Source organism: Prionailurus viverrinus, chromosome B2, assembly GCF_022837055.1.
Source record: "Prionailurus viverrinus isolate Anna chromosome B2, UM_Priviv_1.0, whole genome shotgun sequence".
Taxonomy (NCBI): Eukaryota; Metazoa; Chordata; class Mammalia; order Carnivora; family Felidae; genus Prionailurus; species Prionailurus viverrinus.
The window spans coordinates 110,648,114-110,770,009 of NC_062565.1; the positions used below are offsets into that span (position 1 = coordinate 110,648,114).

General features: G+C 36.2%; 2 protein-coding genes across 6 annotated transcripts; one reads left to right on the forward strand and one right to left on the reverse strand.

Annotated features, from left to right (window-relative positions):
• Positions 1–34,610: 34,610 nt before the first annotated feature.
• HSF2 (heat shock transcription factor 2) lies at positions 34,611–73,290 on the forward strand. 5 transcript variants are annotated; one of them, XM_047857936.1, is made up of 14 exons: positions 34,612–34,853; positions 49,346–49,454; positions 49,591–49,718; positions 50,585–50,709; positions 54,050–54,125; positions 57,696–57,757; positions 58,915–59,002; positions 60,776–60,924; positions 61,331–61,570; positions 61,857–61,962; positions 66,645–66,698; positions 69,667–69,751; positions 70,212–70,385; positions 72,660–73,284. In XM_047857936.1, exons 1-14 carry the CDS (start codon positions 34,761–34,763, stop codon positions 72,662–72,664), a joined length of 1,494 nt encoding a protein of 497 aa, XP_047713892.1. In that variant the 5' UTR covers positions 34,612–34,760; the 3' UTR covers positions 72,665–73,284. The 5 variants fall into 5 exon arrangements, with proteins under 5 accessions (XP_047713893.1, XP_047713892.1, XP_047713889.1 ...); XM_047857937.1 differs by lacking the exon at positions 70,212–70,385 and having other exon boundaries at positions 34,611–34,853; positions 72,660–73,290; XM_047857933.1 differs by lacking the exon at positions 72,660–73,284 and having other exon boundaries at positions 34,615–34,853; positions 70,212–71,220.
• A 2,341-nt stretch (positions 73,291–75,631) lies between these two features.
• Positions 75,632–111,811, reverse strand: SERINC1 (serine incorporator 1). The gene is made up of 10 exons (XM_047857939.1): positions 111,678–111,811; positions 95,049–95,210; positions 91,788–91,957; positions 83,492–83,571; positions 83,118–83,255; positions 81,352–81,521; positions 81,152–81,242; positions 79,405–79,549; positions 79,060–79,290; positions 75,632–77,190 (listed from the first exon to the last, which is right to left on the reverse strand). The coding sequence occupies exons 1-10, from the start codon at positions 111,714–111,716 to the stop codon at positions 77,055–77,057; spliced, it is 1,362 nt and encodes a 453-aa protein (XP_047713895.1). The 5' UTR covers positions 111,717–111,811; the 3' UTR covers positions 75,632–77,054.
• Positions 111,812–121,896: the final 10,085 nt, after the last annotated feature.

Here is a 121,896-nt window from a genome sequence, read left to right on the forward strand (position 1 = left end):
CATACAAGTAATAAACTCTTCTAAGTAATTTAGAAGACTCCTCATTCAGGGCATCACATTGCTGAATATGTATTTATTTGCTCTCTTATTTTCCTCCCACGTTTCCCTACTAGAAGGCATAGTTTAGTGATAAGATGATTTCACAGATGAAATTCCAAAGAACTGTCACAAGATGCAACTTTAAATTGATTTCTATTAATAAATGTGTTTACTCCAATTTTCAGTTTCTGACAAGTATATAAAGAACAGCTAACCAGAGACCTCAATAAAGTCTATGGCCAAGGAACAGTATGTGTTTCTGTGTGACACTAACCAGTACATATAGAGAGGTAAGCCATACTGACCTCATAGAAATCAATTTGTCATCAAGTGAACTATCTAGCTTAAATAATCTATGAACTCTTCATGGCCCCTCCAAAAACCCTGGAGTTAGCTATATATATTAGTTCCAAATATAGTCATGCACTCAATTACCAAAACCTTCAGTCACACATGAAAATTTTAGAAAAATCTTTCAAATATACTTTCAATCTAAAATCATTTTCTTTATTTTTAAAGTGGATTTGTTTTATTTTGGAGGGGGGTGGAGCAGAGAGGCGGGGGGGCGGGGTGGGGGGAGAGAGAGAATCCCAAGCAGGCTCCATGCCCAGTGCAGAGCCTGACATGGGGCTCGATCCCACAACTGTGACATCATGACCTGAGCCAATATCAAGAGTCAGATGCTTAACCGACTGAGCCACTCAGGCACCCTAAAATCACTTTCTGATTTATAGTAAGAGGATAAAAGTGTTGGTTGCTGCTTTATCATACAGAGACAGCAATAATCTACATAATATTCAATAATCAGAAGCCTCTTAAAATGAGAAGTCTACTCCTTTAAGACTCTGAACTTTGTTTTACTTTAAGAAAGAGTATTTGGCACTGTATTAATCTCCCTCAAAGCCACATTACTGCTGAGTGAAATAACAAAACTAGATTATTTAAGCACGGCAGCCTGCTAGGCAGAACATTTCTGAGTGGTTATCATAGGCCATACCTCAGGTGGCTATTGTAGGGCTCCAGACCAAAAGCAAAGTGATTCACAAGAACTACATAAATCAAAAGATATCATTTTGTTTGGCTTTCATATTGCTATTATGAACTAAAATTAATATAAACTAATAATGAAAAATCTGCAACATGCTAAACTCTTCCTGTGCCTTCTCCTCATGTTCACAACATCCTTTGGTTTGAAATGTACCAAAGGACAGAAACCATGTGTAAAATTCTCTGGCTTAAAACAGAAATTTTGTAGCCTGTACCTGGTTTTTGACTACTCTACCAAGTACATTACCTATAGACACCAGAAACATCATCAAAGTCACCTAGGTGACAAATGGGGCCAAAAGACCATGTGTGCAGTAAAGAGAGGGAAAGGTGTGTTTCATACATTTTGAAGAAAAATGCCAACCTAAAAGAACTTTCAGAGAAGGCTAATCAATTTTCAACAGGTGATTTTAAGTCACCTGCCTGGGAAGCTCAAGAAAGCAACTAATGAGCAGCATACAACTGTATATGTCGCCAAGCAACCTCAGACTTCTGGCCACTCCACCTAGAGTTTAGTAAATTTCAAAAAGAAAATTGCAAAAGCTTAGTTACAGACCAAAAATAATAATAATATAATAATAATAATAATAATAATAGGTACCATTTCATGAGTACAAATTATGTGCCAGGAACTTAGCATTCATTACCTCATTAAGTTACAATACCCCTATTTTAGGAAAATTCCATTTTAGAAATGTGGAAACTGGAGTTCAGAGATCAAAAACTGTCTTCATTCACTTGCATATTTTCTCAATCAGAGCAGACAGTATAATTTACTAATGTGCCCACAGCTCCCAAAACAGTGCCAAGCACACAGTAGATGTTCAAGAAATAATTGTTGATGAGAGGTCTGAACAATTACAAAGTTGAAGGCACTTTTCCCTAGGCCATACTAATTCTCCAGAGATGTGGGAAGAAAAAAAAATAAGGAAAGAAAGAGGAAAAAAAGGAAGGAAGGAAGGAAGGAAGGAAGGAAGGAAGGAAAAAGAAAAGGATTATTTTCTTAGCGGGAAAAGAAATCTTTTATATTTTCATTGGTTTAAAACCAATGGGCTATTATTTTTATATAACATTTCTGTCTGGCTAATGAACAGTCTTATGCTTATAAATTGAACAAGTTAAATGAAATGGATAAATTCCGGGGCGCCTGGGTGGCGCAGTCGGTTGAGCGTCCGACTTCAGCCAGGTCACGATCTCGCGGTCCGGGAGTTCGAGCCCTGTGTCGGGCTCTGGGCTGATGGCTCAGAGCCTGGAGCCTGTTTCCTATTCTGTGTCTCCCTCTCTCTCTGCCCCTCCCCCGTTCACGCTCTGTCTCTCTCTGTCTCAAAAATAAATAAAAACATTAAAAAAAATTAAAAAAAAAAAGAAATGGATAAATTCCTTGACAAGTATAAAATACTAAAACTTGAGAAATTGATAACGTGAATAGCCCTTTATCTGTTAAAAAAATAAAAATTAACTTTTCCGCAAAGACAACTGGAATCCACTGTCACTATCTTCCTCCCCTCATATATAAGCAATAATCCATGCTTATCATTTTTTCTTTAAAATTTTAATTCCTATCTCTAAGCACCAACTGGCCAAAACCCTTTCCAACTTTTGCCTGAATTAGTATAATGGTTTCTAAGTTGTTATTCTGCTTTCATTCTTTCCTGGTAAGGTCTCTGTATTTTTTGAAGTACTTTCCTTATTTACCTGCTTAAAACAACTTTAGGATTCCCCTTTGTCTACAGAAACAGTCTCAACTCTGTTGGGAGTCAATTTCCACAGGCCTATCACATTTTGCTCATTGTGTGAAACAAAGCACTACCTGCTCTTTGTTTTAGATTATATTTTCAAGGATGTTTATATAGAAAATAGATACAGTATCTCTCCTTCTGGAGCAAAAGGGAGGCATGCTACTTTCCAGTATAGAATATTCAGGTCCCCTAAACTCAAGGATCCTCTCTTGTAATGAAATCTACTACATGTACAGATGTCATCTGACCTTCTTTGTATCACCCTATGGGAATTAAGATTCAAGGAACCAGCGCACGCTCACACACACACACACATACACACACATGCTGATACTCTGGCTACTGATATTTCTATGAGTAATAAACTGTCCTTCATCTCTGACAAAGGAATTTCATGTTTTATACCAGCATCCTTGAAACCGTGGCAGACCAACTTTTTAGCTCTCAGAGTAAAATTTCAGACCCTTCACAGTTCTTGAGCATTAGAATCACCAGGGTAGACATTTAAAAACACCCACCCAGTCTCTATCATATCAATTAACTTAGAATCTCTGAAAGTAAACCCTGAACACTGCGTTTTTGTTTTTGTTTTCTTGTTTTGTTTTTTTTTATTTTTTGTTTTTTTTATTTTTTGTTTTTTACTGGCTGCTTGGGAGTTTATTTTCCACTGGGTACAAGGCACACAGTTATAGGGTGTCAGGAAGTCTTGCATGCAGCTTGGATAGCAAAGAGTGGGATTGTCTCTACTTCCTTTTTATTGTTTTGCTGTTTTGATATAAAAGAGCCCAATTGCTTCTGCTTGCTGCAGCAGAGGGGAGGGGCTCTGATGAGCCTAGCACCTCCTGAAGCCTAGTGGTGGCCACTCAGGACTGGGGCCCAGTGTTGGCTTTGCCAGGGTGGCTACCACGCCACTTTCTCCTGGCTTCCAGAGCCAAGTCACAGGTGATAGTGCTTCTGGAGGCCTAAGGAGACCTTGAGCATTCTGGGGACTCCAACACTAGCCAGGAACAGGAGAGTGGATTTACTACCTGAAAAAAAGCTTGCCCGTCAGAGACCCGGGTTGGCCTGGGGAGGCCAGGTGATGAGGAATGCTTCCCCAGGATACTCTGCACTTCCACAGAAGCTCTTAATGGAAGTGGAATCCATGTGATGCCAGTAATAGTTGTGGGTGGCCATGAGCAAGCTGCTGGAGGGGATGGTTGCCATGCTGTCGCTTGTGGGCTGATGGAAACCTCCACGGCAACACCTTGGGCAATCACAGGTGGCAGGGTGGAGACTCTAGGCCATGAAGCCCATTTGCAGAGGAGGCCACTCCATGACAGAGGTGAGTGTAGTGTCTGAACACTGGATTTTTTAAAGCTCTCCAGGTAATTCTTTTTTTTTTTTAATTTTTTTGATGTTTATTTATTTTTAAGAGAGAGATAGAGCACAAGCAGGGGAGGGTCAGAGAGAGAGGGAGACACAAAATCCCAAAGCAGGCTCCAGGCTCTGAGCTGTCAGCACAGAACCCAACATGGGTCTCGAACCCACGAACTCTGAGATCATGACCTGAGCTGAAGTCGGACACTTAACCAACTGAGGCACCCAGGTGTTCCAAAGCTCCCAGGTAATTCTAATATGCAACCACATTCATGTATAGAATAGAATTTATATTCAAGGCCCTCTAAAATCTGACTCAAATTTGTCTTTTCAAACTCATTTTTCTGGAAGAAAATTGGACACAAATAAAAGAAGAGACTATCTTAGCTAGAGGAAGAGAGGCATCTTCATAAGAAAAAAATTGAAAAACAGAAGAAAAAAAAGACAGACAAATGCAATAGAGAAAATGAGATTCTGAAGGCCAGAATAGAAACATAAAAAGGAAAAAAAATGCATACAGGATTGCTTGCTGTTAAAGAATGTATTAGGGGAAAAAAAAGAAAAAAAGAAAAAAGAGAGATAAATATCTAATGGCTACTAAGGCCCAACAACATTTAAGAGACAAAGACAGAGGTAATATCTAAAAAAACCAAAAAACCAAAAAACAAAACAAACAAAAAAAAAAAAACAGAAAGAAATGATTCCTCTAATGAAGCCAGGATCCTGGAAACTACTAAGAGGTGGCTTCTCAGGCTGCAAATATAGAGTCCATTGTCAAAGTAGTTGGGCAACAGCCTCATAAGCTTGGGATAGCAATACTAAGTTGTTAAAATAAAAACCTACATAGATTTGAGGGGAGAAAGGTCATCATAGTAAAATACACCAAGCATTATTAGGTGAGTTCAGAGTGATACTGTGCCCTGAAAGTACATGCCTGAAATGTGGGTGAAATTAGGACTGTAAGGGATGGCAAAGCAAAGATGGGGTATATCACAGTAGGACCAGACAGGACAAAAGCGGATGGAGTTTGAGCTAGATGTTGGCTGGGTGGGAGAATATTGGTGGGATTATCCAACTCAAAATGTATAAATTGGACAAGATATATTTGACAAGCAAAGGTTCTGGCAGTCTCAGAATCTCATTATCCTACTATCAGCATCTACACATAATCTGTAGGAACAGAGTAGAAATACAAAGAATAAATTAAAGGGAAAAAAAACTTTTACAGAAATCTAAAAACAATGCTAAAAGAAGGAAACAATTTAAGAAGCTGATTAAAAATTCAATTGAGGGGCATCTGGGTGGCTCAGTGGGTTAAGGGTCTGACTTGATTTCAGCTCAGGTCCTGATAGGCACAGTTCTTGTGTTCAAGCCCTGCATCAGCCTCCTCACTGGCAGTGGATCTGGACTCTATCTTTGCTCCTTCCCAGCTTGCATGTTTTCTCTCTCAAAATAAATAAGCTTAAAAAAAATTTTTTTTAATTCAATTGAGCTTCTCTGAACATTTAACAGAACGGCAGGGAGAAGTGAAGCTAGAGACAAATATCCTACAGCTACAGAAAATGATGTGGGAGAAAATAATGTTACTCATTACCTGGAACATTTAAAACCAAGAAAAATGCCTTAAAAAGCAGACCCCTAGGGGCACAGTATTCAGAATTACCAAAAGGAACTTCAGAAATCTATTAGAGCAACTCCCAGGCAGGTGCTAAGGAATAACTTCCCTAGCAACAAGTTTCTGGTGTTAGGCAATTCATAATGAAAGGAAAGAACAGGTACAGGGCTTGTGAATATCTTCACAAGATATTCAATGACTGTCTCTAGACAGAGTCCACACTCATTATGCTCTGGAGTCCCAGAAGCATAAGATTCAAATGGAAAAAATGAAAATTGAAAGGTTTTAAATATACAAACAGAAAAGAAAAACACCTCAAATGAGACCAATGGGCCAAAGTTGCCACGACCGTAATTTCTCAGCTTAGAGGAAATAAATATAGAGTGTATGGATAGCTTCCCCTCCCCAATTCTAGTCATGGGATAGTGCCAAAATTCACTCTTGCTGGGAGAGATCTCAGGCTAACAAGTTCCCTATTCATGGATCTGAAGGAACTGTTATCTTAGACAGGAATCACAGCAAGTCTGAAACGAGAAAAATAGCTCCATCTAACTACTTTCTCTCAAATACAACTGGGACTTTGGCAACACTAAATACAGGGTCCTGAGAACACTTTCATTGGGATTAGTGCTCTATGAGATTGGAATTGGACTGTTTTCTAAATTACGTTGGTTGGTGCTCAGGAAATTTTTTGTTCTATTAAGTCTTTGGACAGTCTTTTAAAAGCAAAGATATGAAAGAGGTTAAGTAATACAACTGAAGGAACTATCTACATTTTAGTGAAAAACTGGCCACCGAAGCTAAAAGAACCTGACTCCATCACGGCACCAGAGAGAGAGAACTTGAAGTTTGAGAAGACTCAAAGTCCTTTGATTTTAATTTAATTTTAGAAATACAATTTGATTTGAGACTTCAAATCTTTGGAATCCCCCTGAAGTATTATAATTAGAAGGCACTTTTATTCAAATCTTGAACATTTTTGTGCTGATAGCAGCTTATTACCAGAGTATCTTAACGTTTGTGTTGAATTTTAAAGAAAAACTGACAAGCAATTTTGGACATTATGGTCAGCCTTGGTTACAAAATGTTACTTTAATTAGTGCACTGGTCCAATTTATTTCAGCACCTTCTAGGTGCCAAATCGACACTGATAACTAGTGTGGTAAAAGGCATACATAGCAACTGGTAGGAAGTGAGTGGCCTCGCGAAAAGGGAAGCTGTCTCAAAGGTTCATCTGTTACCTTAAAAGGAAGAGCCACACTCCTGATTCACCATAATAGGCTTAATGGTTAAATCCAATTGGTTAAAGGCAACAAAAACAATAACTCCATGGAATGTGGCAAACAGAGGTAGCAGGAAACTCTGTATATTCACTGACAAATTTGGGAACAGGAACCAGAAAAGCACAGCTGAGATCCTTCCCCACCCCTCCTCCTTTATGGGAACAATTTGCCTGCAAAGAGTACACATTATCCTCTATCTTTAACACAACTGAAATGTTACAACTCTGCCCCAGGGGAGGAGGCCTGCCAGAATCTAGACAGGCCTGTGGGTGGGAAAGTCTGTCCATTTATGAGATTCAGTATTGATGGAGTTCAGTATCTTTGCCACTACCCAAGTGTCCTAACAAGTCTGGCAATAACAAAACTAATATTTATTTCCTTCTCAGCTAGACTTCTTTGTCTATATCAAGTGAATAAGAATTCAGATGAAAGATTCAGATTGATGTTATGTACTGGTCCTCTCTAAACCCCAAAAACTCTCTGGCTCTAAAACCCCAACCTTACTGTCTCACACCAGAAAGCTCTGTTATCTTCCTAACCCAAGTAGCTATTTGAGTGTGACTCCTGGAACAGCATTATCATAGCTGGATTAAAGAAAAGTTTATTGAATAAGCACAGATGGGATTGGGTGATAGTTTGGTGCCACGTTGGTAAAAGGAAAGAAAACATCACAGATGACACTAAATATTTTACTTTGTGGGGCAGGGGAGGAATCTGAAAAATGATAGTGTTACTGTCAAAAACAAAAAAAAGAGAAAGCATAGCTCAGCCTGATATCATTACTCTTTCAGCTTTACAAGCATTTAGTAAGTACATACTATGTGCCAGGAGCTATGTTCTGAGTTCATGGTTTACATATGAAAGGGCATGGAGGAAGGTCTCTGCCAGCTACCCCATCATCTCCTGCCTGACAGCACTATCAGCAACATCAGTAGGACCCAGCATCCAGCAGAATATAAGTTTCTGACTTAAATGTTTTATTTTAATACATCAGAGAACATGAAAAATAGATCCAAATGCATATCCGTAACAATATAGTAGAATCCCTTTCTTCTCAACTCCCCTGCTCCCACCAGGTTTCCAGAAACTCTCAGTCCCCAAGCCCCCAGTTTCTGAACCCAGAGATTTTTTTTTGTTTGTTTTTTTGTTTTTTGTTTTTTGTTTTTTGTTTGTTTGTTTTTGTGGTTGCTACGTCCTTCACTCCTGGTTCTTCTCTCTTCCTCATTTTCCTTGACGTTCCTGAACCTTCCCCAAAGACTGTGACTTCCTGAGGGATGTCATCTGAAATGACCATGGCTTTTCTCCCTATGAATCAGCCCACTGACTTTATCCTTTCCATAGATGCACCTGCTGTTCTTACTTGGCATTGTAAAAATGTAATATCCTTTCTGGAAGTGTCAGAATTCCTTTGAAAGGTGGTAAAAGCAAGGAAGCTAAGTGAGCACAACCAAAATCCTCTTCAGGGGAAATTAGACGGACAGGACTCAAAACACTTACATAATTTTGTCCAATCATAATTATAATAATAAACATAATAATTAGAATATTGAGTGTTTACTACATGCATGGACTGATGCTGAGCACTCTTACATGGACTATTTCATTTCATGTACCAGTTCTTCAAGATAATTACTATCACTATTATTACAGTTGACCCTTGACCAACACAGGGGTCAGGGGCACTGATTGCATGCAGACAAAAATCCATGGATAACTTTCGGCTCCCCAAAACTTACTAAAAGCCCACTGTTGATGGGAAGTCTTACCAATAACATAAACAATGTATTAACACATGTTTTGTATGTTATATGTCTTATATACCATAATCTTACATTAAGCTAGAGAAAAGAAAATGTTACTAAGGAAATCATAAGGAAGATATGTAAAAAATCCACATTTAGGCAGTGCAACCCGTGGTGTCACAAATCTGTCTCTTGCTTTAACAGTGTTTGGCTAAAACAAACCCAGGGACTCCCCTTTCTTCCAGGCTGGGACCACCCTCCAACCTCTTTTCCAGTCCCAACCTTCAGCGCCATTGTCTCAGGACCAGCGCACACCGTTTTTTTGCGCTAAGCTCCTTACTGCGGGTCAACCATGAGCCCCAGGTTCATCAGAATTATTCCACCAAGGTGGATCCCCCCACCCCTCGCCCCCGGCCTCCTGCCCCCAACAAGCATCTGCCGGCCTCCTACGCCTACCTCTCTCTGGGTCTCCATTTTCAACGTGATGACGTGGCTCTGGAAGGCGCCGGCCACTTCCTCGGAGTTTGCTGAGAAGCGTGAGGCCTTCCAGCGTCTCTTGAAGACAAAAACCCGCTCGGAAGCCACGCCCTCTTCCCGCGCGTGCAGAAGCCTCCCCAAGATGAGTGGGTAAAACCCAGGACGCTCCGAAGCCGCCACGGTCCTGGACAAGAACCCGACCCAGGCGCTTTGGACAAGAACCCGACCCAGGCGCTTTGCATCTGCCGGTGCAGACCCCACCTCTGGGACTTCGGAGGAGCCACTTCCGGGATGAGAGGTGAACAGCATCAGGGATGGCGGCCACCCAGCTCCCCTCTGCAGGCTGGGCTGGAGAGTATATCTCCGAAAGCTCACCCTCAAGCACAACTAGGAGCCTGCGGGGCCCAGAGCCTTGCATCCCCCTGAGGTCAGGGCTTCTGCCTGAGTCTCTCCCTGCAGCCATTGGGCAGCTTTTTAACCACCCTGGAGCCCTTTGCCTAGCCAGGAGCTAAACGGAATTAAAGCCGTTCACAGCCAAAAAAAAAAAAAAAAAAAAAAAAAAAGTATTTTAAAAACCACGTGTAAGTGGACCCCTGTTGTTCAAGGGGTTTTAGAGAGGAGACTAAAGCTTAGGAGTTAAACATTGCCCAAGATCACAAAACTAGAAAGATGTCCAGTTAGAACTGAAATCTAGGCCTGCCTGACTTGGAAACCCTTAACTTTATCATATCCTATTTAATCCATGACAACCATATCTTACCCTTTTCTTCCCATCACCTTCCCCCAAATTCCAATTATTTTAGAAATTTTTGAGTACAAAATACAAGGAATCTTTTTTTTTTTTTTTTGAGAGAGAGAGCAAGTGCCAACATGGAGAGAGGCAGAGGGAGAGAGAGGGAGAATCTTAAGCAGGCTCCATGCTCAAGTCAGCATGGAGCCCAACTCAAGTTCAATCCCAGGACCCTGGAATCATGACCTGAGCCAAAATTAAAAGTCTGCCGCCCAGCCAACTGAGCCACCCAGAAGCCCCCAAAATACCAGGAATCTTAAAGTACATATAGCATCGCGGTATATAAAAGCATGTCAGTGGTGCCAACACATTGTCAGCACTCAAGTAATATTTGCTTATTTGACTTCTATCATCTAAAACAAAATGCCTCCACCCAGTTCTTAGCCTCCAAATCAGTGTTTCCAAATTTTCTTTCTTCTGTAAAGCATATAATTTCTTACACACACACACACACACACACACACACACACACACACACACGATCACAACCTCAATCTGGAAATCACTCTCTTATGGAATCTGTTCAGTATCTCCTATTGATTCTTCCTTGAAAATGTCCCTCTCATCAATCTATTCAGAACTACTATCATGCGTAGTGTAGGCCCTCATCATTTTAGACTTTGAAGTACCACAGTAGTACCTTAAGTGAATTCCAATTTCTAGCTTCCCAATTACAATAGATTTGACACACTACATACTGACTTTTCACAAACTCTTCAGTGGTTCATCAGTCTTTAGACTGAATTGCATGTTCTTTTCTCACAGTCTAACCCTTACATCTCTAATCACCAAAGACTCAGCTCCAGACAAACTGCTTGCTCATTGTTCCCTGAATATACATTCACATTTCTTTCTTATAAGTGAAATACAAACAACCAATAATATAAAAAAATGACTCATCTTTACTCACAATTAAAGATGCACTAATTTAAACTGTGAAATACAATTTTTAACCCAAGCAAAGACAAAATTTAAAAGTGCTAATAAAAATGTGGAAAAATAGGTACTCTAATTCCTTAACAACAAAAAGTACTTCAGTGTTTGGAGCACTATTTGTATTAAAAATGTAAAGGGCATTGCTTGTAACTCTAAGAACTTGTACTAGAGATACTTTAATACAAGTAGGCATATATATACATATACACAAATTTATTTGCTAAATATTGTTGTGCTATTAAAAATAATACCTAGTGGGACTTGGGTGGCTCAGTCAGTTAAACGTCTGACTCTTGATTCCAGCTCAGGTCATGATTTCACAATTTCATGAGTTCAAACCCCACATCAGGCTCTGCACTGTCTCCCCTCTCTCTGCCCTTCCCCTACTCTCACATGCTTGCTCTCTCAGTCTCCCTCAAAATAAATAAATAAACTTAAAAATAATAATAATACCTAGGAAATAAACCAAATGTCAATTAAGAAATAACCAGTTAAATAATGATGCATCTATACAATGGCATACTGTGCTTTTGTAAATATATATGTGCATTGCATATATATGTGTGCATACAAATATGATTTATCCATACATATTAATATAGATGTTTATAATATCATGTTAAGCAAAAAATAAATTGTTGCACTAACTTCAGTGAAGCTCAAGGGTACTATGCTGAGTTTTTAAAAAGACAATCTTAAAAGGTTACATTCTATTTAATTCCATTTGCCAGGAGTTAGGGATTGAGGTTGTAACTGTAAAGAGGGTAGCACAAGGAAGACTTGTGGTAATGGAACAGTTCTAATCTTATTGTAGTGGGAACTGCAGGAAGCTACACATGATAAAATTACATTGAAGTATACACACATACACAATTGAGTGCATATATAACTGTTAAAATCTGAGTTAGTTCTGTGGATTGTAACAGTGTCAGTTTCCTGGTTTGTTACTGTACTATCAATGTTAACTTTGGGGTAGGGTGGGTGAAGGGTACAGGGACTATCCCTGTACATATCTTTGCCACTTCTCATGAATATATAATTATTTCAAAATGAAAATATTTTTTAAAACATAGATATTCTCTCTGCACTCACAGAAAAAGCAATATTGAATACAAAGATTGTGCAACTCTTACTGGAATAGAAGGTTGAATGATGTTAGTACATTAAGAGGGTATAGGTGTTGTATAAAGAAGAGTAGATTTGTTAAAACATGCTAACATAATCCTATAGTCTTTTTTTTCTTTTTTTAGCAGATAGGTTATTGCAGATGTAACTGAGCATCTCAAGAGATCCTCCTGGAAAATCCAGGTGGGCCCTACATCCAGTGACAGGTGTCCTTATAGAAAACAGAAGCACAAAAGATACAGAGAGAAGAGAAGTCCACAGGAAGGCAGAGGCAGAGATTGGCATGAAGCAGCCCCAAGGAACTCTAAGAGGCACCAGAATCTGAAAGAGGTAAGGAAGGATTCTCCCCTAGGGCCCCTAGAGCTCTTAGTAAGTCTTTCTGTAAATATTAAAAAAATAAAAAGAACAAATTGCAAAATAGACATATGGTTATATCTCATTGATGTAAAATATACAAATATTTGTGGATTAAAATATCCATATGTCCACACCTAACTGTTAATAAGGGCCATCTGTAGGGAATGTGTTAGGGAAAGCTGGGGAAAAACGGGAGGAATTTTGGGTTTTACACTACACATTTTTGAGAATTTTTAACTTTCTTTTGTATTGGTATGTTTTTTTTTAAATAATTTTAAATTGATCAGGAAGATAATGAAGAGGAAGAAACTGAAGAGGAAAAGAAAAGGAAAGAGGAATTTCTTCCTCTGAGCCTTTGTTCATCCCATTTTTCAAGGGCCATTTCACGACCTTCCTTCTTACATGACGTCTCAACAGAACTCTGAACTCCAGAGGTATTTTACTTATGGTGTACACTTCATATTTGGGATTTAGAAAAGTCTTTCTTAAAATACTAGATCCTGGAATCACAGGGCTCTCAGTAAATGTTTGTCATGCTAATACTAATACATTTTATTTGCTAAAAATGGATTACTCACAGAATATCTGTACCATATTTTCTTCCATTATGAAGTGAAGAATAAAGATGATAATTTTTAAAACATGGACTTTAATTAAGTACCATAGTCTTAAACTTCTGGGTCAATTAGTGATTCAGAAGGAAAAAAAATACAACCTTAAATAATTACTCAGATTTAATAAAGGCAGACTTCAAAATTATTTGAACATTACTTATTTTAGGAAAGCCATCTAAGTTTTAAAGACTATTAAAACTCATATGAAAGACTAAAACATGATACTGTCCAGCCATAACAGTTGCTCATCAATCCACTGCCCTATTATTGCCTTTGAAAAGCCTGCCCTGCACTCTTGTGGTGATTTCTGTTCTGTGCAACAAGTGTAGAGGAAAGATCATTCAAAATGTGTATGCCACTGCATTCAGACTTCCTATTCTTTGCACTGATGTTAGGGAAAAAATAGAAATTGTTTAATTATAGGAAGGCATGGCAGCAGTACATACCTCCAAGAGCTAATCTGATAACTCGGATAGAGTTATCATTCTACATTGATAGCTGTATAGGTGATGATGGTCTATTTTTCATTCTACATTGATAGCTGTATAGGTGATGATGGTCTTGATATTTGAATATTTATCATTCATTTGAAATAACTGAAAGAAAGAGATTTATCAAAATTTTCTTCATTAAAGGCTAAAAACTAATTTTATTACAATACCAAGAAAAAAATTACATTTGCATTTCATTATACCTCAATTATTGTATTCATACCAATATCTCAAGAATATGAAATGTCATCCCAATTATTAAATTATAGAAGGTAGATAAAAGAGATTTGGTTTTATTCAGATACAGAATAAAATATAGAAAGGCTTTCCATAGTTCCTATTGATTTTCAACATAACTGTGCCTTGTGCACCACCTAGAGGAAATCTGTAAAATTAATATTGAACATACACACTTGTACAGATTGAATGATCTCACCATGAGTTATAAAATAGAAATTATTTTCATCTGCTTGAGATGATTTTCATGTAGTCCTGCTAGAATATGACTTCCAGTCTTATCCAGGTGAAGTCAGATGCCAGTTGGAATCTAGCATGGGTAACTATAGTTGAAATTACTTAAAATGTGTTCTTGAATTTAAACTCCAGTTTCTGTTAGTAAATTGGAGACCCTAAAGCTAGATCTTCTTTAACATTAAATCAAGTCTATTTATCTAAAATTAAGTATAACACTGTGTTACCAACAAATCGTTTAAACAGAATAGTTTAAAAGAGGAAAAAACCCTCTCTTTTGTTCTCCATACCAAAAATAAATAAATAAATAAATAATAAAATCTGTATTTCTGACAGGAAAACTGAAAGGTAGGTTATAAAAAATTTCAAACCTAAATGTTTTATTACCAAAAGAGAAGGGAAAAGAATTGAACATCATCACCAAAAATGTTTATCAAATATCTTTCTAGACCTCATAGCATCATTGTAGCTAAGAGAGTTAAATTAATAACTATACTACCTTCTATGGGTAAATATTTTTAATACACAACTCTGTCTTTATAGTAGATATTCCACTTATTTGCTAGTAATTGTTACTACTACTTACAAACACATTTTTTTTTAATGGGAAGAAACTCCTTACTCTTACTATTTTATGTTGAAAGCACTTAATCAGAACTAAAAGTCTATGCCTTTGTTTATTTTTCTTTCTATGCCTTCATTTCTTCTTACCATATGATCTTTCCTCCTAATTAGTCTGATTCAATAATAAAGTCTTAGTTAATAGTTAAATGCCATTGACTCCAAATTAACACCTATAATGCAGCTCTCACATCTATATATTCAAAAGCCAATTCACTGTCTCTATGTGTATGTCTCAAGGACATTTCAACTCACCATGTTCAGAGTCATTGTGTTTTTTACCCTCAAACTTTCCTCTCCTGCAGTTCTCTTTGGTTTAGGGTATGGCACCACGAAACTTGAAAATTATTCTTGAAAACTGTTTCTTCCTCTTTCCAAACCTAATCCATTGTCCCAACCACTGATTTAGCTTCTAAATGACTCTCAAATCTGTTCACTCCTATCCATTTCCATTCCTGCATTTCTGCTTCAAACAGCCAACACTTCTGGCCTGGAAATTATCATAATTTCCAAATTCATCTCCCGTCATCACTAATGCCTATACCCAGTTCAACACATAACAGCTGGACCAATCTTTTCACATTGAGCCCACCCCACCCTCTAAACCCTCTTACAATCTTCAGTGGCTTCCTGGGGATGGAGACTCCAGCTCTAAGGCTATCTAAGAAGGCCCCATTTCACCAATTTCATCTGGCTAGTACCTGCCATCTCATGTCACCTGGTTCTTCCCTTTGTCCTACATGCTGTAGCCACCTGAATTCTCTCAGTGCTTCTGAGCACCATTCTCTCTTCCAACCCTGCAACTTTGTAAATACTATTGCTTTTTCCAGGAATATTCTACCTCCTTCTCAGTGATCCCTTATATCTTAATTCAAACTCACTTTCTCAGGAAAACTGTGCCCTGAAATCAAGCCAGGTCCCCTCTCTTACCTGTCCCCTTTGGCATCCCCATAAGCATAGAAACACTCTCTGGTTTTACTTATAATTCTATTTTCAGTGCACGGAATAGAATTAGTAAGCACTTAATAAATATTTCTTGAATGAACAAATGAAAACATGAATGACAATGGCCCTTTCTATCTTCATTACAAGAAAAAAAAAATCAGATGAAGACAATATAACTGTTTATTTCCTCTCTTTTCCAAGACTCAGTGAAAGTAATAGTAGAGCTATACACAAAAATAGCATGAGTCAACAATTAAAAAAAGAATGAAAAGTAGGACAATCAACAAATGATTTCAACAAATTTGGGAAGACTAAAAACAGATAATGAACCAGTGGCTCATAAAGTAAAGTAAAGAAAACTGCTATAACGTATACACACAGAAAGGACCATAGAGCAAGTTAATCTGCCCAGTGGAGTTTAGAGGACTGAGAACTTTTAAGAGCCAGCTACAGTGGAGAGTAGAAGAGAGGCACAGGCTAAAAATGGGAAATTCATTGAAAGAGTTCAGACAAAACATGTTATGTCCCCAGACACCCACCTCTTTCACCCAACATCTTTCTCAGAAGGTCCATCCATCACTTAACATTTACCCTCATGACAGCCCTGGGTGAAAGAAAGAAAGGAAGAGAAAGAGAGATAGCATGGGGGAGGGAGGGAGAGAGGAAAGGAAGGAAGGAAGGAAGGAGAAAGAGCAGTTGTTCTTCTCTATAATAATTGAATACCCTGCTTGGAAAGTAGGGCAGCTTGTGTGGGAGTTGGAAATCTGACATTTAAGAGTCCCAAATTATAATGTTTAGTTCCCCATCCACATACCTTAAAACAAAGCCTACCAGTCCAGTAACTGCCTTTGACAGTCACTCACCCAGCTTTTCTATTACCTCTTAAAAATAAATGGACAGGCAAGGACAACCAAAGTCTAAGGGGAAAATCCTGCAATATGAGTAAGAAAGATAAAAATAAGCAAAAATGACTCCAGGAAAAACATAGGTAATTCATCAACAGAGGGATCTTAAAGAAATACTTCTTATTACATCTTCAGATATATTCAAGAAGATACTATATCTATTTCATGTATAAAACAAACAATATTAAGGAGAGGATGGCATTAAAAATTTTAAAAAAATGTGTTCAATTAAAATATGTGCCAAATTAAAATATGAATACTAAAAATTTTATACAATATAGAACTACAAGATAAGAAGTAGAAAATATAAGAGAAAATGAGACATAAATGATTAAGATGTCTAACATTAGAGGGAACAGAAATAATAGAAGGAAGGTGATAATAGTAATAAATAATCATCATCATTGTAGAAGAAATCTCCTGCAGCTGAAGTACTTCAGTGAAAGCAAATTGAAAGAGCCCATGATGTGTCTAGCTTAATAAATGAAAGAAAGACATACATTGAGCCATATCATTGTAAAACCTCAAAACATTAAATAAAAGCAATATATTTAAATTTTCTAGTATGGAAGGGCACCTGGGTGGCTCAGTCAGTTAAGCATCTGTCTCTTGATTTGGGCTCAGGTCATGATCTCATGGTTCATGGGATTGATTCTCGCATCAGGCTCTGCACTGACTGCCTGGAGCCTGCTTGGGATTCTCCAATTCTCTCTCTTCCCTCTTTCTCTGCCCCTTCCCCCCTCACGTGTGTGTTTGTGTGTGTGTGTGTGTGTGTGTGTGTGTGTGTGTGTGTGTGCGCGCGCGCGCACGCGCGCACATACTCTCTTAAAATAAATAAACTTTTTAAAAATTTTTTAATAAAAAAAAATTCCAGTATGGAAGTAAAAACAAATTCCTTAAAAGGGAACAAAATACAGATTATCATCAGAACTATAATAATACTAGATAGAAAATCATGGAAGAATGCTTTCAAAATTCTGAGGGAAAGTGATTTTTCACCTAAAACCCTGTGTATAGTAAAACCATCCTTCAAATGAGAGGGTCGAAACAAGAAATATTTTCAGACATATAAGCCATCTTACCTTACAAAATTTAGCTATGAGCTTTTGGATGAAATTTCTTTGGGATATACTCCAACAAAAAGGAAGAATAAGCTAAGAACAAGGAAAATGCTTGGGAACAGTGAATCCTGCTCAGAAGAGCAGTGAAAGCAAGTCCCAGGAAGAATGAGTCCCAGAATACCAAGTCATAGAGGAAGAAAGTTCCAAGCAGAATAACTTGGCAATAAAAAGGTCCACAATATTATAAACTATATGATAGGAAGTTTAAACAAAATTTAGTATGTAGTAATGACAAATGATTCAAAGAAAAAAAGAAGCAATTAGAAATTCTGCAAGAAAGAAACAACTTAAAAGAAAGGAAATATAAATATAATGTTCAATTTGACTTCCCAGGGATCAATATTTACACAATCATAATAACATTTTCAGTGTCTATTGAATTTCACATTGTAGAATCAACTTAGGGACACAGTATGAAAATATTGTGATTATAGGGTAGAATGTAAGGGATGTGAACTTCAATAACAGCAAGAGTACAGTAACAAAAGGTGACAAGTGGAAGGAAAAGTAAGAGGATTGAAGGAATGAAGAGGGTTATTGCCTGTGTTTTATAGAGTAGAAACAAAAGATACTCTCCATAGTCAGAGAAACAAGAAATAAATGTAGTAAAAAAAGATTATACTACCTAAACTAAACTAAAGCTATAGCATACAAGATCAAATTTTTGATAAAAATATATTTGGAGGTAGGGAAATGTTGAAAAGCTTGGTAAGAGTTAGCTAAATTCTCATTTATCATAGCAAGAAGTTAATAAAGAATATCTAAAACTGATAAATTTAGGAATAGATATAGAAGCACATTTTGGAGATGTTTTAGAGATTTGCTAGCTTGTGTGACAGCTAAGTTACTTAACCCCACAGTGCCTATTTCCTCATCTGTAAAATGAGAATGATAATAGTATTTCATGGTGTTTGTTTCTGAGGATTATGTGAGCTAATATATGCAAATCCTTTATAATGCCTTTAAAATACCTTGTGAGTGCCACATACAAATGAATAAATATATATTTGATGCCTTTGATGGCTACTACTGGTAGAGATGGGGAAGGGAATCATAGGGCTCTTAATTTTCATTATTTATCCTTTATTTTATTTCTTTTAACAAAGATACTTATTGCTTTGGTAACAGAAAAAAATTACTTGTTCGGGGCACCTGGGTTGCTCAGTCGGTTAAGTGTCCGACTTCGGCTCAGGTCATGATCTTGTGGTTCACGAGTTCGAGCCCCGCATCGGGCTCTGTGCTGACAGCTCAGAGCCTGGAGCCTGCTTCTGATTCTGTGTCTCCCTCTCTCTCTGACCCTCCCCCCATTCATGCTCTGTCTCTGTCTCAAAAAATAAATAAACGTTAAAAAAAAATTACTTGTTCAAATAACTTTAAAAATCATGCTTTACCATTGAAAAAGTTCAATTCCAAAGCTTAGAGATGTCAAAGTTAAGCTTACACAATTTTTAAGTTTTGCTATACACTATTAAAAACCTATGTAAGGTCAAGTTGAATTAAAGGATTAACGTGAGTGATACTAGGCCAAATTCTCATCCTTCTATGATTTTTCAGGCAAAAATGTTTGGGTGCTCTACTCTTCTTTGCTATGCACATAGTACATGTTGTTTCTTTTTCTCCTTCACTTTCATTCCCGCTCCTCCCCCATTCCCTTTTCTCTTTCATTGTCTTCTTTCCCTTTGTACTAGTTGCCCTGCATAAGCTTTAGCATGTTAGTGACTTGTCTTACTGTGCTTGCTTATCCCTGTTGGAGGTACTTAACACTTCGTGCCTTGGTGACCATGAAAATAGGTATTTCAGACATTAAAATTTCTTAATCTCTACAGCATAGCCATTATTATAATACATTTCATAAATTCAATTTATTCGATATTATAAATATAATGCTGAAATGGTTTCCTAAGATCTCAGAAATGACTACACATTTTAAATTTAAGAAAATAACTTTTTAAAAATATTCAAATAAATATGAAGCATACTATGAGTATTCCAAAATTCAAAAAAATCATACAAAAAAATCATACTTGCCAATACTATGCATTCATGCCTTATCATTAATTTAAAGAAAACTGATATCATATGTTAAGTATACTTCATTTCTTTAAAACAAACAAAAGGAAACTTACATTAACCAAGAAAGAAAATCTGATCCTAGGCAATACAACTCTGAGGTATATTCGTATATTCGGTGACGCAGTTTTGCTAAGAATAAGCAATTCTAGTGCTGGGAGAGTGGAACTTAGGAAATTAATCATATTAAACACCATTTGGGGGCTTAAGATGAGATTCAAGTTTTTTTAATACTTTTTTTTTTAATGCAAGTGCCGTCTTTTTCTATGGTATTTGTTTTTTAGCTAGGCACCAAAAATAATGTTTACACATACAGGTCACAGCAGTAACTCAGAGTGAACAGCAGAGGGAGCTGAAGGGGCAGGCCAGAAGGTGAAAGAGAGTCTAGTATTTCACCACAGCCTAACCATGCTTGAGCTCGTCTGGGGCATGCGCATACAGAACTCCGCATCACGAGGGTGTGCAAAGCATATTCGTGGAAATAATTGGGAGATTCCTTTATTCTTAAAAGTAGTATATAAAGATAAAACCGTTCTTAATGGTCCTCGTTGCCAAATATTATTTCTGGGGCAAATATAATGAGGGAAAGATCTTATTGTCAATTTATTTTTTAAATATTTTGGAAACACCATTTTCAAATATTCCAGCACCTCCATCATTCCTGTTATGAATACCATCAATTAGTGTAAAGATTCAGGGCTCCTTACACGAGGATTTTCTACCTTGGAATAGGGAGTTAAGCCAAAACAATCTCACTCTTTTTTTTTTTTAATTTTTTTTTTCAACGTTTATTTATTTTTGGGACAGAGAGAGACAGAGCATGAACGGGGGAGGGGCAGAGAGAGAGGGAGACACAGAATTGGAAACAGGCTCCAGGCTCTGGGCCATCAGCCCAGAGCCTGACGCGGGGCTCGAACTCACGGACCGCGAGATCGTGACCTGGCTGAAGTAGGACGCTTAACCGACTGCGCCACCCAGGCGCCCCCAAAACAATCTCACTCTTGACCTCTACTAACAAGGGCTTGTTAGAGTGACCCTGTTACAGACTTACTCCCATAAATGAAGCATGTTTAAATTACTTTTTACTATCTCTTATCTGTTGTCTCATGTTTTTCTCACTTATTTTTTCATATATTTTCCTTTGAATTTTATTTATTTTCATTTTTCTTTCATTTCTACAACTCCTTCTCTCCAAATGTTTCCCAATTATTCTTGCCTATTTTTACTTTACTTCTTGTTCCAACCACATTTTATTTCAACTTGTCTTTTTTTCTTTTTTTTTTTTTTTTAATATTTTTAAATGTTTATTTTGGAGGTAGAGTGCAAGCAAGGGAGGGGCAGAGAGAGAGGGAGACACAGAATCTGAAGCAGGCTCCAGGCTCTGAGCTGTTAGCACAGAGCCCAGTGCAGGGCTAGAACTCACGAATCATGAGATCATGACTTGAGCCAAAGAAAGATGCTTAACCAACTGAGCCCCCAGGTGCCTCTTCTTTAATTTCTTTTTAATGATTTTTTTCTCATTCATCTGTTTTTCTTCCATCCATAAAATTCCCTTCTTCTATAATCTTAGCCATTGTCTCAAGAAAATTTTTCTTCTTTTACTTTTTTCACATTTATTATAAAGTTGCCTCTTTTCCACTTTTGGGTGATGGGAAGAACAATATCTATGGCTTTATTTCACTAATTTACTTATTTTGTAAATCCTTAACAGACGCTTACAGTATATAAGACACTAGGTACCACAGTTGAGGGGTAGCAATAAGGAATGAATAAGGAAGATGAATGAAAAAACCATGATTCCTTTCCTCTGTTGTCCATAATATAAGGAATAGACACAAATAAATATAAAGGCAGTATAATATGAGTACCATCAGAAAAATATAATATTTTTCTCCGGTAATATAAGAATGACATGAAAACCCCTCATAAGGAGACAACCTCTGTGAGGAATCTTGAGGAATGGAAGGGTATCAATGGAAGGAGTCTGAGGAGAACAAAATGAACAATAACATGAGGAGAAAGAAAGAATGATTTAATCATGTTAAAGCATAGTGTTTATGTGGAATAATAGCTGGGATTCTTACATTATTTGTCAGACAATAAAGATGGTCCCTCTGCAATATTCATAATCAGCTCTACCTTTTGATGAACCTCTTCCACCTTTCTGTAAACTCAATGGGAAAGACTGAATATCACAATTACCAATCCTCATCCTTTTTTAAACTTTTTATCTGTTGCAAAATAGGTAAAGAGTTCTCAATTCATCAGGGTTTGATGAGAATTAAATGAATTAATAAATGTAAAGTACTTAAAACTGTTCCTGAAACATAGTAAATGTCTTCTTGTTGGTGTTATTGTTATGCTAAGGGTTAATTGAGGGCAATTCAAATACCCTATATTCCTTCCATGAACTTTTTTCTAATCTTTCCAAACCCACTCTGATCTTTTACTTCATTGTACTCCTTGTTCATGTTACCTAGTTAATATTTAATTATTCTGTAATTGCTTTGTGTATTTTCATTTTGTGTGTTCATTAGGTCATAAGTTCCTTTTGGCAGGTACCACAGAGCATTGCATACTTGCTTGATTTGTGGAACTCATATGGTTGAGGACACCTAATAAGACTCAAAGAAACATTAGCTAAACTAATCAATGCATTCCATATCTTACAAGTGAATGAGTAACTAGTATGAAATATAAGCCTGCTCATTCATTAGTTGAAATTGATAATTCTGTGGGGCACCTGGGTAGCTCAGTTAGTTAAGTATCTGACACTCGATCTCAGCTCAAGTCTTCATCTCAGGGTCGTGAGCAATCCCCTCATTGAGGTCCACGTTTAACATGAAGCCTACTTAAAAAAAGAAAAAGAAAGAAAGAAAGAAAGAAAGAAAGAAAGAAAGAAAGAAAGAAAGAAAGAAAGAAAAAGAAAAGGAAAATGAAAAGGCAAGGAAAAAAAAGGAAGTGAGAAAATTATAAATAAACTTGGAAGATACCTAAGAACTGCTGAAACACACAGTGTTTTGCTGTTTAGGGGTTGACAGTATCAGGGGATATTTCTTGGACATTTACTATTACACACCAATCTATCCATAATAAATTCATTATTTAAATTTTCACAACCGTATGAGATCTTATGAATGATTGAGGCTCAGAGAGATTCACAGTCACACTGTGAATAATAATGACAGAGCTAGAGTCCAAATCTGTGTCTACAAAACTCCAAGTACAGTTGACCCTTAACACAGATTTGAAATGCATGGCCCCACTTACAAGCAAATTATTTTTAGTACGGTACTATAAATGTATTTTCTCTTCTTTATCATTTTCTTAATAACATTTTCTCTTCTCTAGCTTATGTTATTGTAAGAATACAGTATATAATACGTATAACACACAATATGTATTAATCAACTGTTTTCATTATTTGTAAGGCTTCTGGTCAACAGTAGGTTACTAGCAGTTAATTTTTTTTGTGGTTTCAAAAGTTATACATGGATTTTCAACTGCATGGGGGTCAGTGTCCCAAGCCCTCATGTTGTTCAAGGGTTAACTATATGTGCTCTTTCTTCTGTAACATCTTCTATTAATAGAAGTAAGATAATTGGTGAAAAAATGTTATTTATGGACTAAAGAGGTATATTTCATAGCCAAACAATTATGGAGATACAAATAAAGTAAATTAAAAAATCAAAATGCATATTTTAAGAGTTATCTATGAAAATCTAGCAAGAACTATCAAATGCCAAAATTATTTGATTTACAAAGTTTGAATTCTGCAAGCTTATTATAAAGTCTCAATACATACTAATATTGAAATTTTTCAATGGTGAAACAAACACTTTTATTTTATGGGTGGTATGAAAAATGTTGGATACATGTTTACTGAGGGAAGAAAGTTCATAATAATAATAAAATGCTTTGATTTTTATTTATTTCATGTTTTTAAGGATCAGACTAAATTTTTTCTTAACCCCATGAGTGAGTCATTTCTTTGATAACTTGGTGTAGAATTAACACATCATTAAATAAAGCCTGCCTTTATGTCAAGTCCTTTAGCCAGCTCTGGCTATTAACTTAATTGTTAGAGTGTTACCTAAAAATCTGTTCCTCTCATGTATTCATTTGTTCATTTTTCAAAACAATGTTTATTGAGTACCTGTGATGTGCCAGGCATTCCTCTAGGATCTTGGGATAGATACATCAGTGAGAAAACAAAGATACTTTCCCTTGCAGAAAAAATAAAAAGGGATTAGGGATGCATGAAAGGGTGGTGGTAAGAAATCGTTGCAATTTTTTTAAGTTCATTTACTTATTTATTTTGAGTGACAGAGAGTGAGCAGGGGAGGGGCAAAGAGAGAGGACAGAGAGAATCCCAAGCAGGCTCTGCACTGTAAGCACAGAGCTCAATGCTGGACTCAGTCCCATGAATCTTGAGATCATGACCTGAGCTGAAATCAAGAGTTGGGTGCTCAACTGACTGAGCCACCCAGGCACCCCAGAAATCATGCAGTTTTAAATAGGCTGGTCAGGATGGTCCCCATAGAAGAGATGGCATTTGAGCAAACACTTGAAGAGGAGGGAGTTAGGGAAAATGCATTCTAGGCAAAGAAGCTTGGTATCCCAAAAAGTATCCTTAAGAGGATACTTAGGAAAAATGCATCCCAGTCAAAGAAGCTGTTTGTGCAAAGACCCTAAGGCAAGGTGTTCCTGATATGTTTGAAGAACAGTAAGGAGTCCAGTATAGCTGGAAAGAAATGAGAGTAGTAAGAGATGAGTTTAGAGATGAGCTCATTGGCCTTTACTTAAAGGGAAATAAGCAGCCCTTGTAGAATTTTGAGCAGAGGAGTGACATGCTTTGATGTACATTTACGGTGAAAAATAAATAGCATAAAGCCACATAACTTATTTAAACACAATTTTAAAGTAGTAAGCTAACAAAGGGGAGAAATGAATTGACTACATCCAAAATACTGATGGTTATTTTTTTTTCTTCTTGGATACTAAAAATTGCATATTCCTTAAATCTTTTCTAGTTAAGGGTAAATTTCACAAAGTAAACTATAATTCTAATAGAGAGAAATAATTCTCTATTCACCTAGGCTTAGAATAATGCTTTATTGTGTCATCATAAACTTTTGATTATTAAAATTAAAATGTTAATGGCCTTTAAAATGTATTTATCAGTTTATCTAGTCATAAATCAACTAAGTTATAAATATTTAGATTAGTATTGCTTTAATATGCAGAATGGTTGGATTTTTTTGAATGACCTGCATTTTTGGCACAGTTGAAGATCACAAAGCTCCTGCAGAGAGCCCATTAGCAATCTCAGTTGCAAGGCTTCCAACAATGCCAGCGTGCAGGCAAGGAGGAGAGAATAGGTAAAACCAAGGGAAGTATAAGGATCCTGCTACAGGCTAGATGGGAATGGATGGTCAGCAGATCTTATCACAATGTTCAATGGGTAGGGTGAAATTTTTTCCCTACATAGGCCAGCACTGGGACCCAAAAAAGGGAAGCCAAGGAATAGGTGGGCTGCTGTAATGCTCACCTAGTGTGTTAGTTTGCTAAGACTGTCTTAAGAAAATGTCACAGACTACGTATCTTAAGCAACAGAAATTTATTTTCTCACAGCTCTGAAGGCAAGAAGTACAAGAGCAATGTTGTCAGGTTTGGTTTCTTCTGAGACCTCTTTCCTTGGGTTGCAAATGGCCACCTTCTCATTATATCCTGAATGCTTGCTCCTCTGCATGTTGTCTGTGTCCTAATGTCTTATAAGAACACCAATCGTATTGGATTAGGGACCATCCACATGACTTCATTGATTACATCTTTAAGGACCCAATCTCCAAACAGCCACATTCTGAAGTACTGGGAGTTAAGATTTCAGCATATTAATTGGGTGGCTAGGGATGGGGGAAGGAGGGAGGACACAATCCAGCCCATAACACTTGGCATCAAGATCTAAATGATCCATCTGGTTGAAGCAAGATTTGAGACCAGAGCACCCAGTTATCTAACTAAGCACTAGGCAAAGTAAGAGAACCAAAACATGTTTTTCTTTGTGTTCATTTTGTTTATTGCAGATTTTTATATTTTCATAAAGTATCAAAGCAGTCATTATGAAAATGCAGAACTTAATTGCAGTTTCTTTTTTTTATTTTAATGTTTATTTATTTATTTTGAGGGAGATAAAGAGAGAGAGCAGGAGAGTGTGCATGCATTGGGGAGGGGCAGAGAGGAAGAAAGAGAATCCCAAGCAGGCTCTGCCTCACAAACAGTGAGATCATGACCTGAACTGTAATCAAGAGTCTGTCACTTAAGTGACTGAGCAACTGAGGCACCCCTGTTAGATTTGGAATTATGGAGTCTCACTTTGGCTGAGCACTAAGGGAGCTGCCCAGCCAAGTGGATGGGCAATCGAGGGAGGGTCCTGGGACTAGCATCAGAATTGGAGTGCAAATCAGAGAACTATGACTGTATCCCAGTTATAGGGTCCAGAGGAGTAAAAAGAGTCAAATGGGAAGACTGTCACTGTAGATTGGAAAAACCAAGCACTCACTCTGGGCACACAGATACAAGACCTGGGTTGCCAGGTTTGGTTTGAATTCTGTGAGGGTCCTCAAAGGGTAAATCCTAAACAGGTGGTGGAAAGACATATGCTTTAAAGTGAAAAAGTTCCAAATCAAAAAACTAAATACGTATCATACTGATTGTGAATTTATGAAATGTGATCAAACCTCTCTGGGTCTCAATTTCAGTAAATATCTCCATAATGCTAGTTCCTTTCCTTTACTCTTTTCCCCACAGCTGACAAGGACTGAAGGAGATCATTACTGACAGTTATATGTTTAATCCACTGAAAAGTAAACCAGAATTACACAGACCCAAAAACAGCTTATCTTCAGCCACCAGTGCCTGCAAAGTCATGTGTAATAAAATCTACAGTTTTCTGGGTTTGTATTAATTTGTTACAAAGATACCAAAGGATAAAAGTACTCCTTTAATTTCTACCTAATAGTCAAAACTCCCCTTAGCACCAAATATTAGATCCTTCTCTATCAAGCTTAAACGTTTGTTATTCCCAAAGAAGCATGATGTTGACTTTTCTGGTTGCTAGGAGCGTCATAGTGTTGGATACGTATACAGTAGCATTCTGTTAGCTCAAATGTGGGGCTTTTTAATCAGCAGGACTTTCTCTTTATATGCCAGTACAATACTTGGAAGGGTAGATTTACCCTGCAAATTATACACAAAAATCTGAATTAGCTAATCTAAAAAATAAAAGCATGAGTATTTAAAGACATGTTTAAGGTTTTTTGTTTTATTTTGTTTTGTTTGCAGTCTTTCAAAGTGAAATAAATAAATAAATGCCTTGAAACAAAGCAGATGCCCACCAGTAAGTAGCAGAATGGCTAAATATACTGTGCTCCACACACACCATGGAATACCATGGAGTCATTAAAAGAAGTAAATTATAGCTGTGTTAGTTGACTTGAAAGAATTTCCACTATGCCTTGTCAAGCAAGAAAGACAAAATACATAAAATTATGTATCTGCAGCAATGCTCGCAGCAGCATTAAGATAACCAGAAAGTGCCACCATTTAAAATTTTAAATGTATTAATTATAATTTACATTTAATTTTAAATTTTACATAATTCTTAATATTTAAACTTAAACATATAAGTGTAACTTTAATTTCTCCATTTTTGTATTTATTTTAAATAATATTTTATGAAATATATTCAAATCTGGATTTTAAACATAATTGTGCCTTGAAAATGCTTACATTTTTAATACTTTGATTATTACCATCAATAGAACACAAATCATGTGAAAATCTTGGTAACAACCTAATTATTTTGTTGAAATAAAGGCAAGAAAACACAATTTTATAGAATAAACATATGATAATTTATGAATTATATATGTCTTTATTTTAGTCATCATCTAAGACACCATTTCCTAACCAACAAAATGCTAGATAATAATAATTAAATTTGGTCATTTTGGATATTTTGCCAACTTAGTGTCTTATAATACTATAGCTTTTATATATTTCTTTCAAATTTGTTATTATGAAGATATTTATCAAGGTAAGAAGGGAGAACATATTTTATTTAACAGTTATTAAGTTTAACAGTTTGTGAACATGATCGTTAACTGTTCTAAAATATGTATGTGGGCCTTCATTTTTACTTTGAGCCAGGTTACCCAAATCTTCCAGACTGACCTGGAAAGCCCTCTGAATACAGGCCTACCAGAATCCTAAGATTAGGGTACTTACAGAAGGGCGTAGGCTCTGGCTCAAGGTATCTTGAAGCCTAGGTTAGTCAACCGTGGAGAAAGCCAATACACTGTATCTAGCCAATACACATATCCTAAACTTCATTTTACCAAGGAAAAACCACTTCCACATTCCCTATCCTAAATTAACAAAATTTTTGGAGTTGATGAAATAAAAAATAAAATAAAATTAAGACTACTTCAGTGAGTAGGCTTTTGATTAGTCTTTTAAATGCTAACTAACCACCCCTGGAGTATGCATTCCTAATTAGGGTATTTCAAATGCTAACTAACTGCCCCTAGGGATAGATTACAATGAATTATCACACTACTGACCACTGTTTAAATAGCAGTATTTTAAAATAAATTATAGCAAATGTAACAATCATCATAAAGTCTTTATAAATAAGAGTCCTACCATTAATTAGCAGTTCTTTAATGTGTTCTTGCAAGTCCTTCAAACATTCTGACATTCAAACAATGTCAGACTTTTCTCTGGAAGGTCAAAAGTCATTCAGTTTTATCTATTCTAACCACACTGTGAGCACACACACCAAAAAGGACATTTCCCTTTCCAGCGAGTCCCTGGATGCTGCTCATAGTACTTGGCTAAACTTTAAAGAGGTGAGAAGTGTTCCAATCATTGCCATCTCTCCCTACACACCTCTCAGATGATGCCACACATCCATGACAGTGGTTACCTCTTGACTGAAGCCAATGGCTCCAGGAATGAGTAGATTTGTCTTCAAGGTATGAGTAGATTTCTGTACTCAAGCCATATAACCCAGTTCATTTAATTGTTGAAGGGGCTCAGATCTCCATCATCAAATGATTTGAATACAATGATCATTTAAAACCTACTATCTAGAAAGATGAAGTCTAAACACCTACCTTAGCCACTGCTTCCACTTGGAGCAAGACCAGTCCCAGGGGGATGGAAACTGGAACCCTATCATGATGCTATTCTAGTAGAAATAAGGGAAGGCTTATACCACAGACTCCATTGCTGATCTACTACATTTTTCTAATGCTTCTAGTCTTTTTAAATTTTCTGGCCTTAAATTTTCTTTCTTATCAATATCTCTCTTTGTGGGTCTGGGCCTCCATTGGGATATTAATTTGTGGGATACATGAAGTTCTTCTATTTATCATACAGTTGTTGGGATACCTGTGAAAGAGTACCTTCAGCCTGCTTCCAGAATGGCTAAGTAAGAGTTGCATTTAAATTTCAGATCCCTCATCTGCACTGGCTGCTATACAAGCTCTTTGGCTTAGCTTGATGAGTCCCTCTTTCCTGTCCAATAACAGTTACTGGAAGAGGCTACAGTTAGTGTGATCAACCATCCTGGGGCTAAGGGAGTACCTGTGGCATAGGACTTTCAGTACTAAAATGGAAAGTCCTGTGCAAACCTGGACTTGTCACCTTTGTTGGGTGATGGATCAGATTTTAGCAAATCTGGCATATAGTGGAGGTTTCATGTAGAGCAGTCCCAGCCCCAGGCTGGTACAAGTGGTACTAACACATGTTCTAGTTAAAAGGCTTACTCAGCCAGGGCCTCTGCACCTAAGTTGTAGCCTTAGAAAAAAGAAGGTTCTTTGATCTTCTTAAAAATTTTAAGAAATTGGGGCGCCTGGGTGGCTCAGTCAGTTAAGTAGCCGACTTCGGCTCAGGTCATGATCTCGCGGTCCATGAGTTTGAGCCCCGCATCGGGCTCTGTGCTGACAGCTCAGAGCCTGGAGCCTGTTTCAGATTCTGTGTCTCCCTCTCTCTGACCCTCCCGTGTTCATGCTCTGTCTCTCTCTGTCTCAAAAATAAATGTTAAAGAAAAAATTTAAAAAAATTTTAAGAAATTAACTTGTATAGTTTTTTCGTTCTCTACTTATTCAAAAGCCTACTATAGGATCTCTAAGCATTTTGCCACTGTTACCAAAGCATTGTTTGTTTCAAAGACAAATGCCCTCAATCCCTGGGACTATAATCTCCCTCAGAGAGAGAGGGAGACACAGAATCGGAAGCAGGCTCCAAGCTCTGAGCTGTGAGCACAGAGCCTGACACAGGGCTCAAATCCACAAACTGTGAGATTATGACCTGAGCCGAAGTCAGATGCTCAATTGACTGAGCCACCCAGGTGCCCCAGGAGTTTCCTTAAGTAGAGTACATTCTATCCAAAGATTTCTAAAACTGAAATTATTCATTCAACAAATATATACTGAGTAGTTTCTATATTATTAGCACTATGTTTGCTGCTAAGGATACAACCGTGAACATTGTAAGCACAATCTTCCAAGCCAGAAGGGCTGCTTAGAAGTTAATGATCAGTAGCAGTGTGGTAAATACCATGAGGCTCAAGGTCTACATGCCATGGGAACATATGAGAAGAACAACTAATGCCAAATTTTTGGACCATGGAAGACTAAATGGTCTTAACACTCAACTGTTCATTTATTCATTGATTAATTCAACAAATATTCATTGAGAGTTGAACATGTACAAGGCACTGTGATAGCCATTGAAGATGAAAATAAATATAAATAGGACATATTCTTTATGTTGGAGTTACATAGTCTAGTATAAAAAATGCATGTAAATAATTACAATATGATATAATAAGTGCTATAATAAAGGTCTCCAGGGAAGTTTCATAAAAGAGATGACTTCTGTATAGAATTGTACTCAATCTTGAGAGTTAAGGAGAAACTTGAGGTATAATGGGGTAGAGGAAGGGCTCTCTACACAGAAGAAACAGCTTGCGGAAAAATATGCAGAGGTGTGAAAGAACGTGACCAGTAGGGTATCAAGCAGTTGGGTATAGCTAAGGGTAGGGTAAGGTGAAGAGTGGTAGACAATGATTGGAAAGATAGGTGTAATCAGAGCACAAAAGATCTCTTATGCCATCTTCAGGAGTTTGAATTTATTTTGAAATTTATAGGAAGCTACTGAACGGTTTTAAGTCAGGAAGTAAACTTTTCAGATTTGTGTTTCAGAAAGATATCTCGAAAGATTGTAAGGTGGGCTGGAGCAAGAAGCATTTTATCTGATCCTCAGAACCACTCTGTGAAGTGTGTACAACAGGTATTTTCACTCATATTTTATACATAAGGATCTAGGACTTGGAGGTGTCTAGTGATTTGCCTAAATCCCCCTGCTTCATTCCAAAATGGAAGAAACTTAACAGCTTGTCCAGATAGGAATGTAGATGGAAACCTCTGTGCAGTTTCCCTTTGGTTTCAGTCATACTATGCTTGAAAATAATCTTTAAAAGCCAGTTCTGCTTGCACTACTGATTCCAACTAGTTTTGCATAGTTGATTAGGTAGAATTTGTACAGTCTGAATTACAGGCTTTGAAGCATCAAAGTGTCCCACAATATGTTATTCTGTTTCCTAAGTAAAATCCTAGGCCACTCATATTTTCTGATGTTATTCTAAATCTTCTAAATCTTACACTCAGGCTGCAAACGAGCCACAGATATATTTAGACTTTTAAATTTGGAGTCGACAGGAGGCAATTCACTTTAAGAAAGTGACATTTTTATTCTCTACTATTGTAAATATTTCAGAATTGTGAACTCTGGGTCAAATCTGTTTCTTATATTTGTGGGATTTGTAGGTGGCAAATAACTGAATTAGCTTGATTTGGTTTTCTTCCCTTCCCAGTTTTATAACTGAGTGTCATATAAGTGCAAATGGTTCAATAATGATTTTCTCTTCCCCCCAAAATGTCTCTAGTCAGTACTTAAAGTTTTCAAAAGGTTTATTAATTACAATTAATATTAAGGATTAGGTTCATAGAACAAGAAAACAGTCATTTAAATTATTTCTGGAACATCTGGATTTTATTAAGAGGTGAAGGGTGAGTAACAAGAAGTCTGTACATGTTAGCAAAGGAAGGTCAGCTTACTAATTTTTTCTCTATAATAGTGGTTCTCAAGGTCAGCAGCAGCTGCGTCACCTGGGAACTTGTTAGAAACCTGCACTTCAGATCTAGTTGGTGGAGTAGGAGGAAAAGCACCAATCTGTTTTTTTCTGAAGCCCTCCAGGCAATTCTAATGTAGGCTTAAGTTTGAGGTACACTGGTATAAAAGGAAAAAAAAAACATGTTTCAGACTATGAAAGACATGGTTTCAATTCCAAAGCGATGTGATTTTAGACACATCATCTATTTCCTGGTCATATCACCAGGTTTCCTGGTTAACAACTTGTCTCCTTAGCTGGTCTCATGAGTGGATAAATACTATCCAAAGTGATACCTGTTTATTTGTTACATTGACCATCTTCCCCCTCCACATGATTTGGATGCATGTTTAAGTTGGAGAACCACTGATATATAACATGCAATATATTGAAAGCAGACCAGCTACAGAATTTGAAGAGCTCAATGCAGAAGGAAAATGCAGGATACCTTGTTCAAAAATGAAGAATTTCAAGATGGTGACAGCAAAGCATTAAACCAAGCATTAAAGTACAGAGCCCTATAACCCACAAGCCTACAGGTTGAATGCCCAAAGAGTAGCTTCTGCTTGTATCTAACCACACCTTTTTTTTTTTAAATGGAAATGCTACAGTGCCAAGAAACTAGGCCACATTTTCCCCTCAGACACTACCAATCTTACCTCCTGAGCTGTCACTCTCCATGCTTATTGGCCTCCTATCTTTGCTCCCTGTTGTCTTCCTTTCAGCTATCCATATACAATTGTACTGTACAAGACCCAACTTAAGGTCACCATCCTCCGTGACATCTTCCTTTACTACCTTAATTTACTTGACTGTCTTTCTAAAGTTTCCTAGTATTTTTATGCCATAAATTTAGTTCTTTTTAAAAAAAAACATTGACTGCTGATCATTGTGTTTACCCTGTTTCTTGAGTTAGAATATAAGCATCTTAAGGATTGAGGTGGTGCCAACATCATACGATGGAAAGAGCACAGGCTTTTGAGCTTAAGAAACCCTGGGCGTAAATTCCCTCTCTTGTTTACTAACTGCTATATAGGTAAATTAATTCACTTTTGGGCCTTAGAATCTTCATTAGAAAAATGGGATAAGATCTGCTTTATTGGGTTGTTGTGAGGGTTAAGTGAGATAATATGGACAAAGCCCTGGGCATATATAAGTGCTCTGAAATGTTAGTTCTTTTATGCAGACACATTGGATGTATCCTGTCAGATATCTGATTTTGCTTCAGCAAGTAGATGAGGGCTGAACACAAACTCACTATTCAATAAATATTTACTCATTGGAAATTGTATGTATTTTCGGAAGTAAAGCAATCCTATGGTGAATTTTTTTGAAGTTTTAAGTATTTATTTATTTTTGAGAGAGAAAAAGAGAGAGAGAGAGCACAAGCAGGGAGGAACAGAGAGAAATGGAGACACAGAATCCGAAGCAGGCTCCAGGCTCTGAGCTGTCAGCACAGAGCCCTGTGTGGGCCTTGAACTCAGGAGCCATGAGACCGTGATCTGAGCTGACATTGTACTTTTAACCGACTGAGCCACCATTTTGTATAAAGTTATTATCTCTGATTTGTTTGTATATTCTTATATTCACATGCTGACTTTTGAAAAAAAACAGGTTTAATTTTGTACAATTTTTTTATATTTCCACACCTATTATCTTACATGAGTTAAAAAAAAAAGGGGATAATCTTATTTCCAGTGAGGAAAAGGGGAAGTCTGGCACTGACAGATTAAGAGATTACTCTAAATTACACAGACCAGTGTAATTTAATATCCACTAAACTGTCCTTGAAGCTGGGTTTAAATTCAGATATGCTGACTCCTTGTTCATTTTTTTTTCTTCACTGTATCAGACAGTCTCTGGGAAACAAAAATATACCTGTTAAGTATATACAGAAATGATTATTTTAATTTATTAAAAGGGTACAAATGAGACTATTTTTATGTTGGGCATATAGTTGGCATTCACTGTGTGTTAGATTAAAAACAGCACGTAAGGTCTATTACCGCTCCTGGTTCACTGAAGTACACACTTAGTTAAGAGTTATTATTCAAATTCTTCTTTTTGACAAACGTATTTTAATGGAACCGTTTTCGCCTAATGAAAATTTAACTGCAAGCCTTACTATTTTTAAGACAGTTTCAATTTGGGGCCTAGCACATCATGTTCGAAAGCTGCTTCCCTACCCCGCCCCCCCTCCCCATGTGAATTATTATACTTCCTCCTGCCTGGCGCAAACCACACTTTGCTTGCCAAACTTATGGCTGAATACCCCCGAGGACTTTCTGTAGCCTCCCAGCCACAGCTCAGAAACCCAAAGCCGTTTCCACGTGAAACAACCAAACACAGTCCACTAAGCCTAAGGTCCGCTACAGTGACGGCTACGGCATAAAAGGCGAATAAGAAGGCAGCGCCCCCTTCTGCTCCCACCCCCTCCTCGCCTGCAGCACCCAATCGCTTTTCTTTGTCCTGTGGTCCGCGCCTGGGATTGGTCGGAAGCGGGACCGGCGCGGGACCAGTGCGCAGGGGCCGAACGCCGAGACTTGTCCGTCATGTGCGGCCGCCGGTCCTCCCCGCCTCGCTGCGCGCTTGGCGAGGCTGGGGGGCGGGGCCCGGGAGCTGCTGCGCCTGCGTTGTGGGCGTTCTCCCGGAGCAGCAGCTGCCGCCGCCGCCGCCGCCACCACCACTACCACCACCACCGCCGCCGCTGCTGCCGCCACCGCCACCGCCGTGTTCGGGTGTAGAATTTGGAATCCCTGCGTCTGGTTAACAATGAAGCAGAGTTCGAACGTGCCGGCTTTCCTCAGCAAGCTGTGGACGCTTGTGGAGGAAACCCATACCAACGAATTCATCACCTGGAGCCAGGTAGGGGTGAGGGCACGGCGGCCTCCGAACCCCCTGACTAACCGCCTTCTCTCTCTCTCCCTCTCTCTCTCTCTCTCTCTCCCTCTCTCTCTCCCTCTCTCTCTCCCTCTCTCTCTCCCTCTCTCTCTCTCTCTCTCTCTCTCTCTCTCTCTCTCTCTCTCTCCCTCTCTCCCCCTCTCTCTCCCTCCCGTGGGGCTGTCTCTCGCGGCCTGCGGCTCGACGCCTTCTGCGCGGCCCGCGGCGCGGAGTGGCGGGGTGGCGGGGTGGCGCGGGCCCCGGCGGTCAGCCTAGCGAGGGACCCCTCGTATTGTTCGCGCGGGGAGCCGCGGGGGTCCCGGCCGGCGCCGCTGGCTCAGGCCGCGGTGGGGGAGGGGCGGCCCGCGCCGCGGCCCGGGAGGCCCCGTAACGGTCCGGCCCCGTCGGCGTTCGGAACCGGCCCGGCAGGGCGAAGGCGGCCGAGGAGCGGAGGGCGCCGGAGCCACGTTACTGCACACTCATTCTCCGTCCTCCCGCCGGGTTCGCGGGTTACGAATCGCTGAGGACACACGCAGCCCTGGGCGCGAGGGTTTGTCTGAGGAAATCTTTACCTCAGCGACCCGATTCTCCTCACTAAAAAATACACCCCGCTTGGCGCTGGGTTCTTTATGAGGAGAGCAGTCAGAGGGATACAGGCAAATGTTCAAACGCAGGTTACTGTTTCTCATTGGGTTTCGAAATCTTGTATAGAAAATGGTACAGCATTCTTTGGAAATTGTGAGCCATTTGTATATATAAACGGATTTTTGTGATTATTTTAGTAAAAGTGCTGTAATAGGTGTTCAGTAACTTGGTGAGAAGCTAACATGAATCACTAAATTTCGCTGAACAGTTACTGGGAGAGTGGGATATGATGCCTTGACTATTGGTTTGATCCCAACTCCGCCACTAAACAGGAATGACCTTAGTCAAGCACCTTATCTTGTCTGGCCTAAGTTTCATCGTCCTTAAGATGAATGGGTTGCCTGGGTGATGCAAGACCCTTCCAGTTCCAAATACAAGATTCTAAGCAGAATGATTATTACATAAATAGTGCATTTGCGTTTGAATGCACTCTCAGGCTGTTGGAATCATTTTGTGAAGCGGAGTGGATTTTTCTTATCTGTTTGGGGTATTTAGTTGTTTAGAGGGTTGCCGAAGAGTAAGTGAAAACTACCTTCACAGTGCCTGGCACCTGTTAAGTGCTGAGTAAATGTTACCTCCCTTCTTTCTCTCTTTTCTATTCCTGTCCTATTATAGCTCTCACTTTTACTTACTTTTAAAAGGGAGCACTGTGTTGAGTACATGGGAGTTTCTGACTAGTGTTAACCCCATATTCTTTCTTATATTACCGTCATTTGTTCATTTCTTTATACCCCTTCTAGGACTTAATTTTTTTGAAGGTCAGTATCATCAGCTGGATGGTGTGTGTTAAGTATTTGATGAATTCTGTACAGTTGTACAAAGAAAGGTGAAAATAAGGAAGCCAGCCGCCAGCATACACTTAAAAATAAACAGATGTCTCATGCTTTTCATCAGTCAGAAGGATTAAAAGTTGACAGGGATGGATCAGCACAGACTGCTGTTACTCAGCCTTGTATTTATTAGAGACTGGACTGAGAGTCTCTCCCACCCAAGCTGACTTTATTATACGTTTTTGGCTTGTATGGTCATTTAAAAAAATAATTCTTATTTATCCCATAGGTCTAAGCTTATGTTTTACTAATTTTCTTATACATAATGGGACAGTTAAAATATAAATTCATTGAGGGCAGAGACTGTGTTGGTACCAAGGACACATTAGGTATTTAATAATGGTGAATCAATGAAATCTTTTGGGATATGTAATGGAAGTGGTAGGGATGATAAAAATAAAATTATGCCTGAAAAGAATCTTAGAGATAATCCAGTTTAGCCTCATCATTATATAGATGAGGGTTGAGGCTTAGGTTAGATTTCTTATCCATAATTACAAAGCTAGCCCATTATTGGAGATGGGACTCTAACATAGATTTTTGACCTCTCGGATCAGTCTTCCATCAGAAGCACTTCCCTTAATACACTTTGGCACAATATTTAGTTTATATCAAAATGTTACCCTTTCACAAGTCAGTGGACAATTCTGGATTAATGTTGTCTAGAGCTTAGCTTAGTTGCTTAGGACGTCTGTCTCTATTACTTTCCCATAGACTTTTCCAAAAGCAGTGTTAACAATGAAATGAAAGGTAAAACATTAATTAAACAATGATGTTAAATGGAAAAAAACTAAATAAGTTACTCTTATCTTTTAAAAGTTGCTATTTATGGTTGTTTCTGGTTTCCTTCAAATGTGTTTTGCTGAATTTCTGTCAAGGTAATTTAGCATTTATACTATCTGAGTGAAAATCATATTAAGACCTTTTAGAAGCAGCAGATGTTTTGGAAACCAGGAAATCTTTTATGCAATTTTTTTTTTTTAACTTGTGGAAAATAATTTACTCCTCTAGCTTGAGAGTAAGGCAAGGGGGAAAAACTTAACCAACTACAGTTTGAAAAGCTTGGCTTAAGATTCTTGAAGACTTACTCTTAGAGCTAGTTTTTCTTGAAACTTGTAATATGACAAAAATGAAAAATGAAATAATGCCCCATTATCATGATTAATTATAGAAATATATGAGCCATCAAAACTATACTAAATGTGTTATTGATTCAAATAATAGAAATGTCTTTGGATCAGAGTGTCTTTAAGATATTTGTACATATTTTTTTCCCCATATTCTCCCCTTGAAAGTTTCTTTTTTCTTTTTTTCTTTTTTTAACATTTTCTATAACTTCAAAATTTTATATAGCTGTTTTGGCTCTGGTAGGCAGTCTATTGCCAGAATCAGGGACAGAGATAGTACTGTTGGGCAACTTAAAGCTGTTTTAAATGTAATCAAGTCCTAAACAGAAGGCACAGGTTTAATTTGGAAGCAACTGCAGAAACTTGATATTCAGGGACAAGAGGTTGTAGAAGTTGGATGGAAGTTCTTGCCATTGATAGTGAGGAACAGTCTTTACTGTTACTGAAATTTGATAGTGTATGTCGAAGTGAAGCAGTTATAAAAGCAGGAAAGAACTGGAAGTCATTGTTTTATTAGTGTTATTACCTTTGTCTCTGTTCATATTGTTTGAGAAGACCAAGAAGTGATTTCTGCTAGAGACCTCATACCCATCTGTGCCCTTTGACATTCTCTACTTCTCCATCTCTCTCAAATCAGTATAGACAAATCAGGAAATAGGAGGGAAATGGAGCAAAACCAGAATTAGTCTCCTGTTTTCTAGCTGTTTTGAATTAATTTGAGCATTCAGATTCTGATGTTTTGGTATCGTTTTGAGCTTCCCAGAAACCATTGCATTATTACACGAAGTTGAAAACAAGAAAGCCACAGGTGTGCCCGAATAGGGGTAAAATCCACTTTAGATGAATCTACAGAAAAGTTGAAAGATTCGTTGATGAGTATTTTCTATTTGTATACATAAAAGGGAGTGAACAAAAGACTCAGAAGGAATGGCTGGTGAACATTAAAAAGTTATGGGCTATTTTTAAAATGTTACAAATTTTGTTCTGAAAAATGTTTTAGATTAGTGGGTTTAAAGTATTAGATTATTTAAGAATATTTTGGATGTTTTTAAATGAGTACCAATTTGAGCACTAACAACTGTTGTTATTTGGAAGCTTGCCAACCTTTATGGGTAAAGCCTAAAAAGAAGCTACCCATCTCTCCCACCTTACACAGTCAGTAGTGGCTTTCTTCCCCTTGTGAAATGTGTTGGGAGAGTTCTATGTTCTATTGTTTGAGCCTCACAGGTTTAAATGGAAGTAAGATGGAATTTTTGCACTCAGAGGTTATCTACTAATTGTAGAGTGGAGACTGAAGGAATGACATAAACAGAGACACAGAGTATGAGTGAAGGAGGGTTGTATGAGAGAGGGAGAGCACGTAAAAATATAAGCAAGGGGCATTCATCTGATAGGATCCAAGAGTTAAACTTCTAAAAAGATAATTTGGTCCACTGTGGCCAATGATTCATTTATTTTGTTACTCACAAATATTTATCATGAGTATGTTATGACCAGCAGTGTGCTAGGTACTTGGAATTCATTCACTAGTGAACAAAGTGGCTTTATAAACCTTATATTCTAGTGGAGGACACTGATAATTAAAAAGTAAGCAAACACAGATAATATAATTTTAGTTAGTGGTAAGTACCATGAAGGAAATAAAGAAGGTTAAAGAGAGATAACAGTTAGGACTAAGTAGGAGACAGAAGTCACATAGTATAAAAGAAGGAAAGAATTACTTTTAAATATTTTAAACAGGGAAAATGTAGAATTACTAACTATATCAGAGGAATTGGAGTAAACACTCTAAAGAATATAGGGCTGGCAGTTATAAGAATATGACTATGTCTCACTTAATGGCAAAGAAACCACCGGTGCCACTTTAGTGGAACTTATTGGAAGCTCATCCTTCAGAACTTGTGGGAGAAATACTCCTTTAAGGCAGCAGTTTGCAAACTATTGCCCATGGTCCAGTCATCTGTTTTATAAATAAAGTTTAATTGGAACATAACCATGCTCAATATATTTACATGTTGTCTATAAGGTATTATTACCTGCAAGCCCAAAATATTTACTGTCTAACCCTTTAAAAAAAGGTTTATCAGTCCTTGTTCTAGAGCACCCTTGAAAGCTATTCGTGGGGACATGTCTTGCTAGAAATACTCTGGTTTGAAACCATCGAAGGGAGAGAGAAAGCTGAGGGAAGCTGTTGGCCTTCTGCTGCTGACCTTCTGTACTGCAAGAGCTAGGTGCTGGAGAATGTGCCTACACTGTAGGAGCCTGTCAATGTTGAGGAACCAGGAAATAGGAAGGAGAACCCCCCTCCTCTTATAATCTCTTTAGTATCTTCTATTGACAAAGCTTATCACCATGCCTTCTAGAAAAAGATATTTAAGGGACCCAGCCCCACGGTTGCAAAACAGACAAAAATGAATTTGGAGCAATAAACTGATAACTAGCACATAGTTATCTGGGATTTGTGGGCATTTTAGGTAGATCGATGAGGAAAGCCTCTCTGAGGACATGAAGTTTGAGCAGACACCTGAACAATTAGGCCAGGCGAAAGAGAATGGCAGATGTAAAGGCTTTGAACATGGCATGTTCATGTGATTGGAGAAGGCCCCTGTGATTAGAATATCTTTAGAGAATGTGAGATTGAGGTTAGAGAAGTAGCAGGAACAGATGGTATAGGGCCTTAAGGCTGTAGTAAGAAGATTGGAAATCTAGGGAACTAGTTTGTAGATTATCACAGTTTTCCACTATGGTATTGAAAATAGTGTAGCTGAAAAAAAAAATAGTGTGGCTGAGACTAGGGTATTTGCGGTGCAGATGTGAGAAGTTGTTGGATTTGGTATCTACTTTAAAGGTAAAGCAGCAGAATTTACTAATAAATTGTCTGGAGTACAGGAAAGACAGAGAAGAATTAAGAATGACTCAGATTTGGCCTAAACAAGAAGATAAATGATACCGTTTGCTCAGATGGGAGAGTATTCAGAGAAATGCAGGTAGAGATTCTGTTTGGCCTTATTAACTTTGATATTACAAATGAACACTAGTGTTACTTGAAAATTTAGCTTACATTTTGTTGACCATACTTATTCATATGACTACACCTAATTTCAAAGGAGGTAGGGAAGTTCAGTGCTAGGAAGGAAAACAGGAATATTTTTGAACAGTCTGAATGAGTTCTACACTCCAAGACATCCACGTGGAAATGTTGAATATGATGTTTGAATATAAGACACTGGCATTGGAGTTTGTGAGTGGTAAAGCCATGGGATTGGATGAGATCATCCAGGGAGAGAAATGGAGATGGAAGGAGCTAAAAGACAGGCCATTCTAATTTTTAGAGGGCAGGAAAGTAAGAAAAAGCTAGCAAAGGAGATTGAGAAGGAACAGTGCAATAGGAGAAAAACAAGGGAGTAAGGTTATAGTAGTTAATGGAAAAAAATGGTTCAAGATAGAGAAGATGGTCAACTGTGTCAAGTGCTATTATGAGTATTTTTATATACCTCTCCTGGTGTGTATAAGCAAGAATTTCTTTAAGGTATATATGGGTACCTATGTTGAAGAGTGGAATTGCTCGAAAATAAGATATGAACTCTTCGACCTGAAGATAGTTCAAATTGTTTTCCAAAGAGATTAAACACTCTTATACTTAGCCATGCATGAGATTTTCCATTAATTCGCATCCTCAAAACTTGATATTATCATTGTTCTTAATTTTTTACTGATCTAGTAGATGTAAAGTGTTCTCTCAATGAGGTGTTAACTTATATTTCCCTGATTACTAATATGTTCAAACACCTTTTCATATTTATTGGCCATATGTGTCACCTATTCTATGCAATATGTGACCATTTTTCTATTGGGTGGCTTATCTTTTTTTTTTTTTTTAATGTTTATTTATTTTTGAGAGAGAGAGGTGAGTGGGGGAGGAGCAGAGAGAGGAGATACAGAATCTGAATTAGGCTCCAGGCTCTGAGCTGTCAGCACAGAGCCTGACACGGGGCTCAAACCCACAAACCGTGAGATCATGACCTGAGCCGAAGTTGGACGCTCAATCGTCTGAGCCACCCAGCCGCCCTTTGGGTAGTTTATTTTTATTTATTTATTTATTTTAAAAAATTTTTTTTTCAACGTTTTTTATTTATTTTTGGGACAGAGAGAGACAGAGCATGAACGGGGGAGGGGCAGAGAGAGAGGGAGACACAGAATCAGAAACAGGCTCCAGGCTCTGAGCCATCAGCCCAGAGCCCGACGCGGGGCTCGAACTCACAGACCGCGAGATCATGACCTGGCTGAAGTCGGACGCTTAACCGACTGCGCCACCCAGGCGCCCCGGTAGTTTATTTTTTAATATTTGTAGAAATTCCTTGTATATTCTGTATATACATTTTGGAGGTTTATGTGTTGCTTATATCTTCTCCTAGTTTGAAGCTTATCTTTTGATGAGTACAAGTTTTAAATTTTAGGGGCGCCTGGGTGGCGCAGTCGGTTAAGCGTCCGACTTCAGCCAGGTCACGATCTCGCGGTCCGTGAGTTCGAGCCCCGCGTCGGGCTCTGGGCTGATGGCTCAGAGCCTGGAGCCTGTTTCCGATTCTGTGTCTCCCTCTCTCTCTGCCCCTCCCCCGTTCATGCTCTGTCTCTCTCTGTCCCAAAAATAAATAAACGTTGAAAAAAAAATTTTTTTTTTAAAAATAAATTTTAGTATAATTTAATATATTCATCTTTTTTGTTCATGCTTTTTGTTTCTTCTGGATGTTTTTTCTTACCTCTACCTCAGGGAGAGAAAAATACTTTTCCATTTCTCTTCTTTTTTTCCTGAAAGTTTTAAAAGTTTGCATATTTTGTGTAAGTCTTTAATTCACTTGGAATTGATTTTTGTGAGTGGTGTAAGGAATTCAGTTTCATTGTTTTCCATATAAATACTCAGTTGTCCTAGCCCCTTCATTGAGTAGTTCCTTCTTTCTGTGGTGATGTGTATTGCTACTTATGTCTTATAGCAAAAGTAATCAAGGTAGATACTGTGATTTTGTTTCTAGGGTCTCTATTCCATTCCATTGAACTTTTTTTTTTCTTCCCTCATCGCATGTCTTACTGTAGCTTTATAGTGTCTTGCTTTTGGGAGGGCAGCTTATTCCTCAGGAGTACCTTGACTCTTGCTGGTCTTTGTTCTTCTGTACGTGTTTTAATATTTTTCTTTTACATTTATTTATTTTTGAGAGAGACAGAGCACAAGTAGGGGAGGGACAGAGAAAGAAGGAGACACAGAATCCGAAGCAGGCTCCAGGCTCTGAGCTGTCAGCACAGAGCCCAATGCGGGGCTCGAACCCACGAACTGTGAGATCATGACCTGAGCCGAAGTTGGACGCTCACCCAATTGGGTCACCCAGGTGCCCCTCTTCTGTATGTGTTTTATTTATTTATTTTTTTTAATTTTTTTCTTTCAACGTTTATTTATTTTTGGGACAGAGAGAGACAGAGCATGAACAGCTCTGTTCCACCAAAGAGAATTAAAGTTCCACCAAAGAGAATCTGTTGGGATTTTAATTGGAATTGCATTGAAACTAAATCAGGTTAGGGAAAATGGAAGTCTTTATGATATTGAATATTCCCATAAACAAGACATGTTTTAAAATTCATTTTGTTTAATAAAATCATGTATTTTGGGCACCTGGGTGGCTCAGTTAGTTAAGTATCCAACTCTTGATTGCACGTCAGGTCATGATTTCACGGTTTGTGAGATCTTGAGCCCTATGTCCGGCTCCGCCTTGACAGTGTGAAGCCTGCTTGGGATTCTCTGTCTCCCTCTCTCTGCCCCTCCCTTGCTCGCACGCACGTTCTCTCTCAAAATAAATAAACATTAAAAGTTTTTAAATAAAAAAAAATAAAGTTCTTTATTTTTTGGTAATTGGGTCTTGCACATCTTTGTTAGATATTCTTCGTAGGTATGTCAAGACATTGTAAGTGGAGGGGCGCCTGGGTGGCTCAGTTGGTTAAGAGTCTGACTTCGGCTCTGGTCATGATCTCATGGTTAATGAGTTTGAGCCCCACATCAGGCTTTGTGCTGACAGCTCGGAGCCTGGAGTCTGCTTCAGATTCTGTGTCTCCCTCTCTCTCTGCCACAATCCCGCTTACACTCTCTCTGTCTCTTAAAAATGAATAAACATTAAAAAAAAGATGTTGTATGTGGTATTCTTTAGTTAAAAGTACATTCTGGCTGTTGCTGGTAGTTAGAAATACAAATAACATTTGTATGTTGATAGATAAACCAGTGGGCTAATCATTTTACTCATGTGGGTCTTTTAAGTGTACATCCATGAATCTGTGAATGATAGTTTTGTTCTTCCTTTCAGAGCTTTATACCTCCAATTTTTGTCTTTTTTGTGTTGGTAAGACCTCAGCATGTCAAATAGAAGCAGTGATCACAGATCACTTTTTCTTATTTTTAAAAGAAATGTTTTTTATGTTTTTCCCTTAAGTTAACTAGCTGTTAAAATTGAGAATTTTTAATTTATCTTTTTGTTGTTAATGTCATATTTATGACCCTTTCCCCTCTCAGTCAATTGCCAGGGAGGAGGATACAGGAAAAAAGTTGATTTTGGTGAGTTAGGAAGATGGATTTGATATAGACAGTAGGTTGAGAACATGGTGAATTAAAGAACATTATGCAAAAATGTTAACAGTTGAAAAATCCAAGTGTGAAGTTTGAGATGGGGCAGAGATATAGATGTGATCATTTATAATAAAACATCATATTTAATAAAGTCAGTACATTGCCTAGGAAAAGAGTGTAAAAGGTGTCATGATCAAGGATAGAAACCTAAAAAACACACTACCTTTGATAGGTGAAGAAAATTGAAAGGAAACATGAGAGAGGGGAGACCTAATAGTATTTAGTTTCAAAGTCAAAAGAGTAGAGTATTTAAGGAGGAGATTGTCAGTAGTGCCAAATGAAATGCCACAAAGAGGTGTGGGAAGATCAGGACTGAAAAGAAGGCATTGAATTTGGCATTTGACATTTTAGAAAAAAATAGTTTGAGTAGAGTGAGGGAGAATGAAACCAGTTTTTAGCAGGAGTAAGTAGATAGTACTAAATTGGAGAAGGGGGCTTTGAAATAAATTTAAGTTTTGCAGTGAAGGAAAAGACAAATGGGGTGAATAGATTGAGAGGGCAGCAAGGTAAAGTTTTTTTAGATAGGAAAAAACATGCATTTTTAATTTTAATAGTTACTACCTAATAACCAATTCTGATTATCATCAAACTTTAAAAATTTTGCCAATCTACTCAGCTGGTTAAGCGTCCAACTTCAGCTCAGGTCATGATTTCTCAGTTTGTGGGTTCAAGCACCCATCAGGCTCTGTGCTGATAGCTCAGAGCCTGGAGCCTGCTTTAGAGTCTGTGTTTCCCTCTCTCTCTGCCCTTCTCCTGCTAGTGCTCTTTCTCTTCCCCTCTCTCAAAAATAAATAAACATTAAAAAAAAAAATTTCAAATTTTGCCAGTCTAATAAGAGGAAATCATTATTTGTTTTGCTACACAATTATAATGAGATTGGGCCTCTTCTAAATTTTACGTTGGATTTTTCATCTTACTGATTTTTTAGAAATTTTTAATGCAATTAACTGTCATAAGTATTTAAAGTATTTTTATGTTAATTTTCAACTTTATTGAATTTTTTCTAACTCTTAATAGTTATGTTTAGTTTCAGACACAAATAGTAGAAATTCAAACAGTGGTTTAAACAGAATAGAGATGCATTTTCCTTTTAAGTCTGAGGATACCCAGTCACATTCTGGTCTTTTCAGCCATACTTAGTTTCTCTACCTCAGGGTTGCTGAAGCTTTAGTCATTAACTTCAAGTTCCAAGCAGGGATATGGGATATAGGGGTTTGACACTTTGAATCTTTCCCCTTTTAGAACCTTTTCTGGAAGCCCCACTGAGTCCATTCTATTTATATCTTAATTGCCAGGGGTATATTTGGCTGCCTCTTTTTGTAAGGGGGACTGAGAAATGTGGTTGCAAATCAGACAAAATTGTGATTCTGTTCATAACAAAGTCGAGGATCATTCGTGTTTTTCCAGATGGATCTCTTTGTTTTTAAGGGTAAATAGTGTTCCTGTGTGTGTGTTGTGTGTATCAGTTTCTTTATCCATTCTTCCATTAAGGGACACTTAGGTTGTTTCCGTATCTTGTCTATTGTAAATAATGCTGCAGTAAACATGGGAGCATAGATAATGCTTTGAGATACTGATTTCATTTCCTTTGGGTGTATACCTAGGAAAGGGGTAGTTGCATCATGTGGTAGTTCTATTTTTTATTTTTTTGAGGAAACTTCATGGTGTTTTCATAATGGTTATACTGATTCACATTACCACAAACAGTATATGAAAGTTCCCTTTTCTTCACATCCTCACCAACACTTAGTTTTTTTTTTTTTTTTAATAATTGCCATCCTACCAGATATGAAGTAGTACTTCATTGTGGTTTTGGTTTTCATTTCCCTGATGGTTAGTGATGTTGATCACCTTTTTATACACCTGATGGCCATGGCCATTTCTGTATCTTTGGGAAAATGTGTATTTGGGTTCTTTTTTAATCTGTTTGTGTCTTTTTCTTTTTTGGCTGTTGAATGTGTTCCTTACAGATTTGGAATATTAATCCCTTATCACATATATTGCTTACAGTTATTTTCTCTTATTCCATTAGGTTCTCTTTTTATTTTGTTTTCTTTGCCGTGCAGAAGCTTTTTAGCTTGATGTAGATGTTAGCTTGACTATAGTTGTCCTTTCTCTATATGTATAAATATATTAAATCATGTTGTACATCTTAAAAATATATAATTTTAGCTTTAAAATAACAAAAATCAAAAGGAGTTAGAGAAATTTGGGAATAGGGTAGGCAGCTAGCAGTTTCCATGAATAAATTATAAATTCTTTACCACTATGGCTTCTACGTTTACTTCATACTCCCAAAAGCATGGTTGTGAGCTTTGAGTTAGCATTGAGCAGTGAGTTAGCATTGAGCTTTTGTTTTTTTTCTTTCTAAATGGAAAGTTTATGAAATCATCCTTTTTTCTCCAGATTTTCTCCCTGATATGAATGCTACTTGTACTTACTACACATATAATTATATTCATTATTATGTTATTATATATTATTATATAATATAATATATTGTAAATATAATTCTGAAATAGATTTGCTTATGCTTCTGTTCTCTCTAGTCCATTTTTTCTTTTTGATCGTCTCTTTAGTACAAAACTCTTGTAAACACTAATCCTTTCACCTTTATAGGGTAAGGTTAACACCTCTCTTCTCATTGTTTTTAGTATTTTCTTGTCTATTGTTACATAATTATTTTACAAGTGAACTTCAGTACCTAATATTTGGTTGTGTTAGCATGTTTTCACCTCGTCTCCAAAATTTTCTTCTTAAATGAGAATTTAATGTATTGGTTAATTAGAGAGAATTGACAGCTTTACAGTTCTATATTTGTCCCTCTATAGTTTAATGTTCTCATAAACATTGTGTATATTTTTAAGACTTATTTTTAGGTATGTGACTTTTTTCTATTGGAATCTTTCTATTATTGATTTCTTTATTCTATTTTAGTTTTAAATTGTTATGGTAAAATGTACCTAACATAAAATTAACCATTTTACCCATTTTTAAGTATACAGTTCAGTGGCATTAGGTACATTTACAATGTTATGCAGCCATTGCTTCCATCTGTATCCAGAATGTTTTTCAACCTTCCCAACTGAAACTGTGTACCTTAGACAATAACTCCAAATCTTCCCTCTTCTTAACCCCTAATAACCATTTTGTCTCTATAAATTAGACTATTCTAGATATCTCATATAAGTAGAATAGTACAATATTTGTCCTTTCATGCTTAGTTTATTTTATGTAGCAGGTCTTTAAAGTTCATCCATGTTGTAACACCTGTCAGAATTTTCTTCCTTTTTTTAAGGCTGAATAATACTGTGTGTATATACCACATTTTGTTTGTCCATTTATCCGTCAGTGGACATTTGGGTTGCTTCTACTTTTATTTTTTTCAATGTTTATTTATTTTTGAGAGAGAGAGCGCAAGCAGGGGAGGGGCAGAGAGAGAGGGAGACACAGAATCCAAAGAAGTTCCAGGCTCTGAGCTGTCAGCACAGAGCCCAGTCTGGGGCTCAAACTCAAGATGGTGACTGAAGCTGAAATCAGACACTTAACTGAGCCACCCTGGTGCCCCAGGTTGCTTCTACCTTTTGACTTTTGCAATAATGCTACTATGAACATGGGTATACAAATATCTGTCCAAGTGTCTGCCCCATTCTTCTGGATACATAGTAGAATGGTAGGATCATGTAGTAATTCTGTGTTTAATTTTTTGAGGAACTACCATACTGTTTTCCATAGCAGCTCCACTATGTTTTACATTTCCACCAGCAGTGTAAAGGTTTCCAGTTTCTCCACATCCTCTAGCATTTGTTTTCTGTTTATTTGGTGTTTTTAAAAATAATTGCCATCCTAATATTGTAAAGTGGTGATTGTGGTTTTGGTTTTTATTTCCTTAATGATTAGTGATGTTAGACACCTTTTTGTTTATTGGCCATTTGTTTATCTTTTTTGGAAAATACCTACTCAAGTCCTTTTCCCATTTCTGATCGGGTTGTTTGCTTTTTGTTGTTGAGTTGTAGAAGTTCTTTATTACAGATATTAACCCCTTATCAGATACACAGCTTGCAAATATTTTCTCTGATTCTGTTGGTTTCCTTTTCACTCTATTGATGGTGTTCTTTGCACAAAAGTTTTTAATTTGAGGTAGGCTTGTTAGTCAATTTTTGCCTTTGCTGCCTGTGCTTTTGGTATTGACCAAGAAATCATTGCCAAATCCAAATAAAGCTTTTTCCCTTAAGTTTTCTTCTAAGATTTTTATAGTTTTAGGGGTGCCTGAGTGGCCCAGTCGGCTAAGCATCTTCTGACTCTTTATCTCAGCTCAGGTCTTGAGCTCAGGGTTGTGAGTTCAAGCCCAACTTTGGATTATGTGCTGGGGATGGAACCTACTTAAAAAAAAATTTCTATACACACACACATACACACACACACACACACATATATATAATTTTTATAGTTCTATTTCTTATGTTTAGGTCTTTGATCCATTTTGAGTTAATCTTTGCATATGGCATAAGGTAAACTTTGTTCTTTTGATGTGAGTATCCAGTTTTCCCAGCATCATTTGTTGAAAACTGTCCTTTTCCCATTGAATGGTCTTGATGCTCTTGTAAAAACTCTTGGGCTTTATATGTAAGGGTGTATTTGGGGGCTCTTTATTCGATTGATCTTTCTGTGTTTATGGCAGTATCATACTGTTTTGATTACAGTATTGTAAGTTTCAAATTATTTTTTTGGTATGCCAGAACACTAGTGACTTTAAATATTAATTAGTAACCAGATATCTTACTGAATTCTTTTACAGTTTTGCAGTTGATTGTGCAAAGATATGTCTGTTGCAGATAACAATAAAATATGACTTCCTCTTAAATTTTACCTGTTTTTGTCTAATTACATTGGCTTTAAAATAATGTTAAATAATTATGTTGGCTACGTACAGTATTTCTTTTCTTGTTTCTGATTTAAGGGAAATTCTTCTCTAATATTTTGCCATAGTGTATGATATAGCTTTTGGTTTGAGACATACTCTTACTAAACTTCTGAGGTTGACATTAAAAAGCTTAATTACAGTTTGGCACTTAATTACAGTTTGTTTCTTGTTGCTGTTAATAGGAATAAAATGTTGATCTGAAAGTGTCATAGAAGGACTGCCCAGTTTTGGGATTCATATGTATCACCTTGTAGGACTTCAACTAATTGACTTTTTGTGTTGTTTTTCAGAATGGCCAAAGTTTTCTGGTTTTGGATGAACAAAGATTTGCAAAAGAAATTCTCCCCAAATATTTCAAGCACAATAACATGGCAAGCTTTGTGAGGCAACTGAATATGTGTGAGTATGGATAGCAGTTTATTTGGAACACTGTCATCAATGGATTAAACCATTTTTTTCCCATTAGGTTGATAAGCAAAAAGGAAATCTTTTACTTTGGTCTATTTTAGTAATCGAAATTTTTACTCTTTTTCAGATGGTTTCCGTAAAGTTGTACATATTGACTCTGGAATTGTAAAGCAGGAAAGAGATGGTCCTGTTGAATTTCAGCACCCTTACTTCAAACAAGGCCAGGATGACTTGTTGGAGAACATTAAAAGGAAGGTGAGCTATTGTTAATGTGATTTATTTCGGGCATTACCATGTAGCATCTTTGGGCAAGACTTAATATTTCACCTGTTGAAATTAAGAATGTACAGAAATACACAGGTGTTCCTTGTTGGGATGACTTAGATTAATAAAGCTTTCATTATTTCACTCTATTTTGTATTTTTTCTCTGCAGTCAACTGTCCTGAGGGCTTAGTCTTCAAATACCTTCTAGAGGGAAGGAAAATCTTTACATTCTGAGGATTGAGGAATCATCCATATTGGGATGGTTCACTCCTTCTAATTTAGCTTAAAAATGTAAGCTTCTGCTAGAATGTCCACTCTCTGGAGGGCTTTTTCTTTAATTCACTGCTAAATATCCAATGTCCAGAATAAGTCGCTTGCATTTTAGTAAGCATTTAATAATACATTTTTAAATGAATGGTATCTTTTGCTGAAATAAAATATTTTACTAAATCCACAAAAGAGAGGGGAGAAAAGAGCTAATGGACCATGAAAGAAAATGGGCTAGTGTGCAGCTGTTACTGCATAAATTTAATTAAACATGGAATGTGATAATAAAGAGGCTTGAAGAAATTACAGTGAGTTTGGCGAAATAGAACCAAAAAAAAAAAAAAAAGCCCCTAAGTTGTTCCTGTTCTTAGAAACTTTTCCACGTTAAAAAAAACAAAAAACAGATTGATTATTTCTTATTCTTTCTCTTTGCAAAGCTATGAATTTTATTCTTTTTATAGCGTCCTAACCTGAGCATTTTGGAACTAAATCTAATTTCCTGAATGGGCTACAAAACTTACTTATAATAGGGAAACTGAATTACGAATATGGTGTTTAGTATTTGATTTCCTGAATTTGCTTTCAAAAGGTTTCATCTTCAAAACCAGAAGAAAATAAGATTCGTCAGGAAGATTTAACAAAAATTATAAGTAGTGCTCAGAAGGTTCAAATAAAACAGGAAACTATTGAGTCCAGGCTTTCTGAATTAAAAAGGTAAAGTATTATTTCCAAATATAATCTTAATATAGGGGCTGGTGTTTATATTTGTGTGTTGGGGGTTGGAAGTTAGTGCTTTAAGTACTTAGATCACATTGTTGAAACCAAGATAAAAGGTCATTTTTCTGTAAGTATTGGTTCCCTTTAATTTTGATTTATAGCCCTTGACTTTACCTCAATATTATATTTTCTTAATGGTGATCAAGAGAATTTAGGGCAGTTAAAACAACATGATGCACGAGTCTCACTTATGAAATAGTAGATCTTTAAATTGTTGTAGGAAATATGATTCTACTTAAGTTAGATTTCTTATGATGTTCATACACGAGGGCACACAAAGCATAAAAAATTCTACATGTGTTACTCATCCTTTTTTTTTTTTTTATGGTGGTTTCATAAGACTTTTCTATGTGGCCCATCTCTTAGGAAAAAATAGGACAAAAAATAGGGAAAAAGGGCACATGAGACTTGGCCTACTTAGTATTTATTTTACATAGACGTGGTAAAGTGTTATTTGAATCTTTTATCTACCGAAACATGCTTTTGCTTTATTACAATTTTTGGCACCATTATTTGCCACAGTAACAACTTATATGTAGAATAGATGTACTTCTTAGTAAGTAAAGATTTTTTCTCTTATCCTAATAGGTGCCAAGGTCTTGAGAGTAATTTAAGTTTTATGTATTCTCTCCCATTTTTTTTTTTTTTTTTTTTCTTTTTTTTTTTCAACATTTATTTTTGGGACAGAGAGAGACAGAGCATGAATGGGGGAAGGGCAGAGAGAGAGGGAGACACAGAATCAGAAACAGGCTCCAGGCTCCGAGCCATCAGCCCAGAGCCTGACGCAGGGCTTGAACTCACGGACTGCGAGATCGTGACCTGGCTGAAGTCGGACGCTTAACCGACTGTGCCACCCAGGCGCCCCTATTCTCTCCCATTTCAAGTGTGGGATTAGTTCAGCTGTCTTAACTCACGTATCTTCATTAAAAGAGTAACCTTGGATATGATTCCCTTTTTTGAATAAGCCTTAATTTTAAGATGTCCCATTTTGCATCTATTATTTAATCATCCCAGTTTATTATATGTGTTTTGTGTCTGCTGAGGTACCTTTTGACCCAGTTCCTTGAATCTCAGGTTTAGCTCTTAAGGAATGATCCTAGATTCATCCTATCAGTTTTAGAGGTAACCATTCTTCTATTTATGTTTTAGTAGGCAAATAGATGATAGTGTCTTTAAATATTTGAGTCTGGGGCACCTGGGTAGCTCATCAGTTGAGCGTCTGACTTTGCTCAGGTCATGATCTCGTGGTTCGTGAGTTTGAGCCCCATGTCGGGCTCTGTGCTGACAACTCAGAATCTGGAGCCTGCTTCGGATTCTGTGTCTCCTTCTCTCTGCCTCTCCCCCTCTCATGTTTTCTCTCTCTCTCTCTCTCTCTCAAAAATAAACATTTAAAAAAATGTGTTTAAAATTTAAATATCTGAGTCATAAAAAGTACTCTAGTTATTTATTAAGTATTAAAGAAAGTTTTGTTTTCAGTACCCTCTATGTGTAAATCCAGTCCCTTTTGTAATAGTTTGGCTTGAGGAAGATGGATATTATGGAAATTAACAAGAGCAAAAATGAGAGCATTTAATAGGTAGATTATCTTTCATGCCTTCTCAGTGTTATCATTGCTGCTAACATTTAATAGTTGCATATTTAATAAAAGTAGTCAATGAAGGAAATGAAGTTACTACTAGGCAAGTTATTGATTTGTCATGTATTTAGACATGCTTTAAAAAAACTTGTTTTAGTGTTTCTGTGCTTGTGTTTGAAACAGATTTTAAGGTAGACAGTTTTAGAATCTGATAGACTTTTAGATCGGCTTCAACATTTACCATAATAAATTACCTGTGTGGTTTTAGGCAAGGCCTCTCAATTCTTGAGTCTCAGTGTCCTCTTCTATAAAATAGAGTTAATAATTCCTTTCTTGACTGATTTTAGAGAAGTTTAAGAAATACACATAAAATGCTTAGCATAATGCTTAGAGCATAGGAAGTGCTGGGTAAATGTCACTTCTTTTAAGAATTCTTTTCTGGGGCGCCTGGGTGGCTCAGTCGGTTACGTGTCCCGACTTAAGCTCAGGTCATGATCTCGCGGTCTGTGAGTTCAAGCCCCGTGTCGGGCTCTGTGCTGACAGCTCAGAGCCTGGAGCCTGTTTCAGAATCTGTGTCTCCCTCTCTCTGACCCTCCCCTGTTTGTGCTGTGTCTCTCTCTGTCTCAAAAATAAATAAACGTTAGGGGCGCCTGGGTGGCGCAGTCGGTTAAGCGTCCGACTTCAGCCAGGTCACGATCTCGCAGTCCGTGAGTTCGAGCCCCGCGTCAGGCTCTGGGCTGATGGCTCGGAGCCTGGAGCCTGTTTCCGATTCTGTGTCTCCCTCTCTCTCTGTCCCTCCCCCATTCATGCTCTGTCTCTCTCTGTCCCAAAAATAAATAAATAAATAAATAAAAACATAGAAAAAAAAATAAATAAACGTTAAAAAAATTAAAAAAAAAAAAAGAATTCTTTTCTAAGGGTGCATGGGAGGTTCAGTTATTTAGGTGTCCAACTTCAGCTCAGGTCATGATCTCACAGCTGTGAGTTTGAGCCCCACATTGGGCTCTCTGCTCTCAGTGTGGAGCCCGCTTTGGATCCTCTGTCTCCCTCTCTTTGCCCCTCCCCTGCTTGTGCGTGCACGCTCTCTCTCGGTCTCTCAAAAATAAATAAACATTAAAAAAAATTAAAAATTCTTTTCTAAGCACAAGTCCTAAATTCACTTGGTAGCCACAGTTGAAAGGTTGTTTTATTTTTTAAATAAGAAGTAATGAACCACATTGTCAGAGAAGTAAATTGCCTACTACTATATGGATGTAGGCATGACTCTTACATTTTTGTGTTTATATTGCCAACAGTAGAATGTACTATAGTTATGAAAGGATGATTCTGCGGCTGTGTCAAGATAGTTACTATTTTATGTAATCGAACCAACATTTTTCTAGTCTCAAAAATAATAGTAAAAGTTCACTGATACTCTTTTTTTTTTTAATTTTTAATGTTTATTTATTTTTGATAGAGAGACAGAGGGAGTGTGAGCAGGGGAGGGGCAGAGAGAGAGGGGGATCCAGAATCTGAAGCAGACTGTCAGCACAGAGCCCAACGTGGGGCTCAAACCCACGAACCTTGAGATCATGACCTGAGCTGAAGTTGGACGCTTAACTGACTGAGCCACCCAGGTGCCCCAAAGTTCACTGGTATTCTTAATATCTTCATGTCTGGCTTTCTGAATTTTTTTTTTTTGTTTCTTAATAAATGATGTAGTGAGAATGAGTCCCTTTGGAAGGAGGTGTCAGAATTACGAGCAAAACATGCACAACAGCAACAAGTTATTCGAAAGGTAAGCTTTTTTCCACCATGACTATAATCTGCCTTTGTTTAATTTGTGTACCATTTGTAACCTAAAAAAGTGTGTTGAATAGTCAGTGATTGATTTTAATTTCTTATATATTGGGTGCATATAGAGTAGTGAAACTCTGAAGTCAAACAAATTAAATTGTGTTATATTTTCATTTTAATAAGAGACACTTCTTACTAGCTTAATATGATTGTTCCATATTCTCAACTAAAGTCTTATTAGCTTTATAGCCTGATATAACAACTTTAAAGATACTTTATTTTGGGGAACATAATTAATATGTTACAAATTTCTTAACATTTTTTACTATGAAAGATAACCTTACTGTGTGGGTTCGTTATTTTTGTTTTTACTATTTTTTACTTGAAAAGGTATGGATGTGATCTTGAAAGACAAATGACTAAAATTTTCAAATCAGTTAACCAGAATATGAGTTCAAAAAAATGAATTATCAGTGTATGCCATTATTAGTTTCTGCAGAAAAGCAGTTAATGTAGTGTGTTATAAAATAAATTCTGTATTTTAGTATCTGAGCTGAAAATTACTGGGAGAACTGAAAAATCTCTCTGTTGCATTGTGTCCTTGTGATGTAGTCTTGTCATATCAGCTTTCATATGTTAATAAGAGTTGAAACATAAAAGTAATTAAGGCAGCTATTTTTTGCTCATGAGTAAACTAGGCTCTGAAGTTTAAGCAACAGGTTTTGGGTGGGGGAAGGAAGGGTGGGAGGTCTTTAGCTAAAAATAGAGTTATGACTGACTGGATCTAGGTCTAGTGAAGCAAGCTTAGAACAGAGACGAATGGTTGCAGCCTTTGGCCTGTAGTCAAAATAGATATACTAGGTTTTCCTTTTTGTTTTTTTCCAATCAGTATGCAAGTGAACGGTTCAATGTTGAATTCAGTTGTAAGTGTTTAGTCTGAGTGCATATATTTTCAAAGCTTCCCTAAAGGTGATTCCAGCATGCAACCTTGTTAAGAATACCTGATTTAAAATGATAGATACATCCTAACCTGTACTTTATTTTTAAAATATCTTAATTTTTCTCAGAAAATAATGTTTTAGTTAAATATTAGCTTATAATACTACATAGCTTTTTTTTTCCCTTAAAGTCAAAGATAGTTGGTAAAATACTTAGTAAAATTTCAGTTTTTCATGAAAGTTGACATTCTGTCTGCTCAAATCTGAGTTTGAATATTTGTGGTTTGGTGGAACTAGGGAGTTTTCATAATGCTGGAGTTGGTTCATAAGTTTGCCATTTACTCTTTTGTCTTGGCTCAATTGGAATAGTATATGTGAGTTACTGGTATAGGTGCCTGTTACAGGACAGGAAAATAGTACTGGTTGTAGAACTTGCCAGGTCCAAAAGTTAGAGGCTGTAAATACTGTAAATGTTAGATGACTTCAGCAAACAAGCTTTGTACAACGTGATGCAATTTGTCATGAGAAGGGCACCTGGGTGGCTCAGTCGGTTAAGCGTCCGACTTCGGCTCAGGTCATGATCTCACAGTCTGTGAGTTCGAGCCCCGCATTGGGCTCTGTGCTGACAGCTCAGAGCCTGGAGCCTGTTTCAGATTCTGTGTCTCCCTCTTTCTCTGACCCTCCCCCGTTCATACTCTGTCTCTCTCTGTCTCAAAAATAAATAAACATTTAAAAAAATTTAAAAAAAGAATTGTCATGAGAGAACTAAGATGAACAAATTTCAGAAGAAATTTAGCCAGTGATTCATGATCTTATGAATTCAACCGCTAATGTTTTTAGAATTTTTCTATAATACTTATTTATAAATTAACAAAAACAATTGAGGTCAAATTATTTCATTGATACCTTTAAGCTTAAATTTAAGTTGTCTTCTCATCAGCTATCAGTCAGCATTTTCTTTTGAATAAGGTTAGTGACTAACTTCCTTTTCATAGACTCTAATGCTATCTAATTCTTCATTTAAAATGTCTATATTTTTCTCCGTGGAAAAGTTCATTTTGATTCTAAGGAATACTACTTAGTATCCCCCTTTGAGGGAGAGCACACAATATTAAAGCCATGCACATTTCTAATTGACAATTCTGTGTTTTAGTCATATAATTACATTTTACAAAACATATAGAGAACTTCCTTGCAAAGAGTCTAAATAGTCCTCCACTCACTTTTGGCCTTTATTTATAGCCTGTCAGTAATATACTGCTTTTCATAGTTAACCATGTGATTCTCATCTTTCTAGCTCCTTTGGGAAATTGACAGTAAATTTCAAAGCACACCCCAAGCCAAGCACACTACAATCATGTCAGTGTCACCTGGAGGACTTGCTAAACATACATTGTTGGACCCCATCCTCAGAATTTCAGATTCAGCAATTCTGGAGTGGGGCTGAGAATTTGTCTAATACTGCTGGTCCATGGACCACACTTTTTTTTTTTTTTTTTTTTTTAACTTTATTTATTTATTTTGAGAGAGTGTGCATGTGAGCTGGGGAGAGGCAGAGAGGGAGAGAGAGAGAATCCCAAGTAGGCTCTGCCCTGTTCTTGCAGAGTCTGAGACGGCTCAGTCCCACAAACCATAAGATCATGACCTGAGCCAAAATCAAGATTCAGAAGCTCAATCAACTGACCCACGCCGGCGCCCATGGACTGCGCTTTAAGAAACATTGTTATAAAATGTGAAATATTGTTTACCTGTCTTGATTTGTTTAGTAGTTTTTTTCCTTTTAGATTTAATCCAACTCAGAAGATTAAACCAGCTTCTTTTGATTAGCAGTGTGTGTGTCTTGGATATTTAAGAGGAAAACCATCTAAAACAAAATCTTTATGTTGTTTATTTGAAAAAAGCATATGTATTCTAACTTTAAAGAAAAAGGCATATGTATTCCAACTTTTAAATTGTGAATTTATTTTTGGATAACCTCTAACTGTATTTGGGGTTTATTTCTGTTGCTGTATAATTAGATATTTCATGGCAATATTTTGTATTAAGCAATAATTTTTCTAGAATCAACCAATAAGCGTTTTCTACCTTGAAAATTTTATGCTCTATTCTGAAAGAGCTGGCAGTTTCTTTTGCCTCTAATTTTATTACCCAGTGCAAGAAAAATGTTGCCAGTCACTTTTTTTTTCCCCATCATAATCTTGAAAGAATTTTAAGTAGAAAGTTGGGATCTGTATCCAGGCATGCTTAGTACTTATCACCAAAACAAATAAGTGAATTGAATGTTGGATAGATAAATGGGTAGGTGGGTGGGTGGTTAGACGGATGGATGGATGGATGGATGGATGGATGGATGGATGGATGGATGGATGTAGGTAGGTAGATGAATGTCTTAAGCATCTTGGTATTACAGGTAGCTGCAGCTTTCATCACAGGTTATCCTTCTGCTTGGAAACTGTTAAATTTCTTTAGATATCAATTGTAAGATGCACTCAGATTACAGATATGTTAATATGTGAGAAGTTATGTGACTTAGCCTTAGCCTGTAGTATTTGAATTAATTTTGTAAGATTTGTAATAGCACTAATAATTAAGAGTCTGCGATGGAAACTTTTTTGTTTATATTTTCCTTTTAGATTGTCCAGTTTATTGTTACGTTGGTTCAGAATAACCAGCTTGTGAGTTTAAAACGTAAAAGGTAAGATTTTGTGGTAAAACACTTTGACTTATTCATGGACAAGTAAACATTTTAGTGTTTAACATGAATGGCCTACATTTGCTTAGAGTATGCCTGTTGTCCCAGATGCACAGTACTTCCTTGTTAATGTATACTCTCAACATTTCAATACTAGTGTTATTTCCTCCTGCTGTCATCCTGCTGATGTTTTTGAAAGATAAGGTAGCCTAAATGGCCACTTTAAACACACATAGACAGTTAATAAAGAATCCATTTTTATTCACATTAGCAGTTTAATGTATCATTAGATGGCCTGAATGAGGGAAATTTAAAAAACAGGTCATATATTGAAAAAAATAAAAAAATTTTTACTTGATCTCTCTTATCTTTAATTCACTAATAAGGGATTTAAAAACCTATATATTGAATGTAGCTTGTGATATCTATAAATGTTAGTAACTGCCGTTGTTACCACTAAAGCTTAAGGATAATGGATAAAGGAATAGTTGGAAAGCAGATAAAGATCTTGTTAAGGCCATATTTTAGCAAAGCTTGTTTATGTTTACAACTTAGGCTGTGGCCTTAACTCTGCTTCCACAAACTAGTTCTCATGTTATTACCTATTTGTTTTTTTACTATGTAAGTACAGTTCATAAAGAGTTATTCAGTCAACAGTGAAGTATATCCAGAGAGACTAGTTTATTATATTTATTTTAAGAAAAATAGTCCAAAAGAATGGTAAAATAAAAGTCCTAAACACAGTCATCCTCTATTTCTATTCCTAAGATGTGACCATTTTCTTTAAAGAATTTTTTTTTAATGTTTATTTATTTTTGAGAGAGAGAGAGAGAGAGACACAGAGTGTGTGCAGGGGAGGGGCAGAGAGAGAAGGAGACCCAGAATCTGAAGCAGGCTCCAGGCTCCGAGCTGTCAGCACAGCACCCTACGTGGGGCTCAAACCCATGAACTGCGAGATCATGACCTGAGCCAAAGTTGGATGCTTAAGAGACTGAGCCACCCAGGCACCCCAGATGTGACTGTTTTAAGAGTTCATTGTGTATGATTAACAAATCTCTTATTAAAGTGTGTATGTTCATGTGAGGGTAAATTATTAGAAGAATTTAAATTTCATGTTATGTTTGCTTCACTGAATTTCATGAATATCTTCTGATTTTCAGGCCTCTACTTCTAAATACTAATGGAGCCCAAAAGAAGAACCTGTTTCAACATATAGTCAAAGAACCAGCTGATAATCACCATCATAAAGTAATTTTTTGGTTAAATTCTACTTTATATTTGTTATTTCAAGCCAAGTTTTATTGTAGCAGTATTTCATTCAGAGTTTAGTGAATAATAATCTGTGTGCTTATCCTCCAGCTTATTAAATCATGACATTTTTAATTTTTTGCTTTAGATTTTAAGAAATAAACCATTGTAAATATAGTTGTCTCGTTTGCCTGGTCCCAGGTTTGTTTTTCACCTTTTCTTCAGGCTCTCCTAGATAATCACTGTCTTGAATTAGAATTTATCATCACCTTGGTCATTATATGTGTGACTTCTTGAAAAATATTTGGTATTATTTTGCATGTATCTAAATTTTATATAAATTACATATAATTTTGCACATATCTTTTTGCATTGTAACTTTTTTCACTTGGTTTTTCTTTTGGAGATTTATTAAATATTTAATCTCAACTATTATATTAATTGAATATTATATAATGTAATTATGCATTCATCCATTGGTTATTTTAAGTTTCCAGTTTTTATTATAAATTGCATAGACTAGACCTTTTAGTCTAGCAATTTCAAAACGTGTTTCTTTTTACCTTTATCTTTGTCATGGGTTCTCTGGATCATTTGTCGTTTGTTAAACTTACATCCATTGGCAAATCAGTCTAGCTCAGAGTCTGGACTTTTTTTTAATATCTGATTTTCATTGTTACTTTCAAATCTTGGAATTCTAAATACTGCTTCAGATTTATTAATGTACCAAGATTTTTTTCTTGAGCAAACCATAATTAACATCTGGTTCTTCCCACCACTGTTTTTAAATAAATAAACCTAACTGTTGTGTTTTTAGAATTAAAGACTCAATGTAATGGATGACGATTTAAAAAAAAAATTTTTTTTAATGTTCATTTTTGAGAGAGGGAAAGAGACAGCTTGAGTGGGGGAAGGGCAGAGAGAGAGGGGGACACAGAATCTGAAGCAGGCTCCAGGCTCTGAACTGTCAGTGCAGAGCCCAATGCGGGGCTGGAACTCACAGGCCGTGAGATCGTGACCTGAGCTGAAGTTGGACACTTAACTGACTGAGCCACCCAGGCGCCCCTGGATGACGATTTTTTAATTTACCTAGATTTACATATTTTTAAGTACTTTACATCTTTTGCCTCTGATTTATCTACTGTTAAAATTTACAGATTTTTGCGTATGATAATGACTTTAGTTTGCTTTAGAGAACTGAATGTATTTTTATTAAGTACCTATGATCTGAATATATCTGTAGCTGAATAAAAAAATTGTTGCTGAAAACAGGCTGACATTTATCTGTGGAATAGCTGAAATATTTTTTTTTCCTATTAATGAAAGCATTTAATAAGAATAAACCATATGTCAAATAGAGTAGCTGATAAAATAATCCTCATCAGCACAGTGGTCATCTGGTTATGCTTGAAATTCCTGGTGAAGTCTTAGAACTTTTTTTTTTTAACCCTTTGGATATAAAAAAAATACTGTAAAATTTGAAGATCTTTCCATAGAATCATTCAGAGGCATGTCACCTTCAAGAATTCTTACAGTAAAAGAAATAGCTAAGTAGATGAAGTAACACACTTCATACCTCTGTGAATTGGTGCTAATAACAATTAGTATATAAGTCCCATCAGGGCAGACAGCATAACTGTTTTGCTTACCATTGTGTATCCTCAATGTTTAGTAAATAATGGGTGTCTAGTTAGCACTTTTTAAATAGTATGCTGTTCAGTAGTCAGTATAATTTCAAATTTTGATATATATTGTCTCCGTGATTTTTTTCAGGTTCCACATAGTAGGACTGAAGGTTTAAAGCCAAGGGAGCGGATTTCAGATGACATTATTATTTATGATGTAACTGATGATAATGCAGATGAAGAAAATATCCCTGTTATTCCAGAAACTAATGAGGATGTTATATCTGATCCCTCCAAGTAAGGAGATTATGAAGTAAAATTTGTGAAAATATTGGTTACTTTCTTATCAGAAAGCTAAATTCAAAACCACTTTATTCTGTGAAAAACTATTGTCTGACTCATATCTGGATTATTAAACCGAAAAAGCCAAATTATTTAACCACATAATATCCTCTCAGCAAAGACTCCCAACAAAAAGTAATGAGAATTCTCATTTTTTAATTGTGGAGTTAAATGTCTTTAATTGATCCTTTGTGGTTTTGTATCATATGATAAATCAATATTTGTGATTCAGCTACTCAAGAAACTTAAGCCTTTTGATACATGTTTTGGAGAGAAAGTTTTCATGAAGAATGAATGGACAGAATGGATTTGTTGAATTTGTTTGAAAATGTGATTGGTTCTTTCTTACATCCTGATATAGCTGTAGCCAGTACCCTGATATTGTCATTGTTGAAGATGACAATGAAGATGAGTATGCACCTGTCATTCAGAGTGGAGATCAGAATGAACCAGCTAGAGAATCCCTAAGTTCAGGCAGTGATGGCACCAGCCCTCTCATGTCTAGTGCTGTCCAGCTAAATGGCTCATCTAGTCTGACCACAGAAGATCCTGTGACCATGATGGATTCCATTTTAAATGATAACATCAATCTTTTGGGAAAGTAAGTGTTAACCTAGATGTTGTATGAGCCTATTTGCTTTCATTGTTTACTTCACATGTTCTGTTTCTCTTTTGGCGATCTTTCTTTCACATTATGAACCCATATAATCTATCTTGTTTTGGCCACGGCTGAGCTCTGCAAATGTTATTTTGAAAGGATTTAATCATCCCAAGAGTGTCTTGGGATTTTCTTGGCAGTTCTGTAATGAGGCACCCCTGTAATGTAATTTAATGTGAAACAAGGAAATCTAATATTTGATATATTTTTTAATCTTTTTTTCCCTTAGGGTTGAGCTGTTGGATTATCTTGACAGTATTGATTGCAGCTTAGAGGACTTCCAAGCCATGCTGTCAGGAAGACAGTTTAGCATAGACCCAGATCTCCTGGTTGATGTAGGTACTTTGAATAATCTTTGCTGTAATGGAAGTTTGTGTATTTATGTGTATGGTGTTAAAATAATACATCATTTTCTTGTATTCTACACTGTCTTTGCATTTTCTTTTTTAAATGAATGATTTTGTTAATCAGAAACAATAAACAGATGGATTCAGGATGATGAAGGAGGGTGATCAGCAATTACTACACATTTCTGAGTAACAGTTCAATTAATCCTCCTATAACAATGTATCAGCTCTGTTCAACGGTACTACTAAGTCCAGGTCTTCTCTAGACTTGCCGTGTTTTGTTTTGCTCTAGAACAAATTGTCACTGAAGAGAAATGGGTAGATATTTAGTCATAGAATTACTCAGCCAGGAAACAGTATGGAGATACTTCTTAATACTTTGGGAATTAGTATTTTCCACTGAAGTGAATGATATTTTATTATATTTGCTATAGTTTTTAAAATTTTTATGCCCCAAGTCCTAAGGTTATCCTGCAATCCCCACTACCTTCTACATGAACTGACTCCAGTGTTGTCTGGACTGTGAATCCTTATCTACCATTTCTGGCATTAACTAACTACCTTTCTTCCCTCTTGCTCCTACCATTCCTCTCTCTCTTACATGGCTTGGTTCCATCCAGATGAATATTGTTCTGTTCCTTATTTCTGTTTTCTGTTGTGAATATGTTTCTCTATCCTGAAAAGTTTGTTGCTCGCTTATTTATTTATTTATTTATTTGTTTATTTTGCATTTTTTGCCTTAAAATGCAGCTTCTCTCCATCAAGATATTTTTCAGTCTTGTCCTTTTAAGGGCTTCTCAGTGAGGCTAAAAGGAATTAATTCTTTCTTATTTTTCAGTCTTATTAATTCACCACCTTATGCTTCTGCTTCTCATCAGGTTTTGTCAATATCCATGATTTGATTATCCTTTCCGAATCATCAGTATACCACAGGATGGATTTCACTTTCTTTGAAGATTTCCTTCCCATACTGATCTGTGTTACCATCTTACATGAATTCAACATCCATGTTAATGACCTATTTTAATTTGTTAATAGTAATTTGACAGCCCTTTATTCAGTTTGTCTTTGTCCCCACTCTAATCCAAGGACCTTTTTAGAATGTCCCTTAGAGCATAAGAAAATAAAATCTCATTATTCTGTCCCTCTACAAATACTTGCAATCTTCAATTAGATTATTGTTTTTTTTTAAATTTTTTTTAGCATTTATTTATTTTTGAGAGACAGGGCATGAGCAGGGGAGGAGCAGAGAGAGAGGGAGACACAATCCAAAGTAGGCTTCAGGGTCTGAGCTGTCTGCACAGAGCCAGACACAGGGCTCGAACTCACAAACCGTGAGATCATGACCTGAGCCAAAGTCAGATACTTAACCAGCTGAGCCACCCAGGTGCCCCTACAATTAGATTATTTTAATTTAACCTTGGAACACTTATCACATTTGTCCTCAAGACCTTGTCTGGCCAACTGTTCCTATTCATAGAGGATAATCATCATGCCCTCATCCTCTCATAAGCTGTGGAATCTCATCTTTTTTCTTCATAAAGGAAGTGCTTTCTTTCTCTTTAAAGCCTGTTTGTATACCTGCCCTCTGCCTCTGTTTTTCTAGCTCTGCCCTTGATCTTTCCCATCTCTCTTCAGTAGGTTCAGATCTTCTGCGCCTTAAACATTTTGATGTGTTGCTCTGTTCATTTACCATTCTACTTCTCTAATTCTTTCACTACAGAGTTTTAGAAATGAATGGCTGGTGGTATTTGGTACTTCTTTTTTTACTCTGTATTTCTTTTGAAACCCTGTATTGTCTTGCTTATTTACTCTAAGCCTGTGCTTCCTTGGTTTATCCGTAATGAGTGGCTATATATATATATATATTTTTTTTTAATCAGGCCATTGGGGGAGTAGGTTTGTTTTGAATCAGATGGATTTGGGTTCCATTTAGCTTATGTCACTTAGTAGCTATGGTATTAACCTTGGGAAAGCTCACCTCTCTTGCCCAGTTTCCCCATCTGTTAAATGTGGCTAATGCCTAACAGGAAGAACTCTTTTGGGGATTATAAATAATTAATCACATTAACACTAGTGATTTTTGACAATGGAACTTTTTCTGTTGATTTTAGAGGCACTGGATTTTTTTTTTTTTTCTCTTTGTCTTCCTAGCTATTCTCTGGTTACTCAAAGAGCTTTTCTTTTCCCTATTGTTTTCTAGTGAGTATTCCCCAAGGTACCATTCTTTTATCTTTTTATTTGTTCTATGTCTCTTCTTTTTCTATCCTTTCTCTGTGAAGGGATTATGGCTTATGAGATTGCTCTCAAATTTATACCTCAAGTTCTTAATATTTTTTTAAAGTAAACTGCTTGAATTCTAATTCCATGCCTTTGAAATCATCAGTTAAGATCTTGCCTTAGATTATTTGTGTTTAATACCAAACTTTTCTTTATTCTCCAAACTAGCTACACTTCTCAGCTTTCTTTTTTTTTTTTTTTTTTTTTAATTTCTTAATGTTTATGTATGATTTTGAGAGAGAGAGACAGAGCATGAGCATGGACGGACAGAGAGAGAGGGAGACACAGAATCTGAAGCAGGCTCCAGGCTCTGAGCTGTCAGCACAGAGCGTGACACCAGCTCGAACTCACGGACTGTGAGATCATGACCTGAGCCAAAGTCGGATGCTTAACTGACTGAGCTACCCAGGTGCCCCCAGCTTTATTTTCTATGGTGGTATCAGACTTCTCTTTACTCATCCAGGAATGGTAATCACTGAGTCATCTTGGTTTCCTTACCTCTGTCTTATTGTTCACCAGGTCCTCAAGTATTTTCAAAAATAGCACTCAAAAATCATCCCTACTTTCTATTTCTACTGTTGCCTCTCTCATCCAGGACTTTCATTGTTTCCTCCTTGAATCTCATGCTGTATTATAAAAATCCATACATAGGTTGCCTTGTTCTCTGAGGTGACAGAGATGGTAAGGACATGAATAGATATGCTGAGGAACTCAGGTTCTCTGCAGAGTTCAGTTCTGAGTGGCCCAGTGTGGAGTGTCAGCAAGAGAGGCCTGGAATTAGGATTCAACCAGCTGTGTCACCGCTCCTCCTACATGATTTACTTTTTTCTGCTTCACATTGTGCATCTGCTGGGGATACATGAAGGTATCCCTGATTTAATGGGTGAATAGGGCAAAGGAGTGAGGAGCTTATACTCTCAGATGCCACTGTCAATAGGGACAAAATCTGTTCAATCTCAGAGGCAGTGACAAGCTGAACTTGGCAGAGATTTGCAGTTATTTACAGTTATCTACTCTTAAGGATCCGAGTCTCATCCTTTTCATGGATCAGTAGGTAGTAAGAAAGGGGAAAAGTTAACAAAAGGAAGAACTGGGGACATTTTAGGGCTATCATGAATGTGGAACTTCAGGAGAGGAATCACTGTCTAGAGAGGGTGGAGGAGGGATTTATCTGCAGTCTCTCTGCATTTCAGTTTATCCTTTGAACCGTTGGTGTGTTCATTCTCCAAAAATGCTTTAATCACTGTGTGTCATTTCTCAGTCCTTTTCCAAGGCTATTGCTGACAGAATGTGGTCTTGTCCACTGACTGGCCTTGTTCTACTTTTTGAACTTAATACATACAACTTACTATTCAACTCAGAACTTCTGTGTTATTTGGACTGGTCATCTTTTCTATTTCTACAACTTACCCCACAGCCATTCCTTCTTCTCTATTATTGCTAATCTGTAACAGTTTATTCTTCCCTCCATTCTCTTCTTTCCAAATTCTAACTATTCTTCAGGGACTGACATGTGTTGGATAGCTTCATAAAGACTTTTTGTTTCATCTTGTATGTGTGTGTCTGCGCATGCGTACGCTCACAGGTGATTTTCTCCTTTCTCTTTTTAGTACTTTTGATCCCCAGTATCCATTACTATTATTATACTGAATTAAATCTGATCATATGTTGCTGTTTGATATTGTTCTTGTCTTTTAGATTGTAAGCTCCCAGAGAGCAGGAATAGTGTCTTCATTGTGTATTCTTCATGATGTCAGTTATTCCATAGATGCTCAATAAATCCTTGTGGAATGAATGACTTTGAAGCTTATGACTTAAAAGCTTTGTCTGTAAACTGGCTGGTTTGAGGAGTGCAGTAAGCAGTGGTCTTAGCATTTACATCTTCTGTTACTAGGTGAGGTGAAAAGAACCAACAAGGAGGTATGCCATTTGGTCAGAGGGCTGCATTTGAGGCGTAATTTAGGAGGCACTGTCATAGAGCAGGTTCTATAAATTTCTCACATAATTAGCTGGTAGCCAGTAAAGGCTTACTGTCTGGGCAAGGAACTCAGTCCTGGGTGCCAGTTAAAGCCAAAAGCATTTAGAAAGAAAATAATAAAGGAGATGGAGGAGAGGGAAAGTGGGGCAAACCACCATTTGTCTTTAAGTGATTTACTCCACTGTTTTATGGAGAAATTCTTAAAACATCTTGCATGGGCTAGCTTGCTCTGCTTTTGTATGTTTTTCCTTCTGCTTTCCTGCTTTTCTCTTTCATACTTGTTTTACTGTATGAAAACTTCCTAGTGCAGGAGCTACATCTCTTCACCCAACGTGGCTGTATAGAAATTTTGAACACACAGTTCTTTTTAAATATTTTTTAAACTTATCATCTTTCTTGTTTGGTCTTTCAGCTTTTCACTAGTTCTGTGCAGATGAATCCCACAGATTACATCAATAATACAAAAGTAAGTTTTAATTCATGTTGCTCAGGACCCTTAGCTGTAAGAATCTGAAAAGAAAAAGTCCTAGTAAGTAGAGAGCAATATCACTCCCAGTTACAAAAAACTCACTTTATATTCTTACCCTAATATGTGTGAACAAGATAGTAAAATTTTAGATGAAAAAATAGCTTTTGGTTATGGGGTGAGTCATTGCCCAATTCTTTAGGCACTTGTGTGATAAACTACCAATATGAAGTGAGCCCTCAAGGTACTGGGAGATCAACTGAACTTGGCATGTTCAGGTGTATCACTGAAGTAAATAATTAAAATATTTTTTTATGTTTTATGTGCTTCAGTTTACATTCTTATTCCTTCTATGAATAGCTTCTCAGCAATTTTTATTGAAAATTTACTGGTACTGATATTTTTAAATAAGTTCCTTCTTTTTATTAGCATACGGTAAAAGCTCAGGGATTTGAACTAATTTGTACTAATTGTACGTAAGGAAAGTTAAACAATGAAGTGTGAATTTTGGACTATTTTTTTTTTTAAGTAATGGTTTTTGTTATTAGACTTATAGGAACTCCAGTTGGGATTAGCAGATGTTACCTGAAATTCTTCAGAACTTGTTTTTAATTAATAATAAGGACAATTTGAAGTTGTTAAGAGCAGATGATTAGAATCATTCTTTTACTTTGTTTATAGCTTATTGTCTTAAATAGGTATATACTCTATTTATCTTGTTTTTTACCAAACTCTTCAGTCCCATTTTTTACTGAATACAAAGGTGTAAATCAGGTCCCCTGAAATTTATATAAATTCTAGATTAGCAGAATCAAAATTTAATTTGATTCTTGTTCCTTGTAATCTAAAAATGAACACATATCAAATAAATGTAAGTGATTAGAGTCAGAGAGTAGAATTAAAAAAATTTTTTTTGTTTTATTTTATATTTGAAAGAGAGAGACAGAGCACAAGTGGGAGAGGGGCTGATAGAGGGAGACACAGAATCCGAAGCAGGCTCCAGGCTTCAAGCTGCCAGCACAGAGCCCAATGGTGGGGTTCAAACTCACGAACTGCGAAATCATGACCTGAGCCAAAGTCAGATGCTTAACCAACTGAGCCACCCAGGTGCCCCAGAGAGTAGAATTTTTCTGATTAATGTCATGTGTGAGGATAGCCTGACCAGATTTTCTATGTATTCAAATTATATATTATAGCCTGGGTAACTTAGAGTTGAAAGAATTTGTGAATTTTTGAACTAGAAAGTTGATTATACATTCAGTATTTGGATTTTTATCTGGGATTGGCATACTTTTGTAAAGGCCATTTGGTAAATATTTTCAGTTTTGCAGGTCATATGTTCTCTGTCACAACTACTCAATACTGTAATTATAGTGCAACAGCAGCATCAGACAATACAGAAAAGAATGAGTGTGGCTGTGCTTCAGTAAATTTTTATTTACAAAAACAGGCAGCATGCTGATATGGCATGTGGACCACAGTTTGCCTGGATTTATACTGTAAAGTTTTCTGGATCACCTCAACACTGGGTTTCAGTAAATATGATACTGTTAAATGTTAGATCTTAAGGGGGAATGAACCCATATTATGCATTCATTTAGTGAATGTGCTGCACTGTTTATTGATTGCTAGACATTGAGTCATTCTTTCTTCCTGGATTATCCTCTTTATTCCAAAAACAATAGCTTAAATACAGTTCTCAGATATAGCAGTTAAACAGCAAATTGCATACAGCTCTGTAGTACTATAGAAAAATTAGAGAATAACTTTTCATTATAGTTCTACAATCTAATTATTGTTTTCAAATAATTGGCACATTCCCTTGCTCATGACAGGTATTTTATTGACATAGATTACACACTCTTTCCTAATAAATCAGGATACTTGTACTCCTCAGTAGAGCAATCTAAGTGGCCACTACTAATGAACAAGAATTTGCATAGGACTTGAAACCCATTTGTCATCCTGGTTCTCATGTTTTAGAGTAACAACGGCATCCTTGGAAACTACTTTTTAAAAAGTAAAAAACAAAGATGGTATTTTTGCATTACTGTTTATTTGTTGTGATTGCTAAATGAGAAATATTTTTATGTTCCTTTTTCGGAAGGTTTAGTTTTATTATATGTTGGGACCATTCTTATGTCTGAATCCTGGAAACTTGTACTGCTTCATTTTATGATGAATATCAGGAGAATTATAGGAATTAGTATGTTTTTTACACCATATGTACTGAACCAGCATGCAAGTGTCTGGGACAGGAAAAATTGTGAACCATTGCACCTCAGTTTGAACATCGTGGAAAAGAACATTGAAGAACTAAACATTAAAGGTTTAATCCCCCTTTACAATCAGATGTGAGGAGAGAAGACAATGGTTGAAAGAAGCAATTTAAATAACAGAAAAGAACTGAAAGAGTCTCAAAAAGGAAATGAAGCAATTTCACCTCAACTTTGAGGCTTCCAATTATAGAGATCTATAGTTTTTAAGGATATCATCATGTCATCCTGAGCTACTTACTCTAAATATGTTCAGTTATGCTAAATATTCTGTTTGTGAGTGAAATGAGTAATAACATTTTTAATCAAACTGCTTAAGATGAGTTTGTTTAAAGAATTATCTCTTAATTAGTTTGAAACCAGCCATCTTTGATTCATTCCCTTGACATTCATTCCCTTTGATTCATTTTACCCTTGACAAATTCTGTCTGTTCTGTTGAAATGTCCCCTCTTTTCATACTTACTGTCATTCTAGTTCAGGTTCTTTGTTTCATCCACTTGATGACAGCAATAGTTTTTTTAACCAGTTTTGTTACCTGTTGAGATCTCTTTCTGTAGTTCCTCTTTTCTGGTGCTCCCTGTTCCCATATATTTCAGATAACGTATTCACATACTGTTCTTTATTTTATGCTATATTTTAGGACTACATAAAATATGAAACAAGTATTTTTATATGGTTTTTTCTCTTTTAGTCTGAGAATAAAGGATTAGAAACTACCAAGAACAATGTAGTTCAGCCAGTTTCAGAAGAGGGAAGAAAATCTAAACCCAAAACAGGTAGGTATAAATGTAGTATTAGTTTTTTCCAGATTTTTAAAATTAAAAGTCTTAACATAGAAACTAATAGGAAAGTTTATTTCTGAGTATGGAAAGTCTGGCCATACTTAACAGTTGAACACAGAATGTACTGTTCTCAATTCTGTGCATAATGTTTCAAGGTTTCAGCAGATAGAGAAAATTAAATTGGTGAGGTAATAGTTCTTTAAGTCTTTTTTTTTTTTTTAATTTAACTTTAGGACAACTGAAAGAATTCTCATATTGTAATTGTTGAATAAAAGACTTAACCTTTCTGACTAGTACATTTTTAAATTTACTGGCATAAAGTGTCAGATTTCTTGTTTGGATATATAAGGGTAGTTGATTGCATATATGCACATCTGTTTTTATTTTTTCCACCTTCAGCTTGAACTCTGTATAAGCTGGTGATAAAAGAGCATTTTTCTAATCTTTATTATAGATAAGCAGCTTATCCAGTACACTGCCTTTCCACTTCTTGCATTCCTCGATGGGAACCCTGCTTCTACTGTTGAACAGGGGAGTACAGCATCATCAGAAGTTATGTCCTCTGTAGATAAACCCATAGAAGTTGATGAGCTTCTGGATAGCAGCCTAGATCCAGAGCCAACCCAAAGTAAGCTTGTTCGCCTGGAGCCATTGACTGAAGCCGAAGCTAGTGAAGCCACACTGTTTTATTTATGTGAACTTGCTCCTGCACCTCTGGATAGTGATATGCCACTTTTAGATAGTTAAATCCCCAAGAAGTGGACTCTACATGTATATATTCATCAAAATGATGAACTATTTATTTTAAAGTATCATTTGGTACTTTTTTTTGTAAATTGCTTTGTTTTGTTTAATCAGATACTGTGGAATCAAAAGCACCTTTTGCTTTTCTCACACACTCTTGCAAAGCTTTCAGATGTTACTCAGCTACATAGGTACACAAGATTTAATGCACATTGTTGGTATATCTCTAAGTTGGATTCAAATGGCCATTTTTCTCCAGTTATAGTAAATTGGATTTCTTTTTTACATATATACCCATTAACCCCAGTTAAACTTTTTTGTTTGTTTTACTTGTTTGATGCTGTCTGTTTGCATTGAGTGTAAGTCACTAGAACTAATGGTAGAACTCTTAAAGCTTTGTCTGTTCCAGTTACTTTTACTAAATATTTTTCACTTGGCTTATTTTTAAAAACTGGGAACATAAAGTGCCTGTATCTTGTAAAACTTCATTTGTCTCTCTTGTTCAGAGAAGTTCATTCATGTTCAACAGGAAAGGCAAAGTATACTTGAGTGCTTGCTGTCAGATATGGCTCCAGCTTCATATACATAGAAAGAAGGGAATGGGATGGCATCAACCCCATCCATCTCGTTGGACTAGTTTTAAGTAAAAGTTTTCTGATTTGTTTGTGTTTTTTTTGAACCATACTATTTAGTAAAATAAATATAATGAATGTTGCGTACTAGTGTCTGTTATGTGTCTTCTTTAGAGGTGACACCCACATGTAGAAATTTTTCTTTTTTATAGGAAGTAGATAGACTTGAATTGTAAACTGTCTGTTGTCCATTATTGAGTCACACCAAGATCTTTGTGCCTCATCTCAAAAGATAGGCTATTTGCAACAAGGAAGGAATATAAGGTCTCTAAACTTAATGTGTTTTAAAGTTCTTTATTAAATTATACTGGCTTGCTTTCTATATTTCTAATAAAGAACTGAGAGAAGTATGCCTCTCAGTTGTCCCAAATGAGGTAAGAACATTATCACTGGGTGCCACCCAAAGAAAGGCCTATAATTTTTGCCCCTAGGGAAGACGAAACAGTTAAGTCACTTTCTCCCTTTAGAATTGTCATTCAGGAGATTAATGCAAGACCAGGACACCTCTTTTATCAAGGTGAATTCCACCTTCAGGCAGAGGGCTGGAAATAGTGCAATTTATATCTGAATATTTGATAGGGCCATTTGATTAGGAATTACAAATAATGACCTTCCTCTTGGCCATATTCTGTCGTATCTTGGAATTTCTCTTACTATGTTGTAAAAATTCAAAGGAAAACCTAGCACAGAGATAGGAAACCCTTCCTTAGCAGATCCTAAAATATTTGGCTCTGACAGTGGCATCTTTTGTCCCCAGAAATTTCTGCATAAGCTGTAGAGATCACTTTTGTAGAGGTCGTTAAGGTTGAGAACAAGAATTTAGAGACTGGGAAGGGATACAACTTTATAGAGACTTTTCTTATTCCCTTACCTTCTTTAGTGTGGAATATGATGAAATTTCTTCTCTTTGGGGACATTTTGGAGCTCTAGAAGTATTCTAAAAATCTTGAAAAACTATATATTCTAGCACTTTTTAAGTTGAAATTAAAATTTTTCATCCTTAGTTGGAAGGAATTTAGGGTGTTGTTAATACTACCATTTAAAAATAGTCATTACTGTTTAAAAATGCAATTATGTGCTTTTTAAAATGTATCTAAAGGAATCTAAATACCACAGTGATTTGATATCCATCATCATCTATTCTACTTCTCCCAAAGAATTTTATCCTATTTTTATCATCTGTGAGAGTCATACATTGAAGATACTGTCACACTTCTCTGTAACAAAATTTGAAATTGTTTCCTGTAACCTTAAGATTCTAAGCATTAAAGAAGTTTGTCTCCAGTTATAAATACACAGTTGATCAAAACTGTGTATAAATACATGTGGCAGAGACTGTTAAGTGAGTGCCATTTTCTCGATCATTCAGTTAGATTATTTCCACCTTTGTATACAGGGTGGCTATGGAACTGAGTTCCATATAAATCAGAAGTCATGTCAGAACTTCAAGTCAAGTCAGAACTTCAGGTCTGGTCTGAAAACCTCCCCTGTGCAATCCTCCTTGCTCTTTTACCCCCCTCCACTAGCCTGATGCAGAGGAGTATGTGGCTTCTGAGTATACATTCAAGGAGGAAGAAATTTGGCTTCCTGAATCACTGCTTAGAAGAAAGCCACCTATCAATCTTGGACACCCATTGTAGACTTCAGGTGAGTGGAGAACAAACTTTATGTTCTGCCTTTGGAACTTTTTTTTCTTTTTGGTTGATCTCTTCTTACTGTCCACTAATAAAACATCCATATTTTGGTGAACTGTTATTAAACATAAGTAAAGTTTTATCAGAAATATATTTTTAGTGGAGTTAACAGGTCTTGATGGGAGGGGGAGTTTTTCCCCAATTTTTTTTTTTGTATCTGGGGATGAATATTACTGACATTAAGAGCGTAAGTTTTATTCCCTTTCGTTTTCATAGGTATAAAACTCTAAGAAACTTCATTTATAATACAAAAAAGTATGAGAATGGAAGAATTTTGTTGTAGCAGTGTCAATTCTCTGAATTCCTTCAGAATTACATACCAGAACTATTTTATTATGATTTATTAACTCTGGTGACTTTAGATGATCCTTCTATTTCAGTGAAAGCAAAAAAATAGAAACTACCTGAATTGTAAAAGGACCTTTTTTCCCAATGTCCTTCCTTCACACCAATACTTAAAAATTGTGTCTTTATTGGATATTCAAGAAATTTTATCCAAAGTGCCTTGGTAAGATTCAGAATGCGTAAGAGGTACATATTTGTTAAATGTGGAGAGTAATCGCTAAGAGGGATGGGGGATGCCTTGATGTCCTTTTGCATCTTTTCGCACAGATCCAAATTGAGGAAGGAGTAACGTGAAAATTGAAAATCTGGAAAGTGATTCCTCTAAATACTCTCATTTACCAGAGGAAGTCTGTATACTGCCTGTAAAACAATATGAAGACTGTGGTATAAAAGTAGGGCCAGAGGAGACAGCATAGGACTTACAGCAGCTGAATGTTCCTTTAGGGTGGATCATGGTGTTTTTCATAGGGATGGTATACTCAGGTGATAAGTTTCAGTGTGAAAATAGTCTGCAGACTAGGAAATGGACCTAATGATACTGTGATGAACATATGTAGAATGTTACATTTAAGAATTAGAGCCTAAATGTTCATTTCAAGCACACATGAAATATTTGAGAGTTGGTTGCATATTAGACCATAAAGCAAATCAACAAATTTCATGGAACTGGTGTCAGACTAACTACAGTACAAATAAACTAGACCTTTACAGTTTTGAGGAGCAGTGGCATATTTTGTAGTGACCTTCAATTTGGGATTACCATGCTTCTTCTCATGATTAGACAGAGGTTATGGGTTTGGGAGTAAGAAAGATCAGAGGTGAAGTGCCATTTTCACCACTCATCAGAATATCCTACTGGTTGTTTCTCTGGGAGAACCCTAATATGTTCATTAAAACAGGAACAAAAGTTCTCTTTATCTTATAACACAGAAAATCAAAGGTGGGAGAATAGAATATCTGCTCAGTAAATGGGGATGCTTTCAGAGCTGTCATAGGGCAGTACTAAAAAGTGAACTGGCCTAGTGACAAGTTTAACATAAAGGACTACAAAACAACTGACGTGTGTAAGGTAAGGTCTTTTAAAAATTGATAAATTGAAGCTAATCAAAATTAAGTACTTTTGCTGTGCAAAAGACCCTGTCAAGATGGAAAGACAAAGCTACGGACTGGGACAAAGTATTTGCAAACCATGTATCTGATAAAGGATGAGTATTTAGAATATATGAACTCTCAAAACTCAACAAATTAAACTGTCCAATTAGAAAATTGCCAAAAGGCATGAACATTTTACTGAGGACATATACATGGCAAATAAGCACATGAAGAGATACTCAACATCACTAGCCATTTGGGAAAGGCATGTTAAAACAATTGAGGTAACACAATGTTCTTATAACGGCTAAAATAGATAGTGACAAAGGCTGGCAAGGATGCAAAGAAAATGAATTGTTCATACATCAGTGGTGTGAATATGAAATGGTACAGTGACTCTAAGTTTGGCAACTTCTTGTAAAATAATCATTTAACCCATCCACCAAGATTTCTCTCTTCATCCCTGGTTCCAAAGACCACGAATTCCCATTTCTTTATTTGCATCATTGAAAGCATGTTAATATAAATGAAATGATCCTTTGTAACCTTTTGGGATTGGCTGTTTTTACCCAGGATACCTCCCTGGAGATCCAGTCGAGTTGTTTTGTGTACCAACAGTTTACTCTTGTCTTATAGTTAGTATTCCATGATATGGATGTACCACTGTGTGTTTACACATTCACCGGTTGAGGGACTTCTGGGTTGTTGTTCGTCTGGGCTATTGCAAATAAAGTGATAAGCATTCAGGTACAGGATTCCGTGTGAACATAAGATTTTTCTGAATAAATGCCCAAGAATTTTATAGGCATTGTCTTGCCCATAATATTGGGGGAATCAGACCATTTCACTAAACCTTGGACTAAATGGAATAGAGTACTCATTTACAATTATATTCTTATTCCCCCCTCCCTCCTTGGTAAGGGACTTTGGGGCTTGAACTCATGACCCTGAGCTCAAGACCTGAGCTGAGATCAAGAGATGGACGCTTAAGTGAGGCATCCAGGCGCCCCCCCGTAAGAGACTTTTTTAAATACCATTTTGTGTCAGAAAGCACCAATTTGCAACTTAGGAAAAAATGCCTACAGGACACAGCAGGTGTAGAATAGCTATCTAAACTGGTCCACCCACTAAAGGTTCTTTAGGAGAACATCACCTTAATTACCTGAGATCCAATTTCAGGTGCCACTTACAGAGGACCAAAAAAGGGTGTGATGTAACTACCACCTTTAAAACAATTCAGTTTTTCAGGACACAAAATGGACAGTTAACCTTCTTGTTTCAGGTTCTTTTATACGCAGGAGGAAAAGTAGGTCTGAGTATTACAGCCACCTAAATTTGGGTTGCTAAAGAATTAATACACCATACACTTTGTCTTGAATTCATTTATTTAGAGATAGAACACAGCCATTCAAAATGATGGAACACAATATCAACACCCAGAATAAAGTTGGGGAATTAAGTTGAATTGTTATATATTTCATTTACATTAATAAATACCTTAAAAGAAGCAAACGTAGATTTTAAGATTCATTAAGACACTAATGATGTGTACAAGTAACTAAGTTTCTAAGTTAACTGTCATACTGCTTGATTTTTCAGGTTGAAAGATTATCATAAACTATATATTTTAATTAGATGGCAGCAAATACAAAAGCATTTTAAATATCTTCTGAGCTGTAAAATGTACTGTAAGCAGTTTATATTCTATAGCATTCTGTCATTCTGGCCTCAGTTTATGGGTAGAAGGCAAGCTGGACACCAGCAAATATAAATTATCCACCACTAATGAGGTATAAAATCTATTATGCATGTATTTGAATAGAAGTTATTTTTAAATGCCAAAAAATGCCAGCTATTTTTGGGAAACCTGGGATTTCCCAGCTTGGCCACAGATTAGAAATCTGAGCTTCAGTTTCTTCTTATAAAATGAAGGTTTGGATGAGATTTTATCTAAGTGTCTCCTCAAGCCTAGTATATTGCAGTTTCTTCCTGTCCTATCAAAAGTTTACCACTTGCGATTTTAAAAATGGACGTTCACAGTCATTTTCAACAACTGCCTTCTAACCCATGATTATCATTTTCAGAAGCTTTGTCTAAATCCTTCAGAGTTCTAACATCTCCAATGAACCTATACTTCTGCATATGTTCATAATAACCAAAACGAAGTTCACTATGTTTGTATGAAAGGCTATCCCTACACAGGGAAGATTACAGCCTATTTGGGTATTCAATTTAGTAACCCACCACTACCAATCTTTCTCTGAAGGCTCCTGTGTCTCAATCTCCATCATAATCTACAGGGAAAACCTGAAAAGATTATTCAGACAACTGGCATTTAAGTGACTTGCTTACACAACTTTACAATAGCCACGTTCTTTGCAGTCTCTTGTAGGGCAAGGCATCAAACATTTCAAAAGGCAGCCATACATTTCCTTTTATACTTTCTAAAACAGCTTAGATAGCAGAATTTAAAAATCAAACTGTCAAGCAGTTTTATTTTTACTCTTAACTTCACAGGCATAGAACTAAGGATAAACCTAACAATGTCCACTTTTCCTAACTCACCAACAGATTCCTAAATCTCTCCCTTTGTGATTCATTCTAACACATATCAATGCACATGGCAAGAATATAATGAATAAAATGGCAAGCGATAAAATCTAATTCATGCCAGAACACTGGAGAAGTTACATGGGAAGCACACACATACACAACTTTACAAAAGTTGGGAATACTGTTAATCTCAAACAAGCAATGATCCAAGTGGGACTTTCATGCCATAAGTCCTGTTCAGTCAAAATCACGATTTGTAAGAACAAGTGGTGCCACTAGTGTCCAAACATACAACACAATGCCGATCCAACTAGAAGAGATTTTCACCCAGACTGCTGTCCACTGACTTTTCATCTCACGAGAAGGCTCATACCTAAAATTTAAGAAAAAATTTAAAGGGTTGGATTATCAGCCATCATGCTACTTAGCTTACTTCCTAAGTGTTCTTTGTACAGTTTGTGATAACAGACATACAACTTCTGGGCTAATCTGCTGCTGCCCTGCTAGCCATACTACATTAATAGCAAATGTGAAGGTAAAATTCAATGTTTCCTTTAAAGGAGGAAAGGACGCAGGCCTCCGAGGTCGCTCTTTTACTGATACTCAGATGCTCTTTACGTACAGTTCCCACTTTCCAAAAGTTTATGTCAGGCCAGTTTGCTTTTACAAAACTACATGAGTAAGGGAAGTGGTTTTTTTCTTAAAGGCAGAAATTCTATTTGGGTTTAAGTAACAAAAACCTATACCAACGTAATCTTTTATAAAAGTGTAGTAGTGTAACACCAACTTTGAGAAAATGGGGGGAACCTGTATTTCTGGCTTAGTAGTTCTGAGATACAGAGAAATGTAGTTGTGTAACTTCTGGGTAAGTGAAATGTCCTATCCTGTGTAAAAAATATAATCTGTTCCAAGTGTATATGGGAACCACTCTCCTACTTCAGCCTTCTCTGATTTAAGACACTGGAAAGAAAATACATCTCAAATTTAACTGGTTTTTGTGCAGATGAAACATACCAAAAATATTTTTGATCTAAAGTGTTTTTTTTTTTTTTTTAACGTTTTTATTTATTTTTGGGACAGAGAGAGACAGAGCATGAACGGGGGAGGGGCAGAGAGAGAGGGAGACACAGAATCGGAAACAGGCTCCAGGCTCTGAGCCATCAGCCCAGAGCCTGACACGGGACTCGAACTCACGGACCGCGAGATCGTGACCTGGCTGAAGTCGGACGCCTAACCGACTGCACCACCCAGGCGCCCCAAAGTGGTTTTTTTTTTGATCTAAAGTTTTTTATTTTTTTGATCGAAAGTTTTTTTTAAGATTTTTTAAGTAATCTCTACACCCAATGTGAGGCTTGAACTCAAAACCCCAAGATAGAGTCGCATGCCCCTTTGAGCCTGTCAGGCACCCCGATCTAAATTCTTAACGTTTACTATTATCTGACAGCCAAAGCTGTGAATTATTGAGAACTACATGGATTCTCATCATTTAATATGTTCCTGCAGTGTAGGAATTCTTAAAAATACTTCAATAATAAATACCAGTAAAGACTGCCCTCAAAATGAATAATCTTTTTCCTACATCTTTTTTATTAGTTTTCTTACAAGTTGTAAGGGTACTACGCATTAAAAAGTATTCAAAACAGAACTGCTCAAACCATATAGTTCAACTTGAATCTTAAATGGAATCTTTCAGTAATCATTTTGACAAAATTAGAATTTTTGAAAACAGAAATACTAATAACTACCTATTACTGGAAAAATGCTTATGTATTATTAAGTGCTAAAAAAGTATACATTACAGCTTTGAAGAGAATCCGATTTTAAAGTAGCCATGTTCTTTGCATTAATCTACATTAATGTATTTCACCTCAATTCTGAGAACTTTAGTGCTTTTAAAGACAGTTTTAACAAAACAGAAAAGGTATCTTCCACTATGTCAGGAATTGGGTTAACAGTATTTAAAAAATTAGGAAAACCATTGTGGTGTATCAACCATCAACATGGTATTTCTGTAAAAAAATGTTAGTAAAAAATCTGAAGCTTTCTATTTTAATCTCATCAAGATATGGAATATTTGTCAATGCCAAAGCAAGGTAGTCTGCATTTCTCATACTGATCTCACTTAGATGTAAATTTTGAAGTACACTGGAGGTTAAAAAGTACTTCATACCATATGTTTTGTGATGGAATCATGAAAAACATTGAAATTTCCACATGCAAAGTTTTCATGAAATGTAATTACCTGTACCAGTTGGTAAGGGTCATCATGATATAGAGTGAAGCCAAGAAAAGCATGAAGTGAAAGAAGGAATAACTGTAAGTAACACCATCCCTTTCATTATCTACAGCTCGGTGAACATCATCTCCATCCTCCAGTGATCCATCACTTCTGGCTCCACCATCTTCTATTAATGTTGATTCATCACTTGTTAGAGTCAATTTATTAACCTGACTATTGTTCGAAGTGCGGATGCTGCATGAAAGACAGTTAAGGAAGAAAGAGAGAAGGAAAAAGGGTGTTTTTTAAAAAATGATTTTTAAATGAAAGGCTAGATTTCTTGTTAAAAAAATGCACAATTTTTCTTACCTTGAATAAAATACACACAATAAAAAGAGGATTAGTCCTATAATTCCTTGAGCATGCCACCACTGGACAGACTGCCCTTCCTTTGGAATAGTGCTTGTTGTATTGTACCCAATTATGCTTAGTAGACTTGGGTTGCAGTTTGTTTCTGTAATGTATATTAAGGTCGAATTAATGTTAGAAAACTATAGAAAGTATTTTTTCAGGTCCTAGTTACAGTTGTTTTTCTTCTTTAACTCTTTAAGATAACTGCTATTTATTAATGAGACTTAAATATTACACTGCTAATTTTATAGAGGTGCTTGGAAAAATCAAGTAATTTCATTTTAAACCTCATGTAAGAGCGGAAATATTTTTAAGCTTTCTACTGATCAAGAAACAGGTGAAATTTAGATAACCTTTGCAAAGTATAATAAAACTCTAGTAGAGTTAGGAATAAAAATTCAGATGTTCTAAACTAAAACAGAATGGTTTCTCCTAACATATATTGTAAGAGAACAAGTTACTTTAATGAAATTTATCCACTTGTCAAAATACATTGCTACATAAGCAACGTAGCTTACACATAAAATTACCAGTTATTAGAATTTTAGCAAATGCTTTTGTGGTAAGTCCAATTAAGTCATAATGATCTCCTCTGTATTCTTATGTGAAAAAATTAAAGTTTGTGTAGTGTTCACTAAAGTATGCAAAATGTTTTTCACGAAGCCAGACAGGTCAATTACCATCTTATTAATGAAAACAATCCTGAATTAGGGGGGAAAAAACCGATTCTTAGAGCCATTTTAAGAATAATTACTAAAAAATTTTTTCTAACCACTTAAATACCTGAACAAATCTAATCTTTCTCTAATAATAAAAAAAAGCCTTTCTCCGACTAGTGATAAATTACCTACTAAGCTTATGAGCTTGAAATCAGATTCAGATAACATATTTTATAATTTTCTTTTTAAGTAAAAGAGACCATTTTCTTCCTTTTCAAAATTAGTAACTAATTTCTCACTAACTTGTTTCACGCCAAATGATATTCCATGAGATTAGAAGCCAATATATATCATTTGGGGTGAAACAAGTTAGTCTCGTGGAATGCAATGTAACAGGCCTATAAAGATTCATTAGGGGCACCTGGGTGGCTCAGGTGGATACGTGTCCAGCTACAGCTCAGGTCATGATCTCACGGCTTGTGGGTTCAAGCCCTGTGTCAGGCTCTGTGCTGACAGCTCAGACCCTGGAGCCTGCTTTGGATTCTGTGTCTCCCTCTCTGTACCTCCCCTGCTCAGACTCTGTCTCTCTCCCTCAAAAATAAGTATTAAAAAAAATAAGTAAACATTAAAAAAAATTCATTACAAAGCCCTATTATATTCACTTGCAAGGTACTCACAGGCAGAAATAGTATTTTAATAAGTAAAAGAATTATACTGTTTACCACTGAATCAAGGAGCATTTTAACAGCTTTTCTTTCTTGTATGCTTTCTTTTGTGATATTGTATATATACTATCGCAAATATGGCAGTACAAATTAGGTATATTTGTTATAATTTTCATATACTCTCATAATTCTGTTAGTGAAAGAAACAAAGTAAAAAAAAAATACAGTGATACATCAAAGATGAAAATGGTATTATTTCCATACGGTTTATTCCTCTAGAGGCTTATTTTTTAAATGACTTAATTTCATAAAATGACCATTTCTGAAAAAAAGAAAAGTTTCAGAATTCATTAAAAAGAAACCCAAGCAAACAAAACATACCTGGTTCATTGGTCATAGCAGACCATGTCAAATACATCGTGTAGACTGTAATTACTGAAGACTGTAACAAACCAGATCTTGGTTGTGATTCCTACAAAGAAAAATTAAGCAAGACAAATAAATATTCTGACATCATTCAAAATTTAAGAAAACTCAGAAAAATGGAAGCTTCATAAAAACTAATGATATAAAGAGCATACTTGGATTTTGGGCAGTATAGACATTACAGAAGCACCAAGGCAGAGGAGCATGTTGACACTGATGAATGCTTTGTTTTCTGAACAACTGGCTGGATGAGTATAGTAAACAAAGAATAGGACGATAGCAACTAAAGACAGCAGATAATTCAGAGCTGTAGCTGATAACAATGCTGTGAAGGAAATATAATTGGACAATTAGAATTGATCATGAATATTAGGAATTAGGCGTAGGGCTCATTTTAAAAACAAACTTTTTACTCTAAAATGTATTTTAAGCAACTAACATTGTCAGCATTATGCAGGCTATAAAAGCAGGGAAGAATATTATTTCTGAACTTTATCACAGAAAATTTTATAGTCTTCACATATATAGCTCACTATAGTATTTTCAAGGACATTAAGTTAGTAACAGACTAAGTATTTTATTAATAGTAATATCTCCACTACAAACACATTCACATACATTAGTCATTATTTTCAAAATACAGAAAAATAAAAGGAAAATTACTTAACCATAATTGTTCAGTTACAAATGACACTGAGAAACAAAACTTTCATTGCTAATGCTAAGCCCACAAAACAAGGCTTTCCCATATTAATATCTTTAAACATTTTTTATTATGTAAGATTAATAAGACAACCTAGTTTCTCCTTTGTAAATTAAAACATACACAGTGTGTTTTTGTGCTATTGTGTGTGCTCCATATACACAGGTGTTTATGTAGATGTGCCAGATGGGGATCCACCCAACAAATATTTATTGAATGCCTACAAAGTTCCAAGCACTGGTGGAGCAGGGAACAAAACAGAAACTCTTGCATTAAATTTGAACTAAAGAATGGGGTGTTCTAGAACACTGAATTTTCCAAATAACTGAAGCTTATTTCTTTGAATACTAAACTCTTTGTTTTAACCACCGAGATCAAATACCACAAACTGTGTGAGAGAAATATTAGGCTAGCAGATACAATGATACAGCTTTCACTCCAAATTAAAATATTTAGCTGAAACTCAGATCACTTCACATAAAATTTTAGATTTATGACTTCTCTTTAAAGAAATCAGAAAAAAATTAAGCAATACTGAGTTCACGTTTCCATAAGGTAACGATTGTATGAAACTGAGCAGCATCTATGCATTTTAGGGAGGGTCTTCATCATAGTCCCTACTATTTGCACAAGCATTGACTGACTATACACTTAACCTGGTTTTCTTCCCTCAGTTTTTGATCCGTGTTTTGCAGTATAACCGTAGGACCCAAGATCATCATTTTAAATAAATACACATTAATCACACTACTACAAGAATCCCCTTAGGTGGATCTTTCCACTTACATAAAATGAAATTTTCTAGAGTCGCTTTTTATATTTTTTCTGCATGCTGATGTTTATGCCTTATGCTACTGTTTATTTCTAGCAGCCCTAATCCCTTTGATATTTTATCTACCTGTAGTTCCTGTAGAACAGGAAACTAGGCTGTAAAAGGTACATACTGCCAGCAGTAGCCTTTGCAACATCTATTTTAGCCATTCAGGGTATCTTGGTTTATTTCCTGATTTTTAAGTATGTTCCTAGAGCAGATTCACTAAAAGTTCTCTCAGTAAGTTGCTGATACAGTGTGATTCAGTGCCACTCACAGACTCCTGAAGTAAGTATCTCTTCACAAAAATCTTCATAAAAATCTTGATTTCCCTGTAGTCTACATATGTGCTCTTATCTTCAAAGTTCAACTATCCTGAAGATGTGCTATAAAAGACAAAAGCTTACCTGCATACCAACATCTTGAGTTCCCTTCTTCCATTTTTTCAACCCATGATTCATTCCACGAATGGGCAAAATCAATAAGTAAGACTAGCTGTATGAGGATGAAGCAAAAAGCACCTGCCATGCCTACATAAAACCACACTGAAAGAAAAAAAAAAGTATACAAACGAGCAGCCGGTTCACTTTTTATCACTTCATTTTCACAATCACAATAAACAAAAGGATAAATAATATTTTACACAAATGCCTTTTGTCAACTGGAAAAAAAAAAAAAATGGAAAGAAGTAGTGTTACAGTTCCAGGCAACAGTTATTAAAGTTTCTTTACAGAACATCAACATCACACAATTAAAAAAAAGAAAAAACAAAAACTGTTACCAGTTGTAAAAGTTCCTTCTGGAATGAAGAAAGCCCCAATAATAATTGCAATTGCTGCGGCAAATTTAAAGAACCAAAATCTAAAAGAAATAGAAATATAGTTTATTAATAAATAATCACTCAACAAAGAGTTTCATATATGAAATCTTTTTTAAGAGCATCTGAAAAAAATAGTTTATGTGACTGTTTAGGATAGTTTTAAGATAGATTTGTAACTAATTCATTATGAGAAAATGAGAATATTCTATTTCACAGGTTCACTTTTAATAATGAATGGATATAATGCTAAGTGAAATAAGTCAGAACCACAACTACGATATGATTTCACTCCTCTGGAATTTAAAGAACACAAACTAACAAAAAAAGACAAATAAAAAACCAGACTTTAAATACAGAGAACAAACTGGTGGTTGCTAGAGGGCAAATGGGTAAAATAGATAAAAGGGATTAAGAGTACCCTTATCTTGATGAGTGCTGAGAAATACCTAGAATTGTTAAATCATACTGTACACCTGAAACTAATGTTAACACCGTACATTAATTATACTTGAATAAAAAAATTAAAAGAATGGGATATGTGAAAGTATAAAGTCTACTGTACAAATGAATAGGTCTTATAAATACATGATAAATGCTCCATCTGGTTTTAAAAAACCCAGCTTTTAGAACATCAGCCTCTTGATGACATAGCAAGTCCTTATTTTTTGTTCTCCTGCTTTGAACAAATCAATAAGGCAGGCATCCATCCATGAACAAAAGTGCTACTATGGCAGTGGTGGGATCCAGAAACATGCCAAGACCAAGGAAGAGTCTTGTGCACCTGTGCATTTGATAATAGGCAGACACACTATGGTATAGGCTACAAAATTAATAAACTTCTCCAATCCCTCCAAGCTTTTCCCAGTTGGGGAAAACCTAGAGTGCTGATATGGGCAAATACCTATGAATGAGAAACAATTTATAAAAGTCTAGCCCTACTGTGGGAAGATTCCCACATGGCCTGAGTGTGTGTGTGTGTGTGTGTGTGTGTGTGTGTGTGTGTGTGTGTGTTGGGGTGGGAGGGAGAGGAGTTTCAGTGCAAGAGAGAGGGGAAGAACTTTGCCAGCATTGCCCCTATACCATGGTAATACAGTATGGACGCTGGCAGCAACCTCTCCCATGGGGGAAAATGAGAGCTGTGAGTGACCAGCTACCTCAACTCTGTGTGACAATTCTGGAGAAACCATTTCTCTCCAGAAGCACCCAGATTACTGAGGCAAACTCCATGACTAAGGGGAGGGAGAAGATGGAGAGAGAGGTGGATATTAAAAAGAATTACAGGAACACAGTTTCTGCCAATTACACTCAGGACTTAAGCAGGAAATCTGCTCACAAGCCTCTGGGAGATCCTCAGCCAAGAATCTCTGCTGGCTGGCTGGCTAAGTGGGACCCTAAACACCCAGGGTGCTAAACCCACACCTCCCACTCTGCAGCCAGCTCTTTGTGTGCACTCCTGAGTGCAAGAGCAAGAGAGGATGCGATAATGAGAGTGCTCTGAGAAAAACACCATGATCTGTAGGCAAGGGAGAAACTACAAATGAGCTGTAGTGCCATCATCTGGAAAACAAAACAAAAAATTTCTGGTAGCCAGCAAGGTGAGTTTTAAGAACCATGGAAGACATAAAAGCTTAAGATCTTCCACAAAAGTGAGCAAGAAGTGTGCAAGTGTATAAAAGAAATGTGCAGCAAGTGTATAAACACGAGGTCAAAGAGAACCCCAGATATATATAACAGGATCAAGAAGAGTATACCCCATCGAAAGCAACCAGTATAAACTTGAGATGTCTCCTACTTCAAATGCGAAAGCAACCAACACAAAACTACAGGAAACATGAAAAATCAAGAAAACATTCCATTACCAAAAGACAATAATCCAACAAGTAAGCTGAAAGGCATGGAATCTTGCAATCTAGTGGATAAAGAATCAAAATAGCTATTTTGAGGAAACTCAACAAGCTACAAGAAAACACAGAAAGATAAATTCAGGGGAAAGAAATACATGAACAAAACAAGAAATTTAGGAGAGCCAGAAGTCATAAAAAATAATCAAATTCTGGAGCCAAAGAAAGATGAAAGAAATGAAAACTGCAATAGCACTTGCAGCAGGGTAGATCAAGGACAGAATAAGCGACCTGGAGAACAAAAATTTTGAAATAACCCAATAGGAGTGAACAGAGGAGAAAAGAATAAAAAAGAGCAAAGCCCATGAGATCTATAGTATCCAAATATTAGAATAATCAGCGTTCCAGAGATGAGAGAAGGGAAAAAGTTTATTTGAATAATAATGGAGAACTTCTCAAACCTGGGAAATATACAACCGAGTTCACAACTCTAATAGATTATGCTATTATCTCAATGCAAAAGACCTTCTCTAAGACATGAACTGTCAAAGGTGGAAGATAATCCTAAAAGCAGCCAGAGAAAAAATGATCATAATCCACAAAGGAACTCCCACTAAGCTATCTGGATTTCTCAGCAGAAATGCTACAGGCCAGGAAGGAGGGGAATGACACATTCTAAGTTTTCAGAGAAAAAAACTTCCAGCCAAGAATACTCGATCTACCAGTCATTCTTCAGATTTGAAAAATAAATACTTTCTCAGATAAATAAAAGCTAAATTCACCACCACTAGACTTTCCTTGCAAAAAAATGGTGAAAGTTCAAGCTTAAATGAAAAGATGCTAATTAGTGACATGAAAACATATATAAGTATACAATAAACTGGTGAAGACTAATGCACAGTAAGATTCAGAAAACTCTAATTCTATAATAGGATGGTATGTTAACTATAAATGTTAAAAAAAATTATTAAAAAAACTATAGCCACTCTATTAATATACAATCTAAAAAGTAAACTGACATCAAAAATATAAAAGGGAGGAGTAAATGGGTAGAGCTTTTGTATACAATTGAAGTTATGTTGCTATCAGCTTAAGATGGGCTTTTATCTCTAAGATGTTTATGTAAATCTCATAGTAAACACAAAGCAAAAACCTAGAGTAGACACACAAAAGATAAAAAGGGAAACAAAGCATACCACCAGGAATACCAATTTACAAAAGTAGGCAGAAATGGAGGGAAAAGAATGGAAATACAGTACAACCAGAGAGCATTGTATAAGGTAGCATTACATATCAATAATTGTCCTAAACATGTATGTACTAAATTCACCAATCAAAAGGCATGCTTTGGCTAGATGGATTAAAAAACCAGACCCAACTATATGCTGGATACAAGATTCACATCAGATTCAAGGACACTCATGGGCTCAAAATAAAGGGATAGTAAAGGATACTCCACGCAACTGGGAAGCAAAAGAAAGTGGGAGTGGTAGCATACCTACATCAGACAAAATAAACTTTAAGCCAAAGAAGGTAACAAGAGACAAAGGTGGCCATTATATAATGATAGAGGGACCAATTCAATTCTCTAAGAAGATGTAACAACCATATATACACTACACTACACTACACTACACTACACTACACTACACACACACACACCCAACATCAGAATAAATATATTAAGCAAATACAGATTTTAAGACAGAAATGGACAATAAAATAATAGTAGGAGACTTTAATATCCCACACTTTCAGCAGTGGATAAATCCTCTAGACAGCAAATCCACAAGGAAATGCTGGATTTGAACAATACATTAGGCCAAATGGACCTAACACATTCATAGAACATTCCATCCAACAGCAAAAGAACACACATTCTCAAGTGCACAGGGAACATTCTCCAGAGTGAACTGATCATAGGATAGGGTTCAAAAGTCTTTTCAAACTTAAGAAGACTGAAATCATTCCAAGTATCTTTTCCATCTGTAAGAGCATGAAACTAGAAATCAACAAGAGGAAGCCTGGAAAATTTACAAGCATGTGGAAACGAAACAACACACCCCTGTGAAACCAAGGGATTAAAGAAGAAATCAAAAAATACCTAAAAACAAATGAAAACAGAAACACATAATAAAATGTATGAGACACTGCAAAAGCAGTTCTGAGGGGAAGTACATAGTGATAAATGTACATATTAAGAAAACACATCTTTAACAACCGTAACTGTACACCTCAAGGACTAATAAAAAAAGAACTAAGGCCAAAGTTAGCAGAAGGAAGGAAATAAAGATCAAAGTGGAAACAGATACAGAACAGGAAAAACAAACAAACAAACCAAAAAAACCCCTGACAAACCTTTAGCTAGACTAAGAAAAAAGAGAGAATACTCAAAATCAGAAACAAAAGAGGCATTACAACTGATACTACATAAATACATATGTTTGTAAGAGACTGCTATAAAGAATTACATGCCAACAAACTGGATAACCAGAAGAAATGGATAAATTCTTAAAAACACAACCTATCAAGACTGAATTAAAAAGAAACAAAATCTGAACAGACCAATAGCAAGTAAAGGGACTGAATCAGTAATCAAAAACCTCCCAACCCAGAACAGCCCAGTATCTGAGGATTTCACTGGTCAATTCTAACAAACTTTTAAAGAGGAATTAATGCCAATCCTTCTCAAACTCTTCCAAATTACTGAAGAGGAATGGATACTTCCAAATTCATTTTACCAGGCCAGCATTACCCTGATGCCAAAGCTAGGAAAGGACACTACAAGAAAACTATGGGCTAACTTCCCTGATGAATACAGATGCAAAAATTCTCAACAAAATGTTAGCAAACCAAATCCGACCATACATTAGAAGGTCTGTAGCACCATGAGCAAATGGAATTTATCCTTGGGATGCAAGGATGGTTCAATATATGCAAACTAACAAATGTGATAACTGAATGAAAAATAAAAATCATATGACAATCTCAGTAGATGCAGAAAAGCATTTCACAAAATATGAAAAACATCCTTTCAAGCTGAAAACCCTCAACAAATTGGGCTACAAAGAAACATACCTCAACAAATAAAGGTCATAAACAACAGATCCACAGATAACATCATACTCAACCAAGAAAACCTTTCCTCTATATTTAGCAACAAGACAAGGGTGCTAACTCTCACCACTCTTATTCAACATAGTACTAGAAATTCTACCTAGAGCAATTAGGTAAAACAAAGAAATAAAAAGCAGCCAAACTGGGAAGGAAAAAATAAAATTGTCTTTTATTTGCAGATGGTATGATCTTATATATAGAAAATCCTAAACACTCAACCAAAAACCCTGTTGGAATGAATCAACAAATTCAGTAAAGTTGCAGAATACAAAATCAACACACAGAAATCAGTTACATTTTGATACATTAACAACAAAATACCTGAAAAGTAAAGAAAACTATCCTATTCATAATGGCATCAAAAATAATAAAATGCTTAGGAATAAATCTAGCCAAAGAAGCATAAGATCTATGCAACGAAAACTACAAGACTTTGATAAAAGAAACTGAAGACACAATAAAAGAGAAAGATATTCATGTTTATGGATCTGAAGAACATTGTTAAAATGTTTGCACTACTCAAGGCCATCTATGGATTCAATACAATCCTTATGAAAGTTTCAATGGCATTTTTCTCAGAAATAGGAAAAAAAATCCTAAATTTTGTACAAAAATCACAAAAAGACCCCAAAATGGCCAGAATAATCATGTGAAACAAAGTTAGAAATATCACAGGTACAGATTTTAAACTGTACCACAAAGCTACAGTATTCAAAATAGTATGTTACTGGCATAAAAAGACACATAGGCCAACGGAATATAACAGAGAGCCTAGAAATAAATCCTTGCACGTGTGATCAACTACTATTTGATGAAGACGTCAAAATCAATGGAGAAAGGACAGTCTCTTTTATGGGAAAACTGTATAACCACATGCAGAAAAATGAACCTGGACCTCTATCTTACACAACTCACAAAAATTAAACTAGAAATGGATTAAAGAATGAAATATTGGAGTGCCTGGGTGGCTCAGTCAGTTAAGTGTTCGACTTCGGCTCAGGTCATGATCTCATGATCCGTGAGTTTGAGCTCTGCACAGGGCTCTGTGCTGACAGCTCAGAGCCTGGAGCCTCCTTCAGATTCTTTCTCCCTCTCTGTACCTGCCCTGCTCACACTCTGTCTCTCTCTCAAAAATAAACATTATATAAAAAAAAAAAAAGAATGAAATATTAAGACTTGACATTGTAGAACATACTAGGAAGATTCTGATACTAGGAAGATTAAAATAGGGAAGAAACCCCTTAACACTGGTCTTGGCAATGAGTTTTTAGATGATAAGATACAAGAAGCATAAGCAACAAGAGTAAAATCAAACAAGTGAGACTACAAACTAAAAATCTTCCTCTGCACAGCAAAAAAACAATCAACAAAAAGGCAACCTACAAAACAGAATATATGTGCAAACCATATACTGGATAAGGAGTTAGTATCCAACATATATAAAAAAACCTCACACAACTCAATAATGAAAAACAACCCAATTAAAAAATGGGCAGAGGAACTCAGATTTTCCAAAGACGACAAATGGCTAACAGGTGTATGAGAAGGTGCTCAGTATCACTAATCATCTGGGAAATGTAATCAAAACCATTATGAGATAGCACCTCACACCTGTTAGGATGAAAGGGGTATCATCATCAAGACAAGAAATAAGTGTCGAGAACGATGTGGTGAAAGGGAACCTTGAGCACTGTTCGTGGGAATGTAAACTAGTTCAGCCACTATGAACAGGAGTATAAAGTTTCCTCAAAAAATTAAAAATAGAAACTACCATAAGATCCAGCAATTCCCTTCTAGTTATACATCCAAAGGACGTAAAAACAGGATACCAAAAAGATACCTGCACTCCCATGTTTACTACTGCAGCTTTATTCACAATAGGCAAGATATGAAAACAACTTAAGTGCTTGTCAATGAATGAAGAAACAGTGGTATAGATGTAAAATGGAATATTATATAGCCCTGAGGAAAAAAGCAAATCCCATCATCTGCAACAACATATATGAAGCTTGAAGGCATTATGCTAAGTGAGATAAGCCAGACAAGGAAAGACAAATACTGTATGGTATCACTTACTCGTATGTGGAATCTGAAAAAAACCGAACTTGTAAAAAACAGAACAGAATGGTGGTTACCAGGGTATGGGGTGTATGTGTGTGGGTGGGCATTGGGAGAGGCCCATGAAGGGGAACAAACCTGCAAACACTAAATAAGTCCTGGAGATGGAATGCACAGCATGGTGACTATAAGTAGCAATACTGCATTACAGACTTCAATGTTGCTAACTGTTCTCATCAAAAGAAATAATAACTGTGACATGACTGAAGTCCTGGCTAACCCTACAAAGGTAATCATAATGCAATATACAAATGTATGAAATCAACACTTTGTATAGGCTAAACCTATACAATGTTATATGTCAACTTTATCTCAAAAAGAAACATGTGTAACAAAGATGATTCTAAGAGTGCTATGTGCATGCTACTTTGACAAGAGTATTATCTCAGGGAATGGTTGTCACAGCCATTCTGAGATACATTTTGAGAAGTGTTTAAAAACACATTAAGTAAATATAGTGGTAGGAGTGCAAATAAATACCAATAACTACAAGGACAAAATAAACAAAATAATTCAACCTGTCACAGCACATTTTTTCATTAATATTTATATTACACTTGCTCATCCTTCCTGTTTTTGGTAGCATATGTTAATAAACAACAACAGATACTCAAAAAAAGTGTGTTTTTTTTTTTTTAACTTATGGAGAGAAAAGGACAGATAAAATTAAAAACATTCAAATTAAGTACCAGAAGCGATGCTCTACATTAAGGGAGATTAATAAAAGGGATCCTGAAGTTCCTTTCTGGATGGTCTAGTATAACCAACCATTTAAACAATCAATCACCCTATTTAGGATTAAAGTTTTTCATTTTGGTTGCACTGTAGGTCTAGGGAACTAAGTTCAGTTTCACATAATAAGACTGGTCTACCAAAAGGTTAAAGCAGAAGTGGGAGTAAGTTCCTCCTTATTAATAACAGATATAGATCCTCTTTTTATAATGAAACTATAAAGCAACCTGCATCAAAGATTATACCAATAAACAATCCAAGGCTACTATCTAATATTAGTATTTCTAAAGTCTGACATTCTCTAGTAGAGACCAGAAGATATTCTTACCTGGTCATTCATGAATAACAAAATAATTCTGCAAGTTGTGTAATTTATTTTACAGTTTCTTTAGACAGATTCAAAAGTACTGAGACTGCACAGATTTTCATATTATTATTGAAAAACATACCCATTATGCACTGCAGCTCTAGGATCACTGCTGCTCTTCACTTTGATCATTAGCAGAGAGAGGAGAAGATAGAACATAGCCAAACCAAAGCACAGACGGTACACAGCTTTATAGCCAACCAGAATATTACAAGGAACAATGCCTTTCTCATTTTCACAAAATCCAGGAATCTAGAAAAACAAGAGTTTATGATCTAGAATTTTAAGTAAAAATGAAAACTCTATGTAATCAAATAGTTTAAGGTTTAAAAAACTGAAGTTTGCTTGACAGTTTATGCTGAATATGTAATCAAGGTTAAATCTGGAAAATTTTCATCAGTAGACATTTAACCGTTTTTACTTTATATAAGCCCAAGATAAACTATGAATGCCAATCCTACATTGGATGCTTATTCTGACTTGCAGACTTATTCTAAATTTTCTAAAACTTGCATTCCCCCAGGGGCGCCTGGGTGGCTCAGTCGGTTAAGCGTCTGACTTCAGCTCAGGTCATGATCTCGCCGTCTGTGGGTTCGAGTCCTGTGTCAGGCTCTGTGCTGACAGCTTGGAGCCTGGAGCCTGCTTCGGATTCTGTGTCTCCTTCTCTCTCCGCCTCTTCCCTATTCACTCGTTCTCTCTCTCAAAAATAAATAAATGTTAAAAACAAACAAAAAAATCTTGCATTCTCCTGTGATATATTGAATTACACCAGTAAGAGAAGAATACAATCAATAAAAGCTGAAGGCAATTACAGAGTAACTAAGTTAGTTCCTAAATACTGAAGAGAACACTGATAGCTTCTCAAAGCCAATGAGACCTAAATACATTTTGAGTTTTGGTCTCTTATTCTACAAGTATTATTTCTGGTAACAAATGGATTTGCATTAACAGTATAATAGCTGGCACTGATTTTACTTTGTAACTTAGAATTGTGAAAGACTAATGGCCATTTCAAAGTCACACTGGAATCAGAATACAAAAAAAATCTTAAGTGAAATAAATGGGAGTTCTCAGAACTACATGCACTATTCATATGCATGGGAATGAATTATTCCCTCTAGAAAATGTTAAAGCAAACCAATATGCCAAAATATAACTGTTAATTTGTGCCTTTAAAACCAAGAACTTAAAAATATTTAAGCTAATGGAAGCACTACTTCCTTTTGCTAGTCTCTACACAATCTGTAAGCCCTTTCTTGGTGCCACTTAAATCTCACCTTGCTAACCCAGTTTGAGCCTTATGGCAATATATACTTACCAACAGTCACTTGCAACATGTACTCAACTAGGCTAATTATCCCATTCCCTTATACAGGACACCACCTGGCAAATTCCCATAATTAAATGAATTCAACCACCTATATTAGGTTAAGAAGGTTCAGTAACAACCCCCAAATATCACTGGCTTAAAACAGCAAAGTTATAGTTCTTGCTCATGTACATAAATGGTCATGTACATAAATGTACATGTACATAAATGGTCATGGTAGTCACTTCAGGAGCCCAGGCTGTTGAAGAAGCCACCATTTCAAATGAGGTACATGTTGACAAGAAAAAAAAAAAAAAAAAAAAAAAGGAAATCAGTAAGTAGAGGCCAAGGTGTATTTCTTCTACTCACCACTCACTGATCAGTACTAGAGACATGGCCCTACATATCACAAAGCACTCCAGAAAATGCAAATCTTTGATGACCTTCATAAAGCAGAGAAGGAAAAATATCTGGTATTAAGTATTAACATCCACCAACTAAACTATTTATTACCACAGTCAACTGGATCTATGACAAAATCATACAGATATGTGTTTTGCTTATACCCAGGACTTGAGTAACATTAACTGGTCATCCACATCTACCATGTACAATGCTAGTTACTTTCATAATCATAATAATTTCATTTCCCAAACTTTCACCATCTTTCCTTACCCAAATGCCAACCTCAAGTAGACACTATGCTTTAAAATGGAGGTCATCTGCCATACTCTCTCTCAACCTCAAATTCTGCATGGTCACTCATCTTGTCTTGGTGGAAAGCTAACCTCTAAACCTTCTCTGGATCACCTTATCTCTCTCTCATACAGATTAGATCTCTTATCGCTGACTCATCTCAAAATACACATGAATAATTCTCATCCTAAAAATCCTTTCCTTAACTCAGCTGACCTCTGAGACTGCCACCTTTATTAGAAAACTCCTCGAATCAGCAGTTTATAGCTATTAGACACATTTCCTCATGGCTTTACAATTCTCCTCTCACTACTCTGATCCCAGCACTCTGAAGAAATTGCTTTTTCAAGACACTAATCATGGACTGGGTGTCAAATACTTTCCTCCTCAGGCCTATACAACAGGGCGTACACTTGGTTCACCTTTTTTCATTGTTCCTTCTGAGGTTCCCTTTTCGCTAACCAACCCCTTTCACTAAGAGCTTTTGTCGAAGTTAGTCTGCTCCCTTTGAATGGTCTTCAGCATATGCTACCATGGTTGGTTTTAACTTTCATCTCTATTCCCAAAACACCTCTAGCTATTTCTTTTTTGTTACACACAATGTTTTCTACTTCCCACGGGATACACAAACACACACTCTCACTCACGTATGTAGTACAGTAACAAGTCAGTGTTTTACAAATTAAATAATTGTATTTTCCTCATCTTTCACAACCTGAGTTCCTGAAAAAAAATTTTTTTAAGTACACTTTTTATTTTTTTTCCTAGGTTAACAATAACAGTTTCCTCCTAGTTGTCCAGAATCAGAACCTGAATATTATGTGTGATTCTACCCCTGCCAGTATTTAAATCCCAATTCAGTTAATTCTGTATTCAGAAAAACTATCACTGGCTCTCTATATAGTTCTTGATTATACCATTAAAAAAGCCTCCACATTTAACTGCCTAACTTCGAATTATCAATCTGCCAAAAGCATACATATTCTGCGCGACAAGCTCTTTATCCCCATTCTGCTTCCTATTTTTCAGTCTCTGCATAGAGAAGTTCTACTCATTCTTAGAATGTCCCTTTTTCCATGACACCCACTGAGTTCTGACATTTAACTGGTTATAATTACTTATTTCTCCTTATTACCACAGCACATTTTCTGTACCACCATCACAGACCTTAATCTGTCTTGTATTGTCTGTCTTTCCTAAAAGACTATGAAGATTGCTAAAATTGGGAATTACACATTATCTTACTTTGTACATTATTCTGTTTTGAACATGAAAATCAGTTTACACATACACATGCTACAGGTTCAGTTAATCACTTAAACAAACAAAAAAACTAACCTTGTTCAGTTGTTCTTCCATTCCTGGTATCAACATTACACAAGCTACACACACTCCAACAAGCAAGAAAAGTGCATAGATCAATCTAGTTACAGTAGAGTTGTTTCCACTAGGACAGCATCGACACAGCAAACAAGGGGCACTGCCACATAAACACGGTATCTGGGAAAAAGAATATTAAAAATCAGTACAGTTTAAAATGATACGGTGAAAATTTATGTTCCATCCACTCAAAAGAGAAAAAGACTGAAGTTAAAGTGATTACCAAAGAACAAAAGGATTTGGGTCACATAAAATTATCCATGAACTATAAAACTCAGTCATTTCTGTGTAAAGTTAGACCCAAGTCAAAACATAAAAGTGCTTGACCTCGGGAACCTGGATGGCTCAGTTGGTTAAGTGTCCAACTCTTGATTTTGGCTCAGATCATGATCTCAGTTAGTGAGTTAGAGCACCGCACTGGGCTCCATGCGGTCAGTGCAGGGCCTGCTTGGGTTCTCAACTCTCTCCCTCCTTCCTGCCCCTCCCCTGTTTACAGGCTCTCTCACTCTCAAAATAAATAAATAAATAAATAAACTTAAAAAAATTTTTTAAGTGTTTGACCTCCAAATCAATCAAAATAAATGAGTTAAAAAAACAAGGGGAAAAAAATCAGCAGACAAGAATTTAACAAAAACAAAATATTCATGATTACATGCCCATCTCTGGCTCCCATCTTAGCCCAGATATATTGGTGAATTCACAAAATCCTGAGACCTCTCAAATACCCCAGAAGAGAAAAAGAAGTGAACTGGCATCCTTATCTTTTTCCCTCTTCTGGAAAGGAAGTGGTGATAGTGAAAACAATGAAAACTCAGGCTAACTTTCTCCAGTGGAACTGCACCTAAACTAGTTGTATACCCGAGAGGAACACTGGTAAGGGTATTTACCAGTATTTCAGAAGAGGAAAGTGTAAGTATGCTCATAAGAACTCACCATAACCTAGGCTAGCTCCACCATACTGTCAGACTTCAGGAAGTTGGACAGACTATGATATTCCAGACTGACAGCCACAGCTCTAGGGGAAAAGTCTCAGAAACCATGGGAAGGGAGTATGGTAGAAATCAAGACACACTAGAGCAACCAATATAAGGTAGGAACAAAGCCATTTATAGTAAGCTTAAGTAAGACAAGTAAAAATCATCGTTAACTATGCAAACATACTCTAACAAAAAATAAAAATAAATAAATAAGCACATCCCTCAGGGGGAAGGGAAAAAAGGGGTGGTGGTGAGAAGACATTTTAAGAATTCAGTCTGAAACAAAACTCAGTAAGAAAAAGAAATCCTGTACAAGTGCTTCACCTGAACAATAAAAGAATAAAAAGCAAATGAAAAGAACTCAAAAATGAAACGGGAAAAGAACAAAATAAGATAAAAAGGAGCTTGCAGAGTTAAGCAAAGAAATAAGAGAAAATAAAACTTAAAGAATAATTAACTGTCAAGGAACAAAACAGACACACCTGAAAATTAAATTACTAACAGAAAAAAAGCTTGAGTTAACTACTATAAACTTAGATAAAAATGGAGTCAACAGTGACTAGACTTTACCCTACTGCCTTAATGGAAAAAATTAAAACAATGGTTTTCAGACAATGAACAATAGGCAATACAGGACAGTAATTCCTGACAGGAAACAATGTGAGCTCCATGATTAACCTATCTTTCTGCCTGGGAGAGCTTCTAGTGAAGGGAGAGGAATCCAAGCAGAGGCTAGCAGTCCACCTGAACTGAGAAGACTGAGTTGGGAGCAGGAACAGAGTTGAAGTTGAGTTTATAGAGCAGAATCATGAAGAGAAGAAAGCTACAGAGTGAGCTCTTGAAATCTGTAGAGGCTTCAACTTGAATCTGTAGTAGAGTACTGATCAGTGCATTCATTTGAATAAATTACTAAAGGAGAAGAGTTGGTATTCCCACTAGCCACAGTGGAAAACCTTGTAATGCAGAAGACACTAAGTTATACAGGCTTTTACTTAGAAGGGAGAAAACAAAACAAAACAAAACAAAAAAATCAGCCATAAGACTAAAAGCTGCTCCAGTCTCACTTGACAAAGTGTAAAGAAAACATTAAGAAAAATTTTCAAGTAACTCAACTATGTCCAAGAACAAAACCCAAAAATATTTTCGTTTTAGAATACAAGTATGTCCACCTCCATCAAGGTAAAATTTACAATGTCTGACATCTAATAAAAAGTTGATAGCTATGCAAGAAAGCAGGAAAATACAGTCTTTAATGAGAAAAAAATCAAAATCCACCTGGAAATAACAAAGATGGCTGAATTATAAATAACAGCATAAAGATATTATTTTAATTATATTTCATATGCTCAAGAGTGAAAAAAAAATCAGCATGTTAAGAAAAGACATGAAAGATAATTTAAAAGATCTATACCAAACTTGTAGAAATGAAAAATAAAGTAACCAAACCAAAAAATACTAAGACACTGCAAAAAAGATGAACAAATCTGAAGACAGAATAAATGAGACAAAAACACTAGGATAAAAATGAACAGAGCATTGTAAGATAGCTTCAGGCAGTCTAATGTAAGTGAAATTAGAGTTTTTGAAGGAGAAGTGAAACTTCTGAAATAATTGTCAAAATGCTCCCAAATTGAATCAAGATTATAAATGCACAGATCCAAGAAGCTTAATGAAATTCTAGAAAAATAGGGGTGCTTTGGGTGGTTCTTTATTCGGCTCATGTCATGACTTCATGGTCTGTGGGATCAAGCCCCACATGGGGCTGTGTGCGGACAGCGTGGAGCCTGCTTGGAATTTTCTCCCTCTCTTTCTGCCCCTCCCCACTCACATGTGCTCTCTCTAAAATAAAAAAAAAATTATAGGAAAATAAACACGATGGAAACCACACTAACTCATATCATAATCAAACTGTTCAAACCATAAAAAAATCTTTAAAAAGCAGGCAGAGGGGCGCCTGGGTGGCTCAGTCGGTTAAGTATCTGACTTCGGCTCAGGTCTGTGAGTTCGAGCCCCGCATCGGGCTCTGTGCTGACAGCTCAGAGCCTGGAGCCCATTTCAGATTCTGTGTCTCCCTCTCTCTCTGCCCCTCCCCTGCTCATGCTTTGTCTCTCTCGGTCTCAAAAATAAACAAACATTAAAAAAAAAAAAATTAAAAAAAGAAAAAAAAAAGAAAAAAAAAGGAGGCAGAAAAATTAAGCCATATTATATAGAAACAAAGATCTCAATTCTAGTAAAAAGAATTGTGCAAAAGTACTTTAAAAAACCCTGAGTGATAAAATTTTATACTCCCCAAAAGTCTCTTTCAAAAATTAACGTAAAATAAAACCACTTTCAGACAAAGACAAAAGAATCCAAAATTAGCAGACCTAAACTACTAGAAATGTTGAAGGAACTCCTTCAAGCAGAAGGAAAATTATACTAGACAGCTTATCTATATAGATACCAAAAAAAAAAAATCTATACAACAAAAGGAATGAAGAACAATGAAAATGGCAAATGTATCTTTCTTATATAAAAAAAATTACTTTAAAGCATAATTATCCTTTTAAAACACAAATATTAGCAATGTATTGTGGGGTATACAACAAAGGTGGAAGTCAAATGTATGAGGATTACAAGCAGTATGCAAGAGGAGACATTGAACTATACCACTATAAGGTTCTTAAATTGGAAATAAAGGAAGATTGTAGTAAGTTGAAAATAAACACTATAAACCCTAAAGTAACCTCTAAAAAACCAAGACAAAGAAGTAGGGCTAGTAAGCCAATGGAAAAAAAAACAATACTAAAAGTGATGGCTAGTAAGTACAAAATATGGCAAAAAAAACTACAGAAAAGGGATAATAGACAAGACAAACAAAATAGAAAGATGGTTTATTTAAGCCCAAACATAATCCACAATCACACTAAATGTAAGTGGCAAAAACACTCCTACTTAAAAAGGCAAAGACTATCACACTGGATAAATACTGTGATCCAACTCTAGCTCTTCTACAAGAAACCTACTTAAATATAAAAATGCGAACAGGTTATTTATGAAAGAAAAATAAATAAATACCATGCCATAGTAGTACCAGACACAACAGATTTCAGAGCAAAGAATCTTACCAGGGTTAAGGAGGGACACTTCATAATGGTAATGGGATGTTCAGAGAGTAAACCTGCAATCCTATTTTTCTACACTTAGTAAGAGAACTTCAAAATACATGAATGAAAAAATAATAAAACTGAAAAGAATAAACTCACATTTATGTTCTCTCATTTAGCAAAACAAAAATCAATAAGGATATAAAAACTTGTACAAGATTATCAATTAACTGTGCCTAAATGACATTTAGGGAATACTCAATCTAACCAGGGCACAGCACAAATTGTTTTCCAGAGTACACAGAACACAACCAAAACAGACCATATTTTTGGCCATAAAACAAATCTCAAATTGCAATAAACATAGAATGTTTCAAATCATACAACAAACATGTATTCTAGGCCCACAATGTAACTAAGTTAGAAGTCAGTAACAAAAAATATCTGGAAACTAAATGACACATTTTTAAAAAATTTCTTTTAAATGTTTATTTATTTCTGAGATGAGAGGAGGGGAAAAGCGAGAGGGAGACATACAATCCAAAGCAGGCTCCAGGCTCTGACCTCCAAGCTGTCAGCAGAGAACCTGACTCAGGGCTTGAACCCATGAACCATGAGATCATGACCTGAGCCGAAATCAGACACCTAACCGACTGAGCCTCCCAGGTGGCCCCTAAATAACACACTTCTAAATAATTCACAGACAAAAGATATCAAAAGGAAATTAAATAAAATGAAAATAACACAATACATTCATGGAATGCTCTAAAGCAACGTTCAAAGGAAATTTACAGTACTAAATGACATTAGACAAAAATAAAGATTTCAAATCAGTGATCTGAGCTTCTACCTAAAACAATCAAATAAACAAACCCAAAATAAAAAAAGAAACTAATAAAGACAGAAATCAGGGAAGTAAAAAGCAGAACAAGAAAATCAGTGAAATCTAAAATCTAAAATCAATTTTATAAGACTGTTATGACTGAGAAACGGACTGATGAAGATACAAAAGAGCAAAAGTAATCACACAAAAATCATGAATACTGGAAATGTGTGAAGATACAAATACAGATCTTAGGAGCATTAAAAAATTATAAAGGAAAAGTATGAGCAATTTTATTCAGTATCTTAGATAAAGTAGACAAACTGAAAAACCCACGTTGTCAGAAATCATTAAGATTTATATATACATACATATATATATATATATATGTATGCATATACACACACACACAATCAATGGTCCTGTAACTACTTTAAAAAGTTAAATTTTTAAGTTAAAAACTTTCCCATGCATAGATGGCTTCACCAGTGAGTTCTATTAAGCATTTAAGGAATAAATCATGAATTCTACACAAACTATTCTAGAAAACTGGAGGCAAAACACTTCACAACTCTTTTCTAGTGGGCCAGAATTACTGACACTAAATCCAAAGACATTATAAAGAAGAGAGCAACATCCTTCATGACTACAAATTCTTAACATCTTGTCAATTCAATCAAAAATATAAAAAGCAAATGAAGACCTCTAGTATCTTTTTTCCCCATTTAAGAAGCTTGGAAGCACCACTTTCTCCTCACCAGTAAAAAGATAAACAGAGTAAAATATCAAGAACTCTTCCAGGATCCATAAGACAGGTGAGAAAATCACTGCCCCCAAGATTGGAAACAGATAGGCAAATACAGGGTGCCACAACTTACCAAAGTAGAAAATCACAAGTGGAAACCAACTTAGGAACCAAGGCCCAAGTAGGGCAACCTAAACTGTAACTGAAGAATTGCTGAAACTTACTGTGGAAATTCCCTCATGCTTCCTGCAGAAGGAAAAAGGAACCATTTTAAAATATACCCAGAACACATGTTCTTAACAATGCCTGCCCTAAGGAGAAACTGGTTAACCAGAGCCTAACCTGTTGGGGTGGGGTTGGGGGGGGGGTGTATTATCAGAGCCAAAATAACATGGAAGGGAAACACTCAACGCCAGCCCTCGTTTGCTGGAGGAAGAAAAAGCCTAGGAAACACTTGAGAAGTTCACAGTCCAGACACAGGCTCACTAAAGGGCTATGACCTAATCATAGGGCTGTGGAACACTCTTCTTTCCCCAAGACCTCACCACAACATGACCAAAGCCTATTTACAGCAGTCCCTTTTACCCAGTACAGCATGTCCCACTATAAAGAAAAAGTTACAAAGCACAGCAAAAGGTAAAAAAACAAACAAACAACATAATTTAAGGAGTCAGAGGAAACATCAAAAGCAGACATGGTAGGGATGCTGGAATTACCAAACTAGGAATTTAGAATAACTAGGATTGAATATGTTAAAGGTTATGATGAATAAACAGCATGTAACAACACATGTGCAATATAAACTGAGAGATAAGAAACCTAAGAACCAAGAAAAAATGCTAGGGATCAAAAAAATGTAACAGAAAGAAAAACTGCCTTTGATAAGCTTATTAATAGTCTAGGACAAGACAGAGAAATTTAATTTCTTAGCTTGAGGACATCTCCTCTCAAACTGAAAAGAAAAGAGAGCAGAGATTGAATAAAACAGAACAGAATAACCAAGGACTGCAGGACAATTAAAAAGGGGTAATATATTGAGAATAGCAAAAAAAAAAAAAAAAAAGAAACAGAAGAAATATTTGAAAAAACAATGACAATTTTCCCAACTTAATGTCAGAAGCATATACTAAAAACCCAAACAAACAAAATCCACAAACCAAAAATTAAAAACCTACACCTAGACACATCACTTCCAAACTCAAAAAATAAAAGATAAAGAAAATATAAAGAAAAAAATCTTGAAAGAAGCTGAAGAAAAAAAACAACTTATCTATAGAAGAACAAAGAGAAGATTATACCCACTTCTCAGAAACCATGTATACAAGAAAAAGTGTAGTGGAAATATCTGAAGTGTTGAGAAAAAAAAAACCCACCAAGTGAGGGTTCTATACTCTGTCAATTATCCTTCAAAGGTGAAGTAGAAATAAAGACTTTCTCAAAGATTGAGGGAATTTGTTGTCAAATTGTAGACCTGCCTTGCAAGAAATGTTTAAGGAAGTCCTTTAGAGACAAGAAAATTAATATAAGTCAGAGTCTAAATAAGAACATCAAACATAAAAATCTCTTTATCTTATTTTTTTTAATTTTTTTTTTACGTTTATTTATTTTTGAGACAGAGAGAGACAGAGCATGAACAGGGGAGGGGCAGAGAGAGGGAGACACAGAATTGGAAGCAGGCTCCAGGCTCCGAGCCATCAGCCCAGAGCCCGACGTGGGGCTCGAACTCACAGACCACGAGATTGTGACCTGAGCTGAAGTCGGACGCTCAACTGACTTGAGCCACCCAGGCGCCCCTCTTTATCTTATTCTTAATTGACCTAACAGATAAGAGTTTGTTAAAAAATCTTAAGAACACTGTATTCAATTATGTATGCATACATATTCACCTCATGTGTATATACATGCTGATGACTAACAAAAAGAGAGAACATGATTACTAACATCAAAAATGAAGGAGAGGGTATCACTTTAAATCCCCTATTCATCAAAAGGATAAAAGAATGCAGTCAACAGCTACATTGTCCACAAATTTGATAACCTAGATGAAATGAACCAATTCCTTGAAAGACACAAGATGCAAAAATTCACAAGAGACAATCTGCATAATTCAATACCTGTTAAAGAAACTGAACCAATAATTTAATAACTTCTGAGGTGCCTGTGTGGTTCAGTCGGTTAAATGTTCGACTCTTGGTTTCAGCTTGGGTCATGATCTCACAGTTCAGAAGTTTGAGCCCCCCCCCCCCGCCCCCCATTGGGCTCTGTGCTGACAGTGTGGAGCCTGGTTGGTATTCTCTGTCTCCCTCTGTCTCTCTGCCCCTCCCCCACTCACTTTCTCAAAAAAAAAAAAAAAAAAACACCTTAAAAAAACACAAACAAAAAAACAAAAAAACAAAAAAACCACAAACAACTGATAACCTTCCAAAACAGAAAGCACTGGACCCAGATTCACTGGTGACCTCTACCAAACACTTAAAAGAAAACAAAACAAAACAAGAAAACACCAGTTCTCTGAAATCTCTTTCAAAGGACAGGCAGAGGAACACAACCATAACTCATTGTATGAGACCAGCATCACTCTAACAACAAAACCAGACAAAGATATTATAAAAAATAAAAACTATATCAGCATCTCTCATGAACACAGATCTTCAACAACATACATGCGTATCAAATCCAACAATGTATGATCACAGCCAAGTGGGATTTATCCCAGGTATGCAAGAATGGTTCAACATTCAAAAATCAATTAATGTAATCCATCACATCAACTGGCTAAAAAAGATGGGTCACAACAGATGCAGAAAATCTATTTCACAAAATCCAACACTCATTCATGATAAAATTTCTCAATAAAGTAGGAATAGAGGGGAACTCTCCCCAACTTGATAAATAAAATCAACAAAGCACCTATAGTTATCATATTTAATGGTAAGAAAATTGAAACCTTCCCATTAATATCAGGTACAAACCAAGGATGTTTCCTCTTACCATTCCATTTCAACACTACTGGTAGTTCTAGCTAATGCAATTAACACACACACACACAAAAAAAGGAAATAAAAGGTAAACACACTTGGAAGGAAGAAATAAAATTAGCTTTCTTCACAGATGACATTATCATCTATGTAGAAAATTCAAAAGAATTGACCAAAAAAACCCCCACAAAAATCTTAGAACTAATAAACAATTATAGCAGGGTTGAAGGATACAAGGTTTGTATACTAAAGCCAATCACTTCCCTATATATATGCCCCAATGAAAAAGTGAAACTTGAAATTAAAAACACGTTACCATTTACATTAGCATCCCCCAAATTAAAACTGCCAAAATACTTAGGTATAAATCTAACACACTACATACAGGATCAATAGAAAAAAACCACAAAATTCTGATAAGCAAAATAAAAGAACTAAATAAATGAACAGACATTCCATGTTCATGGATTAGGAAGACTCAACATTGTCAGGATATCAATTCCTCAAACTTGATCTATAGATTCAATGCAATTCCAATCAAACACCCAGCAAGTTATCATGTAGATACTGACAAACTGAATCTAAGTTCATAGAAACACAAGACCCAGACTACCCAACAAAACACTGAAGAAGAACAAAGGTGAAGGACTGAAACTACCAAACTTCAAACTTATTATAAAGTGACAATAGTAATCAAGCCAGTATAGTATTGTCAAAAAAAGGGACAATCAAAGGTACAGACTAGCAAGCACATTTAACAGCCTCATATAAATAAAATCAACTAATCTTTGACAAAGGTGCAAAGGCTATTCAATGAAGCAAAATCATCTTTTCAACAAACTGTGCTGTAACAACTGGGCATCCGCATGCAAAAAAAAAAATCGATCTATCAGTCTAAACACATCTCACATCATTCCCCAAAATTAACTCAAAATGGGTCTTAAATCTAAATACAAACCATAAAACTATAAAACTCCTATAATATAGGAAAAAATCCAAATGACCGTGGGTGTAGTGATGACTTTTTCAGATAACACCAAAGGCATGATCCACAGAAAAAAAAAACAAAACTGTTAAGCTGGTCTTCATTAAAATTCAAACAATTCTGCTCAGTAGGTACGCCTGGCTGGCTCAGTCAGTTAAGTATCCGACTTCAGCTCAGATCATGATTTCAAGGTTCTTGAGTTCAAGTCCAGCCATCGGGCTCTCTGCTGTCAGCACTGAGCTCATTTTGGATCCTGTCTCCCTCTCTCTCTGCCCCAAGCCCGCTCGTGCTTACTCTCAAAAATAAAACATTAAAAAAAAATTTTTTTTTAATTCTGCTCTGCAAAAGTCAGTGTCAAGAGAATGAAAAAACAGGCCAACTGTGTGAAACTTTGCAAAAGACATACCTGATCTTAAAGGAGTATTATCCAAAACATACAAAGAACTCTTAAAACGCAACAATAAGAAAACAAATGGGTCAACAGACACCTCACCAAATCAGATAATACAAATGGAAAATCAGCATATGCAAAGGTGTTCCACATCACATTTCACATGCATATGGTAAATGCATATTAAAACAAGATACTACTACCTATCTATTAGGAAGGCCAAATCCAGAACACAGATAATACTAAATGCTGATGAGGATATGGATCAATAGTTACTCTCATACATTGCTGGTAGGAATGCAAAATGGTACAACCACTTTGGAGACAGTTTGACAGATTATAAAATGAAACATATGCTTACCATACAATCCAGTTAAATACCAAGAAAAACTCATGTCCACACAAAAACCTGCACATGAATGTTTATAGTAACTTTATTCATAACTGCCCAAACTTGGAACCAACCAGTATGTCCTTCAGTAGGTACTGTGGTACATCTAAATGATGGCATATTATTCAGTGCTGAAAAGGAGTTAAGCCATAAAAAGACAAGGAGAAAACTTAAATAGGTATTACTAAGTGAAAGAAAACAATGTAAAAAGACTACATTTTGTATGATTTCAACTGTACAATACTCTGGAAAAGGAAAACTATGGAGACAGTAAGAACAGTGGTTGGAGTGGGTGGAGGGATGAATAGGCAAAACACGAAGGATTTTTAGGGCAATAAAAATACTCTACATGCTATATTAATGGTAAATACGTGTCATTATACATTTGCCCAAACTCACAGAATGTCCAACACCAAGAGTAAACCATGATGTAAACTATAGATCCCCTAAGGAAATACAAACTAAAACCATAATGAGATACCACTACACACACATTACAATGGCCAAAATCAAAAAACTCATAATACCAAGTACTGACAACTTTTTGTTAATGGGAATGAAAATTGGTAGAGTTATCTTAGAAACCAGTTTGGTGGTTTCTTATTAAGTCAAATGTATGCTTACCATGTTGTTCAGCAATTCCATTGCTAGATATTTTACCTAAGCAAAAAGAACTTAAGAGTCACACAAAAAACCTTAATGGTACCTTTATGAAAATGCTTACAGCTACTTTATCACCAAAATCTGGAAATGCCCTTCAACTGGTACATGGACAGGTTAAGTTGTGGTACATCCAAGCAATGGAATAGTATGCAAAATTAAAAAGGAACCAATAATACACCACCATGAATAAGTCTCAAATGAATTATACTCAGTAAAAAAAGCCAGACTCAAAACACCCTATGCTGTATATCCTATTCATATGCCTTTCTGGAAAGAACTCTGGAGACAAACAAAACAAAACAAAACACAAAACAAAACGGGTTTCCAAGAATGGGGATGACAGAATTTTTTAAGGTAGTAACTGTTCTGTAGTTGTTACATAAGTATAGGACTTCTCAAAAATCACAGACCTGTATATTACAAAGTGTGAATTTCATGTAAATTGTATCAACTAAAAAAATGACAGAAAAAAAATAATGTAGAAGGAAAACAAAAACCAATATAACATGAAGGTAACTAGTGTCCTTAAAATACAGAATCCTCTAAATAAGACATTCAAGGATAGAATATGAGAAAAACTTCCCCAAAAGAAATGAGTAGGTATTTTCACACCTGTCACAATGGCTAACATTAACAACTCAGGCAACAACAGATATTGGTGACATTGCGAAGAGGACCTCTTTTGCACTGCTGGTGGGAATGCAAACTGGTGCAGCCACTCTAGAAAACAGTATGGAGATTCCTCAAAAAATTAAAAATAGAACTACCCTACGACCCCAAAATTGCACTACTAGGTATTCATCCAAAGGATACAGGAGAGCTGTTTCGAAGGGGCTCATGCTCCCCAATATTTATAGCAGCACTATCAACAATAGCCAAAGTATGGAAAGAGACCAAATGTCCATTGACAGATGAATGGATAAAGATGTGTGTATGTATGTATGTATGTGTATACACATGTGTCTATATACACATACATACATACACACCCACACATACACACCCACAATGGAGTATTACTTGGCAATCAAAAAGAAATCTTGCATTTGCAACTACATGGATGGAACTGGAGGGTATTATGCTAAGCGAAATTAGTCAGAGAAAGACAAAAATAATATGACTTCACTCCTATGAGGACTTTAAAATACAAAACAGATGAATACAAGGGAAGGGAAGCAAAAATAATATAAACACAGGGAGGGGGACAAAACATAAGAGACTCTTAAATATAGAGAACAGAGGGTTGCTGGAAGGGTTGTGGGAAGGGGGATGGGCTAAATGGGTAAGGGGCATTAAGTTTGTTGCACTATATACTAACTAACTTGGATGTAAATTAAAAAATAAATAATAAAAAAGAACATATTTACCAGAAGAAAAAAAAGTGATAAAAGATTTAAAGTCAGACATACTTAACCAATTTCAAAGACAAGTAAAAACTGTTCAAATATCCATGCAAAGGAAAAAAGTCAATAGAACATGTGAGATGTATTGGGAGGCAGTGGATACCAGGAGGTTGTAGATAAAACAGAATTCACAAAAAACACTATTAAGTTCTGAAGGAAATGGGTGTAATGGGTATACTATTATAGTAGTAAACAATGCCTCTCAAATAGGATATTTTTGCATATGAAAGAATTCAAGGATTTCAGCATCCATGAATTCTTCCAAACTCTAGCAAATGATAAAATTTAGTCAATTAGATGACATATCATTAAAAAAATTTTTGGGAAAAGCCATGGTTAAAAAGAAATATTTGAGCTTTGAAATCACTTAAGTGTAGAGCAGTGGTTCTCAAAAGGTAGCAGACATCAGAATCACCTGGACGGTTTATTAACATAGAATGCTGGGCCCTAGTCAGTGTTTCCAATAAATTCCCAGGTGTGCTGATGCTACAGGGTCCAGGGAATACACTTTAAGAATGACTTGTTTAGTTCTAAGACTAAATAACTAGGAGAACTATGGTTATAATACATAATGGTCATACATAAAATATAATACAAAAAGATTCTGGTTAAAGATGGCAGATTAAAGTTGAATTTACCCATGCTCCATTTAGAAATACCAATACAATTCAAAAAATAAAGGGCTTTTAAAAATTTTGTTTTTAATGTTTTATTTATTTTTGAGAGAGAGCATGAGCGAAGGAGGGGCAGAACAAGAGAGGGACAGAGAATCCAAAACAGGCTCCAAGCTCTGAGCTGTCAGCACAGAGCCCGATGAAGAGCTTGAACTCACAAGCTGTGATCATGACCTGAGCTGAAATCAGGCACCCAATTATAAGCCATCAAAGGAAAATGTTAAGCAGTAAAATTTGTAGAGCAGAATTCTCAAATAGATCAGGAAATGGTGACATCAGGTAGCCTCCATAAGTGAGGCAGAAGGTGGAGGTAAAAATAGAATTCATTACATGCTTTTTTAAAGAGCAGTTAAAACTCTCAGGTTTCATTCCATTTTTTACTCTGGCCAACCAAAGAGGATAAAGTAGAATTTCTCAAGCCTGGCACTATTGACACTTTGGGCCAAAAAAATTCTCTGTGGGGGTGGGGAGGGGGGTCCTGTGTAGTGTAAAATGTTTAGCAGTTTCTCTGGCCTTTACTCACTAGATGCACCTCTTACCCCAAAATTGGACACAAAAAAAAATGTCTACAGACATTGCCAAATGCATCTTGGGGTCAAAACTATGCCCAGTTGAAAACCACTGCTATAGAAACATCTCAGAGGAATCTTTTTAGGAAATTCTCCTGATGAAGAAATGTTTAAACATTCAGCAACTCCTTTACTTTTATTTTTTCTTTTGTTAAATTCAGGAAAAATTCGATTTAATGCTTTAATTTAGCATGCTACCATTCCAAAAAAAAAAAATTTTTGTCCATTCATCCATGTGTATATATGCATTGAGAGAAAAGGAATGTTATTGGTGGTGGCATTTTTTTGTGTGTGACATTTTAACTTTGTACTCTGCTATGCTTGACTATTCATAGTGACTATGAATCATTTCTGCAAAAACAAGTCATTGTACTAAAAAATTAAAATCTAGCTGAGGCTCACAAATAGGCAGGCAGTAATCACTGGCTCTTTCTTCTTAACTACATTAAATTATCTTGGGCAAAAAAATGATAGCTATTGTATATAAGGTCCAGTAATTCAAAAAATCAATTCTAGTCATTAATGCCATTGTTGAGATTGGGGTGGAGAAAAGCACTGAAGTAGGCATAAATTTTGCTGGTAATGTAGTTACAGGATTAGGTGGGAGATTCAGATATCTGAGTGCGTAACAGTCACTAATCAAAGACCAGGCATACATGAACCAAGGATTATGATCAATCTAATTCTAGGCCACTTGGCAAAAAGAAACAAACAAACAAACAAACCCACCTCAAAATAAAATAAAAAAATTAATGCTCCAATCTCTACACAACAGTATTATATGTATTTTTTTTGTGCTTTTTTTCATAGTTCAGAATTTTCTACAGCGCTTTTATAAATCAGAAAAAAACTTCACAAAAATTGATTAAGCCTGAAGGACTCATTAAGATTTAATTGTGGTTTAACTTCCAATTTAATGACTTGAATAGTTTTGAAAATTTGAACAAATTTTAAATTTGTCAAAACCTCTAAGTAAATAAGCATATTGACTGTTAAGACTGTGGGAAAAAAACACATTTGTATATTACAAGGCAAAGTCCCCTTCAACTGCTATCAAATTACTCTAAAATTGAACAATTCAGGAATAGAGACAGAAGCACCAGAAAAGAAAGGGGAAAATATGACCAGAATTGCAGACTACAAAATCAATTCCCAGACTGGCCACAATAATCTAGAACACTAAAGATCAACCTTGGCCATCTGGCCTATCTACCACAGATCTAATTACTGGAAGGTAAGAAAATTGCCTCCTTGTTACCACCTTTTCAATATACCTTGTTATTAACAGTGACTACAATGCAGTGTTAATTTTATCAGTTTTCTAGTCAATAAAGGTGAACAATTAAGTTGTAAAAACATTAATAGGAATATAGTATTTCCATATTGCTCACTAAAGTTATTTTCTGATTTAGAACACATAAATATTAAAAAAACCTTAAAACATTTTTTTTTCCTTCTGTAACCATAAGTGTCCTTGAGGCAAAAAAGGTTGTTCAAGGTTCTGGAGATGAGAACAAAATGGGAAGTATGAATCCCTCCCTTTAAGTCTTTACTATATACAAAGAATATGCCAACTTGATAAATGGATAAATCTGACTTTACAAATCACACATCCCCCTCCCCCACCATGAAAGCAATGTTTTAACATTTATTATTTTGTAAAACATTTATTACATTATACCTCTTCTGTATTAGACAATAGACTCAAGTGGATTCTGAGTTTCTTATTGAGATAAAAAATACCTGGTTTCCATACCAAACTATGAGAAGAAATACGTAGGATATAATCAAGAGAATGGCCTGAGTTGAAATAACAATCTCCACGTATTATTTTATTAAAATTTAACTTTTACAGTTCAAGCAGTACATTGATTTCTGAAAAAAAGCGAGGTATGTAAAAGAATAAAAATTCTGACTGATGTATATAATGGGAGTCATTTGGGAAGTCAGACAAGCGTTAGAAGTGGAATTTAGAAATCACAGATTAAAGAACTATGATTTGAACGCAAATATCTCGCCCCAATTCATAAATAATTTATTAACTATAATATTAATATGCTGTTTACATTTGGGGGTGGTAGTGGAATGATTATCTTAAACTGAAGTTTATTTGCACCACCCAAAACAAGAAATTGTGCCACTATAATGAAAAATGGATTCATTCTAACAATGCTATCTATTTAAAATGGAACCCACACCTAATTAAACATGAAATTCCAGATTACCCAAGCATGCTTTATGTCAAAAGACACAGGATTTTCAGCACTGAACTGACCAGCTTTTAGAGATACATGTTATTACTTGAGAAATTTCCTCCTACCATTAAGGTTGAAGATCCAACCACAGAGCTAGAACTAAATAGTATTAGCGTGTCAATACTACCGCCAGGCTGTCCCAAATAGCCGGCACTTAATTGTAGTCGGCCCCACAGAACAAAGAGGCCAACATGCCTCCAGGGATGACAGTGCTGCAGTCTGAGGTCGCTGGGAATGTGACGAAAAGAGACGGGGAACTCCACGGAACAGGCCTAAGACCTTTGTTGAGATGGCCTACGCAGACACACAAACACAAAAACAACAAAAAAGCGCCTGGGAGAATGGGGAGTAGCTTTCACGAAAGACGGGGTGTTGGGGGAAGACTACCAGCTCTCTTCGCTTCTCCCATCGGGGTTATCTTCCCATCTCCTCTTCTCGGCCACCCGGGTCAGCTCTTTGCAAGACTCAGGGCCCTAAAGCTGAGTTGGATGACCGCGGGAGATAGGGAGAGAATGGGGACGGAAGGCACTCCCTGTTTGTTGGGTGGGGTACCACGTTACCGACGGGCCGCATCCAGCCCAGCTCGGGTTCCCTTCTCTTCCGCATCGTACGCTTAGCACCCCTTAGGCCACTAAAAACCTCCTTACCCAGCTCGCCATGGAGCACAGTCCCAAGACGTTCCCCATCTCCGCAACGTCGCAGGAGCAGAGGGCGACAAAATGGAGACAGTATCTCTCCACCCTCTCAGGCCTTATTTACTATCAGCGAGCCACTTCCGGCGCATAGCCCACCCCGCCCCTTAGCTTTGCGTCACTTCCTTTGAGGCCTGTATTGGGGTGGGGGAGGGTGTCGTGTTAAGATTGCGCGTGCGCATGCGCATGCTTGGAACCTGAGGCGTTTTCTGCAGAGCGGAATCTTTTAACACTGCGGGCATAAAGTGGCTGGCTGAAGCAGCCGGACTGTGGTTTATTTACCACATTAAGAAAACGTTGTGAGAAAAATCTCACCTTTACTTAATATTTATTTGAATTTGAGTTAAGTAGAGGCTGAAGTGGTCGTTAATGATTTTGCCCTCGTCCATTAGAGGAATTTCTCACTTCTGGAGGATTGCTTTCTCTTTCTCGATGCTCATCCGTTCATCCACTTATTTCTAGTATTTAACACTTCTGCGTCTTTTCCTCCCCACTTAGTTTCTCAGGCATTACTGCAGACCACTGCCTGGGACAAATTTTATTGGGATATTTCTATTCTTTTGGGTACTTAACAGTTCACTGTAATAACGTGAACACGATAAGTGTCTTATCACTTATTTGCTGTTGACACGCATTTTAATTTCTTGTCCAATTAAGATGTTACAGGAAGCTTTCACATTCAAAAATTTTAATTGCATAAGAAGACATACTGGTTATAAAAACTTAAAGGTAGCATTGATTTTGTTGAATGTTACAAGCTGTTCAGGAGACGTTTGGAGCGCTTGATAATTAAGTGATGATGGCCAACTCCAGTGAATGTACAAAAAGTTCTAGTTCTTTTTATAGTGATTGGTCCCTGAAGATATTCTGGGAGAACAGTTTGGCCACAGAAATAACCTAAGATAGAAATAGGCATTGTCATTAATAATAAGACTCTTAAAAAATTTACAAAAATTAGATGTGTGAAGGTCAGGTAACACTTAGGAATCTGGAAGAACTGTGACCATTAACTGATAGGTAGCAAAAAGGAAGAAATGGAATTGGCTAAAAGACAGTTTAGTTTGGACATGTTGAACTTGAAGTCTCAGAAATGTTACCTCTCAGCACTTGAAAATGAAGCTTCAAAACCAAGAGTTAATGAGATGCAAAATTCAAAGTAACTTACATTGCTGTTATAGTTGAAGATGTCAGCCAATAAACAAGAAATCAGTTCCAGAGATAAAGCATGTAGTTGGGATCAAAGAATTGCAATGCAGGCTAAACAGATTTAAATAGAATCCCAAAGAGTGTTGAGATTTCAGGAGGTTGACCTAGGATTTTCATGGGGGAAAAAAAAAAAAAGGAAGATTGGGTACATTGTTTTAAAAAGAAGAGTTCCTTGGTGCTAGTAAGTAAGGCTAGATTTGCACCTCATTGGTTGGTCAGGTGAAGTGGTCACTAGACCAAGGTTCACTTTTATTAGTCTTTTCAAAAGGGACATTCTCTGGATCTTCTGCTTGCTGACTTCTTGAATGTTGGCAGTTTGGCCCAGTTCAAGGTTTCAGGAAACAGGATGTGAAAGACAGTTCCTCTGAAATGGCTTCTCTGGCTCCATTTTAAAATGGTTCCACTTAAGTCATTTTAAGAAAGAGAGAGGATTGAGGTAGATATCCAAAGAGAAATGTTGTAGATTTATAAGAGTCCTTAATATGGATTCAAAAAATTTAACCCTGGAAAAATTATCAACTGGGGAAAAGCTATTTAGTTTTTAACTTCTCACTTTGATTGTTAATGTCATTTACATACCCCTCCTTCCAAGTTCTGCACTTTAAATTCTGCTTTCAGTGTAAGTTGTGAAAATATCTTTTATAAGGTCCTTGACTTCTCAAAATCTTAGAATCCTTGTTAGTAATATATCAACCTTAAAGAGTTGAGAAGATTAAATAATAACACATGGTCTTATAAATGATAGCACCATGTAAGCCTACTGTAGATAATCAATACAAGCTAGTTTACCCCCAAAATAAGTTATCTTAAGGAATAATAACACATGGTCTTATAAATGATAGCACCATGTAAGCCTATTGTAGATAATCAATACAAGCTAGTTTGCCCCCCAAACTAGATTGTCTTAAGGATGAATAAAATTTGTGCATAGCTTACATTGTACAATGCAAGGAGTGAAAAGGTTTGTGAAAAATATTTTATGATTTTAATCCTAAAATAATTAAATTCTAAATGTAAACATGTTTAAATATTTCAACCTATGTTCTGTAAGAATAAACCAGAAATAGATTAAACAAAATAGCCTATAGGGGTCAGTATAAACTTAGAATTAGAAGAGACTCTATTCTGATTAAAGAAATGCTTTTGTCATTGAAGACAGATTTTGACTTTTTTTTAAATTAAAAACCAAGGAATAATAAAGGTATAAAGGCTCTCCTAAATTGTTACCTTAATATTAAAATAGCCTGTGAACAATTTTCTTTCTACACAGATTTTTTCCCCAAAAGTAAGCCAGTAATTCCCATGACAACCAGATATGTATGTCTACACCAGTGGAGTAGATGAATACAAAGGTATAATATTTATTTCAGGCAGAACATACACAAATTTAGAGAAAAAAAAGCAAATATTCATCATGCAAATAATGAAGTGGGTAGAGAAGTCAAATATTTCTAGTGTTTAGTATACCATTTTACAATTATGTAGAGTGACTACTTGAAGAGATGCTAATGGCATTTCTAAAACATTTTGCATCTCAGGGGCAATTAGCTAAAATATGTTAAGGATTTATTGACCTCTCATAAGAGTTGATAAAATATAATATCATACATTGAAGAACTATTAAAATCAAGCATCCATTCACCAAAAAATGTTATTATGCTATAGAAAGGAGAAACCATTTCTATTTAGGCATTTATCAGATTTTTGAATTCTTATTAAATATGTTAAGGCAATGTCTAACACTTTCCAACAGAAATATAATATATGCCACATTTATAATTTAAAATTTTCTAGTAGCCACATTAAAAAGAAAAAGAGACAGATAAAATTAATTTTAACAATACTTTAACAAACATTTAATTTAACCCAATATCATTTCAACATAACATTAATGTAAAAATTAATGAGATGCTTTACATTATTTTTCATGTTAAATTTTCTAAATCTGGTTTATATTATACATTTACAGCACATCTCAATTCAGACTAGCCACATTACAAGAGCTTGAGAGCCCCCCAAATTGGACAATGCATATCTAAATGTTGAAGGAGAAGGGGCACCTGTGTGGCTCAGTCGGTTAAGCATCCAACTTCGGCTCAGATCATGGTTTCATGGTCCATGAATTTGAGCCCCACATTGGGCTCTGTGCTGTTAGCTCAGAGCCTGGAGCCTGCTTCAGATTCTGGGTCTCCCTCTCTCTCTACCCCTCCCCTGCCTGTGCTCTGTCTTCTCTCTCAATCTCTCAAAAATAAATAAACATTAAAAAAATTAAAGTAGTTTTTAAAATAAATAAATAAATAAATAAATAAATAAATAAATAAATAAATAAATGTTAAGGGAGAAAACTGAAGCAATTATCCAGATGACCCAGTACAAGCAAAACTAACACACACACTTTTCTTTGTGTAAATTATTTAGATATTTCAGGATAAAGTGGTTTTAAGCCTGTGCATTTACTTCAGGCATTAAATTGGTTTCATCTAATTTATTTTGTATAAAAATTAAATCTGAGAGAATTGTAAGAAAGGTAAATGTTAAGGTCTTATAATTATATAGGCTATCATATTATTTTTTAAAATTTAATTTATTTTTTAAGTAGACTCCACAGCATGGAGCCCAACATGGAACTTGAACTCATGGCCCTGAGATAGAGACCCAAGCTGAGATCAAGAGTCAGACATTTAACTGACTGAGCCATCCATACTGCTATTTTATATGTTTAAACTTAGCCAGATATGATTTTCAAATAGCCCATAATTCCATTTTAGCCAATTTATCCTGATGTTTTAATTCACTTGAGCTTCTATGGCTTTAGCTTTCTCCCCTCTAGAATTAGTTGTAACAACAGGGTGCTCCCTGGAGGCTTTTGACATTTTAAGCAGCCTGAACTCTAGTGACCCCAGACAGGCTTGTGGACTCTCACCCAGTTGTCTACACCTCATTTTACTTCCTGTTGTCGGCCAATGAAAGACAAAACTGCAAGCTGCACAATAAAATGTGTTTCATTTATTTGGTATCTTAGGGATTGCAACTGGGAGACAGAGTTCAGCAAAACTGAAAGTGTAATCTGGAGAGACAAAGGAGGTTAGAGTTTTTAAAGAGGAAAGAGGGAATTTACATAAATTGCTTTGAATGAAATGTAATTGTTTCTAGTATTGCTACAGTTACACTACCATTAGTTACAGTTACTACTATATATGATTGTTTCCTAGGGTTAATGTTAGGCCGAAAGTCCTTTCATGTTCATTCTAACATGCAGCAGATTTCTTGACTTTTAGTTGAGTTCAGCAACAATTCAGAGTATTTGAGACAGGAGACATGCATAAGCCCCATTTCCTCAGTGTCGTCCTGGTTCCATTTTAAACAACCCTCTTAGCAATGCTTACTCCATTTTATTCTCTCTGTTATCACTATATTCTCCATTACCTCATATAATACTCCTGCAAATTCTAACGTAAAGTGAATCTTTTTATTCTTTCTGCGGAGTGATTAAGAACTTTGGGTAATTTTCCTCCTCGGTTCTCACTCTGCTGAAGATTTGCTTTAATTTAATTTAATTTAATTTAATTTAATTTAATAATTTAATTTAATTTAATTCTAAAAAAAATTATAACAAAAGTGTGGACATACTTCCACTTTTCCTATCAAGTTTTACTCAACATAGTAATACCTGGTAGGATCTTAATTTTTTCATAAAACATCCTAATATTTCCTAGTATTAAAGTATTTATATCTGGAACCCATTCTACATTATGTGCAAAAATCCTAGGTTTAGCTGCTTGGTAGCATCCAGCTATGTCATTTATTGCATTATTTTCCCAAAACTTTTAATCAGAGTCTTGATATAGCTTGTCCTGGCTTCCACTAATTCGACCATATTGCTAATAAATCTGTCCTACTTCAGAAACAATCTTATCTTCCTTAAAGATTTAGTGTCAGAGGAAGCTACCTGCATGAACTATCCTCCTTTGACATCTCCATTGACAACGGAATTTCTTGCCTCAGTTAGCCCAATTTACTTACATTGTATAGCAGAGTCCAGTCTTTCTGGGAATCATCCAGTTTTTTAAATCCTCTCAAGGTTTGTAGGGTTGAGAATAGAGCTCTCTCCACTTAGTTTCTATGCGATGGAAAAAGACCTTTCTAGCACCATTAATATAAATGCCATGCACATTTCCCCTTCCCAGCAATACTCATCTAGCAGTTTAGATGCTATAGAAGGGCACTCTTTAGTTAAATTTTGTGGTATGCTTTGATTCAGGCATGGTTAGACAGCACCACACTTCAGCAATCCCAAATGTTAGTCTTTAGTAAGACTAACATATATGTGGGAATTATGCTTTAAAAAGTAGCTCTCACATACAAATAGAGTCCAAAAGATGGACTTTTCCCATTAGATCTCTATACAGAAATAACCTTTGATTAAATAGAAGTACAGAGAAGTATTTAGAAACATGCTAGAATCTGGAGTAAGGATGCCTGTGCTTAACTGCTACGTCCACCTCAAATTAGCTGTGTAATCTTAAGTAAGTTTTGTTTTTTTGTGCTTCCAATTCCTCAACTTTAAGATGGGAGAGTAACAGTACCTTCTTCCTAATTTTGCTATGAGGATTAAATGAAAACAGGTGAATACACAGAATAGTGTCAGGCCCATGGTTAAGTGCTCGGTAAATATTAGCTACTACTTCTAGATATCAGGGATTTTTCTTCTCTTTTGTCTTTGTTTTCTTTAATACCTCTCCATAGTTTCTTGGGATACCTGGTGGTTCAGTCAGTTAAGGATCCCATTCTTGGTTTTGGCTCAGGTCTCATGAGTTCAAGCCCAATCTCAGGCTCTGTACTGTCAGCACAGAACCCACTTGGGATTCTCTCTCTCTCTCTCTCTCTCTCTCTCTCTCTCTCTCTCTGTCCCTCCCCCACTTGTGCTTTCTCTGTCTCTCTCAAAATAAATAAATAAACTTAAAAAAACACCTCCCTCTAGTTTCTTAATCTTTGAAACCCAGTGTCTAGCTCTCAAATGTTTCCATCTAATTTTCTCCTCAATAAAACGGAAGGCAGAATAGTGTAAAGGCTTCCAGCCCCAGTAACTAAATAACTATAAGAAAAAACAGACCTTTTTAATAATTTCTGTTAACAGTTAACCATAGAAATAAAACTTCCAGTTATTTTGTCAGCCAAAGATGGGTTTATTCAGGAATAGCAGAGAATTACAATCCAGGACAAGCAAGCTACAGCAAAACCATAGGCAAGTATGGAAAACAAAGGAGAGAAATGCTCTTTTTATAGAGGAAAGGCAGGAGTTGGGAGGCACTGTTATAAACTAAAAGTCTATTAGAGTGAACTGGGAGTTTGAGCATAGTGGCTTCTCATGGGCTGGGCTGGGCTGCTGCCAGAGGTAGAAGAATGTTCCTTCTTCTGTCTGGCACAGTCAAGTAGTATGGACTTGTAAGGTCCTTCTCTTCCTGTTGGGTGTGTTATTGAGAACTGGTGCTGGGTGCAAGAGCTCCCCCTGCTGGCCTCCCAAGTTCATTCTAAATGAGATGGGGCTTTTTAAATTATTAATTTTCACATAATTTATTAAAGTACAACTCCTATGCATTGTTTTCTTAAGAGAATATTTGTTTCTTTTTCAAATCTTACCAAATACCCATCTCAAGAGGAGGTAAGAATAGAGGTATTTAGAACGTATCCTGGAGGCAGAGCAGTTCTAGGATTGGTTGATATAAGCTTTTAAGCATGGTCATTTTGAGAGAAAGGAAGGGAATTCTCTGCACCCTCCTCATACCCCATCAAACATCTCTTTTCCATATGGAGGAAAGCATTTCTCAGAAGCCCTCCCCACCTGCCATTAGACTCTTCTTCAGCCTCAAGATCAGAATTGTGTTATATGTCTTTGCTTAAAACAATTTTTGGGAAAGGGAATGGAGATACCATGATAAATTTACTCATCAGTGTTTTCACATGGAATCCTGAAGAGCATAGCCTTGGATCAAACCTAAGCAAAATTAAAGTTCTGTTACCATGTTACCTCAAGTTTAAAAGCTGCTTCTTTCAGAGAGAACCCAAATAGATAGAATCATGAATGAAAGAGGAGAGATCACAACCAACACCACAGAACTACAAACAATTATCAGAGAGTACTATGAGAAATTATATTCCAACACTGGACAACCTGGAGGAAATGGACAAATTTAGACACCCATACACTATCCAAAGCTCAAATGGGAAGAAACAGGTAATTTGGATACAGCCATAATCAGTGAAGAAATTGAATCAGTTATCAAAAATCTCCCAACAAATAAGAGTCCTGGGCCAAATTGCTTACCAGGAGAATTCTACCAGACATTTAAAGCAGAGTTAATACCTATCCTTCAAAAAATAGAAACAGAAGGAAAGCTTCCAGACTCATTCTGTAAAGCCAGTATTATCCTGATTTCCCAAACCACTTAGAGACCCCACTAAAAAGAATTATAGGCCAATACCCTGATGAACATGGGTGCGAAATTCTCAACAAGTTACTAGCAAATCAAATTCAACAATAAATTAAAAGAATCATTCATCATGATCAAGTGAGATTCATTCTTGGGCTGCAGGGCTGGTTCAATATTTGCAAATCAATCAATGTGATACATCACATTAACAGAAGAAAGAATAAGAACCACATGATCCTGTCAATAGATGCAGAAAAAGCATTTGACAAAATACAGCATCATTTCTTAATAAAAACCCTCCAGAAAGTCGAGATAGAAGGAACATACCTTAACATCATAAAAACCATATATGAAAAGCCCACAGCTAATATCATCCTCAATGGGGAAAAACTGAGAGCTTTCCCCTTGAGATCAGGAACACGACAGGGATGTCCATTCTCACCACTGTTGTTTAACATAGTGTTGGAAGTCCTAGCCTTAGGAATCAGACAACATAATGAAATAAAAGGCATCCAAATTGACAAAGAAGTCAACCTTTCGCTTTTTACAGATGACATGACTCTACATAAAAAACCCAAAGACTCCACCAAAAAGCTGCTAGAACTGATACATGAATTCAGCAAAGTTGGAGGATACAAAATTAATGTACAGAATTGGTTGTATTTCTATACACCAATAAAGAAGCAACAGAAAGAGAAATCAAGAAATCGATCCCATTTACAATTGCACCAAGTACCATAAAATACCTAAGAATAAACCTAACCAAAGATATAAAAGATATGTATGCTGAAAACTATAGAAGCTTATGAAGGAAATTGAATAAGACACAAAGAAATAGAAAAACACCCCATACTCAATTAATTTTATTAATTTTTTTTCTTCCTCTAAAATAACAAAAAAAGAACAGGAAGAAATGACAGCCAGGTCCTTGACTGGTCAATGATGGGTCAAATGACAGATAGATATAAGCAATTTAGTGTCTGAACTAAAATTTAGAACCATGATAATAAAAATACTAGCTGGGATTGAAAAAAAGCATAGATTCCTTTCTGCAGAGATAAAAGAAGTTAAATCTAGTCAGAACAAAATTAAAAATGCTATAACCAAGATGCAGTCTCAAATGGATGCCACAATGGCAAGCCTGGACAAAGCAGAGCAGCGAATCATCTATATAGAAGGCAAAATTATGAAGAATAATGAAGCAGAAAAAAAGAAGGAAACAAAGGCGAAAGATACAAGACTTAGAGAACTTAGTGACTTATTAAGGAGGAATAACATCTGAATAAGAGGAGTCCCAGAAGATGAAGACAGAGAAACATGGGCAGAAGGTTTAGATGAGCTAATTATAGCAGAAAACTTTCCTAATCTGAGGGAGGGCATAGACATCAAAATCCAAGAAGCATAGCCTACTCCCATCAGATTCAACAAAAACTGACCATCCCCATGGTGTATCATAGTCAAATTCACAAAATACACAGACAAGCAAAGAATTATGAAATAAGCAAGGGAAAAAAGTCCTTAACCAATAAGGGAACACAGATCAGGGTCGCAGCAGACCTATCCACAGAAACTTAGCAGGCCAGAAAGGATTAGCAGCATACATTCAACTTACTGAATAAGACAAATATGCAGCCAAGAATTCTTTATCTTGCAAAACTGTCATTCAAAATAGAAGGAAAGATAAACAGTTTCCCAGAGAAACAAAAACTAAAGGAGTTCATGATCACTAAGCTATCCATGAGTGGAGAAAAGATGATACAAACCAAAAAACAACAAAAGCAAAAAAAGACTAGAAAGGACCAGGGAACATCACCAGAAACATCAACTCTACAGGCAACACAATGGCACTAAAAACATACCTTTCAATACTCTAAATGTCAACGGACTAAACACTCCAACCAAAAGGCATAGGGTATTAGAATGGATAAGAAAATGAGACCATATATTTGCTGCTTACAAGAGACTCATTTTAGACCTAAAGACACCTCAGATGAAAGTAAGGGGATGTAGAACAATCTATCATGCTAATGGTCATCAAAAGAAAGCTGCAGTAGCCATACTTATATCACACAAAACAGATTTTAAAATAAAAACTGTAACAAGAGATGAAGAAGGGCATTATATCATAATTAAGGGATCTATCCACCAAGAAGATCTAACAATTGCAATACTTATGCACCCAACGTGAACAACCAGATATATAAATCAATTAACCACAAACATAAAGTAAGTCATTCATAACAATACCATAATAGTAGGGGACTTCAACACCCTATTTACAGCAATGGACAGATAATCTAAGCAGAGAATCAACAAGGAAACAATGGTTTTAATAAAACACTGGATTGGATGGAGTTAACAGATATATTCAGAACATTTCATCCTAAAGCAGCAGAATGAACATTCTTCTCGAGTGCACATGGAACATTCTCCAGGATATGTCACACACTGGGACACAAATCAGCCCTCAACAAGTACAAAAAGATCGAGATCATGCCGTGCATATATTCAGACCACAACACTATGAAACTTGAAAT

Coding starts and splice junctions, on each gene's coding strand:
- HSF2 (XM_047857933.1), top strand. CDS start 34,761: ATGAAGCAGAGTTCGAACGTGCCGGCTTTCCTCAGCAAGCTGTGGACG. Junction 34,854..49,345: donor AATTCATCACCTGGAGCCAG/GTAGGGGTGAGG, acceptor GTTGTTTTTCAG/AATGGCCAAAGTTTTCTGGT. Junction 60,925..61,330: donor GTTATATCTGATCCCTCCAA/GTAAGGAGATTA, acceptor ATCCTGATATAG/CTGTAGCCAGTACCCTGATA.
- SERINC1 (XM_047857939.1), bottom strand. CDS start 111,716: ATGGGGAACGTCTTGGGACTGTGCTCCATGGCGAGCTGG. Junction 83,572..91,787: donor AGAGCTGCAGTGCATAATGG/GTATGTTTTTCA, acceptor TATTTCTTTTAG/ATTTTGGTTCTTTAAATTTG. Junction 83,256..83,491: donor AGAAGGAACTTTTACAACTG/GTAACAGTTTTT, acceptor TTTTTCTTTCAG/TGTGGTTTTATGTAGGCATG.